The sequence below is a fragment of the Lissotriton helveticus genome, chromosome 2_1, assembly GCF_964261635.1.
Source record: "Lissotriton helveticus chromosome 2_1, aLisHel1.1, whole genome shotgun sequence".
Taxonomy (NCBI): domain Eukaryota; kingdom Metazoa; phylum Chordata; class Amphibia; order Caudata; family Salamandridae; genus Lissotriton; species Lissotriton helveticus.
In genome coordinates this window covers 1,175,323,599-1,175,467,777 of record NC_136059.1, presented here as the reverse complement: position 1 = coordinate 1,175,467,777, position 144,179 = coordinate 1,175,323,599, and positions in this window count along the sequence as shown.

Genomic DNA, 144,179 nt, shown 5'->3' with positions numbered 1-144,179 from the left:
TTCATACATATCAAAATGCATTTTACCGGTTGCAAACAGCCTGATTCTGCGAATCGGACCATTTGCAGGTGGTAAAATGCATGATACATATGGCCCTTATACTGCACCAAGTGACTTCTATCACTTCCATTTTTAAATTGCGACAGTAAAGAATTTACATTGTTTCGGGCAAGACGTTCTCTAATTTGACATTCAAAGTTTTCCGTCCTAAACAACGTTTGTTGGATACACATATTTAAATAAACTGACACCTCAAATTTTTGGTGTTTGGAAAAAATATGAAATATTTTTGTTACTGAGCTTTAATGTGTTAGGGGGCTCACCTCATGCCTCAGGCTTTTATACCTACGCAATCAAAATTGAATTTCATAGTGTGAGAAAGTTTAACCCTCACTCCCATGGAAAAACACCCAAACTCCACCTTCCAGCACAGTGACTCAATTAACAAAATCGGCAGTATAAACATTCACGTTTCTCTCATATGATTGGAAATCAAACAACACTTCCTCCGTGGTTATGATTCATGTCTTTGGGATTTGTGGTCAGAAGTTAGATTTCACATCCTCGAATGAAAGAGTATTGATTAATGTCGCACATGGCCTAACAACACATAATGAACATTTCGGTTGGTCACAAATTGCTTTGCATTCCAGTTGCCCCACAAGGAAAAGGCATTGAGCAGTGCTTCATGGTGACCTTTGGCATGTGTCGAGAACTCTAAACACAGCCCTCTTCTTCTAGGCTATGATTCCACGGGTGCCGGAGTCAGGTTAGGCAGTGTTTACAGCGATCGGTAATTTAATGGGGGTGATCGAGCCTGCACCCCCGCACTTTTCCCACATACCTATATAGACAGGTCAAAAATGCAAAGAAAAAAATCTTTTTGATGATGTAGTCATGAAAATATTAATATTGCACACTATTTTGAAGGGCTTAGCTTATGTAACTATCTAACTCTCAGGCACTGTATTTTATTAGGTGTAGTAAATATTGCACCCTAAGCAGGGCATTGGTAATCAGGACCATAGTGTCCAGATTCTGATCCACTGCTTGCTCGGGAGTAGAAAAATATTATAGACTCTTGTCTGGGGAATTTACTGTCACTCCTCAGCCATAAGCAAAATGCCTCCTTACAAGATTCTCCTTGAAGGTTTGACTTGTAGTCTTCTCAGCTCCAATGATTACAAACTGCCCCACTGAAGAGCAGCAATTAACAAAGCAAACAATGAATATGCAAATGATCAAATAGGTACTGTTAACAACTGACTATATTTAATGCTTGAAGGGTAAAGGCGGTGTTGGGACAAGAATATCCCCAGCATAGTTTTAGAGATGTGCACTCCCCTGACTAACTCAACTGAAGTTTTCAGTGGTATCTGATTTTGTTGTGCCTCATACACACATCTTGGATGTGTGAAAGGTTCTGAAACCCTGAGCGTGGCTGTGAGGTCTAGATGGTGGACACTCTGGTTAATGTCTGTTGCATGTTGTGTCTGACATCCCTGAGTGAGTGTTGTGCTCATGATGAGTATATATGATCTCGTGTAGTGCAACAGCAAGATGAAAGCGAGTGTGTGACCGTGAGCCCAGTGGAATCCATTCACCCTTGGTAAAGCATGACCCAAGATGACGGGAGCAGGACACCCTCCCAAGACTGGCAAAGTGTATTGCTGGTGTTCTTTGGCTTTGAATCAGCTGGCAAGGTGTGGTTAGATGGAGAGAGGGCTGCTTTCATTATACAGCAGTGACCTTGAAGGCCAGCTGAATATATCTCCCAGGGTCCACAATTTGGCTTGTTGGAGAGTGTGGGCAGGTGGATACAGCCATCTTGTCTAGCAGATGAAAACATCCAGACAGGGCCTGCCCCTTTGAGCTTCCCAGAGGTGCTAATCCCCCAGGCTGAAGGATGACAGGTATAAGGTATTTAGTGATCATTTTGTAAAAGAATAAGTGCCAAAACCCAAAGTTTTGTTCAGAATTTGATGGCTGATACTGTTGAAAGTTGGGTGTTGAATAACAAGGCTGCACAGTCTTGATTCCACCTCCTGCTTCCACTAGACACTCCCTGCCCCTTTAGCTCATTCAGGCAGGCCATGTTTCATCCCTGCTTTCTCCATTTGTCACTGCTTTCTCCCTTTCTCTCCTTTCTTCTCCTTTGTGTGTTTGTCTCCTTCTTGCTCAAGATGAAAGTATTTTGTAGAAAAATAAATGTTGGTCATGAGTGAGAGTGGACCTCGCCCACATCCTTAGACTCAAATTAAGTACTGAACGAATTCAAGCATAATTATGTTCATGTCTTGAGTGTTCAAGTTTGCAAAACACTTCTTCACTTTCTTCTGAAGAAAGTTCTAGATTTCTCAACGACCAAAATGGTGCTACTCAAAAGAGTACCAGAGGAAAACCTGAGATCCCGGGACAGTGTCGCTGACAGCCAGTCTACTTGAGGAGAGAGGACACCCCTTGAAAAGCCTCCAAGGAGCTGTTGAAGAACCTGTCTAGCTGCCTTAGCTTTGCAGCCTATCTGGATTGTAAGAGAAAGGAGCAAAAGATACCCATTCAGTAGGAGACTGCCCAGAGAAGTCCAGCCACTGACCCAAAAGTATGGGACAGGCCAGAAGTGTGAACTAGTGTAGGAGCAATGCAGACGCCACTTGAGTGATGGAGTGGATCTTCCTTCTGCCAGATCGTTGCTTAAAACACAGCCACCCCCCTGACCAACCAAGGAGGATTTTGCACCACTTGGATCGAACATGGAGAGTCCGCCCAGTTAGTCCTCTCATGAGGGCGCATTCCCTGGAAATATTGTTACATTGCTCGGGAATTGCTGCCTTGACTCATGTCTGTTGTGCCCCAGCCACTCACGAATGAGCCAAATATTGCAGATTTGTTAAAATGGACAGAAAACATATATTGAAATGGCTAAGAGGGATTTATGATGTATGCAAAGCCATTCTTAAACATCATCAAAAAAGTCCTTCTAGAATGTTCCAGAACCTTTATTAACCTTCCAGAAAGTTCTGGAAATTTACTTTAGTTTCCAGTCCAAGAAGGAGTAATTTTCCTTTTGACAACTTCCTGTTGCTGAATATGAAAGCTTCAGAACTGGTCCTTGTGTCACAATGCAGCCAAAGTGCTGTACTCACCAGTTTCCTCGCCACATTCCTATGTTCTGCTGGGAATCGTGCTCACCAGTTTCCTGTTTTCTTAGGTCCATCCTGCACTACCGCCCTTTCTACCACCAGCAGGGACAGAATTCCTTTTATCTAAACTCCAGCTGCCTACTTAAGTGTTTTATTTGCTCTGTGTTTTTTTCTCCCTTTTGGGAGTCCTTCTCACGGAGACTGTGCTCCTCAACCTTCCATATTGTGCAGAGCAAAAGTGGCTGCAAAAGGGCATTGCCCATACCTTAGACAGACCAATCTATGTTGAAGGTTGAAGAACACTCCACAGTGCCCATCCCTTGACAGAGAAGGAGAGAGCATGGCTGTGTCTGTGACCTCAAACGACTACGCCAGAAACCCAATGCCCTGCGCATACTGTCAACATTCAATAAAACCCAGGGGAAGGGTGGCTTTGGCTTTGGGCCTATCCTGATGGAACTTGCCGGCCAGTCAATGTCTACCCCAAGATCCTAAACAAAATCTATCGGAGGGGATGGGGTCAGCCCTGCACTGCACCTCACTGCTGTTATGCTCCGATAACTCCTGCACCTTTGAACTTGTGTTCTCGAGACACTGGGAATGTCCTGGATCTAGGAAAACCTCTGGTGGGGGTTGTCAGTGACTGGGGCAGGACTGGCTAATGAAAAGGAAGACTGATTTTACTATTCCCAGGGAGCTTGCATCTGTGAGATTATTCTAAACCTGACACCGTTTTGTTTATTTCCTGTCATGCCTGTTGTAGATCCCTGTGCCCACGGGAATATCCCTTTGTATGGTATTTCATTTTGGTATGTTAAATCACTCCTGCTTTGTGTAAGATATGTACTTGACTGGACAATCCTTACTACTTGTTGTTCGATGACTGCTGAGTTCTGGGTTTTTACCCTCCCTCCCTCCACCCCCGCCCACAAACACTACTTCTCTGAGAAGCCTTGGAGTGCTTACACCTATAACCTCAGGGTACAAGCGCTGAAAGGGTATATTTGGTGCTCATGTTGCAGTGCTACAGTAGATCAGGCCCTGGAGAACTGTGGTGAAAGAGTTCAACCAACCAGGCTGTGGCCCAGTAACCCATGCTTTCCAGCATCCCCCAAATGGGTTCTGACAGGAGACAATGCACTGGAGAAGTATGTACCACTAGCAGGGGTTGCATCTTTCAATAGTGCAAGAGGTGCAAGTGACACTGGGACTAAGGGGGGAGAGAGGCCCTCTGAACCCTATTTGCAGCTATATTTGTCTATTGAACTGTGGCAAGGGCAGCATTTTCCTTGCCTGCAAGATGGTCCCTGTGACCCTTGCCCACCACTGAATATCAAACCACTGTAAAATCTCAGAGAGATGTTTTTAATCAAAGTCACAACATGAGTCTGTGTGTTATCTTCCTCTCTATGGTTACTTATTATTCTTTCCTCTTTGTTCTCCTTTCTATGGTTCTTCTACATCATATCTTAGAATGTATGTATGTCATAGGGTAAGGTATAAGAGCTGTGGTTAGCGGCAGTTGTACTAGGAACCTGGCTGGATGAGATCTTCTATTATGAATAAAGTTCAATTTAAATATACATCTGCCTCTTGCCTGCTGCTTCAAAATGTCACACTTGCGTAGTCGGCAGCGCTCTTTGCTTCAAGAACATCTCAACAACAAAGGATTTATTTAAATCTGCGGTGAGACTTTTCCGATTATATTCTTAATTATTGATACTTAGGAACTTGCCATTAAGCATGGGCATAAAATCCGTTCCGCTCGCGGATTTTGCGGATTTTCGGTAAATTCGCAATCCGCAAACTCTCGCGAACTTGCCGAAAATTCGTAAAATCCGTGCGAAGCGGATTTTTTGCTTGGTCGCACTTGCCAACTAGAATACTATACAATTTCGCGGGAGTAAACACTTGCGAACACGTAGATGCGGCGGGCAGAGACAATCTCGCATTTGCGAGATTGCAAAATTTGCAATTTCGTACAAGAAATCCACCAGCAGGCAGCATAAACCTTGAAAATTATGATTTTTATCAGAATAACTCCTCAGGTTGACATTTGCCTGCACTTTTTCTTTGCAAGGAGTCCATTTTGGGGGGGTGGGGGTGGGAGGAAGGAAGTGCCCCACAGTCTCAAACTTCCTTTTCCTGTCCACCAGGCTCCCCCCAGTGCTTTCTTCATGTGCTGGTCACTTTGATTTGGATCTTGACCTGGAAGGATTACTTTTTGTAGATGCTGCTGGATATTTGGATTTTTGCAGAACTGAAAGCACTCAGCAGGTGCAAAAGTTCAATCTTATCATTAGTAACCATTCCCTGTAGTGCTTCCTGAGGGGCCTCTTCAGAGTTCATTTGCCTACTTGTAACTATTCTATGACCCTGCTCTGACCCTCACAGCAGGCTCAGAGAATAGCTACAAGTATACAACAAAGGTCCTGTTAAAAAAATTACACTGCAACAGAAAGCAATTACAGACAAAACTGAAAGCACTCAGCAGGTGCAAAAGTTCAATCTTATCATTAGTAACCATTCCCTGTAGTGCTTCCTGAGGGGCCCCTTCAGAGTTCAGTTGCCTACTTGCAACTATAGGCCACAAAGGTTCTGTGAAAAAAAATTGCACTGCAACAGAAAGCAAATTACAGATAAGGAAGCAGGTGCCGGCCAGACTGGAAGTTTAAATTCAGTGACACATTAATCAACCCCAAATTAATTCATGTCAGTTGAAGCAGGGCAGGTGTGCTTGCTTTTTTTCACCCCCATAATCTACAGTGATAAACCAACCAGAGGGTGGCAGTGATGTACCAGAGGGTGGCATGGGTGTACCACAGGGTGGCAGTGGTGAAACAGAGGGTGCTGTGAACCTGTGATGATGAACCAGATGTAGAAACAACATAGTCGCGGCCGTTGCGAGCCGACAAGTAAGTTCGCAATTGCGAACTGGTACAGAACCCTCGCGAACTGGCAAAAATCCTTGCGAACACAAAAAAAAAAAATCCGCAAATTCGCAAGAGTTCGCGGATTTTGCGGATTGCGAATCCGTAAATACGCAAGTTCGCGGATTTCCAATTCGCAAAATCCGCCCATGCTTACTTGCCATTCCTTTAAACTTTTGGCTACAATTTGCTTATTGGGAGGAACCTAAGTGTTGATTATCTTTTTACCTATCTGACTTAACCAGTAAGGCACGGAGCATTTCGACATAGTCTCGCTTTTGATTTAAAGGATTTGAAATTTGGGAGGCAATCTATGTGGCTCGCTCTCATTTTAAGGTTAAAGGAGTAATGGTGAAATTTTACTGGTGAAATTTTACTTCAAACTTAAAGTTGATTTAATTGAGTAAGCGTATTATGATCTGCGCCAGCTAATTTTAAACCAAAACATGTCTGAATTCCAAAGAAGTTTGGCTTACTGCATATTGACGTCTTGGGATTCTGAGTTCCAAATCTTCTTTGCATGCGTCACCTGTGCGTGTCATAACGCACATCACGCTTGATGTCAGCACCCTGAAACGTTCCGATCTTCGTGTTGTTTCCAAGCAACCTTGAGCTTTGGTCTATCACTAAGTAACGTCATCACGCTTTGTTGAAGAGACGTGGAAGCCATTTTGCATATTCGAAGTCTCCTAGCAACCTTTCATGCTTCCTAGCAACTGCAGCGATACACACGCTTATACTTTGATACTTGTGCGTTTCGTTATATAAATTTAAAAGTCATCTGCAGCGATACGCACGCTATTGTTAACCACAGCTATACGCATGCTTATATTGTTTTAATTTTCGGCAATAGTGGGTTTCACACCTTTAATGTTCTTCAACAGCGATACGCACGCTATTGATACATGCATGCGTTTCACAGATTTAAAGTTCATCAACAGCGATACGCACGCTATTGTTACATACAATCTTTTACTACTGGTGCATCTCGTTTCAGAAAGTTAATATTCATCTGCAACAACACGCACGCTATGATTACAGGCACTCTTTTGTTTTAAAAGAATAAATAAGTGTGTGTCCCACTAATCTAGTATTCATCAGCAGCGATACGCACGCTATTGTTACATGCATTGTGTTTCACTGTAAAGCTGTGAATTTGATATTTGTGCTTTGTTTCAGATTTCTATTAATTCACCTGCAATAATGCACATGCAATTGTTATATTGAGCGTGGCACATTTTCTTTCATTTCTGTATTATTCATCTACAGAGTTACATAGATTTGAAAATTCATTAACACACACTGTTAGTACTTTTGTAAACTGCATACATCCTTCTGCGGTTTATATGTTTGGATAACTGGGGTTGTGAATTTTTCTTTCAGTAATTCTCATCTTTACCACTTTATAATTTTGAAATTCTGTTATAATCAAAACCTCTTCTTACACAGTCATTCTTTGTAAATTTTGATATACTTGACTGGATTTTTCTGTACATGTTTGGTGCCATGCAGAATGTTACAGCTGCTCCATTTTTTCTTGCTTCTCCTGGCGAACTACCGATCAAGTGGAAAAAATGGAAAAAAGTTTTTAAGAGGTATGCGAGAGTTTGAGGTGCTTCATTAAGTGCTGAAAGAAAGACTTCTCTGTTGCTCCACTGTTTAGGCTCTGAAGGACAAGGTGTTTTCGAACATTTACCCGAACTAACTACTTCAGAAGCAGACGGTCTTAACGATTATGAGATATGTTTCAGTAAATTAGATAAACATTATCTTCCTAAAATAAGCACCATTTTAGAAAGATTCCATTTGGTAAAAGGATGCAAAGAGAGGAGGAAACGGTAGAGGGTTACTTGACTGATTTGAGGAAACTCGCTTCTTCGTGTAAGTTTGAGGGTTTAACTGATGAGCATATCCGTGATCAGTTCATGTTAGGTTGTAATATGGACAAAGTAAGAGAAGAACTGTGGCTAAGAGATGAACCCACACCTGATGAGGTTATAGCTGCAGCAAAAAGAATGGAACATTCGCTAAAGTGTGTGGTCATCATATAAAGAGATAACTCAAAAGATGTTAAAGTGCAGAGTGTTAATGAGAAAAACTCTGACACTAAAGTAAAGGTAAAAGAAAAATATGTACCAAACAAAGGTAAATCCAGCAGCATTCCGGTGACACTGAGGTGTTATAGGTGTAATAAGATTGGACATCTAGCAAATGATAAAATATGTCCTGCTCTAGGCCATACTTGTAATAAATGCAAAAAAAGGGACACTTTCTGTCCGTATGTAAGAATAAACTAGTCCCTAGAGTTAAAATGATTGAAATTTATGAAGATGAAGGGGTTAATACAAGTTCTGATGATTTTGAATGTGGTCAGATTGTATCGGAGTTTGCATGTGGAACTTCTAAGAAGTCCTGTCCATTTGATGAAATTTTGGTTGATGGGGCATGTACCCTGGTATTATTTGATTCTGGTGCCAAAATCACCATTGTTTCGAATGATTTCTATGTTAGCAAGCTAAAGCACAACATTAATTTGTTTAAAACTGATATAGTTCCCTTGGCCTATGGTGGTAAACCAATTAAATTACATGGTTACTTAATGGGCTTAATTGAATATAAAGGTAGAATGATTTCGGGAAAAATGTATGTCTCAAAAAAGGTGATAGCATTATTAGTTGGATACACCAGGGTGAGCTAGGTGTATATTTAGATCCTAATTCTAATCCCCAGATTTTATTGAAAGATATTGTGTGCACTATAAGGAAGTCTGATGATTGTGAGTTTACACATACGTTAAAAAAATAATTTCGTAAGGTCTTTAGAGAAAGTCTTGGGTGCTTAAAGGGCTATTAACATAAGATAAAACTAAAAAACAATTCAGTTCCAATGACGTGCAAGGTTAGGAGTGTACCACTATCTGTGAAGGAGGATATGGAAAAAGAAATCAACAAACTTCAGGAAAATGGCATTATAGAGGAGGTTGAAGGAACAGAATGGCTTGCTCTGGTGGTTGCTGCCCGCAAACCTAATGGCAATTTGCGTCTCTGCATAGACTTGTGCCAATTGAACAAAAATGTACTGGTAGACAAATATCGCCTTCCAAATATTAATGAATTACTAGCTTTGTTGGGAGGAGCGAACGTTTTCAGTACTATTGATTTAACATCCGCGTACCATCAGATTGAATTTGAGCAATCTAGCAGGGATCTTACTGCGTTTATCACACCAATTGGTACTTTCCGTTTTATTAGAATACCTTTTGGGTAGGTTTCTGCCTCTTCCGTTTTTCAATGTGTTATGGAGAGTGTTCTTAAGGATCTTGGTGGAGTCTGTATTTATCAAGATGACATACTTGTTTATTGAGACAATGTGGAGCAACATGATATTCGCCTCCGGTCTGTTCTTGCGAGATTAAGTGAAGGTGACTTGAAAATTAAAATGGAAAAATGCAAGTTTAGAACAGACTCTTTAAATTATTTGGGTCATAATATTACTGGGAATGGGGTTAGATCGAAAGGAGATTTAGTAAACACTATACGCAATTTGTCTTCCCCATCAACTATAGAAGAACGTATGAGTTTTCTGGGTATGATTGAGTATTCCGTAAGTATGGGCGAATTTTGCAAATTCGCTGTGCGCGAATTCGAGCGAAAGTATACTCGCGGTCCGCAAAATACGCAAACTTTCGTGAGATTGCGGATTTTTTTATTTTTGCAAGTTCGCAGGATTTTTTTTCACCGCGGACCGCGAAGTTACCCATGCGGTCGTATATGGGTGCGGCCATCTTGTTTTCACTGTTCGCGTTACGTATTTCTGTGTCCGGTAGCTAGTTGCATGCTCGCGTTGTGCATTACCTGTTCCGGGTCGCAATTGCGCGTTCGCGTCCGTTTTTGAGTGCTCGCGAGGAAAATATTGCGCAAACTTACCCACGTGGTTGCACTGGGCGCGGCCATCTTGTTTTTCATTCTTTGCTATGGTTCTGGGAATGCCTTTTCTATCCTGCTTCAATCTTTGTAATCGTTTGTTTGTTTGAACTTTTTTTTAATCTTGTTTACTCATTATTTATCTCTCTATTTTTGTACATCTATATTTTGTGTTTTTTTCTACTTTTTGATACTTTAATAACGACATTTTTTTTTAGCTTTCTCTTTTCTTTTCTTTACTTTTTCCCCCTATTCTTTTCTATTTTTCCTTTCTTTAACCCATGTCAAAGGGAGCCTGCAAGTCCAAGGAGCAGAGTCCCACACCCACAGCCGGCTCCCTTGCGGGTGTTTAAGGGGGGCGTCTGTAAGTCCCAGGGAGATCTTCAGCGCGGTGGAGGTGGCTGCACTGGTCTTCTTTGTGCAGCGTCACCTCCCCAAGACCATCGCAGCAGGTGGCAGGCCCGGTACCGGGTACGGCCTTCGGGAGCATCGCCAGCTATGGGGTACGGTGTGCCAGGCCATGTATCGGGAGTCAGGGGTCCGGCGCACCTACAACCAGGTGACACGCCGGTGGTCCGACATACTGGACCGGGAACAAGACCTGCTCGACCTGCTTGGCGTCGAGCTCCCTGGGCTTGGTGAGTACTAGTAGCTATTTAATAACTACTTTGTTTTCTTCAGCTCTGTGTTATATTGCAAATATATGTTTTTTCCGAAGAGCAAGAATGCTGCCGATTACATTGCAGGTAAATCAAAAGCTTCTGTGATTGCAGGTGCTCGCCTGCTCAGTGGCGGTGCTACTATGCTTACTTGTTTTCAATTTTGTGCTCATTTGGCCTGAGTGATTATGTATGAGTGTACTTTACAGAACTGCGTAATGCTAGAGAGACTAGAGACTCAAGTCCAGTCCTTCCTTTGTACTCCTGCCACTAAGAAGAGATAGTGCTGGTGGATTGATAGGTTGAGTATATTATGACTTGTTATTTAGTAGGACATTTTTTAGTGGTCTGCAATCATGACGGACTGTGTCGGTCACTTCGCGTGCTTCTTAGTGCTGCCAGTTTTTAGGTCTCGACTATTCTATCCCACAGGGATAAATAGACGAGAGTATAGTGGTTGAAACAAACTCTTTGACCAAGCGGATTCCAAGTGGATTCCTCCCAATGCATGTGATCTATTGAAGCGTGATGCTTCGCCAGCGAGCGCTTGCCCTCACTAACACCCCATATGCTGGTTCCCTCCCGCTCGCTCGCTCCCCTGCTCCCCCGCCCCCCCACCCCATCTGCCTCGCACACCAGCAGAGCTCTTTCCCTCCCACTCGATTGCTCCTCCGCACCCCCGCCTCCCACACCCCCAGTCTGTGCCTCGCATATTGTACTTTCACTTTAACTAAGAGTTGCAGTCCCTGCTCCCCTGCCCCCCCACCCCATCCGCCCTGCACACCACCATGCTCCTTCCAAGCCTTGTGAAATCTGCAGATGTTTGGGGAATGGGAACTCGGCCGATGAATGCAGACCTTTCTTACTTTTCTAACGCCCGCTAGTTCGTGTGCTCCATTAGTCCATTGCAAGCCCCATAAAACGCTAGCTGTTCACAGCAGGTATCACGCGACGCAGTGCTTGGAAAATGGAGGATTGTTTATGAATCTGCGACCCGGATGTTAGGCACGTGAAATGGGCCTTTACTGTGAATTAGACACACAGGAGCGGCATAGGATATGAAACACTCAGCAAAACCACATCATCACTCGGGGCCAAGAATGCATCACTCAGCACCACCACAGGATAACTCAGCACTACCACAGGATCACTCGGCACCACCACAGCATCACTCAGCACCACCACAGCATCACTCAGCACCAGCACAGCATCACTCACCACCACCACAGCATCACTCTTCACCACCACAGCATCACCCTGCACCACCACAGCATCACTCTGCACCACCACGCACTCACTCAGCAACACCACAGCATCACTCAGCACCACCACAGCATCACTACCACCACAGCATCCCTCAGGGCTAAGAATGCATCACTCACCACCACCACAGGATAACAGCAGCACCACAGGATCACTCAGCACCACCACAGGATCACTCAGCACCACCACAGCATCGCTCAGCACCACCACAGCACCGCCAAAGCATCACTCAGTACCACCACAGCACCACCACAGCATCACTCAGCACCACCACAGCATCACTCAGCACCACCAGAGCATCACTCAGCACCACCACAGTATCACTTAGCACCACCACAGCATCACTCAGCACACAACAATATCGCTCAGGGCCACCACAGCATCACTCAGGGCCACCACAGCATCACTCAGGGCCAACACAGCATCAATGAGCGCCACCACAGCAACACTCAGCACCACCACAGCATCACTCAGCACCACCACAATATCACTCAGCACAACCACAGCATCACTCAGCACCACCACAGCACCACCACAGATTCACTCAGCACCACCACAGCATCCCTCAGCGCCACCACAGCATCACTCAGGGCCAACACAGCATCAATGAGCGCCACCACAGCAACACTCATCACCACCACAGCATCACTCAGCACCCCCACAGCATCACTCAGCACCACCACAGCATCACTCAGTGCCCCCACAGTATCACTCAGTGCTACCACAGCATCACTCAGGGCTAAGAATGCATCACTCAACACCACCACAGGATAACTCAGTACCACCACAGGATCACTCAGCATCACCACAGGATCACTCAGCACCACCACAGCATCACTCAGCACCACCACAGCACCACCACATCATCACTCAGCGCCCCCACAGCATCACTCAGCGCCACCATAGAATCGCTCACCGCTACCACAGCATCACTCAGTGCCACAACAGCATCACTCAGCACCACCAAAGCATCACTCAGCACCACCACAGCATCACTCAGTGCCACCATAGAATCGCTCACCGCTACCACAGCATCGCTCAGGGCCACCACAGCATCACTCAGGGCCAACACAGCATCAATGAGCACCACCACAGCAACACTCAGCACCACCAAAGCATCACTCAGCACAACCATAGCATCACTCAGCACCACCACAGCACCACAACAGCATCACTCAGCACCACCACAGCATCACTCAGCGCCACCACAGCATGACTCAGCGCCACCACAGCATAGCTCAGCGCCCCCACAGCATCACTCAGGGCCAACACAGCATCAATGAGCGCCACCACAGCAACACTCAGCGCCCCCACAGCATCACTCAGTGACACCACAGCATCACTCAGCACCACCACAGCATCACTCAGCATCACCACAGCATCACTCAGCACCACCACAGCATCACTCAGCACCACCACAGCATCACTCAGCACACAACAATATCGCTCAGAGCCACCACAGCATCACTCAGGGCCACCACAGCATCACTTAAGGTCACCACAGCATCAATCAGCACCACCACAGCATCACTCAGCACCACCACAGCATCACTCAGCACCACCACAGCATCACTCAGCGCCACCACAGCATCACTCAGCACAACCTTAGCATCATTCAGCACCACCACCGTATCACTCAGCACACAACAATATCGCTCAGAGCCACCACAGCATCACTCAGGGCCACCACAGCATCACTTAAGGTCACCACAGCATCAATCAGCACCACCACAGCATCACTCAGCACCACTACAGCATCACTCAGCACCACCACAGCATCACTCAGCACCACCACAGCATCACTCAGCACACAACAATATCAATCAGGGCCACCACAGCATCACTCAGGGCCACTACAGCATCACTCAGGGCCACCACAGCATCAGTCAGCACCACCACAGCATCAGTCAGCACCACTACAGCATCACTCAACACCACCACAGCATCACTCAGCACTACCACAGCATCACTCAGCAAAACCACAGTATCACTTAGCACCATCACAGTATCACTCAGCACCACCACAGTATCACTCAGCAACACCACATCATCACTAAGGGCCAAGAATACATCACTCAGCAGCACCACAGCATCACTCAGCACCACCACAGCATCACTCAGCAGCACCACTCAGCAGCACCACAGCATCACTCAGCAGCACCACAGCATCACTCAGCACCACCACAGCATCACTCAGTAACACCACATCATCACGCAGGGCCAAGAATGCATCCCTCAGCACCACCACAGCATCACTCAGCACCACCACTGCATCACCCAGCGCAACCACAGGATCACTCTGCGCAACCACAGCATCACTCAGCGAAACCACAGCATCACTCGACAGAACCACAGCATCACTCAGCGCAACAACAGCATCACTCAGCACCACCACAGCATCACTGATACAAATATGTTCTCTCAATGTTTCAAGATTTATTACAAATGTCACAAAAATATGTTAATATTTCACTTCTGTTCTTGTATTTTTGTCACAATAAAATACACTGAACATAATCTTCACAAAAGTTATTTACAAAAGTTTAAGCTATTGCCATTATAAATTACAATAACTTTTATTTAAGTATTAATTATTTAAAAAAAATAAAAGCCATTGTTATTTGTAATAGCAAGACATGTAAGTCATGTAAATACAACATGTATTGTATTACAAATTCTATAGGTGTCACATTTGCGAAAGTTATAACTATTGGCATTGTAAATGACAAAGCTATTAATTTAGCTATTTTCAAAACCAACACATAAATAAAAAAATTCTCATTTACAATACCAATAGCTCAAACTATCCTAATGCGAGACCTATTGCGTTGCAAATGCTTGTTGTAGTTGGTTTAGTGAGTTACATATCTTTCCAAGTAGACGGTTCGTGAATCCAGCAATACTAATATCCTAGTAGACCACATCAGATAGGTCAATAAAATTTAGTGCAATTGTTGTTTATTTCCCCGAAATAATTTGTTATTGTTTTTTTGAAATGTTTGATTTCGTTGAGAATAATCATCCATGTTTGTGTCTTTCTTTCATGTACATCAGCACCTCCCAGGGGCAAGAGGACAGAGATGGCGGCGCCGGCGGAGCAGGAAGGCCAGGATCGGTCCGCCGAGGGCTCTTCTGCTGGCCCCAGTAAGCTTTCCTGTTAATATTAATAATCATACTTCCCTAACTTTTACAGCACCTATTTATTCCAAACGTTCATCATAATTCTATTTTTTCCTAAATCGTCTTTGATCTTCTTGTAGACTGTTTCTAAATTCTTATCCGGCCTCTACTATGACTCTCTGTGCTACTACTATTTATTATTATTAGTCTGTCTGTGTAGCTAGCTAAGCTTGCACAATTGGCAAAAGCTGTTAAACAAAACTCCTATTCAGTATTGGCTCTAGGCACTGAGTGCAGTCCTCTGGGTTGTCCATAATGTCTATTGAAGTCTTCTTAATGTTTATGCTTTGACAATTCCCAACAATAAAATATCAATGGCCACCAAGAAAAAGATACTAGTTTACTTTTTGATCGGATAGGAGGACATACTACTACTGTTGCAGGGACTATTCTGCACCTACAGAACTATGGACAAGAAATAGGGCATTGGTGATAATAGGCGCAGTTAGACTTTCCACATACCTCAGTCATAACAGAAGTTGAACACCCAATCTCCTTACTGACTAGCTAGTGTGTCAGAGTCATTATTTAGCTCCCGAATGCAGCGATGATCCCCAATGATTATACAACCCAGAACATAAGACTATGGAGTCAGAGTCCCGACCTCTCAGAGTCACGGAATCATGCTTGCAAATTGCAAACCCTTTCGCTCATTCACTGATGACCAAAAACCACAGTGTCTATGTAAGTTTTAAAGCTTTATTAAAAGTAAAACAACTAGATCTGTGTGTACTCTGTATATTAATTTTCAATTGTGCATTATATAAAAACATTTACTAAAATCAACTTCATAGAAGAGAAACGTGAACTCATGAAAACTGAACAGTGGCTGATTTTACACATTAATTGTGGGAGACCCCTCACCTGGTTGGAACTTAAAGTACTGGTGGTGATGATGATGAGTAACATATTGCTCTTGTTCGTAGAAGGGAAGCTTCTTTCTGTTATGAGAAAAATGGTGCGTGTTTAAAAGCAAGCATTCATCAGTTGTGCCAAAAAGTGTAGCATGTTATGGCTAAGCATAAATAAAAACACCCTCCCGTTCCGAAAGGGGAATTTTTAGTTTAGACTAGAGAGTCACAAATAAATAAGTTTGTTTACGTAGTAAACAATTTTCTCATTCCTAGATAAAATAGGGAGTGGTGTATATGGCATCTAAAAATATGAAATGTATTTTCTAGGCGGAACACCATCGGCAAAGGCCACCGCCAGTGCCGGGGCCAGCGCAGAGGTGGTCACTCCAGTGCGGATGTGGTGCCACCAGTGCCAGCAGGAACTGCTGTGGGGGATGCCTCGGTAGTGGCGGGCAGTGGTAAGCTATTATATTCCTTACTTCTTGAGATTGCAGAGTAGGCTCGCTGCAGGGGTGTATATGTTGTACAGTACAAGTACACTTTACTGTTAAGAAGACTTACAAATTTAGAACTAAGTTTTTGTCAACCAGGTAGAACACAGTCACCCTTGGCTTTGCATTAGCAATAGCATTAGCGGTGGGAGTTGACGAGTAATCAATGGCCTCCTCTAAATTTGACTTCAACTCAGCTGGGAAAGTTTTATCCAGAATCCAAGTCAGATCAGAGTTGAACTTGATGGATTGGATGAACGAAAAGGGAAAGAAGGGTGTAAGGAAGGACGAGCGAGTTCAATTAATGACTGGCAAAGAATGATACGTGTTTTTTAATGCAGGCAGAGATGGCTGGTAGGAATCTGATGCATGGTCGGTTGAAGCAAGGACGGGTGGAAGGAGAAAGAAAAGATTACTGCCTGTTTGGGTGAAACAGAAACCGTATGTGTGCGCAATATATCCTTTGGTTCAGATTCAAATGCAAGTCAAGCACGGATGCATGGGTGGCGGTTTACAAAATAAAATAAAAAGGGTGTTTTTCGGTGAGAAAAAGTAATGTTTGTCCAGTTGAGACATTAAGAAGAATGAGTGACATCTACTTTGAACGGATGGATGCCTGGATGGTATCTTCCTCATAGATAGCATAGGTGTATGTAGAGTAGACCGAGTAGACGGTCACTGGATGATGAGTGTTAGTTTGAAGAGCATGTAACACCGCACGTCCGTGCCAGAGTAGCAAAGCAGAGGAAAGTAGAATTTGCAATTTTTTAAAATACTCCCTTGACTAACAGTAGTTTGCAAGCACAGCATATATTGTGTTTCTATATTGTATAGTTCACATTATCAAGTCAAGTCACAAGTGCCTTCCTCCGGCGATTACGGGGACCACTCACTACCTATGTTAATATTTTTTTTTTCAACTCTGTCATTCATGTGTGGCCTATCTGTGTTCAATAAAAACAGAGCACCTAAAGTCATCCCTTATATAAGCAAATATCTTGTAGTAGTCAGGGGCAGGGCTAGGTGAAAGTTAAATTAATTGAGCAGTAGCTCTTGTAACAGAGTATGGCCAGTGCCACCCATAATAGAAAAGTAAGAGCTTCCCCACCTGCATGTACGGGTAACAGTAACGCGAGTCTGCGTCATCATGGCTTGCGTCTGTTTTTCTTGGGTGCAAGCTGACTGCGCTGGCATTATGCCGGCTTCCACACATTTACATACTAATTTCGCTAAGCAAGAGAGAAGAAGAAGACTGGTGTACTGTCTGAGTCTAATGTAGTGAGTCCATAATGCTAGTAGAATTCCTGAAACTCCAACTAATGTTAGAGCAGAGGCCGACGAAGTGGGAGGTTAGATAGATACATGCCACAAATGTTATGTACTGTGCTTGCAAGTTGCAAGTGCTACTGTGGACACAACTTTCTGTTGAATTATTTTGTGTTAATCTTAAAGAGTATTGGTTACAGTATTTTTTTCTTTCTTCATATAGATACTCCTTCTAAACTATCCTGGAAGGAGTTGGCTATCCGGGCCAGGCGACGGAAGCTGGAGGCAATTGTCGCCGAATATCGGCGGCTGGTGGCTCAGGAGGAGGAGGATGACTCTCAGTCAACAGCAGCAGCTGCATCCTACTCCACTGCCCCTGGATCATACAGCCAGCGCAATCCTCCAGCGGTAGGCGCTGTGGTCCGGCAGCCACCCGCCGCCGCCGAGCAGCAAAACCAACAGCTGCCCCCCACAGTACCTGCAAGGCGCATGTGCACCGCCTAACCCTGCGAGTGGCCTAACTTGAGCAGGAGGTGGAGAGGCTGAAAGTCCTGCTCAAGGCTCTCCGGAGAGAGCTGCGTGACCACCTGGCCACAGGACACCGCCGGCCAAAGTAGAGACTGTCCATTGCCCCTTTTGTAAAGACTTTTGGAGGGGGGGAATTGGGCGATGGGGTTTTTGAACTTTTGGGGACATTTCATGGACATTGGTTGGGGTTATGGAGGGGTTGGGTCTGGTCTTGTGGGATAGTTTATTTTTGTTAGGGTCGAAATATTTATTTATTTTCCACTTAAACATAGCATACGCGTTTTTACTGTTTTCTGGGGTAGGTGGGTGGGTTAAATGTACGTTTGTTTTCCTGAAACTTAACTGGCTGGTTGATTCAAATGGTCTAAGTAATCGCCCACATTTGTACAAAAGTACCACTGACAGAGTTAGTGAATTCAATTGTCCTACTACTTTACTAGTACTACCGTCAGTCTCTCCTTTCCTCCTACTCCATTATTCTTCCTCCCCCAAAATGCTTATCTTACCTGTGATTCGTGTTTGAGAATAGGGCTAGGCACCGGGCTCGCTGCATGGCAAATGGCGATTAAGGTTGGCTATGGAATCCTGGACGGATGAAATGGCATAGTTGTGGTGGTATTAGTAGTATGGATAATGGAGTAATACACATGGGTGTGTGTCAAGCAGAATAAGAATATATCCTCGGATTCCTTGACCTGCCTTGAAATTGATTTTCTGTTGCTTTTGACCTTATCCTCCCCAGCAAGTGTGTGGAATTATTGGTGTCATTTAGTCATACCTCAATGAAAATCACACAGCCCTGGGGGAAGAGGGTTAGGGTTTAAAAAATGGATGGGAATGGGGGTTTTTGGGAAAGTTTTTTGGAGAGAGAAAAAAAACCACAGCATGGACAAACAACAAATGAAGAAAAACAAATCTTTGGATTCGAAGATATCCATAAATCTTTTAAGGGACATAAAGGAAGTGCATGCATGAAGTTGTTTGCTAAATGGATGGTTAGGTTACTGAAAAGTAGTACTTACTACAACTTACTAACTAGTACTAAACAATTAGACAGTACAGAGCTGCAGTAATTACGCAATTTCACTTGCCTATCTGCCATCAGAGAGAATAAACACTTAGTAGTACATTACATTAGTTTTAAAAATAGCAAAGAAACTTATCAAATAGCTGTAGGGATGAATTTGAAGCAGAGAGCAAACGCACAGAGTCACACTCATAGAAGTTCACAACAATAACATTATTAAAAAAGATAAGGACAAGTGAAGTGGATACTGTAACTGTATGTTCTATTTGTCCTGGTCAAATTGGGAAGTTGCATGCATCCAGCCATTCCTCTTATTCGCGGTACTCCGCCATTCCATCGGACGCTCCGTCGATCAATCTTGGTGACCTCACTGTCCACTGCCTGCCTGGCAGATGCGGAATTGCGGATTGCTATGGTAAGCCTGAGTTAATGTTTTTCCCATCGCACAGGGTAAGTGGCGGCCTGTAATTGTCGATGGAAAAACAGCAAGGGATATTAAAACACCCCGGAGGAAAAATTTAAGGTACGGTGTGTAGTGCAAAAATAACACTTTCACTTTCAGAGGCGACAGTATTACTTACATGCATCATTTCTAAAGTGCCTAGTCTGAGTCTCTGTTTCCAGCATAATAATTAGCACACAGCAGGCCAGGGCCATGCAGACGGTCAAGGCAGGCACCACTGAGTGAACCAACCTCCATGTAGCATACCTCTTTGACACAGACAGACAAAGCAGATCTAATTTTATACAGCAAGCCACATAGCCGCAATTTTACATGAACCGCTGTCTGGACTCTGGCATAACAAAACACTGGCTCGACCACTCCATACCATGACTAGACAGACATGTAGTTCTGCCGTGGTTGTTGTTTATTTGTTTACCTGTTTGCCACTCACGAAATGGCCATAGTTCTTCTGCAAATTGACGATGATGATCCATCCATCCCAGTTAGTGACTGTAAAGATATTATGTAACTTTGGTCATCATGACTCATCATCATCATGGTGTTGGCAAACTCAATGTTGTTCATGCAGACAGTCTACACACAGGCAGTCCAAGGACATTTTCCATATTAAAAAATGCAACGTAGTGGCCCCTGCAGTAGAAGTACAATTTGCATTAAACAAGGTAAACAGAGTAGACTTGAGTTACATTTAGTGTGTGAAAGATTACATAATAACAGAACACATATGATTCATTTCATGTACAACAAACAAACAGCAATTGCTTTCATCAGAGCCAGACAGCCAGTCCACTGCATGCCATCTCATCATTCATTACCTGTTCAACTTTTTGTCAGCATCTTATTCTTAAGTGAAGGGCCACAGGGCAGCCTCTCGTGTCAATTTCAGAAGTAACAGTCAGCATAGTCAGCCATTCCAGTCCCACTTCTTTTGAGGGGACTCGTCTACGAAGCGACAGTTTCTTGATTCTGCGTAATCCGGCCATCTGCCTTGAGGGAAATGGATAGGGGGCGTCTGGTGGAGGAGGATAGAGGAGCATGACTGAGTTGTGAACTTGTGAACTTCAGGAATGCAGACAGCGGCACCTTCAATATGGAAATAAGACGAAGACAGTGCTGCTGATGGATTTGTTGTGATTAGAGTTTTGTTGTGCTAAAATTTGCAAAACAAAGAAAGACACACAGAAATAAAAGTGAGTATTTCAAGCCTAGGTGTCAGGGAAGTAGAGCTCGTCCTCAAACTCTGTGAATTGAAACAGGAGTAGGTCAGCTCACAGAGAAGAACTTCCGTCACCTAAGTCAGTGTCCTCTTCTTCCTGTGTGGATTCACATATTTGTTAATCTGGTGGTATGAAGTGCTGATTCATCTTGATCATTGTTAACCTCTCCACATTTTTGAGCAAGAGACAGGTCCTTTTTGAAGTTACAATGGCACCAGCAGCACTGAAAACACGTTCAGAAGACACACTTGCGAGTGGGCAAGCCAAATAATTTATAGCCAGCTTGGTGATCAGTGGCCATTGTGGCCTTTTCCCATACCACAACACCAATGGGTTCTGATCAAAGAAGGCCTCTGTTGGGTCATCCAGATAGGCCTGCACCATCCATTCAAGGTCCTCCAGGGGTGCTCCACTTTGCGTACCATCTGTTGCCTTTGCATCAAAACTGGAACGAGCAAACCCTTGATGAGTTATCCAATCTGCTTCCGACAATATTATGGCTCGGCCTGGTGCAGGTGATGATGATACGGTTGCTGGTGTCGGTAATGGCTCTGAGGGAAAGGACTGCCTTCGGCCACAGAAGTGGACCTTGACGCCGGATGGCCTGCTGCTTCAGTAGTACTTGTGGTGGTTCCTTCAATTTCCTGCCGCTCTTTTTCTAACCGAGTGGCTGACAGAGCTAGCCAATGTTTATACTTGGAAACATCTGCTTCAGAAAAAGGAATGAATGTATTGCTGGCCAGTGCCTTTTTGTACCGTGGATCCAGAATAGTGGCACAAATGTAATGTTGTTTTGAATGTTTTGCTTTAAGCCTTGCATTGTCAACTAGGTGGCTTAATAAGCTCTCCACCAACTGATATGCATCTTGTTTTTCAGCATCAACTCGGAACGTTGAAGACACCGCCTTTAGTTTGTGCTCTAGCATGCGCAACAATGGGATAGCTTTGCCCAAAGTACAGTCCTCCCTGCTGACTTCATGTGTGAACACCTCATAAGGACGAAGCATGTCTGTCAGGCATTTAACTTGGTCCCATTCCTCCACCTCTAGCCTCATGTCTTTCATAGAAGCACCCCGTGTGTGAAATACAAACTCATTGATTACCAAGTACTGCTCAAACAGACGCTCAAGCATGTAGAAGGTTGAGTTCTAACGTGTTGCCACCTCCTAGATGAGTCCTCTGACTGGCACTCTAGGGTCATATTGAATGATCCTCAGCTGCTTCCGGGCCTTAAAAGAATGGCTGAATTGTTTGCTGATTCTTCGGCAGGTGGTCAGTAACTTGATGACTGTGTTTTCTTTTTTCAAGAAATCTTGAACAATAATGTTAATGCTGTGCGCCAAACACGGCACTCTGAAATAGCCACCATCAGCCATGGCCTTAACAATATTACTGCCATTATCCGTGGAAACATAACCAATCATGCGCTTTCTTGGCTGCAGCCATTGAAAGACCTTACTGTTAAACTCCTCCAAAATGTTTACTGCATTATGAGATTTCTCCATGGCAAACATGGCTACTGTTGCATGTTTCTGAGTAGCTTGAAAAATTGTGACACTGTCAACACCTGCAGCTATCTTCTCTCTAACCCCCACAAAAGAGACCCAGTGTGCAGTGATGCACATGTAATCAACGGCTTGGCAACTGGTCCATATATCTGTTGTCAGGTGGATAGTGTGAACAACACTCTTCTGCAAAGCTGCCCCAATCACGTCCAGCACATCTTGATGTAGTGCTTGAACCGCAACTCTGGCAAAATAGGACCGGCTAGGAACCTTCCATTGAGGGCAGACTGTTGCCACAAATTCTAGAAAATCCACCCCTTCCACGAAAGAAAAAGGGAGAAGGTCCAGCGCTAACATTTTAGCCAGCATTGCATTATACAGACATGCCGTTGTGTGGTTGCGTTCCAATGGCGCCTCCGACCAAAACATGCTTTTAATGGTGGTCTGGACGTTTTCATATGTGATGATGATCCAGACTTCTTCAACCCAGTTAGGCTCATTGATGTACTTTTTTGCATTGGTGTCTCTACCAGACTCTTACTGTGCCACCTAGATGTTGCTGGGGTAGAGGGTGTGGGCGCTACCACTGCAGTGCTGCTGCCAGGGGTACTGTGTGTACCAGAAAAAATGTCTCTCGCTTCTTCACCTCCCCCTGCACGATCAGCTCCTCGTCATCAGATATAATATCGATGGCTACATTTGGATTTCTACTTTTGGCTTTCCGGATGTTACTTAGGTGCGCCTCCCACTGGATGCTGTGGTATTTTTGGAGATTACCTCTCTGGCCTCCTGTACCATAGTTGGTACCAAGCTTACCCCGACTAACTACTTGTTTACAAATCGAACAAATAACTTGGTTTTCCGCCTTTTTGCTAATACTAAATAAGTCCCAAACTGGGGAGTTGATATTTCTTGTGGTGGTGGTGGAGGTGCCACTTTCAATGCCAGATGAAGTGGAGGATGGGCGTGGCGGAATTTGACTCCGTTGTGCACTTACAGCACCACTACTTGAGGTAATGGAGGTCGAGCTGGATGGAGGTCCCTGCTGGCTCTTCTGAAGAGAAAATATGGAAGCTGTAGGTCGTGTTGGTGTAGTAGTTACCTATGTTGGTGGTGGTACCAGTGCCACGCTGCCCACATCCTTCGCAGCATTTCGGGATAGGGTAAAAGTGTCTGTCTGCTGCATGCCCGCTAGGGCTGGAGTGACGACTATGATGACTGGGTCGTCATCGTCAGACTCTTCATCAGCAGCAGCATACACCACTTCAACTTCTTCTTCGTCATCACCCATAACTGAAAGCCTTGTGGGAAACTTCCTTTTACCTAGCTTTGTCGGGTCATGGCGTGCCTCCCTCTCAGACTGAATTGGTGGGTGCCAATCAAGATCTAGATCATCAGAAGGAAGGGGTCTTGAAGAAGAAGTTGTACGAGCCCTCCTTGACCTTTCCTTTGCTGGGGATCTGGAAGACAATGGATCATCAGGAGCGGCTTGCTCGGCTGATACCTCTGCATGAATCTCGATTTCCTGATGTGCCATTACTTCTGGAGGAACAAGTATTGTGGGCAGTTGTTCCTCTCCTTGTGCCTCTCCTTGTGCCTCTCCTTGCACCTCTCCTTGCGCCTCTCCTTGCACCTCTACTTGCGCCTCTACTTGCGCCTCTCCTTGCGCCTCTCCTTGCGCCTCTCCTTGCGCCTCTACTTGCGCCTCTCCTTGCGTCTCTCCTTGCGCCTCTCCTTGCGCCTCTCCTTGTTGCACCTGTGGTTGTCGTTGAGGCTGTGGTTGAACACTCATCAGATGAGTTACACCCTGCGTTGATTGGATGCTACTTTGCGATGAGCCAATGCCAACATCACTGGTCGATGGTGAAAGAGCATTTAAAATGGTTGCCTCTGCGGCACTCATGGGCTTGGGCCTAACTTGGCGTGGTGGCACTGAGACCAATGAAGCGGAGGTGCTGCTCCCAGCTTGGTCCCCGGCGGACATCGCTGCTGCAGGCATAGTTTTTTTCTCCAAAAAAAGTGTCGGTCGGCACACCAGTCTCCTTGGTAAGTGGCGCCACTTACTTCTTCTGCTCCTTCTTACTGGCAGTGGCACTGGCAACTTTCTTGGTAGAGGAGCTACGGCCACCGTTCTTTGGGCCCATCTTCTTCAGATGTCAGAACAGCAGGATGCAGTTGCACGAGTTGCAGAGTTGTCTGTGGCCACACGTGACGTTGTGTGCACACATCGCAGCAGGACTTCTTCCTGGCACTACAACAAGTGAATATGATGAGGATGATTCCTGGTTCTCAGTCTTTGTGCACCTAAAAGCAAAGAAGCCAGAGGAACATCAGTTAAATAAAAGTTGCATATGTCGTGCTTCAATTAATACTATTGCAACCAGGCATTTATTATTATTAACAAAACACACCCAAAAACGGAAAGACCCAAAATAAAAATTGCAATTCTAATCAAAAATGGATGTTTAAATTAATAGAAGAGAGACCACACAGAGAGAGTTGTTTCATGCACCCATTCATAACCCTAGGCCTACTTGGTCCGCAAGCTTGCCGGCCTGTGGCAAAAACTGCCTAGCCTCAATATGCCCCCCCCCCACCCACATGGCCAGGCCCTGGACCAGGCCCCAACAACACCCCAAAAATCAAAATACACACAAAAACAACCTCAATACAATGCCATCCATGCCCTAAATGATGTTTAAATTCAAGAGACGCCACAGAAAGACTTGGTCCATGCACCACTGAGTACCCCTGAGCATAATGGATTAAAGCAAGGCAGACTGGGTGCAGGCCTATGGCACAAAGCACACTGCCTGGCTTCAAAATGGCCCCTAGACCCCCACCCACATGGCCAGGCCCTGGACCAGGCATCAAAATGGCCCCCACCCACATGGCCAGGCCCTGGACCAGGCCCCAACAACACCCAAAAAATCAAAATACACACACAAATCACCACAATCCAATGCCATCCATGCCCTAAATGATGTTTAAATTCAAGAGACGCCACAGAAAGACTTGGTCCATGCACCACTGAGTACCCCTGTGCATAATGGATGAAAGCAAGGCAGACTGGGTGCAGGCCTATGGCACAAAGCACACTGCCTGGCTTCAAAATGGCCCCTAGACCCCCACCCACATGGCCAGGCCCTGGACCAGGCCTCAAAATGCCTCCAGCCCACATGGCCAGGTCCTGGACCAGGCGCCAAAAACACCCAAAAAACTCAAAATACACACACAAATCACCACAATCCAATGCCATCCATGCCCTAAATGATGTTCAAATTCAAGAGACCCCACAGAAAGACTTGGTCCATGCACCACTGACTACCTCTGGGCATAATGGATGAAAGCAAGGCAGACTGGGTGCAGGCCTATGGCACAAAGCACACTGCCTGGCTTCAAAATGGCCCCTAGACCCCACCCACATTGCCAGGCCCTGGACCAGGCCTCAAAATGGCCCCCACCCACATGGCCAGGCCCTGGACCAGGCCCCAACAACACCCAATAAAATCTAAATACACACAAATATCACCTCAATCCAATGCCATCCATACCCTAAATGATGTTTACATTCAAGAGACCCCACAGAAAGACTTGGCCCATGCACCACTGACTACCCCTGGACCTACTGGCTAGTGTGGCTTTAACACGCACCCCAAAATGTAAAAAAACTTCCACCTATAACAGTGAGCTATTCAATTCCATGCCATCCATGCCGTAAATGATATTTAAGTTCAACAAAACTCACAGAAACAGTTGTATCATGCACCCATGACTAACCCTGGGCCTACTGGACACTGTGGCTACCCACAATATATGTTTTTTAAAGTTGTCAAAAAGTTTATCAATTGTAGTTGCAGCAACTGCAATGCCCCAAACAAACAACACCAACTTACTTGTAAAATCTCAAATCCAAAAGTGATCCAAACAAAAAGTCCTCAAATACAAATATCCAGCAGCAGCCACAAAGAGTAATCCTTCCAGCTCCAGGTCCAAATGAAAAGTGACCAGGACATGGACAAAGCACTGGGAGGAGCCTGCTGGACAGGAACAGGAAGTTGGAGACTCTGGGGCACTTCCTTCCTCCAATCCCCCCCAAAAATGGACTCCTTGCACAAAAAAGTGCAGCCAAATGTCAATCTGAGGAGTTATTCTGATCCAAATCATCATTTCCAGAAGGTTTATGCTGCCAACGATAGATTTCTTGTGCAGAATTGCAATTTTTGCGACTTCGGGAAAGCGAGCTGTTCAAATCTCCCGCCGGATGTCAGCTGCGCGTCGCATCTACGTATTCGCTATTGTTTACTCTCGCGATGCGTGATCGCGGGCTCTTATGACGTATTCGCGATCTCAAAGTCTCGCAGTGCAAGATGGCTGGACACCATGATGTACTCGCGGTCGAAAAGTCTCGCGCGATCACACACCCAGATCCAAAATGGCGCAGCGCACTCAAACCGGGAGGAAAACAACTCGGAGAACTCAGAATCACGGTAAGTCAACGCCGCGCGCGCGAGATTGTATTTTTGAAGCACGACCAAGCAAAAAAAATTCACCAACTCCCGAATTGCGAATTGTTTGGCAATTTCGCGCGATTCGCGGATTACGAAATTGCCAAAATTTCGCAAATTCCGCGAGCTGAACAAATTTTCAGCCCATGCTTAGTATTACGCCAAATTCATTAAGGGTTTTGCAGATTTGACCTCTAACATGAGATCTCTTTTAAAAAAAGGTGTTAGTTTTGTTTGGTCTAATGAATGCCAAGAAGAATTTTCTAATATAAAGGAAAGTTTGTGTAATGCTTCATTCTTACAGAGTTTTGACACTAAACTTAAATCAATTTTGACTACGGATGCAAGTGAGAAATGTTTGGGTGCGGTATTGCAACAGGTTGATCCACATGGCATGAAGACCATTATGTTTCTCTCACGGAGTTTGAGGGATTCTGAAATAAGATATTCATTAGTTGAGCGGGAGTCACTTTCTATTTTCTGGGCAGTGAGAAAACGTAAAAGATTTTTGTGGGATGTTAATTTCGAAATTAGAACCGAACAACAAACCTTTCGTGGAAATTTCTGAAAAGAAAGGTTTGGATTTGATCTCAAGTCGCATAACTAAATGGATTATAGCTCTACACGAGCATTCTTTTTCTCTCTGGTACATTCCAGGTGTTGAAAATAATATTGCAGATATTCTTTCACGTTTAGTCTCAAGTGAACGATGTGAAAATGATGAATTTGATGCAAGTAGTGATTGGGTGTGTGCACTAGAGTTCAGTCACATATCAGAAGAAAAATGGTCCAAGGAGGTTGAGCATGATATGACTCTCAAAGAAGTCATGTCTTTAATTCAAGGTAAATGGTTAAATGTTAAAATTGGATCGGATTTTACCAAACCTTTTTGGTGTGTGAGAAATGAATTGTTGGTTGATAGAAACATTTTGCTTCGTGGTGCAAGACTAGTTCCTCCTGCAAGTCTCAGGAAGGAGTTAAAAAAATTACCACATGTTAGTCATCCTGGGATCACCAAGACTAAAGAAAGGTTACGTTTAACTTACTGGTGGCCTGGGATGGACAAACTCATTGAGAGAGAGATTCGAGATTTTGTTCCCTGTAGTATAAGTGACAAATCTAAATCACCTAGGTTGCAACCTGTGATCTTGAGAAATCATCCCAAACATCCTTGGGATGACATTGCTTTGGACATTTTAGGACCTATTAACAGCAATGGTTCTCAAGTATATCTATTAGTTGTAATTGATATGTACTCTAGGTGGCCTGAAGTGTTTTTTCTGTCCAATGTTGATTCTGCATGCATTATCAAATGTTTGAAAAAATTACTGTCCAGGGAAGGGATACCCACGTCTGTGTTATCAGACAATGGTGTTCAGTTAATATCGAAAGAAATGAAAGAGTTTTTGTCATCATGTGGTATTATTCAAGAGCCCAGGCAGGCAATAGACACTTTGGTGAAGATATCAATGATATCCCCCTATCAATTGCATTTCCTATAAGCAATAGATTTAGTGCTCTGGATCAGGTAGATTGACAGCTTAGGAGTAGTCACCATCCAGACCCTCTTGACAAAAAGCCGGAACTGCTAGAAACTGGTGAGGGAATTGTGGCCCATGATCAGATATTGCCCCCAAATAGTGCCCAGGAGTATGAGAAATCCTCGAAGGGAGCTATTGATGATTGCAGGGAGGCTACGGGGGGTAGCGGGGACGACGGTGTGCCGTCTGGTACTCTACCATTGATAACACAGGATGGTGTAGCCATAGTCGTACCACCGCTAGCAGTTAGGGGGGCACTGGTATAGAATTGGCGGTGGCAGAGCACACTCAGGCCGGATTGTATCCTGATGGCCTACCAGCCAAGGATGATAGATGTACTGAGGTACACCAGAATACTCGATTGCTGGAGGCTAATGCTAATATTAGAATTTTGTCCTGGAATTTGGCTGGGATTAAGAATAAACTATCTTGTCCAGACTGGGGTTCCTTTGTAGACAATTGTGATGTTTGCCTGTTTGAGGAGACGTGGGCCCAGGAGGAATACCAGAGAATAGGCTTTGCTCCTTTCAATATACTGGCCACCATGAAGGGTAGGGGGAGACCCTCTGGTGGCCTAAGTATTTGGGTGGGCACCCACCTTGGTGTTAAAGCCGAGCAGATTTCAGCCAAATCTGATGATGTACAATGTGTTCTCTTAACACTGCCCTTAAAAATACAAATAGCCCTACTTAATGTTTACTCAAGACCTGTACAAAATGGACATGAATACGGAGCCATTGAAGATCTGAGACAGTTTATACCAACTCTTGACCCAGCAGTTGTCCTGGTAGTAGGGGGCGATTTTAATTGCCAGTTTGAGCCCCTAAACACTCCATTCCTAGTTGGCCCTGCTTATGAGGACGAGTACTGGCATATACCTGATCCGCAGATTCCACCTGTTAAAGCTTGGACGCCGTTGGTCTTACAACTAAATTCCCTTACCCTGGCATCATCACCGAGGGCATGTAATGGGAGGACTAAATCTGATAGACCAGGGCAGCCCACTTTTAATAGACAAGGGCAGAATTCATTGCTGGATTACATTTTGGTTGAAACCAGAGCCTGGGACAGGGTTCTTGACTTTCAAATCCACCAGAGACAAGACAGTGACCATAATGCCCTAGTAATGACCCTCAAACCAGGGAGTTTGGGTCTGTCTAACCCACTCCCAGCACCTAATCCAGCACAAAATGTATTGTCTCTAGCGAATAACAGGCGGAGAGTGAGGTGGTGCCATATCCAGAAATCGCCAAATAAACTGGCCAATATATACCAACAGGTCCTACCATATTTAATAGAAATGGGTGAGGTAGGTGGAATGGATATACAAATAGGGATTGAGGACAGGCCACTAAAAATCCACAAACAGTTGACATCAAAATGTCTTGATGTGTTCTATCCAGTAGGAAAGCAAAGGGCAAGAATGTATTCTGCCCACCCTTGGTATAATGTTAATTGTCGTGAGGCTAAACTAGAACTGCTAACTGCAGTGAAGGCAAAGGATAGGCCAGTAATTAAGCAGTGTAGGACTAGGTGTAAGCAGATTATTAATCTAGAAAAGAAAAACTGGGAAGCCGAGAAGTGGGAAGATCTTAGGAATGCTCTGCATGAAAAAGACCTGAAAACATTCTGGGAAATAGTCAGCTTTGGGGGCAGGGGGGGCGACTCGCCCTAGAACCCAACATAGCCCCAGCAGTTTGGGAAGTACACTTTGGGGCAATGTATGCTGATCAGGGCAAAGAGGGTACCGTCTCTCCTCCTCCGTACCCCTTCCATGAGTATCGATTGGAAGGGGTTTGGGAGATCACCTTACGCGAAGTAGAATCCGCCATTGACAAATTACAAACGAATAAAGCGCCAGGTTTAGATAAGCTACCCGGGGATCTTTTCCGGATGGAACCGAAAATCTGGGTCGGATCTGTGTGCCCTGTTTAATGCTATGCTAAAGGGTATGGATCCGCCGGATATTTGGCGTGGGGCCGAGATAGTGCCCATACACAAAAAAGGTTACCCTCTCTTACCGTTCAATTATAGGCCTATTAGCCTAATAGATACCACTCAAAAACTTATGGGATGGGTCATTTTAGACAGAATTCAGGGCTGGATAGAGGAGATGGAGATCCTGAGTCCCTTTCAAGCAGGCTTCAGGTCGAGTATATCAACTATCGATCAGATATTTAGACTTCAGGTCTTATACTGGAAGACGATGAATGTAGAGGGTGGCAGCCTCTACCTCATCTTCGTCAACCTGAAATCTGCCTTCGACCTAGTTCCTAGAGATAAACTGTGGAAAGTACTGTGTGACCTTGGGATCCCACCATACCTTTTGGATGTGTTAGTGAGGTTGCACAGGGAGACTTACGCCCAAGTTAGGCGCGGGAAACATGGAGAACTGTCAGCACGTTTTCCGGTGAAGCAGGGGGTTCGCCAGGGGTGTGTCCTGCCCCCACTCTATTCTGCCTTTACATCAATGGGCTTATTGATCATCTACTTGGTGTTAAAGACAGTGATGCTCCAAGGTTAGTCTCGGGGAGGGTGCCTGCATTGATGTTCGTGGACGACACCCTGTTGTTGTCCAAAACATCAACGGGCATTCAACGCATTCTGGAAGGCTTCGCCGACTTTTGTATCTTGAGAGGCTTGGAGATCAACCTATCTAAAACCAAATTTATAATCTTCAATCCCCCAGGACCACTCGTCCGAACCCATCATTAGACAGCACTCCTCTGGAGAGAGTGAAGCCTTTCGAGTATTTGGGTATTCATTTATCGGAAAAGCTGGAGTGGGATACCCAATTGGCCAGGGCAAGCCTAAAGTTAACCCAAACAGCGAGGGGGATAATGAAAATGTACAGACTGGCCACGTTTAAGCCAGCTGCCCCTATCATTGAAATCTATAAAGTACAGGCTAGGGGGGCCACCCTCTATGGGGCTGAATTGTGGGGTTATTGTAGGCCCTCCAACCTTATGAAGGTATAGCATTCTTTCATGAGGAATTTGGTGGGACTTCCGCCTAGCACACCTTTAGTTCCACTCCGCATGGATTTAGGGCTATTAGCCATTGATGAAGAGACTGCTCTAAGGCCCCTCATGTATTGGCGAAGGCTATGGGTAACACCAGAGCTGTCTCCCTATAGAGACAAATTCAGGGAGGTTTTTCCAATCCTGATTAGTAAGAAAATCCCTTGGCTTAGCCATATAAGGTCTCTTAGTACCAGAATAGGAAGGCAGGATCTATGGGAAGCACTGGATATAGCGTGCTCATTAACAACCAGGGTAGATCTGGCGCGACACGATAGGTACCATAACTTGTCAATCCTCCAAGTAAGTACCACTGCTGGTCGATTGACAACAGAGTTTCTACAAGTGAAAGCGGAATATAAAAAAGAAGAGTTTTTAGGTTTGATTTATCCTCCCCTGGCCAGGAAATTATACATGCAAGTTAGTTTGGGGACTCTCCCTTTTATGTCGTTCACCAGTAAATGGGACAATGAAAAGAATCCTGAATGCCCGACGTGCAAACATAAGATAGAGTCTAAAATTCATGTGTTTTTCCTTTGCCCTGCTTATCATGTATCCCGCAAACGATGGGTAATCCCAATTTATAGAAACCTAGGATTAAGACACTGTTTTCAAGCTTTTAGGATTTTAAAGTACGATACCCATCCCCCTATTGTTTTTGCTCTCTCACGCATTTTGAACAGGATGTGGCACAAGCGTAGGAGTTTTAAAAAATAATTATCTGTGGAGCTGTATGTTCGCCTGTCTCTTAGAAGAAATTCATGAAGGCATTTATAATGTGGTTATTTGAATCATTTTTTAACTCAGTTTTTAATATCGATAACTCGCAAGGAATTTTGAAGCTGTTTTTATCTAGGGATGGTTGAATCGCATTTTTAAATTGGAAAAAATGTAGAATATATGATTGTACTGTACTATTTTATGCTATTTATTAACTTGTCTGTTGTTTGTATGAATGTATTAATGTACTTTTATGGCCCGAGGTGGCCGAAATAAAGTTATCGAATGGGAATGGGTATTATTCATAAGAAATGTTCTCTCTATCATCCCGAGGCTAGTGGGATGGTGGAGAGGTTTAACAGAGTCCTAAAAGAGATTGGAGAAGTGAAGTTTTTAATAAGATTGAGGAATACAGATTAACGCCTCATTCCACCACAGGGAAAACTCAATTTTTACTTTTCCACGGTAGAACACCCAACACGCATCTGGAACCTTTTTAGGTCAACAATTATTGTTCTTCACTGGGTAAAGAATGTGTGTGTAATAGTGCAGATGTTCTAGTGAAAGAAGATCAAAAGGCTTTGCAAACGAAATGTTATTTTGATAAAAGAAAATCTGTCAAATCAATAAAGTTAATGTTGGTGATTTAGTTGCAATTAAGCATCCTGGATTGCTAGGGACCTCAAGTTCAAAATATTTTGAACCTATGGTAATCATCAAAGTTTTCAGGAATGCTGTAAAAATACAAGACCATCGTGTTTGGAATCATAGCAGAGTTGTTGTTTTGAAAAATAAACATGAGTTTTTGGACAATAATAATCGCGAACATCGTTCTGGAGTAATTAAGGATTCCAGCAGGGAGAACTCGGTTTCTTCAGAAGAGTTGAGTCCTCGGCGGTCATCGAGGTCAACTAAAGGTCCTGGTTATCTAAAGGAATATGTTTCAAACCTTGTTTGAGATACTTACGTTGTGATTCCAACATCTGTCACATTTTTATCTTGTTTTGCTCTATATTGTTAGATTTTATTTTCTGAAGAAGGGAGATGTGTGATATCTTCCTCTCTGTGGTTACTTATTATTCTTTCCTCTTTGTTCTCCTTTCTATGGTTTTTCTGCATCATAGCTTAGAATGTATGTATATCATAGGGTAGGGTACTAGAGCTGTGGTTAGTGGCAATTGTACTAGGAACCTGGCTGGATAAGATCTTCTATTATGAATAAAGTGCAATTTAAATCTACATCTGCCTGGAGCCTGCTGCTTCAAAATTTCACAGTCTGGGAAATGCTAATTTAAATCTGGGTCTGTTTATGAAGGCGCCCTTATCAATACAGACAATAAATAAATGATTGGCAATCGCAATGCTAGACGATTTTTCTGCTCAAAACCATAATGAAAGCATCTCCGGTATCACTGAGAGATCTCTGTCTCAGCTTTCTCTATCTCATCCTTTTCTTCCTCACCACACTCTCAATATACCTCACTCATCTTCATCTCTTCCTACCTCTCTCTCGTGTTCCCGTCTCGGTCACTCTGGGCCTGCATCTATATTTATCTCCCTCTCTCTTTCTCTCTCTTTCTCTTTCTGTTTCTCTAAAAAGCACATGTCTTTCTCAGGACTGCCTGCATTTCAGTTCACCCCCTCCTCAACTATCCCTATCAACCTCCTCCTTTATTGATCTCTCCATATCACCATCTCTTCCCCTTTTTCCATCTCACAACTCTCTACCACTGCATATATCTCACCTCTCTTTCTCTAGTTCACTATGCCTTTCAGCTTCTCCTTTTCGTTGTACACCACATTTGTCTTTCTACACTTTATCCCTCTCTCTGTCTTTCTCTCTTCGGCACTACTCTCTTTACCTGGTCCGTTTTTCTATACCTCTTCTCATTTTACTCTCTCTCTATCTTGCATCTTTATGTTTTACCTCAGGTCTCCATGTCTATGTATACCACTTACTGCCTTCATCTCTCTCTCTACTCCATTTTTTTCTACATTACCTTTGTCTCTACCTCACTGTTAGAAATGCGATCTCTGGTTGGCTAAGGCTTGCGTCAAAGCCAGACAGAGACCACCACTCTAGTCAGGGCATGGGAGTTACACGCCAAAGATAACCCCTGCTCACCCCCTTGGTAGCTTGGCACGAGCAGTCAGGCTTATCCTGGTAGCGATGTTTAAAGCATTGAGCAGCACACACAGCCACAACATCCTAGGCACACCACAAAAGGAACTCCACACAAGGTTATATCAAAAATAGCCTTTGTATTATCATAAAACACATTAGATGGTAATCACACAGTATACACTGTGCCAACAGGCACTGGGCAATATTTACAGGGGATTATATACACATGACAGGGTCACATGGACCACTGTCAGAATCATCACTTGGTAAAAATAGTAAAAGAAAGACATATAATGAACTTAGAACACAACCAGTAATTACTGGCACACTGTACTCAGCATCATCCTGCAACATAAATCATATCATGTACAGTATCATCTCAGGTGAGAAATACATTCTGCACCAACCTCATAAGCCTAAACATAGTAGACCATTACCTCCTAAACATAACTCGCATTAGGAAATAAACTTACTAACATAAACTGCAGTAGGGAATAACTCAAACATGAACACAGTATGCAACACCTCATAATCATAAAAACACATTTAGAGGCATAACTCAGGGTGCGTAAATCATACTACATGAATTACATTTCCTAGCAACAAAATCCCTTTAGCACATAATTCACATTAGGGCCTGCCGCCCTATTAACCTCATAGTCTCCCTGGCCAACTAGCCAAATCAAAGGGGGCACAGACGCCCTGTGTCCAGAATGTCAGGGCTGCTGCCTAGCAGATGAATCCAATTGCGCAAACCTAAACGGTGCAGCTGGCACTAAGTACTGCGCAGCTGTGAAAGTATGGGGCAAAGGGGTGCATCTCACTCCTAACTCAAAAGGTATGTCCCCAAATACAGAATAACCTAAATGGTGCAGCTGCCCTTACATGCTGGGAAGCTGTGAACAACAATTAAAGGCTGGGCACTCACTGTGCCCACTAATTTCATGTGCCAATGTTGCAGCTGCCTGTACTGGTGCGGTGCAGCAGAGGATCACCAAAATGCTGGCACGGGCGCCACTAGCCCTCGGGAACTCCTCTGGGGCATTTAAGCAAAATATGGCCCACGTTGGAGTGTACGGGCTCTAAACCAAATATGCCCAACGTTGGAGCCACACGGGGCTCTAAAATAGTCATGCCCATGGTGGAGCCACACAGGGCTCTAAAATAATTATGACCCTGTTGGAGCGCAAGGACGCTTAAAGAAAATCATGCCCCCGTTGGAGCACACTGGTGCTCTAAGCAAACTGGGCACAACACGGAGAAAGAACAAATATCCCCCATCGTTGGAGCGACCCCCTATCAGGTGGGCCTGCTCAGGAAATGATGTGGCCATTTCAACCACCCAGCCCTCACTCACCGGGCTCCTGCGCAGGGGGACTTCTCTTCTGTCGGCTCAGGTCTCTGCTTCCCGCTGTGGAGACTTCAAATGGGGAGCCCTCGAGACTCCGGTCAGGCCTCCTCTTCACCCGGGCCCCTTCCTGGGACCCGGGACTCCTCGGTACTTTGGCTGCCACCGCGGGGCTCTCCCTCAAGCCTGGGAGCCCTGCGTCATCACATAGCGCCGGCCTCTTCCGACTCGGCGGCAAGCACCGCCCACGTCCCAGGCAGGCATGCCTGCTTCCGGGACGGCTGTGGCCCGGGCCGCTGCAGTGATTATCTATTCTGGCGGCAATGTGGGCTGGGCACCCGCTTACTTAAAGATCAATAGGCGGGGTGGGCTCCCTCCAGTCTTTCTGTGGGGTCTCTTTAATGTAAACATCATTGAGGGCATGGATGGCATTGGATTGTGGTGATTTTTATGTGCTTTTCGATTTTTGGGCTGTTGTTGGGGCCTTTTGCCCAGGGGTACTTAGTGGTGCATGGGTCTAGTCTTTCTGTGGGGTGTCTTGAATGTAAACATCATGGAGGGCATGGATGGCATTGGATTGTGGAGATTTTTGTGTGTTTTTCGATTTTTTGGGGTGTTGATGGGGCATGGCCATGTGGGTGGGGGCCATTTTGAGGACTGGTACAGGCAGGGGTCAAGGGACCATTTTGAATCCAGGCAGTGTGCTTTGTGCCATAGGCCTGCATCCAATGTGCCTTGCTTTCATCCATTATGCCCAGGGGTACTCAGTGGTGCATGGGCCTAGTCTTTCTGGGGGGTCTCTTTAATGTAAACATCATTGAGGGCATGGATGGCATTGGATTGTGGTGATTTTTATGTGTTTTTCGATTTTTGGGCTGTTGTTGGGGCCTTTTGCCCAGGGGGACTCAGTGGTGCATGGGCCTAGTCTTTCTGTGGGGTGTCTTGAATGTATACATCATTGAGGGCATCGATGGCATTGGATTGTGGTGATTTTTATGTGTTTTTCGATTTTTTGGCTGTTGTTGGGGCCTTTTGCCCAGGGGTACTCCTCAGTGGTGCATGGGCCTAGTCTTTCTGTGGGGTGTCTTGAATGTATACATCATTGAGGGCATGGATGGCATTGGATTGTGGTGATTTGTATGTGTTTTTCGATTTTTGGGCTGTTGGGGCCTTTTGCCCAGGGGTACTTAGTGGTGCATGGGCCTAGTCTTTCTGTGGGGTGTCTTGAATGTATACATCATTGAGGGCATGGATGGCATTGGATTGTGGTGATTTGTATGTGTTTTTCAATTTTTTGGCTGTTGTTGGGGCCTTTTGCCCAGGGGTACTCAGTGGTGCATGGGCCTAGTATTTCTGTGGGGTGTCTTGAATGTATACATCATTGAGGGCATGGATGGCATTGGATTGTGGTGATTTTTATGTGTTTTTCAATTTTTTGGCTGTTGTTGGGGCCTTTTGCCCAGGGGTACTCCTCAGTGGTGCATGGGCCTATTCTTTCTGTGGGGTGTCTTGAATGTAAAGATAATTGAGGGCATGGATGGCATTGGATTGTGGTGATTTTTGTGTGTTTTTCGATTTTTTGGGGTGTTGATGGGGCATGGCCATGTGGGTGGGGGCCATTTTGAGGACTGGTACAGGCAGGGGTAAAGGGGCCATTTTGAATCCAGGCAGTGTGCTTTGTGCCATAGGCCTGCATCCAATGTGCCTTGCTTTCATCCATTATGCCCAGGGGTACTCAGTGGTGCATGGGCCTAGTCTTTCTGTGGGGTCTCTTTAATGTAAACATCATTGAGGGCATGGATGGCATTGGATTGTGGTGATTTTTAGGTGTTTTTCGATTTTTGGGCTCTTGTTGGGGCCTTTTGCCCAGGGGTACTTAGTGGTGCATGGGCCTAGTCTTTCTGTGGGGTGTCTTGAATGTACACATCATGGAGGGCATGGATGGCATTGGATTGCGGTGATTTTTGTGTGTTTTTCGATTTTTTGGGGTGTTGATGGGGCATGACCATGTGGGTGGGGGCCATTTTGAGGACTGGTACAGGCAGGGGTCAAGGGGCCATTTTGAATCCATGCAGTGTGCTTTGTGCCATAGGCCTGCATCCAATGTGCCTTGCTTTCATCCATTATGCCCAGGGGTACTCAGTGGTGCATGGGCCTAGTCTTTCTGTGGGGTGTCTTTAATATATACATCATTGAGGGCATGGATGTCATTGGATTGTGGTGATTTTTATGTGTTTTTCCGATTTTTTGCTGTTGTTGGGGCCTTTTGCCCAGGGGTACTCCTCAGTGGTGCATGGGCCTAGTCTTTCTGTGGGGTGTCTTGAATGTAAACATCATTGAGGGCATAGATGGCATTGGATTGTGGTGATTTTTTTGTGGTTTTCGATTTTTTGGGGTGTTGATGGGGCATGGCCATATGGGTGGGGGCCATTTGGAGGCCTGGGCCAGGCAGGGCCTGGCCATGTGGGTGGGGGTCTAGTGGCCATTTTGAAGCCAGGCAGTGTGCTTTGTTGTGTCATAGGCTTGCACCCAGTCTGCCATGCTTTCATCCATTATGCCCAGGGGTACTCAGTGTCAGTGGTGCATTTTATTGGTCTTTCCATTTTGGGGGGTGGGTATAATAAAAATGCTTACTTGCAAACTATTAATTGAAGCGCTACATATGCAACATTTATTTAACTGATGTTCCTCTGGCTTCGTTTGCTTTTAGGTGCAGAAAGACGAATCATCAGCCTCATCGTTCCTCATCAGTACCAGGAAGAAGTCCTGCTGCAGTGTGTGCAGCACAATGTCACGTGTGGCCACAGACAACTCTGCGACTTGTGCAACTGCGGCCTGCTGTTCTGACATCTGAAGAAGATGGCCCCAAAAAAAGTTGCCCGTAGCTCCTCTAGCAAGAAAGTTGCCAGTAAGGAGCAGAAGAAGCAAGTGGTGCCACTTACCAAGGAGACTGGTGTGACGACCGCCACATTTTTTGGGAAAAAAAAGTATGCCTGCAGCAGCAGCGGGGTCTGCTGGGAACCAAGCTGGGAGCAGCGCCTCCGCTCCATTGGGCTCAGTGCCACCACCACCACGCCAACTTAGGTCCAAGCCCTTGAGTGCTGCAGAGGCAGCCAGTATAGTTGTTCAATCACCATCGACCAGTGATGTTGGCTCATCGCAAGAAAGTAGCAGCATCCCTCAATCAACACAAGTTGTTGTAACTCATCTGACGAGTATTCAACAACCATAGCCGCAACAACAACCACATGTGCAAGTACAAGCCCAAGTACATGTGGAAGGAGAGGCGGCGCAAGGAGAGGCGCAAGCAGAGGTGCATGGAGCGGCACAAGTGGCCACAATAGTTGTTCCTCCTGAAGTAGGGGCACATCAGGAAATCGACATTCAAGCCGAGGTATCGTATGAGGAAGCCACTCCTCCTGATGATTCATTGTCTTCCAGATCCCTAGCAAGGAAAAGATCAAGGATGGTGTCTACATCTTCTTCAAGCCCCCCTTCTGATAATATGGATGAAAATTGGGAACCAACAGGCCTGTCTGAGAGTGAGGCACACCATGATCTGACAAAGGTAGCTAAGCATAAAAGGAAGGTCCCCGAAAGTCTCATAGTTATGGAGTGTGAAGATGACGCTGAACAAGACGTGGCGTATACTCCTGCTGATGAAGACTCTCACGACGACGACGCAGTCATCATAGACGTCACTCCAGCCTCAGCGGGCATTTAGCAAACAGACATTTTTACCCTATCCCGAAATGCTGCTGAGCGTGATGTTGGCGACGTGTCAATGGGACCATCACCAATGCAGTTAACTAGTACACCACCACCTACAGCTTCCATATTTTCTCGCCAGAAGGGACCTCCATCCACCTCGACCTCCATTTCCTCAATTAGTGGTGCTGTAAGTGCACAACGTACTAAATTTCGGCAACACACATCCTCCACTTCATCTGGCATTAGCAGCATTCCCAGTATCGCCTCCTCCGCCCCCACAGACATTTGAAGTCCGCAGTTAGGGACTTCTTCAGTGTTAGCCCAACAAGGGAAAACATGGCCATTTTTACCATTTGTAAGGTTTGAGTTAGTCGTGGTAAGCTTGGTACCAACTATGGTACCGGAGGCCAGAGAGGTTATCTTGAAAGATAGCACACTGTCAAATGGCATGCGCACCTAAGGGAGATCAAGGCAGCCCGAATTGCAAGTCAACAAATTGTATCCGTTGATGTTTCATGTGATGATGACGAGGAGGAAGAAGCGTCAAACATTTCTTCAGTTACACCCAGTACCCCTGTCAGCAGCACACCCCCTGCAAGATATATGAGCCACACTAAGAGTGTGGGAGAGAGTGAGACACCAATGCGAAAAAGTTCATCATCATCACTGAGCGTAACTGGGTCGAAAAAGTCATCATCATCCTGTAAAATGGTCCAGCCCACCATTAGAAGCATGTTGTTTTCAGATGCGCCATTTGAACGCAACCACCCAACGGCGCGTCTGTATAACACTAAGCTGGCTAAAATGATAGCGCTGGACCTTCTCCCTTCTACTTTTGTGGAAGGGGTGGGTTTTCTTGAAATGGTGGCAACGCTCTGCCCTAAATGGAAGGTTCCTAGCCGATTCTATTTTGCCAGAGTTGCGGTTTCAGCACTACATGAAGATGTGCTGTAGGTGATTGGGGCAGCTTTGCAGAAGAGTGCTGTTCACACTATACATCTGACAACAGACATGTGGACCAGTTGCGCAGCCACTGATTACATGTGCATCACTGCACACTGGGTCTCTTTTTCAGGGGTTAAAGCAAAGCTAAGCGCAGGTGTTGACACGGACAAAGTTTATAAAGCTGCTCGGAAACATGCAACAGTAGCCATGTTTGCCATTGAGAAAACTCATACAGGAGAAAACATTTTGCAAGAGTTTAACAGAAAGGTCTTTCAATGGCTGTCCCCAAGAAAACGCATGATTGGTTATGTTTCCACGGATAATGGCGCCAATGTAGTTAAGGCCATGGATATGGGTAACTATTTCAGAGTGCCGTGTTTGGCGCACTGTATAAACCTGGTTGTTAAAAAATTCTTGCATGAAGAAAGTACAGTCTACGAGTTACTGACCACCTGCCGAAGAATGTGCACACATTTCAACCATTCTTTTAAGGCTCGGAAGCAGCTGAGGTGCCTGCAACATGAACGTAAAGTGCCAGTGAAAGCACTCATCCAGGAGGTGGTAACACGTTGGAACTCAACCTTCTACACGCTTGAGCGTCTGTATGAGCAGTATGCGGTAGTCGATCAGTATTTCTTTAAACTGGGTACACCTATGATAGACCTGAGGATACAGGTGGAGCAATGGGAGCTAGTTAAAAGCCTGACAGACATGCTTCGTCCTTTTGAGGTCTTCACGCGTGCAGTCAGCAGGGAGGACTGTAATTTGGGAAAAGCTATCCCATTGTTGCGCATTCAAGAGGACAAACTGAAGGCGGTGTCTTCTACGTTTGAAAAAGATGGAAAGCAAGAAGCATTTGAGTTGGCGGAGAAGTTATTACAGCGCCTAGTTCGCGATGAACGTCTTCAAAAGATCCACACAGAACAGCATTACATTTCTGCTACTATTCTGGATCCACGGTACAAAAAGGCAGTGGCAGGCAGAGTATTCTTTCCTTTTGATGACGCAGATGTTACAAAGTACAAACATTGTCTAGCTGTGTCAGCCACTCGGTTTGAAAGAGAACGGCAGGAAATTGAAGGAAAATGCAGTATATCAGCATCAGCAGGCCATCCGGAGTCAAAAAAATCCACTTCTGCATCTGTGGCTGTGGCAGAAGTGAGTGATTTTCCCTCTCAGCCGTTAACGACACCAGCAACCGTATCATCTGCATCAGACACAACAGTAATATTGTGTGAAGAAGAGGATTGGCTAACTCAGCTTGGGTTTGCTTCTCAAAAGGTCCCAGAAAAAAGTAAGCAAAGTGGAGGAACCCTGGAGAACCTTGAGTCGATGGTGCAGGCCTATCTGAATGACTCAACAGAGGTCTATGTTCATCATGATCCATTGGCGTATTGGCATGGGAAAAGAAATGTGTGTCCAGAGATCACCAACCTGGCTATAAATTACTTGTCTTGCCCACTCGCAAGCGTGTCTTCTGAACGTGTTTTCAGTGCTGCTGGTGGCATTGTAACTTCCAAAAGGACCCGCCTCTCGGCCAAAAATGTGGAGAGGCTAACAATGATCAAGATGAATCAGCACTTCATACCACCAGATTACAAAATACGAGAATGCACGCGGGAAGAAGACGAGGAGCACACCAACTTAGATGAGGGAAGTTCTTCTCTGTTAACTGACCTACTCCCGTCTGAATGCTCAGAGTTTGAGGACGAGCTCTTCTTCCCTGACACCGAGCCCTGAAAATGAGTCAATGAATTACAAAAAAATGTTTCCGTCCTTATTCACTTTTATTCCTGTGTGTCTGTCTTTCTTTGTTTTGCAAAATCTATATAAAAAAACTTTAATCACCTAATCACAAAAACAAGCCCATCAGCAGAACTGTCTTCACTTATTTGCTTATTGATTTGAAGGTGCCGCAGTCTGCATTCCTCAGGTTCACAAGTTCACAAGAACATGCTCCTCTATCCTCCTCCTCCAGACTCCTATTTCCCTAAATCAGATGGCTGGATTACGCCCAATGAAGAAAGACTCTGCACTTGTGTGGGTGTTCTACTTGTTTGCGGGTGAGTTGACGGGTCTGGGGCATTGCTGTGAAGGTCTAATACCGGATAAAAGTGGTTTGGAGAAAATCGGAGGTGAAAAAGTATATTGCGTTTTTGCTCACTTGCCTTTCTTTGGGGTGCTGTTTGGGGGGCTTCCAGGTTTTTGGGGTGGGGTTTGGGGTCTGGGAGCACTGCTGCCACAGTCTAATGTTGATTGCATTTGTTTTTCAGAAAATCCGTGGTGGAAAAGGGGAGTTAGGACCTAGCTGCAGAGCTCATTTGGACTGCATTCCAGGTAGGCCCAAAGTTTTCTAAGTGTGGCTTTTCCCGGTTTTGCTTTTCGGCTTTTTGGGGGGGTGAAACTTGTTTTTGCCCGGGTTCACGGGTCTGGAGGCCTTGCTTGGAAGGTGTAATACCGGCTAAAAGTGCTTTGGAGAAAATCAGAGCAGAAAAAGTTTTTGCGCTTTTGATCACTTGCCTGTCTTTGGGGTGCTGTTTGGGGGGCTTTTAGGTTGTTGGGGGTGGGTTTTTTGGGTCTGTGAGCACTGCTGGCACATTCTAATGTTGATTGCATTTGTTTTACAGGAAATCCATGGTGGAAAAGGGGAGTTGGGGCCTAGCTGCAGAGCGCATTTGGACTGCATTCCAGGTAGGCCCAAAGTTTCCAAGTGTGCCTTTTCCCGGTTTTGCTTTTCAGCCTTTGGGGGGGGGGGGGGGGGGGGGTGAAACTTGTTTTTGCCCGGGTTCACGGGTCTGGGGGCCTTGCTTGGAAGGGGTAATACCGGCTAAAAGTGGTTTGGAGAAAATCGGAGCATAATAAGTTTTTGCGCTTTTTATCACTTGCCTGTCTTTGCGGTGCTGTTTGGGGGGCTTTTAGGTTGTTGGGGGTGGGTTTTGGGGTCTGTGACCACTGCTGGCACATTCTAATGTTGATTGCATTTGTTTTACAGGAAATCCATGGTGGAAAAGGGGAGTTGGGGCCTAGTTGCAGAGCACATTTGGACTGCATTCCAGGTAGGCCCAAAGTTTCCTAAGTGTGCCTTTTCCCGGTTTTGCTTTTCAGCCTTTTGGGGGGGGGTGAAACTTGTTTTTGCCTGGGTTAACGGGTCTGGGGGCCTTGCTTGGAAGGGGTAATACCGGCTAAAAGTGGTTTGGAGAAAATCGGAGCAGAAAAAGTTTTTGCGCTTTTGATCACTTGCTTGTCTTTGGGGTGCTGTTTGGGGGGCTTTTAGGTTGTTGGGGTGGGTTTTGGGGTCTGTGAGCACTGCTGGCACATTCTAATGTTGATTGCATTTGTTTTACAGGAAATCCATGGTGGAAAAGGGGTGTTGGGGCCTAGCTGCAGAGCGCATTTGGACTGAATTCCAGGTAGGCCCAAAGTTTCCTAAGTGTGCCTTTTCCCGGGTTTTGCCTTTTGGCTTGTTGGGGGTGTTAAACTTGTTTTCGCCCGGGTTGACAGTTCTGGGGCCATTGCAGGGAAGGTCTAATACCCGAAAGAACGTGTTTTGGAGACAATCCCTGGGAAAAAAGTTTTTGCATTTTCTGAGATTTCGCTCACTCTACCGTTTTCGGGGGGCTGTTTGTGGGGGTTCCTGGTGTTTGTGGGGGGGGGTTGCGAGTCTTGGAGCAATGCTGGGTATGGATACTTTTGCTTGCAAGTGGTTTGAATACAATCCATGGTGGGTAAGGGGGGATTTGGGCCTACTTTACTTTCAAAGTACGTTTTGTCACCATTTTCTACTAGGCCTCTGACAGGTAGCAGTATCGCACGTTTTTTGAGATCTGATTGGGGGTCTTCTACATTTTTGCGAGTTGGTTTAGTAAGGGTCTGGGAGCACTGCTGGGAAGGTCTAATTTTGTTCTAAAACACAGTTAACAGTACACCTAGCTTGAGGGGAAAAATACGCTAAATTAATTTGCCCATACTTATTTATCCTTCAAAAGGAGACTCAGACAGAGTACGCACTTTCAAAAATATTGTACTGTCTTTTAGGAAACTCAAAGTGTGACTTTTTGCACTACACAGCGTACATACCTTATATTTATTTGTCAGTGGTGTTCTAATATCACTTCCTGTTTTTCCATCAATAATTGCAGGCCGGGTTTCAGCCTGTGCAATGGGAAAAAAAGGATGAAGTCAGGCTTCACATTAGCGAGCCGCAATTCAGCATCCGCCAGGCAGGCAGTGGACAGGGTGTCTTCTGGTCATCAACATTGATGGACGGAGCGTCAGATGGAATGGAGGAGTCCCGCTAATAAGAGGAATGGTTGGATGCATGCAACTTCCAAAATTCAACAGGACATCTACAACAACATACAGATACAGTGTCCGTTCTTTTCTAATTATCTTTTAAGAAATGTTATTGCTGTGAACTTCTATGAGTGTGACTCTGGATTTCTTTGATCTCTGCTTCTAAATTCATCCCTACAGCCATTGTATAGGTTTTACTTCTGCTATTTTTCAAACCTAATTTAATGTACGAAGTGTTTCTCTGAGTGCAGAGATAGGCAAGTGAAAACGCATAATTACTGCAGCCCTGTACTGTCGCATTCTTTCATTCACGGTTGTCTAAAGTACTACTTACTTTTCAGTAACCATGCATGCAGTAGTGCATGCACCTCCTTTATGTCACTTAAAAGATTTATGGATAGCTTTGTACACAAAGATTTGTTTATCTTCAGTTATTGTTTGTCCATGCTGTGCTTTTTTTTCTTCTCTCAACAAAACTTTCCCAAAAACCCCCATTCCCATCCATTTTCCAAACCCTAACCCTCTTCCCCCGGGCTGTGTGGTTTTGATTGATGTGTGACTAAATGACAGCAATAATTCCACACACTTGCTGGGGAGGATAAGGTCATAGCAACAGGCTGGTGAAGGAATCCGAGGATATATTCCTACTCAGCTTGACACAGACCCATGACTAATGGCAAATGAAAGCAGATTTTCATGTGCGCCATCAACTTGATTGCTCATCAAAAACATCCTCCTCCTAGGCGTGGCAAATGATTACGCTGCTGTGTCCTTCACCTTCAGTACTATTTCTTGTAGTAGTAGCCAATGTCAAAGAAATTCAACGCAAGTAGTAGTTATACTCTCAATACTTTACCATTTGTTAGGCTACATTGTGGCACTGTTCTAGTGTACTGTCACCTGCTATATTCTCTATCGTACTGTTCTAATGCTACGACAAACAAGGTTTCATTTTCTTTTTTTTCAGATGCTGCAACTGCCACTGTGTAACACCACTAGTACCACCGCAATGATGACATTTCATCCGCCCAGGATTGCCAACCTTAATCGCCATTTTCCATGCAGCCAGCCCTGTGCCTAGCCCTATTTCAAAACACAAATTACAGGTAAGATAAGCGTTTGGGGGGAGGTAGTTTAATGGAGTATTAGGAGAGACGAGAGACTGACGGTCCTAGGACTATTGAACTCACTTACTCTGTGAGAGGCACTTAGTTTTGAAAACATTTGGGCAATTACTTACACAACTTGAATCAAGATGCCACTTAAGTTTCAGGAAAACAAACTTACTGTTAAACCCCCACCACCAGCCTCAAAAGCAGTAAAAAACACGTATGCTAAGATAAAGTTTAAAGTATATTTATATCCCTAACATAAATAATCTCCCGCAAGACCCAACCCACCCCCCCCGAACCCCAATGAATGTCCGTGAAAACTAAGTCCAAAAAAGTAGAAAACCCAACTCCCAATTCCCACCCCTCAGAAGTCTTTAAAAAAGGGGCAAAGGACAGTCTCCTCCTACTGCTGGCTGCTGTTGACTTTTCGGGCCAGGTCGGCATGCTCCTTGCGGAGGGTCTCGAGCAGGGTTTTGGTGTTGAGCAGCTCCTGCTCGAGGTAGGACACCCTGAGTGAAAGGCGGTGCAACCTTTTTTTGGTACTGCTGTAGGGGGCAGCTGATTTTTTTGCTGCTCAGCGGTGGTGGGTGGCTGCGGTACCCCAGCTCCGTACCGGTGGAGACCTGCTGCGCTGACTGGCTGACCCAGGGAGCGCGGAGGAGGATGCAGCTGTACCGGTCAATGTTGTGGTCGACTGCGTGTCCCCCTCCTCCTGGGCCACCAGCCGCCGATATTCTGCGACAGTCGCCTCCAGCCTCCGTTGCCGGGCCCTTTTAGCAAGCTCCTTCCGTGTTGGTTTGGAAGGAGCATCTATATGAAGAAAGAAAGACATAGTCTGTAACCAATGCTCTTTAAGATTAACACAAAATGATTCCGCAGAAAGTTGTGTCACAGTAGAACTAGCAACTTGCAAGCGCAGTACATAACTATTGTGGCCAGTATCTATCTAACCTCCCACTTCTTCATCCTTGCTCTAACATTAGTGGGAGTTTAAGGAATCAATTCTACGAGCACTATGGACTCACTCCATTAGAGTCGACTATGACAGTACACCAGTCTTATTCTTCTTCTTCTCTCTTGTTTAGCAAAATTGGTACGTTAACTTCTGCAAGCCGGCATAATGCAAGCGCAGTCAACTTGCACCCGAGAAAAACAGACGCCCGCCATGATGAGTGAGACAGACTTGCGTTACTGTACCGGTCCAGTACATGCAGGTGGTGATGCTCTTACTTTTCTATTACGGGTGGCACTGAGAATACTCTGTTAAAAGGGCTACTGCTTAATTAATTTAACTTTCACCCTACAGTGCCAATGAACACTAGAAAAGGAAAATGAGGAAGATAAATAATATGATTATCTATCACTGCACATGGTATGTATTTGCTTACATATGGGAGGACTTTAAGTGCTTTGCTTTTTATTGAGTGAACAGTGATACATCCACACATGAATGACCGCGTTCTACTAAACTTATTAACAGAGGTAGTGAGTGGTCATCGTAATAGCCGGATAGATGCTGTGCTTGCAATACAAACTACTGCTACTATTCATGGTAGTATTCGCACAAAATTAAAACTTCTTTTCCTTGCCTTTCCTACACTGGAACAGACTTGCGGGTGCGGTGTTACATGCTCTTCAAAGTAACACTTAGTTCATCCAGTGACCGTCTATTCTCTCTAGATACACATATGCTATCTAAGAGTCAGATAGTACCATGATCCAGGCATCGATCCATTCAAACTATATGTCAATCATTCTTCTTCATGTCTCTCATCTGGACAAACCTTACGTTTTCTCACGGGAAAACAATCTTTTTCATTTTATTTGGGAAATCGCAAGCCATACATTCGTTCTTGACTTGCATTTGAATTTCAACCAAAGGATATATTGTGCACACATACAGTTTCTGTTTCACCCACCAAGGCTGTTCTCCTTCCACCCATCCTTGCTTCATCCTTCACCCAGCCATGCATCATATTCCTTCCCAGCCACCTCGGGCACCAATCAAACACGTATCATTCTTCTTTGTCAGTCATCATTACTATTAACTTGCTGTCCTTCCACACTTACTTACACCCTTCTTTCGCTTTTCGCTCATCCCATCCATCAAGTTCATCTCAGATCTGATTTGGATTCTCAAAAAAATAATTCACCGCTGAGTTCAAGTACATTTAGAGGAGGCTACTACCTGGTTGATAAAAACTTTGTTTTAAATTTGAAAGTCTTCTTAACAGTATAGTAACTTAACTGTACAACATATATACTACACCCGTGCAGAGAGCACACTCTGCAGTCTGCAATCTCAATAAGTAAGGAATATAAGAGCTTACTACTGCCCGCCACTACCGTGGCAACCCTCACAGCAGTTTCCTCCGGCACTTGCACCGCCTCCTCCCCAGAAGTGTCCTCCTCCACCTCCGTGCTGGCCCCGGCATCAGATGTTCCACCTACAAAGTACATTTAAGAATGTTAGATGTCATAGACATACACCACTCACTAGTATTTTGTCTAGGAATGAAGAAATGTGAATACAGAAACCAATCTAATAATTTGTGACTGTCTACTCTAAAGTAAAAATGTCCCTTTTTCCAGGGACGGGTGTTGTCTTGCTGCACTTTTTGGCACAACTGATGAATGCTTGCTTTTTACCATGCACCATTTTTCTCATAACAGACAGAAGCTTCACTTCTAAGAACAAGAGCAAGATCAGATCATCATCACTAGGACGGAGTGACCAATGATTCAGCACCAAAAAGAAAAATTAAAGTTCAAACCAGGTGAGGGCTCGGCTCGCCCACAATAAATGTGTGAAATAAATCACTAAGCACTTTTCCATTTTTAATCAACCGTTTATGTTTTATGACAAACTTGATTTTTAATAAATGTTTTTACTTTTAATAAAGCTTTAAAACTTAAATAGACTCTGTGGTTTTTGGTCAAGAGTGATTGAGCAAAAGGTTTTGCAATTTGCACGCATGAGTCCGTGCCTCTGACACTTCTGGACTCTGACTACGTACTCTTGTCCTGCGTTGGATAATCATCATTGGGGATCAATCATCAATGAATTCGGGAGCTAAATGACTCTGCCACACTATCTAGTCAGTAAGGAGATTGGGGGTTCTTCAAAGTCTGTTATCACTGAGGTATGTGGAAAGTCTACCTGCGCCTATTATAATTGATAAACAATGGACTATTTAGTGTCCATAGTTCTGTTTGTGCAGATTTGTCCCTGCAACAGTAGTAGTATGGATTGTCCTCCTATCCAAACCAAAAGTAAAGTAGTATCTTATTCTTTCTTGGTGGTCATTCGCATTTTATTGTTGGGAATTGTCAAAGCATAAACATTTTGAAGACTTGAAAAGACATTATGGACAATCCCAGAGGACTGCACTCAGGTTCATAGAGCAATTGATGACTAGAATGGGAGTTTCGTTTGACACCTTTTGCCAACTGTGCAATCTTAGTTAGCTACACAGACAGACTAATAAGAATAATCTAGTAATACCACAGGGAGTCATAGTAGAGGCAGGATAAGAATTTAGATACAGTCTACAAGAAGATCAAAGACGATTTAGAAAAAATCGAATGAGAAACGCTAGGAAAAAATAGGTACTCTATATTAAAATGAAAACTTACCGGGGCCTGCAAAGGAGCCCTCGCCTGACCAATCCTGGCTTTCTACAGCAGCAGCAGCCGATACCACCTCCTCCTCTGTCCTCTTGTCCCTGGGGGGAGCTGATGTACAACATGAAAGAAAGAAAGACCCGAAAACATGGATGATTGTTGTCAACCAAATCAAACATTTCAAAAGAACAATAACAAAATATTTTGGCAAAATGGCAAATAGACAACAATTCCACGGGATATATTGACTTATCTCATGTGATCTACTACGATATTAGTATTGCTTGATTTGCGGACTGTCGACTTGGAAAGTTATGTACTCACTAAACAAAGTACTAAAAAGGTTCGCCTAGGACTGGCAGGCAGCAGTCCGCAGCACGCTAAGTGACAGACAAACGCCATCGTGATTGCAGATCAGTGACAACACTAAAAAGTTTCCTACTACATTAACCAGTCATTAAAATACTCAAACTATCAATCCACCACCACTATTTCTTCTTATTGCCAGGTGTACAAAGGAAGGATTAGACTTGAGTCTGTAGGGGCAGATTTACAAGCCCCTTGCGGCTCTTTTGCTCCGTTGTTGCGTGACTTTTGTGACGCAGTGGCAGAACAAAAGAGGCGCCATGGTGCGGCATATATTAACAACGTGACGCATGTGGGAGATGCATCACGTTGTAAAGCCCTACGCCATCAGGGGGCGTTCCGGCGCAAGGGAAGGCGTTCCTGCGCAGGAACGCATCCTAAAAGTGGCTGAGGGAAATCTACAAGATTTCAATCAGTCACTTTTAGGACAATGATGCGTCACTCAAACCCTGCGCCTGCTTGAAGCAGACGTACGGCTTGACGCAGCATTGGGGAGATAGGGCACCCCAGAGCATTGCTGGAGCTGCGCCATCGTTGCGACGCAACTCCAGCAATGCTCCGCCTTTACGGCACAGATGCGTAACGCTTCGGTGACGTTTTGGGCCCATGGTGCGCCGCATTGTAAATACGGCGCACCATGGGTGGTGGTGGCGTGGCGCACAATTACTGGCGCATCCCTGCTACTTTGCAGGGATGCGCCGGTAATTGCAAATCTGCCCCTTAGTGTCTAGCATTACGCAGTTCTGTAAACTACACTCATACATAATTTCTCAGGTCAATGAAATGAACACAAAATCGAAAACAAATAAGCATGTTAGCAACGCTACTGAGAAGGAGAGCAGTGCACCTGAAATGCACAGAAGATTTTGAAATATAATTAACCTACAATGTAATCAGCAGCATTATTGCTCTTGGTAAAAATCAAAAATTTGCAATATAATAACACACAGAGCAGGAGAAAACAGAGTAGTGATGAAATAGCTACTACTACTCACCAAGCCCGGGGATCTCGACGCCGGTCGAGCAAGTCGCGTTCCCGGTCCAGGAGATCCGTCCAATGGTGGGTGGCCTGGTTGTAGGTGCGCCAGACCCGAGAGTGTTCAAACATGGCCCGGCACACCTTCTCCCACCGCTTCCGGCGCTCCCAGAGCCCGTAGCCGCCTGCGATCTTGCCGCGATGGTCCTGGGGAGGCGGCGCTGTACAAAGAACACTAGTGCGGCCACCTCCTCCGCGCTAAAGATCTCCCGTGGCATCACTCGCTCCCCCCTCTAACGCCTGCACGGGAGCTGGGCACGGGGTGCGGGACCCTTCCCCTTCTCGGGCTGCTTCCCAGCTCCCTTTACCATGGTCTGGGCAGAAAGGAAGGTAAATAATAAAGAAGAAATAGAATAGGGAAGAAGAAAAGAAAAGAGTTTAGAAAAGTAGTTTAAAATTAACCAAAAGTAGCAGAAAACACAAAACATATAGAGCTAGAAAAATAGAGGGATAAATAATAAGTAAAATAGATCAAAAAAACTTCAAACAAGCAAAGGATGGCAGAGATTGATAGAGGATACAGAAAGGATGCCCAGAACCATAGCAATGAATGAAAAACAAGATGGCCGTGCCCATTCACGACCGCGTGGGTAAGTTCGCGTGAGATTTCCCCCGCGATCATATGCGAACTTGTACTAGCGAGCCGCACACTTTGCGAGATTACACATAGCGCCCGGAAACGGAAATACGTCACGCAAACAAGATGGCCGCGCCCATGTACGACCGCTAGGGTAACTTCGCAACGTTGCGCTACAAGCGGCTTGCGAAAACGCAAAAAATCACGCGAACTAACACACCGCAAAAAAACAAATCGTATATTCGCACGAATTTGCGGCTTCCGAATTCAATCTTGTGCGAATTCGCGCCCCGCGAATCGCGCGAAATTGCAGAAAAACGATTTTTGCAAAACTGAAAGCACTCAGCAGGTGCAAAAGTTCAAGCTCATCATTAGTAACCATTCCCTGCAGTGCTTCCTGAGGGGCCCCTCCAGAGTTCAGTTGCTTACTTGCAACTATTCTATGACCCTGCGCTGACCCTCACAGCAGGCTCAGAGAATAGCTACAAGTATGCCACAAAGGTCCTGTTAAAAAAAATTACACTGCAACAGAAAGCAATTACAGATAAGGAATCAGGTGCCAGACTGGAAGTTCAAATTCAGTGACACATTAATCAGCCCCTAATTCATTCATCTCAGTTGAGGCAGGGCAGGTGTGCTAACGAATTTTGCAAAACTGAAAGCACTTAGCAGGTTCAAAAGTTCAAGCTCATCATTAATCAGGAAGCACTTACAGCTAAGGAAGCAGGTGCCAGCTCAAATTCAGTGACACAATAATCAGCCCCAAATTAATTCATGTCAGTTGAGGCAGGGCAGGTGTGCTTTTCCCCCCATAATCTACAGTAATGAACCAGAGGATGGCAGTGATGAACCAGAGGTGGCATGGGTGAACCAGAGGGTGGCAGTGGTGAAACAGAGGGTGCTGTGATGAACCAGACGTAGAAACAACATGGTTGCGACCGTTGCAACCCGACAAGTAAGTTCGGGTTTGCGAACTGGTAAAAAACCGTCGCGAACTGGCAGAAACCCTTGCGAACACAAAAAAATAAAATCCGCAAATTCGCGAGAGTTTGCATATTTTGCGGATTGCGAATCCGTAAATACGCAATTTCACGAATTGCGAATTCACAAAATTCGCCCATACTTAATTAATTGTCCTTATTATGAAAGCCTGACACTTTTTGTCTTGTTTTTGTTATACAATTGAATTAGATTGTGTTGTTGCAAACTGAACTAATCAGTTGATGGTTAATCGCTCCCTCCCGAGGAGGTTGGAGTTACCCTTTCCAGAGTTTTGGCTTGTCCCTTCTTCTTTTTTTTTTTTTTTTAATATTTTTATTATAATTTTTTCCTTACCATTTTAACCCCCCAAATTATTACAGTCAAGCTTTCAGCACAAAGTAATACAATTACATAGTCCAATGCAGTACTAAACATATACAAATACATTCTTGCAACAGAACGCTTTAGAGAAAAAAAAACGGAAAAACTTTAGATAAGAAGAAAAAAAAGAAGGAAAAGAGAAGAAAAAGAAAAGGAGAAGAGCAAAAAGAAAGAATGGTACTACAAATCAATCCCTACAACATTCTACTGTTTATCCAACACCCTCCCTTATTTGCCCAACTTTCCAACGCGTGATCGGTTGCCACATCTCCCGACCCAAACTTTTCGCCCTTCTTCCCCTCCTCTCATAAATCGCTTTCTCCAGATTATATGAGGCTAGTAACCTTGCTATCCAAGTTTGAAATGTTGGTGGTATCTTATCTAGCCATGCACGTGCAATGCTAATTCGAAATACCGCTGTCACCAAAAACAAAAACTCTGTTGGGTCATCTTCACCATCAGTCTTAACCCCCAACAGTATCAATTCATCACTTAGTTTGGTCTTGATGCCCAATGAGCTCTCTAAAAAGTCTTCAATGGCCTTTTTCAAGGTGTACAGTTGTGGACATTGTGCAAACATATGTACTATGTCAGCTTCAGTTGTGTTACATCTAGGGCAAGTTATGCCTTCCACCCCGCCCCACTGCGCTATTCTTGCCGGCGTATGGTAGAGGCAGAATAGCGTTTTATAATGCTGTGACTGTAACATCGCTGAACACAGCACTGATCATCCTAAGTCTAAAGACTTCTGAAATCCCTCCGGGGTGGTCCCCACTTTTTCCTCCCACTTCTTTGAGAATTTTTCTCTATCATCCTTTTTAAAGGCATACAATTCTGCGTATATCTGTCTAATCGTACAATATTTACTTTGTTCTACATAATCCAATAACCTGCAATGTTTAAATCCTAGCGGGCCTCCCTTTCTGTCCCTCAGGTAACTCCTCACCTGTAAATACTTAAAGAACGTGTTAGTGGGTATTTCAAATCTCCTTTGTAATTCCTCGAATTGTATTATCCCCCTTCTGTATCCAGGAGGTCTCCTATTTTCCTAATGCCCTTGGCGTTCCATATCCTCATGGTTCCATCCCTAAAGATATCCCCCGGCAGTGTTTCATTAGATATTAATCTGGTATATCTGCTAAACCTACCAACTCCCAGTTTTTTCCCTACCCCCTTCCAAATCCTATATACTGCTTTTAGGATTTTAAACCTAGTATGTTTAAAGAGATTATGGTCTATTGTATTCAAAAGCCCATCAACCGCGGCCTCCCCCAGAACCGTTCTATACACATTTATAAAACCAGTCCCACCCCCTATTAGTCCCTGAAAATATTGCAGAGCTGCAGCCCAGTAATAAAATTTAAAATCCGGTGCACCCCAACCCCCTTTTTCTCGTGTAAGTGTCATATGCCTGTAAGCCCTCCTAGTTTTCCCTTGTGACCACACCAATCTGTTAAGAGTTGCTTCTAGCTTAGTGAACCAAAATTGTTCAAAGAAAAGAGGGATGGCCCTAAACAGATAAAGAATTTTCGGGAGTGTAACCATTTTAATTACGTTTATGCGCCCCATTAGCGTCAAATGTAGATTGTGGATTCTTTCTGTATTTTTTTTTACCTTAACTAATAGTGGTTCCATGTTTATCTTCACTAATTCCTCCAAGTCCGCAGTCACCCTTACCCCCAGATACACTGCCTCCTTCACCACTCTAGGATCTGAATGAGTTATATATTTATTCAGAATAATCTGGGTTTTCCCCTTATTTATCGAGTATCCTGACAGACTCCCAAAATCTGCTGCCTCCTGTTCTATTTCTCTTATAGCCCTCCCTGATTCCGTAGTTATCAATGCCACGTCGTCTGCATAGGCAAATACTTTGTATTCTGTATCTTGTAACGTGACCGGTAAAATATTATCATTACCATTTAACCTCCTGAGTAGTGGATCTAAATATAAGGCAAAGAGTAGTGGTGATGCCGGGCATCCCTGCCTAGTTCCACGTCTTATCCGCACCGGTTTAGTGAAGGTCTTATTTATTTTCACTCTAGCCGTCGGCTGCTCATATAATACCTGTATGGCACTAATATATCCTTTGCCTATGCCAAACCACTCCATAACCTTCCACAGGAAGTCCCAGGAGACCCTGTCGAATGCCTTCTCAGCATCGAGGAATATGGCCGCGACAGGGTCTCCTGCTACCTCCGCAGCATCCATTATAGTAATGAGCTGTCTAGTATGCTGGGTAGTCCCTTTCCCAGGGATAAAGCCATGTTGTGTATTACTAACTATCCCCTCTATAACTCTACTCAGTCTTTGTGCTAATGCTTTAAAAGAGTAATAGAACTATATGATCCTGGATCTAATGGGGGTTTGTCTTTTTTCAATATCACAACAATATTTGCTCCATCCCAAGACTGCGGTGCTAATCTATGTAACTGGGCCTGTCTGAAGGTCTCCAGCATATCCTTCCCAAGCCTATCCCAAAACGTTTTATAGAACTCAGCTGGAATTTGGTCTGGCCCTGTGGCCTTCCCCCCTGGTAATTTGGTCACTGCCATTTTTACCTCCTGCAGTGATAACGGTAGATCTAGTTTGTCTCTTCCTGTGTTGTCTAATTTCTCATGTGGTATCCCTTCCAAGTAATCCCTACTATCTGCTCCTATATCGTCCGCATTATGTTCATACAGATTTTCATAGAACTCCCTGAATACCTCCTGAACCTCTTCTATTTTATTAACGATTTCCCCTGCACTATTTCTGATTTCCTTAATGTCGCCTGATGCCAGATTTTGTCTAATTTTTTTTTTTTGGGAAATCTTTATTGATATAAAGGCAGCTTAAGCATTTATTGTGTTACAATTCAACATATTTTTCCTTTTGAGAAGTTGACTGCCTTGCAAATAAGTGTCCTACCCTCTCGCTATACTCATAGCACTTTTCCTTTTTAGCAAGGTAATTCCCTGCTGCCTTCTCCACCAAAGCTTCCCCTGCCTCTGCTTTCTTAACTTCAATCTCTACTAATAGCCCCTCTATGTCTATTGCATTTTGATTCTCCACTTCCATATTCAGTTGCTCTTCTAATTTGTTCATTTCTTTTATCCAATTGTTTAGCTTAATTCTCTCCCTCTTGCTTCTCTTTAAAGTATAGCTCAGGGTTTCCCCCCTTATCCCAGCCTTAAATGTGTCCCAGACCATATTAGCTGAAGCTGAGCCTCTATTAATTCCCCAGAATTGTACAATCCATTCATTCATCCTGGTAATATACCCCTCTTCTTTCAGCAGCCTTCTCTCAAATGACCAAATATAGGGATTGGGCCTCTCTCTCTTCACCCATGGCAGGGTCAGTACCAGTATATTATGATCTGAAATCAGTCTAGGCAACCGTTCAATCTGAGTTCCGGTTAGTTTTTCGTTAGACACTAGTATATAATCTAGCCTAGCAACCGTTCTGTGAGGTGCTGAGTAAAAAGCACTCCCTGACCCAAATGGATTATATTTAGTCCATACATCTGACAGAGCATTATTCTGCATCAAATTATTTACTGCATTACATATTTTCCTTTTCCGCCCCGCATATCTCCCCCCTCCTATTTTCCCCAGCCCGTATAGTCCATTAATATTAAAATCGCCGCAGAAAATTATCGGATCTATCCAGAGTGCAAGTTCCTGATTTGTCCCTTGTTCTTTTATATACACCCACAAAAAGTACAACAACTTACATCAGCAAGGCTCAGAAAATGGGGGTTCCCGAAGCAGAAACAAGGAGATTTATGAAAAAACGCAAAGCCTCACCGTGAAAAGGACATGAAACCAATGTACAAACAATATTCATAAATTACAAGGGTGAAGGCGGAACATAGGATGTAACAATTGTCTGTCATGGTCTCAGTTGCTTGAAGAAAGGCAACAAACGGTAGTGTGGTTACACAAAGAAGTGGGGTTCTTCTGACCCCATACCCAGTGTCATTGCCATTGATTTCTATACCAACACTCTCTCCTATTGGACCAGGCTAGTTAATCTCTTCCTCAGTCAAGAATCCCTCCCAGTTGTCCTCAAAACAGGACAGGTTACCCCCTTCTAAAAAAACCCTCAGCAGCTGCGAACGACCACAAAAACTTCCGCCCCATCACCAAGCTCCCTTTTCTTTCAAAGATCAAAGAAAAATGCATTGCAAAACAACTTTCCCAACACATTATGGACAATAATCTCCTTGACATGTTCCAGTCTGGCTTTATTAAAAATTGCGGTACAAAAGGGGGTGGTGATGGACGGAGCATCTGAATCAATCAAACACTCACACCCAGTCAAAAGATCTGGGTTTAATCCATCACCGTTCTTTAGCCCACTCTGCCACCCCAGTTCAGACATGGCTATATGCAAATCAGTCTGACCCTGTGCCTCATGGGAACAGTCCAGCCCGAACTGCCAAGCCCTGTCTTCCCTGGACCGGAAACAAGCTTCCGAGGACCGGTTTCTGGCATTTCAGCCGTCTTCAGCCCGGCTTGCTTGAATCCAGTGGCAAACTGGACAAGGGACTCACGTCTGAGCATACCCTGCCACACTTATGGCGGCCAAAAGCGGTTCAAAAGGGGGTGGTGATGGACGGAGCATCTGAATCAATCAAACACTCACACCCAGGCAAAAGATCTGGGTTTAATCCATCACATTTCTTTAGCCCACTCTGCCACCCCAGTTCAGACATGGCTATATGCAAATCAGTCTGACCCTGTGCCTCATGGGAACAGTCCAGCCAGAACTGCCAAACCATGTCTTCCCTGGACCGGAAACAAGCTTCCGAGGACCGGTTTCTGGCATTCCAGCCATCTTCAGCCCGGCTTGCTTGAATCCAGTGGCAAAGTGAGCAAGGGACTCACGTCTGAGCATACCCTGCCACACTTATGGCGGCCAAAAGCGGTACAAAAGGGGGTGGTGATGGACGGAGCATCTGAATCAATAAACACTCACACCCAGTCAAAAGATCTGGGATTAATCCATCACCGTTCTTTAGCCCACTCTGCCACCCCAGTTCAGACATGGCTATATGCAAATAAGTCTGACCCTGTGCCTCATGGGAACAGTCCAGCCCGAACTGCCGAGCCATGTCTTCCCTGGACCGGAAACAAGCTTCCGAGGACCGGTTTCTGGCATTCCAGCCGTCTTCAGCACGGCTTGCTTGAATCCAGTGGCAAAGTGAGCAAGGGACTCACGTCTGAGCATACCCTGCCACACTTATGGCGGCCAAAAGCGGTACAAAAGGGGGTGGTGATGGACGGAGCATCTGAATCAATCAAACACTCACACCCAGTCAAAAGATCTGGGTTTAATCCATCACCGTTCTTTAGCCCACTCTGCCACCCCAGTTCAGACATGGCTATATGCAAATCAGTCTGACCCTGTGCCTCATGGGAACAGTCCAGCCCGAACTGCCAAGCCATGTCTTCCTTGGACCGGAAACAAGCTTCCGAGGACCGGTTTCTGGCATTCCAGCCGTCTTCAGCCCGGCTTGCTTGAATCCAGTGGCAAAGTGAGCAAGGGACTCACGTCTGAGCATACCCTGCCACACTTATGGTGGCCAAAAGCGGTACAAAAGGGGGTGGTGATGGACAGAGCATCTGAATCAATCAAACACTCACACCCAGTCAAAAGATCTGCGTTTAATCCATCACCATTCTTTAGCCCAGTCTGCCACCCCAGTTCAGACATGGCTATATGCAAATCAGTCTGACCCTGTGCCTCAGGGGAACAGTCCAGCCCGAACTGCCAAGCCATGTCTTCCCTGGACCGGAAACAAGCTTCCGAGGTCCGGTTTCTGGCATTCCAGCCGTCTTCAGCCCGGCTTGCTTGAATCCAGTGGCAAAGTGAGCAAGGTTCTCACGTCTGAGCATACCCTGCCACACTTATGGCGGCCAAAAGCGATACAAAAGGGGGTGGTGATGGACGGATTATCTGAATCAATCAAACATTCACACCCAGTCAAAAGATCTGGGTTTAATCCATCACTGTTCTTTAGCCCACTCTGCCACCCCAGTTCAGACATGGCTATATGCAAATCAGTCTGATCCTGTGCCTCATGGGAACAGTCCAGCCCGAACTGCCAAGCCATGTCTTCCCTGGACCGGAAACAAGCTTCCGAGGACCGGTTTCTGGCATTCCAGCCGTCTTCAGCCCGGCTTGCTTGAATCCAGTGGCAAAGTGAGCAAGGGACTCACGTCTGAGCATACCCTGCCACACTTATGGCGGCCAAAAGCGGTACAAAAGGGGGTGGTGATGGACAGAGCATCTGAATCAATCAAACACTCACACCCAGTCAAAAGATCTGCGTTTAATCCATCACCATTCTTTAGCCCACTCTGCCACCCCAGTTCAGACATGGCTATATGCAAATCAGTCTGACCCTGTGCCTCATGGGAACAGTCCAGCCCGAACTGCCAAGCCATGTTTTCTCTGGACCGGAAACAAGCTTCCGAGGACCCGTTTCTGGCATTCCAGCCGTCTTCAGCCCGGCTTGCTTGAATCCAGGGGCAAAGTGAGCAAGGGACTCACGTCTGAGCATACCCTGCCACACTTATGGTGGGCAAAAGCGGTACAAAAGGGGGTGGTGATGGACGGAGCATCTGAATCAATCAAACACTCACCCCCAGTCAAAAGATCTGGGTTTAATCCATCACCATTCTTTAGCCCACTCTGCCACCCAAGTTCAGACATGGCTATATGCAAATCAGTCTGACCCTGTGCCTCATGGGAACAGTCCAGCCCGAACTGCCAAGCCATGTCTTCCCTGGACCGGAAACAAGCTTCCGAGGACCGGTTTCTGGCATTCCAGCCGTCTTCAGCCCGGCTTGCTTGAATCCAGTGGCAAAGTGAGCAAGGGACTCACGTCTGAGCATACCCTGCCACACTTATGGCGGCCAAAAGCGGTACAAAAGGGGGTGGTGAGGGACGGAGCATCTGAATCAATCAAACACTCACACCCAGTCAAAAGATCTGGGTTTAATCCATCACCATTCTTTAGCCCACTCTGCCACCCCAGTTCAGACATGGCTATATGCAAATCAGTCTGACCCTGTGCCTCATGGGAACAGTCCAGCCCGAACTGCCAAGCCATGTCTTCCCTGGACCGGAAACAAGCTTCCGAGGACCGGTTTCTGGCATTCCAGCCGTCTTCAGCCCGGCTTGCTTGAATCCAGTGGCAAAGTGAGCAAGGGACTCACGTCTGAGCATACCCTGCCACACTTATGGCGGGCAAAAGCGGTACAAAAGGGGGTGGTGATGGACGGAGCATCTGAATCAATCAAACACTCACACCCAGTCAAAAGATCTGGGTTTAATCCATCACCATTCTTTAGCCCACTCTGCCACCCCAGTTCAGACATGGCTATATGCAAATCAGTCTGACCCTGTGCCTCATGGGAACAGTCCAGCCCGAACTGCCAAGCCATGTCTTCCCTGGACCGGAAACAAGCTTCCGAGGACCGGTTTCTGGCATTCCAGCCGTCTTCAGCCCGGCTTGCTTGAATCCAGTGGCAAAGTGAGCAAGGGACTCACGTCTGAGCATACCCTGCCACACTTATGGCGACCAAAAGCGGTACAAAAGGGGGTGGTGAGGGACGGAGCATCTGAATCAATCAAACACTCACACCCAGTCAAAAGATCTGGGTTTAATCCATCACCATTCTTTAGCCCACTCTGCCACCCCAGTTCAGACATGGCTATATGCAAATCAGTCTGACCCTGTGCCTCATGGGAACAGTCCAGCCCGAACTGCCAAGCCATGTCTTCCCTGGACCGGAAACAAGCTTCCGAGGACCGGTTTCTGGCATTCCAGCCGTCTTCAGCCCGGCTTGCTTGAATCCAGTGGCAAAGTGAGCAAGGGACTCACGTCTGAGCATACCCTGCCACACTTATGGCGGCCAAAAGCGGTACAAAAGGGGGTGGTGATGGACGGAGCATCTGAATCAATCAAACACTCACACCCAGTCAAAAGATCTGGGTTTAATCCATCACCGTCTCTTGCTGGAGGCTCAAGACCTTCTCGAAATGCGGAAAAGTTCCTGCTTGAGCCCCCCTCCATCAAAAGGGAAAAATTGATGGCTCAATCGTTCTCAGGTAATGCGGTGAGAATCTGGAACTCGCTTCCTTCTTTGCTCCGTGCCATCACCTCCATCCAGATCTTCAAAGCGGACCTCAAATCTCTTCTATTCCAAAGACACTTTCAGAACTAATTCCTTCCTTCTCAGACCCCGCCAGGAAGTTCTTTAGTCATTGTAAATTTGTCATATATATTTATATGTTTGTTTGTACATTCTGTGCTTGCTGTGTTTAAAATTGTGTTCCTTTTGCCTGCGTTGTTTTGATTCTGTGGACTGCTATTTTTGTTTGTTTCCATTTTTGTAACTTTTCTCTCATATAACGTAACTGGTTGTATTGTACAGTGCTCGGACACCTTCTGGTAAAGTCCGTGCTTTATAAAAATGCATTAAATAAATAAAAAAATGCATCTGAGAGCAAACCTAGCCCTCTAGTTATGAAAATCTTATGGGCACAGGCCCCTGCAATAAAGCTAGGCGTCAGCTTACAGAGCTTTAGTAGGCTGTGGCATTGACAGTGGTGTTGTTCTTCAGGACACAGAACTCATACAGCTCAAGCATTTAAGAGTAAAGCCGGCTGTCAGGTTACACTCATTTTACAAGCTCAGGTTGATAATGACAGAGCAATTTGTAAAGAGATTATGCATCGTACGTGTTCAGGCAGCTATCAGCAAAGCTATTTGTAGGGTATAAAAGTTTTCCAGGGACATTGTCTGAACATGTATGCTAAATTCCGATGGGTGGCTGTGACAATGATAAAAAAATGCTGCACAGTACTCAACTAGTCGGGCTAGAAAGTCTTCAGAAGAAACACTTGCTCAAAGACTGGTGCTATCACGGAATACGCCCCTGCTACCTGTAAGGGCAATGGTGTGATGGTATGATGGTCTTACTCCAAAGAATAACAAACCACTAAATCTCAAAACAATATACTGGAGCACTCCACCAATTTGTACAAATAATACTGTTTGAGGAAAAATAACCAGAAAAGTTAGTCCCCAAGTCCAATGACGTGATATATTTGCATCATCTTTATTGTTACAACGACTTGCGTTGGAGGGCGCAGATTGAGGATAATTATAATTTTCTATTCCAACTCCGGCCCACATAACAGTAGGGAAGGTGTTGGAATAGAAAATCACAATATTCCTTAACTAACAGCGCCATCCAGCGCAAGTCGTAGTAATGACTTGCGTTGTAATGGCAGCGTGGTAAAGGTCGTGCGGTGTAAACACTGTGTTGTAAACGACGTTTACCCCCACACACATGTACTTTCAGGGATGCATCAGGGTGTCCTTTTGGCACCCTTGCACCCTTAAAATTGCATGCACGATTTATGAGTACCTATTTGGTACTTGCAAATTGCGCATTCAATTTCCATTGATTCCTATGGGTTTCTAGGCCCATAGGAATGAATGGGAAGCCATTTTTTATTTGCAATTAGCAATTTGCAAACGCATATAAGGAATGTGTAGAAATCGCAAAGATTCTTACATGCTTAAGGAATTGTGATTCCTAAATTGTGATATCTTAAAAATCACAATTTAGGAATCGCAATTCCTAAGTTTGATGCATGTGGCCCTTAGATTCTTAGACCAGGGCCTTTAGTGGTAAATTTTATCTCCTGCATTACAAACCTCTAACAGGCTCAGGAATATGAAAACAAGCCATGATTCAGGGTACTAACTTTTAAAACTACGGAACTCACTATGAAAGAATGTTTTTACTTTGCCAAATAAACAAAACAGTCTCTCAGAACTGGCAAAGGTGCGCATTAACTGCTTAACCCCATCGCAACTGTGAGCAGTTAATGTCTTGGAGCCCAGTTTTCATTTTGAATTTTTATTAATCAGTGCTCAAAAACAGCAAAATAATTGAGGTAGTTTAGCACTGTATACAGTAGTTGATCAAAATTAAAAGTGCACAGTGAGCTAGCTGCTGACGAACGAGATAGCAAACTAATAAATGCACACCCTCGCCTATTTGAAGAGTGCAAGGCAACAAAAATGTGTCACAGTGCTAGTGATCTGGTATAACTGCCTTAGAAAGGACTATTCATGGAATGCTTATCGCCACATAACACCTTTTATAAAGGGTACATTTGTCTGGCATAATAACGTCCGTCTGCAGTGCTGTGTTAAATTTGTCATTTTCTAACGGAGGCGCACTAAGTAAACCACAAGTTGCATAAAGGGTTGGGTTTCAACAGTGTACATTTCACTTAGAGAGAAAATGCAGCGAACAGGGAGCATATGGCAAAGCTTATTTCACTTTCCAGACATTCATACTGACGACTGCAGCAGAAGTCTGGACAAGGTTTATTACAAAGTTACCACTCATAGGTAGGTGTCCTGGGCCAAAGCTCAGGGCCAGACAGGCCTTTTATGTCACTGGGCATTCCCCAGGTGGGCTGGAGCCCATAGATGCAGGATGTGAGTGTTCAGGGCTGTTCCTGGTGTCTCTTACACTTTACCCAGCTCTCCCAGGTTAATTGTAGCAGGCACAGGAATTGGCTTCTGGAGTCAGAGAAGAGACGGAGGGAAATGGAAGGGATTTATTTATGCATTTTTATATAACGCGTTTATTACCCAAATGTGTTTTTACAATAGAACCACTTACGTTACATAGGGACTTCGGAGTACATGAATTACATATCAGATACAAAACATACATGCGTCTGAAAACAAAAAGAAAACGCTACAAGGTGTGTACAAGAAACCGATCATAGGAGAGAGAGAGAGAGGAGATAAGAACAGAGAGTGGATGGATGGTTGGAAAGAGAGAGGTTGTGTGAGGAGATAAAGGGTGAGGGGCTGGTTTGAGTATTTTTGACACAGCTATTTTTGGTTTCTCAGTCTGGCCCTGCCACAGCCCAGTTTTCCACTGTATAAAAATGTTCTTGCTCACAGCAAGTTGGGCACCATCTCTCGTAACATTCTGCCAATTAAACTATCTTCTCTTAATATTGCGACAAAAGCATGACTATTAGTGGGCAACGTATTGATGCTGTTGGTTTTCTCCATCACCTTTAATTTCCTCTCTCATTGAAAATATATTTGATTCTCGTAAAGTTTAAAATGTTGTTCACAAAAGGAGATGCTTCTGTTTGAGGTGTTTACATAGAGAATCATGCACCAGGAGACCCTTACGGGTGATTAGTCGTGCTCTACAAGAACCCTGATTGATTGATTGATTGATCAATAAGCCGCTATAGGCATCCGGGTGCAGGAGAATGCCATGGAGGAACAGGGCCATACGCTCATGATGGAGCAGGGTTTTCGCTAAATAATACCTGCTTGGATTGAACTCCTCATTGTGTAGATTATTAACAAAATGGTGTGAAAATTAACAGTGCAACACTTAAAAGGGTAAAGATGAAAACTGCGCAAGCGCATGTTGGGGAAATTTAGTATAGGCCGCAAATGCACACGAATAATGCAGAAAATAACAGCCAAAAGCCTAAAGTTTCTTGTTCATTAACTGTTTGAAAATAAAGTACATAATGCAAAGAAAATGCAAGCAAATCCTTTATAGAGCATTTATAGTGGAGTTTTATAAAAAACTAACGCTAATCACACTTGCATTTGTTTTTCCTAGAGTGCATATTTTTTACTGCTCTGCAGAGAAGGCCTCAAAAGTCTTTTTAGGTTTAGTTTGCTTATTAGAATGATGTAGAAAGGAGGAATATATAATATGTCCTTTGTGAGTTCCTGATGTTGGCCATGGTTGAGTGGATGAAACAATGAACATTATAAATGGAACTGTCTGGACAGTGGCGGCAGAGCGGCTCTGATTTTATTGGACCTCTCTGCCGCATTCGACACTGTCCCGCACTCACTCCTCCTGACTCGTTTGGCTGAGATTGTTGTGTTGGGTTCTGCACTAGAATGGGTGAAGTCTTTTCTATCGGATAGGTCTCAGCAGGTCTGGATCCCACCTTTTTCATCCTCGACTAGGCCCCTTACTACTGGGGTTCCTCAGGGATCTACATTAAGCCCCCTGCTTTTTAATGTTTACCTTACCCCCCTTATTGTGTTGGCCGAACAAATGGGAGCTAAAATTATAGCGTATGCAGATGACACGCAACTTTTATTTACATGGCCTGATGCAGTAACTAACACAGAGGTTATCTGTTCGTGCCTTTCTGCTGTGTTCAACTGGCTAGCAGTGGCACAGCTGAAATGCAAACAAGACAAGACTGAAATTTTGTTGTATGGCCAATTTCCGCCTAACTTTAGAGAACTCTTGCGGCCGTCTGATTTTCCCCAACCAGGTTCAGTTACTATCCCTGCAAAGAACTTGGGAGTTTGGTTTGGGGAGGATCTGAGATTTGAGGCACACATAAAAAAACTTACAGGGGTGTGCTTCGGATCTCTTAAAGCCATGAGAAAGTTCTTTCCTTATTTGCCATCTTCAGCAAGAGAGTCTGTTGCGAGGGCTTTAATTTTATCTCGGCTCGACTATGCCAACTCTCTTTTTAGCGGAACTCCTGCCTTCCTAGTCGCGAGACTGCAGATCATCCAAAATGCGACCGCACGACTGCTGTGCAACGTACCTAGTAGAGAAAGTGTGCGTACACATATGAAGGAACTACATTGGTTGCCGGTTGCTCAAAGGATTACTTTTAAAATCCTAACATTAGCATTTAAAGCAGTCAATGAACTTGGGCCTTCCTACCTGAGGAAAAGATTTAGCCGTTATACCCCCACTCGGTCTCTACGCTCAGCTGACTGCAATTTCTTGAGAGTGCCCCGCTTCCAGCGAGTGCGTCTGGGAGGCCAGTCACTTGCTGTTCTCACAGCACGGACCTGGAACACTCTGCCTCTACCCTTGAGATCAATTGAAAATGTTGGTCCTTTTAAGAAGGCACTTAAAACGTATCTTTTCAGAATTGCTTACTAGTTTTTTATACCTCTTTTCTGCTGGCCACTTGCTTGTCTTTCTTTTTGCGCCAGGATACTTTGGTAGTAATAGAGCGCGCTATAAAACAGCTAAAAAAAACAACAAAAAAAAAACTTCCTTGTGAGCGGAGTATGTGGACATTTGCATAATAATATGGATATATTTGCGAGATGGAGAAATGTACAAGCCACAGAAGAGCGGTATCTGAATTTCCTCTGCTGAAGGTTGATGACGTGAGCTGTCACAGACAAAGGAACTGTTGAAAAGTTAGGCACATCGAGAGTGGAGTGATTAGACATCCCTTGTTTTGAACCAATGAGATTCATGAATTCTTTCATGTGAATGATACATGAGGAGTTGGACGATTAGTGAATTTAGAATAACTATTAGTAGTAAGAGGGTAGGGACTAGGCGCGTGCATTCTTTCATTTTGCATGAGGAGAGAGCCGTGTTGCTGTTTCCTAAACTTTATTTTGGCTGGCTGTTGTTCTGCTGATCCTGACTCTGTGATTTTTCTCCTCAATTCATCTTGGGGATAGCCAGCTTACTCTCGTGGCCAGAGGGTAAGTTTCCAGATTTCTAGTATTTTGCGTGATCGGTTAGTATGATATTCTTATAAATCTTAGTTGCAGATGACTTTATCCATTTTGTCGCTACGCCTATCCACTCTCTCATTGTGTTGATATTTGAGATGTATAGTCACAATTTGTTTACTATTCACTTGTCTGAAGATCTATGATTCGAGCTGTATTGTACTTGATGAGCAAACACATTAATTTAGATAAAGTCTATTGATTCATAAACAGAGTTTGTCTTTATTGATGTTATTTAGTTATATTGAATGATTATTCTTTATGTAGATTCTTATTTTAGAATTCTGTCATCCATTTGCCGATCCCTGACCACTAAAAAAGATTCATCGTAGTAGAAGTGGATAAAATAGATGATTCCATAAATTGGTAAAATTTGTTTAAACTCCTGCACCGTGCAAGAACTGTTAGGTATTAAATTGCGTCTAGATTATAGAAATTGTCAGTTGCCAAATGCTGGATCACTACTCACTCAAAGTAATCACCTGGCCCAGCTGTCAAGCAGAAGTTTAACTCAAATAGGGGTCCCCATTTAACTACACATGCAATCAGTCCTGTGAATGGTCTCATGTATACAGAAGAAGGTGAGACGGAAACATCAAAGGAGATTCCACTACTATTCTTGAAATTTACAATGCAGGAACAAATTCAGCATCTCAGTGGTATACTATGTGAACTGTTCCCTGATCTGATAAGAGTGGATTGATCAAACATTTGTCAGTTCTAAAAAAGTACTCTGTACTACATTAGCACTGGATAGATAGGTGTCTTTTGATTGTTTTGTATCCCTTGTCAATGATTCAACCATCCTATGTTGTTATACAATGCACACATTGAATGGAATGTCATCACACCTGTAAGGCTGTCTCTTTTTGTGTTTTGTTCTGTCTTTAAGGTATTGTATTTTATTGCAATTGTATTTATATATTGCTTACTTCCACTGATGAGGCGTCAATGCACTTTTCGGCGTAACATGTTTCTCCAGAACCCAAAAAGGATCAATGGTGAATTAGTATAGGGAAATTTGAATTAATTTGTTGGGTGAACATGTGAGTATGTTAGATGGATTGAAAAGTATAACAGAGGGATAGACGAGGGAAGTGTCAAGAAAGTGTTTATTGGGAGTTCATAGTGGCAGGAGGAGGTTTGGGATGCGTAAAGGAGAGATGGGGGAGGAAAGAGTCTCTAGAAATGGATTAGGGAGTCCTATAGTGAAATGAAGTCTCAGATGAGTCTAAGGAGGGAAATATGAGGGAAATATTTAGAAAGGATTGTTTGGTAGATCTAGTACTAAATGAGGTTTGGGGGATGGAAGGAGGTAATATGAGGGAAATATTTAGAAAGGATTGTTTGGTAGATCTAGTACTAAATGAGGTTGAGGGATGGAAGGAGGGATAGAGGAAGGAAAGTCTGGAAAGGGTTACTTTGGAGATCATAGTAGTAGAATGAGGGTTAGAATGAGTCAAAGAGTGAAGGTACAGGATTTGATGAGAGAGGTATAGGGTAAAACATAGGGTAGTGCATTGGAGAGACGCAAATGTGTGTGTGAGTTTTTTAACACTAGTAGTAGAGTGATGACTATATAGATGCATTTGTACATGGAAGGTATGCATGTATAAGAAGGTAATGTATCAAGATTGTAATTGTATGTAATAAACTCAGACTTTCATGTGTTGCTGTACTTTAGGTTAATGTATGCATGTTTGTTTTCAATAACTCAATAGTGAAGCAATTGTAGATAGATAGGAATGACAGAATTTACATATTGAGATAGACAGATAAACTGAGAACCATAAGTATCTAATCAAATAACTTATATGAAAACTATGCAGTGACTTACACACATGTTAAGCACAGAATAATATAACCATAAGTAATATGTACAGTTGTTAAGCAGATCTAAAGAATATCTATATATGTATAAACATAATTATTATACATATTTATACAAAGAAAAACACATATCTAGATACACATATATAACCAAATGAAATGCTTATATACACAGGGATATGCTGTACATTTGTGTTTGAATATGTTAGTTATGTTGGGAGGAGCCAACTCTTGAGTAGTTCTTTGAAGATAAGATAGTTATCCATGGATCTTATGTTTGGGGATAATGAAGTCCATAGTTTGGCTGCTTGAACAGAGAAGGATGTACTACCTATATTTTGTTTTCTTGTATAGTGGGATTTTGAGGCGAGGTGCCTTCTGAAGAGAATGTTACTTTGTTCAGTGTATTTGGTGATTTTATTCCTGATGGAAGAGCAGTCCTGTTCCATGTATTGCTTTGTAGGTGATACAAAGCAGCTTGATGGTGGGTTTTCTGGCTACCGGTAACCAATCTAGGGTTCTCAAGGCGGGAGAGATGTGTGCTCGTGGCTTTACGTGTAGGCGTAGCCAGGCAGCAGAGTTCGGAATCCGTTGTAGTCTTTTCATAGTTGATAAACATGATCCTTGGTAGAGGACATTGGCATAATCAAGTTTAAACAGTACAAGAAAAGTTAGAAGCCTGGGTCTTGTGTGGAAATCCGAGATGGGGGAAGATGCGTAGCAGAGGTTTCATTGTAATGAAGCTTGATCTTGCTAATTTGTCCACTTGGGCATTCATTGATAGCGTGGAGTCCATGGTAATTCCAAGGTTTCTTACTTCTTTAGATACTTTTGGAGATGGTTGCAGATCCTTTGGCCAGACGGCAAGTGGGTCATAATTTTCCCAATTGCCGCATGTGAGTATTTCCATTTTGGAAGCATTCAATTTGAGTTGGCATCATGTCACCCACTGATCAACGGCTCTCAAGCAACTGAAAATTTGTGAGCTTCCAATGTCTTTGGGGCTTTCCAGTTTAAGGAGTATTTGTGTGTCATCTGCATAGTTATAGCATGTAGGTGAAATTCATTGATCATTGCAGGTAATGACGTCATGTAGATTTTGAAAAGCATGGGTGAGATGATAGAGCTTTGAGGATCCACTGCTTTTGCGAAGTATTGCTTGGATACAAAAGGAGGAGAATGGATGACATTTGTTCTGTTTTGAAAGTAGGACATGATCCATTCAAGAGTAGTCTCCTCTATGCCGGCTTCGTAGAGTCTTTATATGAGAGTGTCATGGCCAACTGTGTCAAAGGCAGGTGAGCGGTACAAGAGAAGTATATACTCATTGGTTTGATTGTTCCATTCGATTGATTAAAATTAACATCTTGAGTATACCTTTATCTATTATAAATAACTGTAAACATACACTGTAATGATCCCCTTGTTGGCCTTTTACTACAGTATATACTAATACCACAGCCCACAAGGGGGTATTGGGTTGCCCTTCTGTCTTTCTAATGAGCTTAATTCAAGCATTCAACTCATACCTTTTTGTGAGAAGCCCCATATGTGATGGGTTTGCCCACAGGTGGATTCCATATGTAATTCTGCCAGGGGATGCTAGTTCCACCTTCCTCCTGATTGAAAGGGGAGGCTGTGCAGCTGCTGTGGCCTGAAAGTATCACATTTAATGAAAATCAACATTGATACAGACCTGCGTGGCCCATGTTTTGGGGCATCTAGAGGATTAATCTGAGTGTTCAAGTTCTTAAGGCTAAGAACAAGCGTGAAGCACATCTAAACCTCTTGTAGCCAAGCCTAGATGCCTACATCTCTACATGAAGCCCCCAGCCATCCCAAGAAATCCAGAAACACAGCACCTAGAAAAAACTCTGTCCATCCACCTTATCAGACAACAGGACAAAAGTCTATGGATGCTAGGGGACATCAGCACCAAGAACAAACATCTACTGATGCGCGTGAGTTGAGTGATGACTCTTCCTGGTGACCGCATTTCCTCCCAACCACCAAATATTAATGTTTTTGTACCCCATTCGATTACCCTCTTGTACAGAGGTACACCAGCCTCATGGCCTGCATGATGCCTAGATCAAGAGGCACAAACAAGGACATGGGTGGCCGCAGTATGTCCACATTTAAGGGACCAACACACACTTACTCTAAACTGGTGGTAAGCAGGTCTTTCCTGCACCCTGATTTCGACCACTGTTGAAATTCTGAGAAACTTAATTGTGGTTGGGGTTGGATTACTTTATTCGATATATTACATATCATAAAAGTACATACATTCTAAACATAAAAACACGCATAAAATAGTATGTCCAATTCACAAATAGAGGAACAATAAAAGACGTTAAAAAAATCTATATACAATTATTATTTTTTTTAAACCTGATAACAGGAAGTAAAGTGCAAGATAATGATGTACAAATGGACTTTCTATACAGGCAAATTCACAGCTTTGTTTGAGTTTATCGACCTAGTACGTATCAGCCAAGCACTTGATAAGTATTTTGCAACCCCACATACAATAAGCAGAGATGTTGTGTCTGAAGAGAGGATGCGTAGGGCGACCCTATAGTCACCAACTCCCAACTCCCTGCATACTGGTTTTAAACATCGCGATCTAGCTCTTTGATATGCTTTGCAAGCAAACAGGAAGTGGGGTAAGGATTCAGACACACATGGACAGTTTGGGCAGGTAGAATGTAGGGCTTGCGTTCCTTTCCAGCCCTCCATGAACTTATTAAGAGGAAGTGTCCCATACCTCATTTTCAAAAAAAGAGAACTATCTTTTGGAACTTGAATAAAGTCCAGGAATGGTTCCAGCTTCCTCATGGACTTGCGTTCCAGAAATTTGGTAGTTAGGCTCCCCACTTTAGACTCTTCAGTTCCTCAGCATGAACCCACTCCCAGTAGATTTTCTTAACAGCCCCCTTGGGGGGCGGAGACTGCGAGATCCAAAATTCAGCCAACCCCAAATTCATAACCAGCTGCCTCAATTTATTAAGCCACTGTATCTTGTTAGCACTATTCAGGGAGATCAGTTCGTCCAACACCAGGGCATATTTTGCCAGTTCTGGTGTCCTTCTCAGGCGCACCCAGAACAGCAAAGGGCGGAGGCGGACTATATCCGAGACCGAGCGTTTGCCCATATCAAGGAAGAGGGGCTTCAATGGAGTCGAGGTAGGGAGGGAAACTAAGTCCCTCAAAAACTTGTTCTCGGCTCTAACCAAATCAGCTATATTCTCATTGCCCCATAGTTCAAAGCCGTAAACTGCAGAGGCCAGTGCCTTTCCTTCGTAAACAGCTAGTGCCCGGGCTATGGGCCTACTGACAGACAATCGCTGGTTCCTCAGAATTACTCCAGATACTCTTTTGAGGTTTAGGAGCATTTTGGCGACATGGGAGTCCCATTTCATTTTTCTGTTGATCCTGACTCCCAGGTAGTCAAATTCCTCCACCACCTCTAGCGGCGACCCATTAAGAGTGATGTAAATTCTCTTTGCTTTTTTAGATGGGGGCATTACCATCAACTTTGTTTTAGTGGTATTGATTGTCAGTCCACGTTCGTCGCAAAACAGAGTAAATCTGTCTAACAATTTCTGGAGACCAGACGGTGTTTTGGACATCAGGAGGGTGTCATCTGCGAAGAGGAGGGTGGGTGTTTTTTCCCCCGCCAGGACCGGGGCATCGGCAGTGTCCACCCTCAAATGGTCTACCCCCCATTAATAAAGAGGGAGAACAATGTCGGGGCCATCATGCAGCCCTGGCGCACCCCCCTGTTCACAGGCACCCTCTCTGTTAGTTGTCCCTGGCTCCCCCATCTAATTCTGGCATAATTGTCCTGATGGAGTTTAACAATAAACTCCAGGAGATACTGCGGGAACCCCATGTCCAACAGCACCCTCCACAGCTTATCACGGGGAACCAGATCGAAAGCGCTCTTCAGGTCTATGAAGGCCAGATATAAGGTTCCCTTCATGATGGTCACAGATTTCCAATATATAGCACAAAACCTGAAGACCTGGTCCATCGTTCCCACATTTTGTCGGAAGCCCGCATGAAAGTGAGTCAGTATATTCCCTTCCTCAAGCCAAGTTCCTATTCTATTGACAATGACCCTGCCAACTACTTTCTTAACAGCATCGATTAAACTAATCAGCCTGTAGTTGGCAGGGTCCTCCCTATTGCCTTTCTTGTAGATGGTAACTACTTCAGCGCCATTCCAAGAATCTGGGACAGGATGTCCACAAAGAATTAAATTCATTAGTAGGGCGATGAAGTCAGTCCATAGCTTGGGATCATGTAAAAATAAATCACCCGGTAACCCATCCGGGCCCGCTGCTTTAGAAGGGACTATACTTATAATGGCATCATGAACTTCACAAGTTGTGAAGGGTTCTACAGAAACATGCCCATCTATAGTTAAATCATTTGATGGCCACAAAGTTTGCCCTGTCTCGTCCTCATCACAATATAGTTTAGAGAAATGGGAGTACCATTGCTTCTCGGTTATGTGGTTAGGGAGGGGCTCTACTCCTCTTCTATCAAGTTTGTTAATCAGATCCCAAAACAGGGTGGAGTCCTTCGAGCAGGCAGCAATCTTAAGTTGTTGCCAATGCTCTTCCTCCCAATCCTTCTTTGCCCTTCTGATACAGTTGTTATATTCCTTTCTTGCTACCCTAGCTGCTGGCGCGTCCTTACTTCTAATGCAATTTGATATTGCCTTTCTCTTTTTTCTGCATTCTGCCGTATACCAAGGTGACCCCGTTTTAGTATTAATATTCTTCCTAGGCCCTTTGGTATCCACAATGGTAAAGAATAAGCCAATTTTCTCTATTAGGCTCTTGTAGGAGTCTGTAAATTTAGAACTTTGTTCAGTGCACTGGGCAGAGTTAAAAGATGAAAGTTCTCTAGTCTCTGCTTCAACTAGCTCTTTAATACTAGTTAGTTTATCTTCTTGGCACTTCACCCTGTTCCATTTTAGTTTGCGATTACAGTTAGATGGAACTACCTCCTTTGCAGACAATAAGGGACCATTAGGTGCATCCCTTCCGCTTCCCCATCTTATTTCCATACTGAGCGGATTGTGGTCACTGTCCTGCGACTGTCTGATTTCCATATCCACTAATCTGCCCCAAGATTGGGTATCAAGTAAAATATAATCAATACGGGATGGGCAACTAAGTCTATTATAAGTCATCGCACCATTTGGGTCTGAAATGGTCCCGCCATTCAGGGCGCGTAAATTATGTTCTAATGTTAACGCGTTTAATTGGATCGCTCTAGGTGTCCATTTCCTGATTGGCGCCAGAGTCAGGGACGGTATAGAAAGTCTTGAATCCTCTTCGCTATATCCCAATTGATCATCTTCACTTAGGGGTTCATAGGTACAATTAAAAAATCTCCCCCCACAATAACAATAGACGAGGGAGTGAGTCCCGCTAATGCTACCTCAAGTAATGATATAGTGGGTGACGTTTGGCCTCCCGGGGTTCCTCTGGCATACACATTAAACAGCTCCATCGAGCTTCCATTCTTGCTGTCCTTAATGGAGATATGCAAAATGTCACCAGTAGGTAAATCATGCACAGTGAGTGCCCAATTCAGGGCCACACTAATCCATACATGTAGTCCCCCTGATGGGCGGCCTCTCCCTGCACTAGTTTCCGGAATAAAATGGGTAGAATACCCACTTTTGTACAGGGGGGTCAAACTCCAGGTTTCCTGGAACATACAGATCTCAAACGTATGAATGAGATTGTTCCAATCTGGGTTTTCCATATTTTTTTGGAGACCCGCAATGTTCCATGAAAGCAGCTTGATCATATTGGTATTTGTGGCCAACCGTCTAGTGGACACTCCCGGAGCCATTATCTCTACTACTGACCTTAGTGGAGGTTGAACTTTACTTAAATCATTATTACTTTTTCCCCAGTCAGGGGCCACCTCAGCGTTGAGCACCATCGTCTCCCCATCTATCTGCTTCAAAGTGAGATTAGACTGGTACTCGGGTATACGCATATTGTTCATTTGCGCTACACTATTCAAAAGGATATCCTTTAGTGGTCAATCAATTTTATTGAGCTCCGAGTCATCCCTGAGACTAGTTCTGGACCATAACGGAGCATATCTAATTTGTATGTTAGAGTCCCTAGGGGGGCATGTTCTATACTCTAGGGCCAATAAATTCTCCGCAATAGCTGCATTGTCAACCTGTATTTCAATGCAATCTGTTAGTGAGCTGTATCAGGGACAACCTTTTTACATTAATCATATCCTCCCTAATAACCGATCTGCACCCTCTCACGTGGCGCAGCCAGTGAATGGTTTCATTGCGGATTGATTCGCTGCTCTCATAGGCATTAGCAGCACCAAGCTTAGTGACCCCGGTCATGTAAACAGTATCGTTTGGGGGACTAGGTGATTTATTAGTCAATTTCTTACTCCAGGTTTCCCCAGCACTTGCCTCTCAAATAGCCTCTACTGAGTCACTAAATGTTTTTTTGCCCCCATGTGGATCCTTGGGCTTTGGTGGTTGTCCCCGTGGTTTTGCTACCTCAGCGTAGGAACTAGTCATATTCTGCCCTCTTGGCACACTAGCCAACGAGGTTTGGGCTGGAATCTTAGGTAATGGCCCTCCTACTATTTTGGGAGCGTTCAATGATACTGCTCTTGCATTTTGGGCTTTTGCCAATTTGGACAATATCAATGCCTGAGGGCTATTTTCCACATTTAATTCTCCCTGCTTTACTGATGCAATCAGTAGATTTTTAATAGAAGCTATGTCCCCTTTCAGACTTTCTTTTTTCATCATGATTGTCCTATTAAAATTCAGACATCTGGGACATTCGACTGTAGCATTCATGCCCTCCACAACCCCCCCAGATCCTTTTGATAATACCTCGCTTAACACCCTAGATTCCCCTTCCAACACAGAAAATCGATTAGAGCAAGTAATACCCAATTCACATGATCTCGCCTGCACAGAACCATCTACATTTTCTGTTGAATTGACCCCAAGATCAACCTTACTACTAGAGGTGCCTCCCCTTGTGATCTCGATAACATTAGCCTCAATGGGATTAACAAGGACAGAATGTAAATCATCAGCTGGGAATATATTCTTTGGTTTTTTGGTAAAAATTGCAGGGATCACTTTGTTCCTTTTCCGTGACAGGCCGTATACAAGGGGATCCTGAATTCCCGTCTCTTCAATAGACGGGGCCCCCAATAAAATATCTTCACAATCCTCAACAATAGATTCAATGCTAGTTAAAACACAATTAGTTGCAGCATGTTGGGATTGTTTTGCCTTTTTCCCTTTTTTTGTAATTACTGAGGCTCCTCCCCCCTCCATTACCTTTCTCTTGTCCATTGTATTCCACGGACCCTCCTGACTCACTATGAGTAGTGTCCCTATGGACAGTTTCACAATGCACTTGCCCCAGCCAAAATTGCACAGTACCTTTAGATGTACAGATAGTCCTGTGTTTCACTCGTTAGAGGGGTGGCCCTGTCCTGCCTTGTCCTGCCCAGGACGGCCGCAGACGGCCCGCCCTTTGCCCGGGCTTAGCCCGGCGCAGTCCAGCGCGCAGTCCCGCGACGCGGGGGCTGTGGTGCTTCTTATGCGCCTCCTGGCGCGAGAGGTGCCGGTGTCAGCGGGTTCCGCTTCCGGTGCGGGGAAGTCTGGGGATTGTGGTGCAGGAGTCTCCCTCCGCTCTGCGGCTGCTCAAGGGTGTTGGCTGCGGCGGCGGGCGGGAGACAAACAGGCAGCAACTGTCCAGGTAAGCAGGTAAGCCCCCAAAACAACAAGGTCGCAAGGTAATGGTGCTTGTGTTAACTTACTGTTACATTGCTCCACAGGTCCAGAGTATTCCTTTTGTTTATTTAACTGCTTTCTGGTGTACACAGTCAGTAGAATAGCATTCATTAAAGGTTTTTAGAACATAGTTACAAAGTATCTATATTTTAGCAAGACTATTGTGATCTTCACTTTTACCACACAATGTCAGCGATCAGTTAGTGTCTGTGGAAAAAATAGATTTTCAAACATCATATATCATGTTTAATTATCTACTTGTTCTGAAATGCGAACTGCATAGTGATGCAGTTATCTCTATAACAAAACATTTGGAATTTACAATCGTTTAGTAATTACAAGCAGTATCTTGTGTATGCTGTTCAGATGCCTTGTTTTGCTACTACACTTACATGTTATCATTTTCTTGTGTAATTTGATTGTGTGCTTTTTACAGTTTTGTTATGTTTTAATGTATAAGTATTATACATTTTATGTGCACTTCTAAACGTGCTCTATGTTAACAAAAATTCAGAGCTCTACTTGGATATTAACATCATTATTGCAGCTGTACTGTACCCGAGCAAAGTCTCACACCACCTCTAATGAGCTAGGCGTCTGCTCCTAGTCACATTTTTATCACAGAACAAATATGTTGCGGCTTAGTTAGTAGACTTGAAATTACAGTTTACCAGCATAATTGGTGTAATTTGGGGATTTTCACATTACTTTTGTTATGCAAAAGTCTCATTAGTGTGCCATTACACAACTTTGCATAATTGTGCCACACTTCATGGTAGCTGGCCTGGTCCCCAGTAACAAAAGCAGCAGTGTTTCACCCTTGGGCACCCCCCCCCCCCAACACCACCGGAGCTGGTCCAAGAAAATTGCCAGGGCTGCTTTGATTTCCCAGTCCGGCCCTGAACAGCACTTCAGCAAGAGGCATACACGAAATTCTGCAACAACTTATCACGAACAAACATGTTCCCCAGGGTTCTCTTCATGCACTGCCAAGAGCCACTCTCCGTTACTATTCTCATAGGTGGCCTCTGCCTGTTAATCTGAGAAATTCGAGAAGAAAACTCTGATTTGCAACATATGTATATGAAACATTCGAAGAGATATCATCTGGATTGCGGTGCATGGATATTGTGAAACGACCTGTGACCTCAGTGCTCCTGTCCAAGAATATTTCAACATTCCGGCAACAGCAAGCGATGCCATCTCCTCCCTTACACCTCATTCATGCAGTCCTGAGGTTTTAGTCAGTTCTTCACGTGTCCCGCAGCCTTTCTCACACTCACTCTTGCAGTGAAATTCTAACGTGTCTATGTAAAAACAATGTGGTCATTTGTGGTGGGAATCCGAATGCAGGGCTGCAGAGATTTTCGAGATTGTGAAATATGAAATGAGGCAAACGAAAGAATGAATGCAATTACTAATCCATCCGCCCGAGGACGTCATACAATTTATATATTCATACTCTGGTCACTGGTTAATGAAAGCCTCTAAAAAGGTTAATCATTGGTCACAAAATAGGAGTTTCGAATTTAATAGCGTTTGCTTGAGTTGATACAAGTGGGCCTTGGTTCGAGGTCTGCCTGCAGAACCGTTGCATCATGGGAAAGAGGCTGGGTCTCTCATGGTGTTATGGTGACATGGTCCTGTAACACATTTGCAGGCCCACATCAGAGTAGGTGGATCTGAGGCGGCAAGTGATGGAGGTGACAGTGTTCACCTAGAGACCGGCACCCTTTTTGTGTCCCTGGTATCAAGATACCAAAATCCACGTGAACTGTGTGTCGTTGCACTGTTTGATAAAAAAAGTACAGAAAAATAAATACAGTTCCAATCAGGCCCCAATATGGAAACTGGTACCTTTATAATACTTTATGACAGTAACAGCATTTTGAGTAATGATGATTTATACTCTTAGGACAGGCATGGGGTGAAGTATGAGGATTTGGAATGGTTTAACTCTTTACTGGGTGACAGTTTTTGACAATGGAATTGTTACTAAATTTATATGGTGGCACTTACAGTTTTGAACACATCATCATTAGCCAATATGCAGATAACTCATAACAATTTTTTCCCCCTGTAACTTTTAGAGCCATATCAGACCCGCTTCGCATGTGGCATATACATTACTGTAGCGTACAGAGGAGATTATACAATTAGTTTTACATCACAGCATCCTTGGACACAAAAAGAAAGCCATGCATAAGTGATAAACTGGATTGTAGAAGAGAATAGATTTCTGTGCAATGCTTTGTGTCCAGGTTATAGTGGTCGCTTTTTGAAAAGCATTTTTAGGCTTCTGCCACTGGGATCTGCTCTGGGTAGTGTGCAATACGTAATACAAATGATACTGATGCTTGACGTAGTCCTTCTAGAGTAGTAATGGTGAAATAGACATTTCTGTCATTATACCAGAGAAGTACTATTCTATTGCCATGCCTGCACAAACACGGTTAGATAGAATCTAAAGGTCAAGTGTTCAACGCATTGTTATGGCCTCAAACACTCCAATTCAGAGATTAAAATAAACCACAAAAATCCTTTTTCTAGTGTACGAATCCCATTATAGGAGTCATCAAATGTTTACTGACTCCTAAAATTGGATTTTTAACCCCATTATTTTTTGGTGTTTGGAAGGAGTGTGTTGTAGGTCATAACCTTGTAAAAAATATTGAAACGTTACTGGCTCCTGAGTTGAAGTGGTAACCCATTCATAAAAAAGAAACTACTACCAACTCTCAAACAAACTTTTTTTTAAAAAGTAAAAGTTTTTTTAAATACAACCCTGTTTCCTTTAAGGATACTGGTCTGCCTTTAAAAACATGGGGGCATATTACCAACGATTAGCGATATTTATCGCTAACGAGGCTTAGCAACAAATTTTTTAACACTAAGCATCGCCGGAAATTATCGCAGAGATAACTTGCTATTAGCAAGGTTTATCTCGGAAGTGATAAAAATCCTTGCGCTAACTGCCAAATGAGAGATTATCGCTGGAAAACCAACGATAATCTCTCGAAGTTTGGCGCTAGCTTGATGATAGGGGCTCACAAACTTAGCCATGATATCCATCTTCCATAGGATATCATGGCTAAGTCAGGAAAATATCAGGTGTAAAAAAAGCAGCGCTAACCGCGGTTAGCGCTGTTTTTTTTATCACTAACAGGGTTAGCGAAATCCTTGATAATAGGAGAAATGTCGCTTAACAACATTTCTTCTATTATTTTTCTCTGGAACGCCCCCTTTGCATCTCATTAGAGATGCAAGGGGAAGCGTAGAGAAAAAAGGGTGCTAACATGCAAATTTGCGTGTTAGCACCCTGTTGCTGATAGGGAGGTAATTTTATCTCCGCTTTCTTGGCTTTTAAAGCCAAAAAAGCGGCGATAAATCCCTTGATAATATGCCCCATGATCCCTGACATGGTGGCCTGCGCATGATGGCAGGCCACCATCCCTGTGATACCCACCAATCAGAGTGAGTTGAAATGTGTTAGCTATCTCATGAGTATTATTTAGATTGCATTGTGACTTACTGTGATTCCTTACTTTGGAACCGGACCTATGCGTACATAAGTAGGTTCACAAAAAAATGTAGTGGTCGCAAAAGTCAGCAAGCAAATTGCAACCACGTTTTCCAACCACATGTTTACTATAGCTCGCTGTAAATTTTTATAACCTAACTAGTCCTCCATGGCTTTTTCTATGTTTTTTTTCTGGCTTAAGCAAGTTCTCTCGCAGAAGCTACTTTTGTCCTATCCACTTTGGCCATTTCTTTCCTTGGGTCTTTTGCCTTCTTTGTACTTGGATTGTTCTTGCTGCTCTGGCAACCATGGGCCATATCATCAAGAAAGGGCGATACATTATCGCCCCTTTTATCGGCAGGAAACTGCTGCTAAAGCTGCGATAATGGGCTTGATAATATGTCCTTGTGAATTCCCATAGAAGCCCAGGTTAACACCAGAACCTGGGCTTCTATGGGAATTCACAAGGGCATATTATCAAGCCCCTTATCGCCGCTTTAGTGGCAATTTCCTGCGGATAAAAGCGGCGATAATGTATCGCCCTTTCTTGATAATATGGCCCCAGGTTTTATTGTTATCTGTAAAGTGCATTGGCCCTCTTGCAGTATCAGGAACATTATACAAGTTTTAAAAATAAACAAATAAAGCGAACATGTGCAGATTACTTTTTTGCAAACTGGTGAAAGAGAGCACAGTCACTACTTTTCCTTGATCATCTACTTTTCTCAGAGCTCCAGACATAACATTAACTTGTGGAAACAAGTATACATCTGTAGAATGAAGCACATTTAGAAAACTGGTGCTAATAAAATGATACACCAAAGGCTAATGGGGATATTAAAATATGAAGACTGCATCAATGACCTCAGCTACATACGACTGTCTGTTGGCAAAACATTTTGGGCCTGATTCACAAAGGTAAACTTAGATGTTTGGTCTAAACTTAGGCCAAAATAAGTTTTCGACTTTGGGAATTCAAAAAGGCACTTATGAGTACTATCTTTATGTCTGCACTCGGACCTGACCTCCACCCCGAGCTCGGACATAAAGATACTATTCGTAAATGCCCTTTGTGAATTCCCAAAGTCATAAACGTAAACGTTTGGTCTAAGTTTACACCAAACGTCTAAGTTTACCTTTGTGAATCGGGCCCTTTGTTTCCAATATATGATATATACATAGAGTAGGCTTTGGGGAGCGAGCCCCTTACTTATGGTTGGATGACTTTGTAGTGTGTATCAATTTCCAGCTACATATTCAGGTGGCTTTTCTCTCCATTCTTGTTTTCGTCCTGCCCAGGGGCATTTTGGTTTCACAGCACTTCGACTGGATGAGGTATCCTTCCATTCCGACCTTGCTTTGCAGTGCCTGGGCTGTAATGGATTAATATTTTTCTCTCTCTCCCTGCTCCCCAGCCCACTCTCTTCCTGGTTCCCAGCCCCTCTTTTCCCTACTTCTCCACCCCCCTCCCTCTTTTCCACTTGCACCCATTTGGTTTTAATGCATTTTGTTTTTCACTTTTACGCACCTGCAACGCCATCAGTGGTTGCCCTTCTTAAAAAAAACTCTTGACCATTTCAAGGTGGCCGGCCACAAATGGGCATGAACACACACACGTGTGGCAGGCACCTTTGAATAGTTTTATTTTAACAAATACCATTCAAAGAAGGACGAAGCAGAAGTATGTGCCTCCACATTAGACATCGTTGAATGGGATTTACAAAAATGCACCAACAGGCATTCTGGGCCACTGTAGATGCACATACATCCACAGCGGACCTCTTTGAATGGCACGTGTTAATACATAATAAAAGCATTCAAAGAAGGCTGCCTTGGATGGGTTCGCATCTGCAGTTTAATGCATTTTGCAATGTTGGTGATGGATGTACATTCATAGCAGTTGCCTAAGTAAAAAAGTATTGGCAAACCCAGTAGGTTTCACAACTGAGACCTATCGGCTCTTCCAATACTTGTTCTTTTAAGCCATTGGATTTAGCCTTCTCAATTCCTTTAACCACATGTTGCAGTTGCAACCATGCTGAATAGCATAATTTGGCAAAGGAATAAATCACATTTTTTTGAGAAAGAGCAAACTCTCTCAGAAATATGGGGTAAAGGATCCTACCCATTATCTAATGGTATTTGTTGCCAGCCGCAATTTACCAATTCTGCTCTGAATGTAAAATGCTTTCAAAAGGAAAGTCGTAAATGTACACTCAAAAGCCTACAAATAGGATTCGTGGATATTTTCCAACAGTGTTGGAATTCTTGAAGAATTCCATGAGTGGTTTTAGGTAGATGAGACTATTTCAGCAACAAATGCCAATTCACATACAAAACAATCAACATGTGTCATGAATAGAAATACACTTATGCATGTTTCCGTTTCCAGAATAGTAAAGTATTACAGCATTTGCGCTTTAAAACATTTTTGTTTTTATTCCCTTAGGAAGTGGTCTTCAAACTTTATATAACGTCGAGACCCCTAAGCAAAATGTTTTTCCATAGAGCCCCTTTCAAGCTGTCATGCATGGGGAGATTCAAATATTAGGAGCACAGAAGGAGTAGAAATAGGGGGTGGGGGGAGGGGGGGCTTATTGAACTACATTGCCAAGTGGGGATTGTACTGGGGCATGAGGGGTAAAAGAGTGGGTCTTTCCTCTTTCCACCTCACTCAAGCTTCCTGCATCCCTTTCTCACTGATGAATCTTCCATTGCTTCTGCCAGGCATGCACAATATCCTGCTTCCCCTCCCCTCTACTAACTCTTGCAGCTTTCCCTCCCTTCCTATTACCATTGTCCTAACACTCCCGAATCCTGTAGCACATCGTACCCTTCAACTCACCCTGCACCTCGAGATTCCCGAGGGTTTATTTACACCCTCTCTCATTAACCTGAATGGGATCACCCACCCTGAAAACCTTCCCCAACTGAAAATAAAATGTTTTATCACCATTGATCTCAATGGGATCACCCTTCAAAGCCTCTCCATCTCACCAGACTTGAAGACTCAAAAGGTTGAGAGGCATGCCCAGGAACCTGCAGCACTTACTCTCTCCTGCATCATTTCTTCCACACGCTTCTCCAGTGCTCCTTCAGTCCATGTTCCTGCACAACTCCCTTCCACCAAGGTTTTAGAATTCTCCCTCGCTCCCGACCGATGCACTTCTCAAACCCCCATGCACTGCACCCCTAAAATGTACTTTCACCCCATCCCCTGCGGCTCCTGCAGAGCCCTCACACCTTCAGTCTTCTGCAATTCACTAGGTCTTAAGGCTCATGCATTTCTACCTTCCTGCCCTGTCTGCTTCCTCTAGGTTTCATTCCTCTCCTTCTATGTTGGTTGGGTTGCCACTTGGCCGCTTTTCTACCTGCATCACCAGTATTTTAATGTTCTGACTTGTGCCAAACTTTAATAAAATAATCTAAAGCTGGTATTTTTTCCAATTATCAATACACACTTGTAACAGCAAATAAAAGAAAAAAGCATGTTAAAATGTGTTCTAGAGCTGTCTTAATGATCCCTGACTGATTATAAAAGTAAACAAAAACATAAACACTTTTCTCAAAATGAAAAAAAGTGATTTTATATCAAATTCTATTTATGTGTCAAGCCCAAGCCTTTGAAGAATCTTAAAAAGTGAACAAACCCATAGTATTTTGTCCATGGGAAGGGTGGCGACTCTACCTGAGGACCTCCACAGTGCTCCTTTGCACCAGGACAGTGCTCATCCCTTGACATAGATGTTTTTCCCACTAAAACTACAACTGCCTATCAAAAGAAGTGCAAAACAACTCTAACCTATGCAATTGCGTTTATAAACTTATCACCATTACAGTGTCGGTTAAGCATGTTTTGATCTTTTTTTCCATAGGCAGTTATGCTTGATTTTTAAGCCCACACTCGTTTTGTTATAAAAGGAGTCATTATCCAATTTCTTTGATGTGGAAGCGTGCCCGGCTTCAGGTAAGGCAATTCCTTTCAGAGGAGCACACCTAATAGTTTGAAGAGCTTTTGCTCTAGGGGAAATATATCTTTCCTACAGACAAATTTCCTCAGAAACACACTTGTCAATTCTTGGGACACATTCATGCCATACATGCCAAAAGACCTGATTCAGAAGGGAGACTCCCTGCTTTTAAACCTTCATTTGGCTTTATTTTAGCTGTCTTCCACCTAAAATTGTCTCTGTTTTCAAAGTTAGGTAAGAGGGAAAATAAATTCCCAAAATTTGTTTTAACTATCTCCCTCTTTCCTGTTTTCAAATGTTGACATTTATGTTGTACCTTACTCCTGCCCTTTTCGGGATTTAATCTCTGATTGTATCCATGGAGGGAATACACTTGCCAAAGGTTTGTGAGTACCCAGAAATTCGCAAGTGTCAGAGATGGCCATTCAGCTAGCTGACAGGTAACTGTCCCAGGACTACCCACAATCTGCCACTGTGAGCAGATATTGCCACACCCACTCTATAGCCATAAAGGGGGAATTCCAAATATATTCAAATACATTTACAAGTTCATAATTTAATTTTGTGAATCTCTTGTGTAAATACTCAATCATCACATTGGTACGCAAAAACTTTGCGAATCGTTCCCTGTGTGTTCTTATTGATCACAAAGCTGAACCTCATTTACCTTGAACTACAGTACTTTTTGTAACATAAGTCACATCCTGGAATTCACAGAGCCACACTCTTTAAAAAAAGAAATAAGCCTGAAGACCCCAGTCTTTTACGATAAAATGTGAAGGAAAGTTTTACTTGTCTGCAAGTTCATAAACTGAGCATAAGATTACACATGCGGAGGGCGTGGCCAGCAGCATGGCAGACTAGACGTGTCCGACCAGAGCTCCGTGGGCCAACAAAGAGATCCTGAAATTACGTGCATTCACATCTGCGATCTGAGTGGCAAAACCTACAGGCGAGGTATCGGAATGCATGACCGGTGGGACGGCGAGGCCGTACCTTTGGAAATCTCTCAGAGGAGACGTGGGCCTCGACCTGCAGGGGAGCTTGGGCAGCGGATAGAATGGCGGCGGTCCGATTGGAATTGTGAAGACGGCGGATGCCGCGGGAGATAGCCTGACTGATGGTACAAGGCTGTACCACGACGGCAGGCAAGCAGGAGAGCAGGCAGCTAAGGAGTGCGGCGGGGGTCCCAGTCATTCTTCCTGCATCTCCCAGACCTCTCTGGAGGTCCCCCCCCGTCTGCTGGGTGCGCAGTGCAGCGGATCGAAGTCGTGCGGTGGAGGGCCGGCACAGACGCAGCTTCGCACTGAGGAGATCAAAGACGGACCCACGAATAGAAGGCTGACTCCGTTGGCATTAACACTCGGGGTGCATCGGCAAAGGTGTCTGCGGAGGACTCGCAGACACCTTTGGAATGGCGGCTGCCCTGAGGACGAGTCATTTTGGCAGAGGGAGGGTGCTGCAGCGCTGGAGATAGCAGTGGAGAGCTGGTGGGAGGTGCTGACACCCACCAAGGATTCAAACACAATAGAGCGGTAGCCACGGAGGAGAGAGCCCCCCCTCCCAGATTGAAATAATTGGTGACACAGTGGAGGGGGTGCAAAGCGGCGAGAGCACTGATTGAGGTAAAGGACTTGGTGACTGGTTGAGGGAGGCGGAAGTGTGGCAGTAAGTCTTTCTCAATAGGGCACCACTGGCGTTTGTATGTAGCGGGCGGGAGCACCATATTGCGGGGACAGATTCCTTTCCAATCCCCCATTGGAGGGGCACCAGATAGACACAGAGGACGCTGATGTGCAGCAAGGTAGTCGCAGGGGCCTATACTTTCCCAGTGACCCTATCAGGACCTGAGGTTTTGTGCACGGAGATAACGCAACTGAGAGGCGAGTGACACTGGACGAAGGGGGAATAAGTACAAGAGGTGCCGTTGCAGTCCCAGGTCCAGCGGTGAGGCGGTTGGGCACCGGGAAAGACAGATGTGAGTGGACAACCTTCACCCTCCTTTTCGCCCCCCTGCCCCCAGAGTGACAGGAGGTGGGAACCATGCCCGCAATCAGAGGTTAGCACCCAGTGAGGGAAACAGTTGTCAACTAGCCAAAGTGCAGTGAAATCAGCGGACAGTGTCTAGAAAAGGGGTGCCTTTTGACTTGAACAGACCGTGATCGTTCCGCCCACAAGGGTGGCGGCTCTAGATGGCACGGGATAAAGATTCCAAAACATAGAAACAGGGGAAGATGGGCAAGTTCACCAAACCACTGTAACGTGGGACCCCCTTCCCGCCGAATTGGTGGGCCCACTGGATAACAATGTCCTCCTCCAAGCGATACAATCCTCCAGGGAGGCTCTGGAGGGCAAGATTGACGAGATCAAAATTGATGTTAACTTGCTTCGCCAAGACCTGTGTAAAGTGTCAGAGACAGTGTTGCAGGCGGAACATCGTATATCAGAGGTTGAAGACACTACCACTGTCCTCAGAAACGAGGTCACAGCCCTGTCAGCAGCCATGAAAGACGTGCTCTGGAGGGTTGATGACACAGAAAATAGGGCACGCAGGAATCATCTCAATTTTCTTGGATTTCCAGAAGCCATTGAAGGGATAGATGCCGGGGCTTACCTGTGGAGGTGGTTGATTGACACTTTCCCTGATGCCCGCTTCTCGCCATGCTTCGTGATTGAAAGAGCGCATAAAATACCCAGAGCACGACCGCCTCCGGGAGCCTCCCCACGACCACTGATTGCGAAGTTTCTAAACTACCAGGATAGGGACCTCATTCTCAAGTAGTTCAGGCAAAAAGGAGACATTCGTTTGGATAACACAAAGATCATGGTGTTTCCGGACTACTCCCGCAAGGTACAGAAAGAACGCAAAAACGATTCAGTAAAAGACAAGCTACGTCAAATGTGAATCACATTATGCTTTTGTTCCCCGCCAAACTTAAAGTGATTTACCAAGATAGGACACTGTAATTCAATAATCTTGAGGAGGCATGGCACTGGTTGGCGGAGCACCCTATGCCGATAACATCAGGAGGCGCAGTAACAATCTCGGGGACGATCCCTTCAAGGGACAGTAATAAGCTCAAAACGTGGCGACTCAAAGGGAGGAATATGGAGATTGCACAGAGAGGAACATAGAGAGGAACGCCATATCGTAGCAGGAGAATTACAGGATCAGCACCCCGGGCCTCCTCCTATGAGAGTTTACATCATACGGAAAACCCAGGGGACAACCACGGACCGAGGACATGATACGACAGGGTTCAGGGGATTGCACTGATCAAGATATCACAACAGACTCGGAGGGTGAGCATCCGTTGTTGCAGAACATCAACCTCCTGGAGAATCAGACAGAGACATATACCGCGACCGAGATAACTAATCAGACGCAACAATCAGACGCAGAAGAATGATGTGCAGAAATTGACCCGGAGAATCGTAAGGACAGTCTAAAGACAGTGGACCTTGCACGCCACCCCACGTGTGCTGTATATCATTTTCCAAATTTGTTTTTCTCCTTTCCCTGGTTTTTGTTGTTTTCATTTGGTGTGCTAGGATTGGTTATTTTGTGCAGGGAAAGTGATGCGAGATATCCCTGCCCGAAGGATAATAAGAACCGCGAGCAGGCTCTAACATCAGATAGCCGACTGGTGGTGGGCTGACCTGGGTAAATAGAGCCCGGAAGGGCAGGGATCAATTTGAAAGGGTGAATTCGGGGGTTGGCAACAGATCTCTCTAATCCACACACGACAAAGTTGGTCCTGTTGACTCAAGGTATAGTCCGTTGGATGATGGGGGTGTATGGGGGGTGGAGATGGGGGCAGGAGGGACGGGGATTTCACATCGTTAAATGGCATAGTGAGCAGGCAGATATCAAAGGAACACAGACACAGCTAGAGTGGGGCGGTGGAGACGGCCGAAGCAGCAGGACAGACACATTATACTGACGGGATGGCCACACCTAACTAGATAAGCATTTTTAAGATACTGGCACTAGGATCGGCTCTGGGTAGTGTGCAATATGTACAAATGATAATGATGCTTGACGTAGTTCTTCCTAGAGTCATAATGGTGAAACTGAAATTTCTGTCACTATACCAGAGACGTACTATTGTATTGCCATGCCTGCACAAACACGGTTAGATAGAATCTAACGCTCAGGTGTAAAAAGCATTGATATGGCCTCAAACACTCCAGTCCAGAGATTAAAACAAACCACAGAAATCTTTTTTCTAATGTACAAAACCCACATTAGGAGTCATCAAATGTTTACAGACTCCTAAAATTGGATTTTTACCCATTATTTTTGGGTGTTTGGAAGGAGTGTGTTGTAGGTCATAAACTTGTAAAACAAACATTGAAACCTTACTGGCTCTTGAGTTGCAGTGGTAACCCATTCATAAAAAGAAATCACTACCACCTCTCAAACAAACTTTAAAAAAAGTAAACTTTTTTTAAATACAGCTTTGTTTCATTTAAGGATACTGGTCTGCCTTTAAAAACATGATCCCTGACAGGGTGGCCTGCTCATCACAGGAGGCCACCATCCCTGTGATACCCCCCAATCAGAGTGAGTTGAAATTTGCAACCTATCTCATGAGTATTATTTAGATTGCATTGTGACTTACTGTGATCCCTTACTATATAACCGGATTTATGCGTGCATAAGTAGGTTCACAAAATAATGTAGTGGTCGCAAAAGTCAGCAAGCAAATTTCAACCACGTTTTCCAGCCATATTTTTTACTACATCTTGATCTAAATTTCTATAACCCCAACTAGTCCTCCATCGCTTTTTCTACGTTTTTCTTCTGGCTTAAGCAAGTTCTCTTGCAGAAGCTACTTTTGTCTCATCCACTTTGCTCATCTATTTCCTTGGACCTTTCGCCTTCTTTGTACTTTGGTTGTACTTGCTGCTCTGGCAACCAGGTTTTACTGTTTTCTGTAAAGCGCATTGGCCCTCTTGCAGTATCAGGAGCATTATACAAGTAAAATAACATGAGCAGATGATCATTTTGCAAACTGGTGAAAGTTGTCACAGTTACTACTTTTCCTTGATCACCTACTTTTCTCAGAGCTCCTGACATAACATTAACTCATATAAACAAGTATTAATCTGTAGAATGAAGCACATTTAAAAAACTTGTGCTAATAAATGATACATCTGAGGCTAATGGTGTTATAAAAATATGAAGACTTGATCAATGATCTCATTGTAAAATTGTACTCTAAAATGTAATCAGCCATGTAAAAATTAGAAAGCGACCTTTAACTATGTTTTACAGAATTGGTCTTTTTATGTCTTTTAGTTATCAGCTACCTCAGGCTGTCTGTTGGCAAAACATTGTGGGCCCGATTCATCAAGGTATACTTAGACGTTTGGTCTAAACTTAGACCAAAAGTCTAAGTTTACGACATTGGGAATTCAAAAAGGCATTTATGAGTACTATCTTTATGTCCGCACTCGGACCTGATCTCCACCCCGAGATCGGACATAAAGATGCTATTCGTAAATGCCCTTTGTGAATTCCCAAAGTCATAAACGTAGACGTTTGGTCTAAGTTTACACCAAACGTCTAAGTTTACCTTTGTGAATCGGGCCCTTTGTTTCCAATATCTGATATATGCATAGAGTAGGCTTTGTGGAGCCCTTGCTCATGGTTGGATAACTTTGTAGTCTTTATCATTTTCCTGCTACAGATTCAGTTGGCTTTTCTCTCCATTATTGTATTTGTCCTGCCGAGGAGCATTTTGGTTTCACAGCACTTCGACTGGATGAGGTATCCTTCCATTCCGACCTTGCTGTGCAGTGCCTGGGCTGTAATGGATTAATATTTTTCTCTCTCTCCCTGCTCCCCAGCCCACTCTCTTCCTGGTTCCCAGCCCCTCTTTTCCCTACTTCTCCACCCCCCCCTCTTTTCCACTTGCACCCACTTTTTCAATGCATTTTGTTTTTCACTTTTTCGCACCTGCAACGCCATCAGTGGTTGCCCTTCTTAAAAAAAACTCTTGACCATTTCAAGGTGGCCGGCCACAAATGGGCATGAACACACACACGTGTGGCAGGCACCTTTGAATAGTTTTATTTTAACAAATACCATTCAAAGAAGGACGAAGCAGAAGTATGTGCCTCCACATTAGACATCGTTGAATGGGATTTACAAAAATGCACCAACAGGCATTCTGGGCCACTGTAGATGCACATACATCCACAGCGGACCTCTTTGAATGGCACATGTTAATACATAATAAAAGCATTCAAAGAAGGCTGCCTTGGATGGGTTCGCATCTGCAGTTTAATGCATTTTGCAATGTTGGTGATGGATGTACATTCATAGCAGCTACCTAAGTCAAAAATTATTGGGAAACCCAACAGGTTCCACCACTGAGACCTATTGGCTTTTCCAATACTTGTTCTTTTAAGCCATTGGATTTAGCCTTCTCAATTCCTTAAAGCACATGTTGCAGTTGCAACCATGCTGAATAGCATAATTTGGAAGAGGAACAAATCACAATTGTTTTTAGCAAGAGCAAACTCTCTCAGAAGTATGGGGTAAGGGATCCTACCCAATACCTAATTGTATTTGTTGCCAGCCGCAATTTACCAATTCTGCTCTGAATTTGAAATGTTTTCAAAAGGAAAGTCGTAAATGTACACTCAAAAGCTTACAAATAGGATTTCTGAATATTTTCCAACTTTGTTGGCATTCTTGAAAAATTCCATGAGTGGTTTTTGGTAGATGAGACTATTTCAGCTTCCCATGCCAATTCACATACAAAACAATCAACATTTGTCATAAATAGAAATACACTTATGCATGTTTCCTTTTCCAGAATAGTAAAGTATTAAAGCATTTGCGCTTTAAAACATTTTTGTTTTCATTCCCTAAGGAAGTGGTCTTCAAACTTTATATAACGTCGAGACCCCTAAACAAAATGTTTTTCCATAGAGCCCTTTTCAAGCTGTCATGCATGGGGAGATTCAAATTTTAGTAGCACAGAAGGAGTAGAAATAGGAGGGGGGGCTTATTGAACTACATTGCCAAGTGGGGATTGTACTGGGGCATGAGGGGTAAAAGAGTGGGTCTTTCCTCTTTCCGCCTCACTCAAGCTTCCTGCATCCCTTTCTCACTGATGAATCTTGCATTGCTTCTACCAGGCATACACAATATCCTGCTTCCCCTCCCCTCTACTAACTCTTGCAGCTTTCCCTGCCTTCCTATTACCATTGTCCTAACACTCCCGAATCCTGTAGCACATCGTACCCTTCAACTCACCCTGCACCTCGAGATTCCCGAGGGTTTATTTACACCCTCTCTCATTATCTGAATGGGATCACCCACCCGGAAAACCTTCCCCAACTGAAAATAAAATATTTTATCACCATTGATCTCAGTGGGATCACCCTTCAAAGCCTCTCCATCTCACCAGACTTGAAGACTCAAAAGGTTGAGAGGCATGCCCAGGAACCTGCAGCACTTACTCTCTCCTGCATCATTTCTTCCACACGCTTCTCCAGTGCTCCTTCAGTCCATGTTCCTGCACAACTCCCTTCCACCAAGGTTTTGGAATTCTCCCTCTCTCCTGACTGACGCACTTCTCAAACCCCCATGCACTGCACCGCTAGATTTTACTTTCACCCCATCCCCTGCGGCTCCGGCAGAGCCCTCATCCCTTCAGTCTTCTGCAATTCACTAGGTCCTAAGGGTCCTGCATTTCTACCTTCCTGCCCTGTCTGCTTCCTCTAGGTTTCATTCCTCTCTTTCTATGTTGGTTGGGTTGCCACTTGGCCGATTTTCTACCTGCATCACCAGTATTTTAATGTTCTGACTTGTGCCAAACTTTAATAAAATAATCTAAAGCTGGTATTTTTTCCCCTTATCAATATACACTTGTAACAGCAAATAAAAGAAAAAAGCACGCTCAAATGTGTTCTAGAGCTGTCTTAATGATCCCTGACTGATTATAAAAGTAAACAAAAACAGAAACACTTTTCTCAAAATGAAAAAAAGTGATTTTATATAAAATTCTATTTATGTGTCAAGCCCAAGCATTTGAAGAATCTTAAAAAGTGAACAAACCCATAGTATTTTGTCCGTGGGAAATTGGCAACTCTACCTAAGGACCTCCACAGTGCTCCTTTACCCCAGGACAGTGCTCATCCCTTGACATAGATGTTTTCCCAACTAAAACTACAACTGCCTATCACAAGAAGTGCAAAACAACTCTAACCTATGCAATTGTGTTTATAAACTTATCACCATTACAGTGTGGGTTAAGCATCTTTTGATCTTTTTTTCCATAGGCAGTTATGCTTGATTTCAAGCCCACACTCGTTTTGTTATAACAAGAGTCATTATCCAATTTCTTTGATGTGGAAGCGTGCCCGGCTTCAGGTAAGGAAATTCCTCTCAGAGGAGCGCACCCAATAGTTTGAAGAGCTTTTGCCCTAGGGAAAAGATATCTTTCCTACAGACAAATTTCTCCAGAAACACACTTGTCAATTCTTGGCATACATGCCAAAAGACCTGATTCAGAAGGGAGACTCCCTGCTTTTAAAGCTAAATTTGGCTTTATTTTACCTGTCTTCCACCTAAAATTGTCTCTGTTTTCAAAGTTAGGTAAGAGGGAAAATAAATTCCCAAAATTTGTTTTCACTATCTCCCTCTTTCCTGTTTTCAAATGTTGACACTTATGTTGTACCTTACTCCTGCCCTTATCGGGATTTAATCTCTGATTGTATCCATGGAGGGAATACACTTGCCAAAGGTTTGTGAGTACCCAGAAATTCGCAAGTGTCAGTGATGACCATTCAGCTGGCTGACAGGTAACTTTCCCAGGGCCAGGACTACCCACAATCTGCCTCTGTGAGCAGATATTGACACACCCACTCTATAGCCATAAAGGGGGAATTCCAAATACATTTAAATACATTTACAAGTTCATAATTTAATTTTGTGAATCTCTTGTGTAAATGCATAGGGGCAGATTTATGTTGGGAATGCGCCACGTTTGCGTCACGCAACTGCGGCGTAAACGTGGCGCATCCCTACGACCCATTTACAACGTGACGCATCTAGGCAGATGCGTCACGTTGTAAAGCCCTGCGCCACTTGTGGGCGTTCTGGCGCAGGGTGGGCGTTCCGGGGCAGGTGCGCCTCGCAAAAGTGGCTGAGTGAAATCTATAAGATTTCACTCAGTCACTTTCAGGCCAATGCTGCGTCAAAACCCTGCGCCTGCTTGAAGCAGGCGTAGGTCTTGACGCAGCATTGTAAAGATGGGGCACCCCCGAGCCTTGCTGGAGCTGCGTCGCGCTTGCGACGCAACTCCAGCAATGCGCCACCTTTACGGCACAGATGCGTCACGCATCTGTGCCGTTTTTGCCCCATGGTGCGCCGCATTGTAAATGCGGCGCTCCATGGGTGGCGGAGCAACGGCGCAAAATAACTGGCGCATCCCTGGGGATGCGCCAGTCATCATAAATCTGCCCCTCAATCATTACGTTGGTACACAAAAACTTTGTGAATTGTTCCCTGTGTGTTCTTATTGATCACAAAGCTGAACCTCATTTACCTTGAACTACAGTACTTTTTATAACATAAGTCACATCCTTGAATTCATAGAGCCACAATATTTTAAAAAAGAAATAAGCCTGAAGACCCCAGTCTTTTACGACAAAATGTGAAGGGAAGTTTTACTTGTCTGCAAGTTCCTAAGCTGAGCATAAGATTACACATGGCCGGGGGGCGCGGCCAGCAGCATGGCAGACTAGATGTGTTCGACCGGAGCTCCGTGGGCCAACAAAGAGATCCTGAAATTACATGCATGCACATCTACGATCTGAGTGGCAAAACCTACAGGCGAGGTGTCGGAATGTTTGGCCTGTGGGACGGCGAGGTCGTACCTTTGGAAATCCCTCGGAGGAAGTCACTCGACTCTGCAGCGGGGCTTGGGCCGCGGATAAAATGGTGGCGGTCCGATTGGAATTTTGAAGACGGCGGATGCGGCGGGAAATAGCCTGACTGAAGGTACAAGGCTGAACCACGACGGCAGGCAAGCAGGAGAGTGGGCAGCTAAGGAGTGCAGCAAGGGTCCAAGTAATTCTTCCCGCATCTCCCAGACCTCTCTGTAGCCCCCCCCGTCCGCTGGGTGTGCAGTGCAGCAGATCAAAGTCGTGCAGCGGAGGGTGGACACAGGAGGCAGCTTCGCACCAAGGAGATCAAAGACGGACCCACGAATAGAAGGCTGACTCTGCCGGCATTAACACTCGGGCGCATCGGCGGAGGTGGAGGACTTGCAGACACCATTGGAGCGGTGGCTGCAGTGCTTAATTTGAGCAGGTGCTTTCAGGTGCTCAGCACCAGCACTTCTTTCACAGGGCCGGGGCTACAATTTATGACCCTGCAGGTGGTGGTCTCAATATTAATTGTTCAAATTCAAAATAAAAAGAATAACATACATTGCATGGTGACTGGCTGTTAAATGTTCATAAACAGGCCATCATAGGCCTGTCCAGGCAGGCATGATTGTGTATCACAACGTTAGTGATGATGTCATCATGCCGATCACAAATCCAAGAAGTCATCAACAAACTATGTCTTGCATTCTATTCCCTGAGTCTGCTGCACCCTGCCACTGCCTGAGCCTAAGCCTCCCATTGGAAAATTGTAGCTGGGAGCTGGCTCATGACAGAGTTGAGGCAAGAAAGCTGCAAGAGTGCTTTTGGAACTTGGGAGTGAGGGCTCTTGAGGAAGAATACATGAAAGTAAGTGTGGACTTTCCACTTGCTGTGTAGCCAGAGTAGCATATCCTGCAGCCCTGCATTGCTGCTATCCTCAATGTGCTCAATGCGGCTGTGGCCCAACACAACTTTTGTGCACCATGGCGTCACCTATAGAATCTGTGCACTGCACCCCAGCATGGTAATTACTGAGCGTGCGTGGGTTTAGTAGGCACCACAGCCATACTTACTGGCATTGGCAGCATTACGGCTGGGGACAATGCCTGTGCTATAGCAAGCAGGGTCACAGCAAGCTGAGCAGTGGATGCCAATGCCGTCTCCATCCCTGGACCTACTAATTACAAGCAGCACTAGCAGTGACATCACTTGCTGTGCTCGAGCCGCTACCTGTTCTGCAAATAACCCAGTTATACTGCACTGATTAATATATGCAAAAAAAAGCATTTTCATTTGGTGTACATTTTGTTTTTGCACTCGGTGTAGGTAAACAAGTAAAACACATGTCATCCTCTTTTTTAGGAAAGACAACAGGAAAACACAGAGTTAAAAATAGCAGGGACATTTACAGGATGATGACAGGGGTCACAGGCAGCAGCAGTGTTATAGATGAGAGAGAGAGCAGGAGTAAAGAGAAGAAAGAAACAGGAGAGGAAAGAGATAAGACGGAGCTAAGTAGAAGAAAAGGAGAGCAAATCAGATACAAAGAGAAAGCAGCCATGATCTGAAGAAGAGAGCATAAAAAAGAGAGAAGATAGAACGAAAGGATGTAGAGGACAGGACAGAGGAAAAAAAGCAGACAAATGATAAAACGGAGACACAGCTAATCACTGCTAGAAGAGTGATAGTAAAGAGCCAAGATCGAGGAGAGAGAGAGCAGAGCATGGATAAAAGTGAAGAGGAAAAAGGGCAGGGCTAGAATGAATAGAGGGCAAATCAGAAATACAGGGAATGAAGGTAACACACCAGGTGTGACAAAGATGATAGAAAATAATTAAAGAGGTGAGAGGATAGACTCTTACAGCAAAGACTTAGGGGACAGACAACAGATCAAGGTTAGAAGATAGAGACCGAGGCAGTGAGAGTGTTGATAGTGGGGCTCACCGGAGGAAGAAGTGAGCTGTGGCCTCCTTGGCAAAATTTTCAGCACCTGCACCTCTTTTTTTACAAATTAAGCACTGGGTGGCTGCCCTGAAGATGAGTCGTTTTGGACAGAGGGAGGGCGTTGCAGCGCTGGAGATAGCAGTGGAGAGCCGGCGGACCCTGAGATGGTGGGAGGTGTGGACACCCACCAAGGATTCAAACACAATAGAGCGGTAGCCATGGAGGAGAGAGCCCCCCCAGATTGAAATAATTGGTGACACAGTGGAGGGTGTGCAAAGCGGGGAGAGCGCTGATTGAGGTAAAGGACTTGGTGAATGGTTGAGGGAAGCGGAAGTGGGGCAGTAAGTCTTTCTCAATAGTGCACCCCTGGCGTTTGTATGTAGCGGGCGGGAGCACCATATTGTGGGGACAGATTCCTTTCCAATCCCCCATTGGAGGGGCACCAGATAGAGAAGGAGGATGCTGATGTGCGGCAGGGTAGTCTCAGGGGCCTATACTCTCCCAGTGACCCTATCAGGACCTGAGGTTTTGCGCACGGATATAACGCAACTGAGAGGCGAGTGACACTGAATGAAGGGGGCATAAGTACAAGAGGTGCCGTTGCGATCCCAGGGTCAATGGTGATTTGGTTGGGCACCGGTGAAAGACAGTTGTGAGTGGACAACCTTGACTCTCCCTTTCGCCCCCCAGAGTGACAGGAGGTGGGAACCATGACTGCAATCAGAGGTGAGTACCCAGTGAGGGAAACAGTCGTCAACTTGCCATAGTGCAGTGAAATCAGTGGACAGTGTCTAGAAAAGAGGCGCCTTGTGACTTGAACAGACCGTGATCTTTCGGCCCACAAGGGTGGCGGCTCTAGATGGCAAGGGATAAAGATTCCAAAACACAGAAACAGGGGAAGAGGGACAAGTTCACCAAACCTCTGCAGACGGGGGACCCCTTCCCGCCGGATCGGTGGGCCCACCGGATAACAATGTTCTCCTCCAAGCGATACAATCCTCCAGGGAGGCTCTGGAGGGCAAGATTGACAAGATCAAAATTGATGTTAACTTGCTTTGCCAAGACCTGCGTAAAGTGTCAGAGACGGTGACGCAGGCGGGACATCGTATATTAGGGGTTGAAGACTCTACCACTGTCCTCAGAAACGAGGTCACAGCCCTGTCAGCGGCCATGAAAGATTGATGACGCAGAAAATAGGGCACGCAGGAATAATCTCAATTTTTTTGGGTTTCGAGAGGCCATTGAAGGGACAGATGCCGGGTCTTACCTGTGGAGGTGGTTGATGGACACTTTCCCTGATGCCCGCTTCGCGCCATGCTTTGTGATTAAAAGAGCGCACAGAATACCCGGAGCACGACTGCCGCCGGGATCTCCCCACGACCACTGATCGCGAAGTTTCTGAACTACCAGGATAGGGACCTCATTCTCAAGAGTTCAGGCAAAAAGGAGACATTCGTTTGGATAACACAAAGATCATGGTGTTTCCGGACTACTCCAGCGAGGTACAGAAAGAACGCAAAAACGATTAGGTAAAAGACAAGCTACGTCAAATGCGAATCACATATATGCTTTTGTTCCCCGCCAAACTTAAAGTGATCTACCAAGATAGGACACTGTTCGTCAATACTCCAAAGGAAGCATGGCACTGGTTGGAGGAGGGCCCCATGCCGAGAACATCAGGAGGCGCAGTGACAATCTCGGGGAGGATCCCTTCAAGGGGCAGTAATAAGCCCAAAACACGGCGGCTCAAAGGGAGGACTATGGAGATTGCACACAGCGGAAAACAGAGAGCAACGCCATATTGTAGCAGGAGAATAACAGGATCAGCACCCAGGGCCTCCGACTCAGACAGTTTACATCATATGGGAAACCCAGGGGACCACCACTGACCGAGGACATGGTACGACAGCGTTCAGTGGATTTCACAGATCAAGATATCACCGTAGACTCGGAGGGTGAGCCACCGTTGTTGCAGAACATCAACCTCCTTGAGAATCAGACAGAGACATATACCGCGACCGAGATAACTAATCAGACGCAACAAACGGCGCGGAAGAATGATGTGCAGAACTTGGCCCGGAGAACCGTAAGGACAGTGGACCTTGCACGCCACCCCACGTGTGCTGTATATCCTTTCCAAATTTGATTTTCTCCTTTCCCTGGTTTTTGTTGTTTTCTTTCGGTGTGCTAGGATTGTTTATTTTGTGCGGGGAAAGTGATGCGGGATATCCCTGCCTGAAGGATAATAAGAACCGCGAGCAGGCTCTAACATCAGATAGCCGACTGGTGGTGGGCAGAACTGGGTAAATAGAGCCCAGAAGGGCAGGGACCAGTTTGAGAGGGTGAGTTCGGGGGGTGGGCGACAGACCTCTCTAATCCATACACGACAAAGTTGGTCCTGTTGACCCAAGGGATAGTGGGTTGGATGATGGGGGAGTATGGGGGTGGAGATGGGGGTAGGGGGTACGGGGTTTTCACATCGTTAACTGGGTATCATAGTGAGCAGGCAGATATCAAAGGAACACACACAGCTGAGTGGGTCGGTGGAGACGGCCGAAGCAGCAGGACAGACACAATATACCGACGGGATGGCCACACCTAACACGGGGATATATTCGTCCTCTCCTGGAACGTGAACGGGATGGGCAATAAAATTAAAACGGGATTTGTGGTAACATATTTCAAATTACTGAAATCGGATGTCATCTTCTTGCAGGAGGCACACCTAAAGGGGACTCTCTGTGGGTTTATAGGCCACAGGGCATTCAAGACATGGCACACACTGGGTTCTCTACGGGGGTAAGAGGAGTGGCAATACTGTTTAGGAAAACCCCACCTTTTAGAATTGAGCGTACATGGACAGACCCAGGTGGTACATACGTTGCGGTGAAGGGGATGTGGGACAGGAGAAACATTACTCTTATTAGCGCGTATATGCACCCCCCAGGCTACAGAAACAAACATTAGAAAAATTAACGACAGTCCTGCTAGAAGCTGGATCAGATTCACACATCATTAGGGGGGATTTTGATGATGTGATGGATACCACAATGGATCGTACGACGACCCCCACAGGAGGTCCTAGGGAGACGCCACTCAAAAGGTTCACAGACACACTGGCGCTCACAGATATATGGCATAGGCAACGCCTCCAGACCAGAGCGTATTCCTTTTATTCAGGGGCGCACAGCGCCTTCTCACGTCTGGACTATATACTGACTCCTTTCGGAGAATTGGTAGACGTACACAAGGTGAAATATCTGGCGAGAGGCCTTTCAGATCACTCGCCACTGTGGCTTACAGTAAGCATTCGGCCACAACGCCCAGCAGGGGATGGAATCTTAGCCCATGGGAACTCAGAGACCCACAGGTTGCCAAAGAAATTAGGGTAGACTCTGAACTTTATTTCAGTGAGAATGTGAGGTCAGTAGACTCAGCCATTACACTATGGGAGGTCTACAAACCGGTATTGAGAGATAGAGCCCAGAACATCATAGCCTACAAGAAAGGAAATGAGGGAGAACAGATTGCAGGGCTGGAATGTCACCTACTGCAAATGCAAACACAGGCCAGCATCAGCAGCAACGCCTCACTGCAGCATAGAATGCAAGTTCTCCGAAGGGAATATTTTGCACGGGCTAAGAAGGATGCACAACATGCGCTACAAGCCATGCACCGACGGTTATTTGATGCGGGGGACAAACAGGCCGGATGCTTGCATGGCTCAGTAGGAAGGAATTAGAAAGCAAGTGGGTGGCACAGATACAGACTGACACCAGCCAGACACACAATACCCCTTTAGCAATAGCCAACGCATTTGCAGTCTATTATGAACACTTGTATACCTAACGTGACCTGGAAGGACTCTAACAGATACAGTCCATATTACATGGGACAATCACCAAGGAGGAAATTGTAGCAGCCATTGGCCAGCTGAAGACTGGCAAGATCTCGGTCCCCAACGGGCTCCCTCCGGAGTTTTTAAGCACACTCTTTTGCTCACATCTCCTTCAAATGTACCTGGAGGCATATGAGATAGGTGGTCTTCCTAGAGACTTGAGGACTGCCACAATCGTGGTGATCCCCAAAGAGGGCAGACCACCGCAGAAGTGTAGTTCATATAGACCGATTTCCCTCATCAATATGGAAACTAAAATACTGGCTAGGATATTAGCCACCAGACTCACTGGGGTAATATCAGGACTCTTACATCTCGACCGATCAGGCTTGATGCCTAAGCGGTCGACAAGACACAACCTCCGGAGATTACATAACTGGTTAGAGGTGGGAACTACTAAAGAACACCCACATTTCGTCCTGTCCCTGGATGCCGAAAAGGCTTTTGACACTGTCCACTGGCCAATTCTTATGTTAGTACTGGAAGAGTTCGGGTTTGGCCTGGTATTGAGACGATGGATCACAGTTCTCTATGAAAAACCACTGGCCAGAACTAGAGTCAATGGGGTAGTGTCCTAGGAGTTCCCGATCGGCTGGGATACACGACAGGGATGCCCCCTGTCTCCCCTGCTTTTTGCACTGGTTCTGGAACCTCTTGCATGTATTATCAGGGCGCACCCAGATATAACGGGATTTCGAGGTCTAGGAGATGAGGGATCGGATGAAGGCATCTCATTATATGCAGACGACATCCTGATGTATGTCACAAAACTGGAGACATCCATCCCTAAAATAATGAATAGTTGTGAAACATACGGAGCCCTTGCGGGGTACCCAATTAATTGGGAGAAATCATTTCTTTACCAGGTGGGAGGTGGTAGTGGGTGTCAGGTGTGTCAGAGGCAACTCTAATTGGCCCAGAATGTATTAAATATCTGGGTATATATGTTACGACGAACACAGCGACAGCACTGAAACAAAACCTTTACAGAATACATAGAGAATTCCGGAGGGATGTTGACAGGTGGCAGACTGTGCCGCTTACCCTGTTGGGCCGGGCTGCACTTTAGAAAATGATAGTGCTCCCAAAGTTCCTATATGTCTTGCAAAACACGTATCAATAGATCCCGGACGAGGTGTTCACCAGAATTGAGGGCACACTGAGTACGTTCCTCTGGGATGGGAAACTACAGAGGATAGCGCTGGAGACACTACAAAACAACCAATACAACAGTGGAATTTCCATGCTTGACCTACGGGCCTGTTATTGGGCAAATCACCTAATAGTGGTGAATGACTGGGAACATATAGATTGCAACCACCCCACATACACGCTTGAACACACACAATTCACTGAGCATCCATACGCACATTACATCTATGGGTGAAAGGGCTCCACACGTCGCCTAACAGCCACACAGATAATGATAGCAATCTGGAAAAAGGCGGAACGACAGATGAAATGGGCATGTCGAGTGACAACGGAAACCCCACTGTGGGTGGGCAACAGACTTAAAGAAATCGCAAAATTGAAAGGTTTCCGGAAATGGGACCTACGGCGCATCTCACAGCTGAAAGATGTAATGCATCGAGGGAAACTGGTAACTTTCTCGTACCTCCAGACAGAATATGCTATGGCCAAATCCCAACATTATAAATATTTACAACTGGTACACGCGTGGCTGGCACAACATATTGACACAACAGAAATTCCGGAGTACGCACCACTAGAGGGTCGCCTCCTGATGGGAGAGATAGGAGACAAGGCTGTCTCCTGGACATATGGGACCATCATCAATAACAAACCAGACTCCCTAAAGAAGTTGACGGCCAAGTGGAAACTAGATGTGGGGGAAATAGAGGATCTGGACCGGGAAATGGCGCTGATGCATCCTCGCGAGGTGGCCATTAAATCGCAACTACGATTGATCCAACTCAAGTATTTAGACATCACATACTATGAAAGGGCACGTCTACATCGAATAGGCAGAGCGGAGGAGAACCAATTGCCTGTGCTGCCGAGCACCTGAGGGTACCTTCTTCCACACGGTTTGGGAATGCTCCCAGATTCAGAGCTACCGGGTGAATCTGTTAGAAGAACTAGGGCCATTCTGGAGGGGACGATCCCCTTGAACTCACAGTTAGTTCTGCTGGGAATTCACACAGAGGTTGATATTCCTAGGACAAAAGTATTGCTACTCCAGCTGTGACTGGTGGTGGCAAAGCGTGACCTGGCCAGGGCATGGGGGCCGGTGCTATGCCCATCACTGACTGAATGAAAGCGATGCATGGACATGTATTTTCTGGGGGAGAAAACGACTTACCAGGCATGGGGCTGTCCCAAAAGGTTCTGGAGGATATGAAAGCCGTGGCTTAAACACTATGGACTTACGCTTACTGAATTTCAGTGAGGTCTTGAGACAAGTTGGGCAGAGGGTTGGGAGGGGCGGATCAGAGGGGGACCAACGGGACATGCCACTGTCGTCTTACTGTTTACCACTGTATAAAAAACTAGATGCTGAGGTATTGATGTTGAAACGTCTACGCATTCTTGCTGAGAACTGTTACTGTAATGCAACTATGAAAAATGCCAATAAATATATAAAAAAAAAAAAAAGATTACACATGCCTTTAAGGGAGTTCAGCAAGTCCACTTGATATAGGTAAGAACCACACATACATATAATGAATACCACTGCTTGATTCAGTGTCAAAATATTACAATAGATGATCTTGCTATAACTGCAAAACCCTTGACTTTCCTACATTTTCTTAATTCCCTCCCCCTGATGCTACGCCTGCCCACCCATGTCACACACGCACAAAGAACCATGAGGGGAGGAAGCAAGGACAGATTGGTGCTTCCCAGGGTTTCGGCCCTTGGTTCACGGTCTTTGGTGGGCCTTTAATGCCCTTAACATCACTGGCACCGGTAGTGTTGAAGTGTGTGCCACTCCGTCACTGTACCCGGTCAGCTCGCGGAGCCGGACGGATTTAAGTGTATGGCAGGGCGGCCAGGCAGCATGTGCTGAGCCACATTTGGTTACGAAGGGGCGGCAACCTTGGCCAGCTGGAGTGATCCTTCTGCGGGGAAAGGTCTTGCAGTTCTAAATGGGCTTTGGCTGCCTATAATTCGATTCTGCAGCTTTGTGTCCATATAACTGGTAAACCAGTAACCAGCAAACTGACAACCAAACTGTCATCAAGTGTCTGTCTTGGACAGCAACAACTTGTTTAGCATTGAGGTTACATACTTCTACAGTTCCAGCTACTGACTGCCTGTTCTCTTGCGATCATTGTCATTGTTTGTGTGGGTGAAGGCAGTGGTACCAGCAAGACAGGGGGAGGAGGTAAGAGGACATCTGCTGTACTGTGCAGTGCTGCGCTGTGTTGTGCTGCAGACTCTGTTGGGAATGCTGTGATCTGCCACATAGTCATATAATTGCATCTCCTGAGTGTTTCTGAGTGTTTGTTTGACTTCTTTACCACGTTACTACGGCTCTTTGACTTCAGTATCGCAATCTTGCCTTATTCTGCCCTAACTCCGACCTACATCCTGTTTTCTCTTGCCTTGCAGACACTTACTTTAGAGTCATGGTAAAACACAAGCTAATGTAGTGAAGGAGATGGGTTCAGTTACCCCCAGTTCCGGTACCCACTCTGGTACTACCTTGGATGCCTTTCTGATCCAGGCTCTCAGCGTGGTTTCAAAAGAGATAGAGCTGGCAGACAGGCGGTTGTCCTTGGACTTGGGGGAATTGCGGAGTTTTATCACCTCGCAACTAGATTCTATACAACATGACATGTTAACTTTCCCCCTCAATTTATCCACGGCTACAATCCCCCAGGAGGCTAACCCCCTGTTCTAGGAGCAGATGAAAGGGAGTCTGGCCCATGACCAGTAGTGGCAGCTGACCTCTCTAAAAGCACCATCCTGTGAGAGCCTGCAGCTAAAATGAAAAAGAAGGGGGAGAACAGGTCCTGCCCTAGCTACTTAAAAAAAAGCAGGGCCCTAATCTTAATCGAAAAATGCCTGATTATAGCAACCAGCTGCCTGGAGCTCATGCATCTTCTGAGCTCACTCTCAGGGATCTAAATTGTGCATTGGGGGGGGGTTATGGCTCAATTCAAAGATGTACTTACCACTGTTATCGCACCCATTTTGGACAGACTAACGTCTCTTGAGAGATTGATGAAGGACACAGCATCTGTGCTAAAACCTCCCATTGCAGCTTCACTACCTTCATCCTCTTCCGATTCAATATCAAATCCTATTGGCCAGAGCAACACTAATTCCGCTAGAACACTAACCCATAGTACTAATATGGCCAGTGATGCTTCTTCCTCAGAAAAGATAACTGACAAACCAGTTGGAAACCTGAAAACTCGTCCCACCCCCAAACAAATACCAGGAAGCGACTCCTCTCAGTGCTAAAAGTCCATCGGGCTCTGAGGTCATTACCAAATCTGCCTCCCGTCCTTAGCCATCACAATCACAAGAATCCTTATCTCTCCTGCCGGCTTGCTGCCCATATGTTGCGGTACTAGTAGGAGTGCCTCCAGCCTCCAGACAATAGGGAGGAGAACTTTCTGGACCTAAAAAACAAAGCATGCCATTGGCTTTCTAGAAATACTGCCTTTTCTATTGAAGAATATGAAGACATGCTCATGGTGAGGAGAGTGGGATGGGCAAGCCCCTGTTGCAAATTAAAAGAAGGGGACTGTATAGTATTGAACTGTACACCCCGAGTTGGCACGTCGCCTGATCAATTCAGACAGTAGGACAGGCCCACAAGGCTTCCTACCCCCCCTATCCATCATTCCATTAGGCTATTTTTACCATCCCGATAGAAGGCTTGTTTCTACTTTCCTCGCACGGGTTACAGGAAGGGGAGTCTGCACAATTTCAACATTTGATAGATTCCACCCACGTACTAGCAAGGTCGTATACCATTCTGATTGATCCATTGGCAACCCTTGTCAAACAAATTTTAACATTCCAACAAGCAACTTATTGAACCTCTATCATCCTTGGCTATGCAAGATTGACTGTGGCATCACACGCCACCCACTGGAGCTGGACCGCTTATGGAAATGAGGGCCAAAGGAGATGTACCAGACACGCACTCTCCAATGGTCATAATTTGTAATTAAACAAAGAAGGGGGGTGTAATCTTCAGTTTGTTGGTCACTCCCCTGGAAAATCTAGGGATTGGTGTATTTGGGCAATCCCTGAGGCCTGGTGACCAAAAAGGGGCTTTGAACCTTCCTGCAATGACTTCCTGGCCTTTCGTGGATTTGCTAATGGACTCTCCCCGTACTGGCCCAACTAACACTCTTACATTGTAGGTATCAAATTCAACCTTTTAGCACCAGATTGGATGGAATATATAGAGGGTTTTGATATTTGCATGTCCCGAGAAATGTGGACAACAAAACCCTTCCATAAACTGGGTTACACCACATATTATATCAATGTCTTACCCTCTGCTCATGGAAGGGCTTCTGGGGGTCTTTTGATTTGGATATAAATACACTTAAACGTATGTATTGTGACTCTAAATATTGCCCCGCCACATGTTTTGAGTTGAAAATATTGTTTTCCCAAGGGAGTTGCATGTTTTTGTACAATGTGTAATGCAGGCCTAGAAGCAGGAGTACAGAATCACCAACCATAGCCATCTTGCAACAGTCTGTTCGCTTAACAGATCTTAATGATCAAATTGTTATAGGGCGAGATCTTAACATAAATGTTCAACCCATCTACGGCTACGACATGTTCCTAGAACAGGAAGTTGAGAATCAGGGCATACCATCCCTTTATATATCATAATTAATGCCTCCGTGTGGAGTATGCTGGAAGAATTTTATACAGAACTTAGGGGCCAGATGTAGGTAGGCTTTTACCGGTCGGCAACGGCCAAAATCAGCCGTTACCGACCGGTAAAAGCCTTTTCCTATGTAGGAGGCTATTTTACCGATTCGGTAAAAAATGAATCATCATTTACCGATTCGATATTTACCGAATCGGTAAATGAGATGTAGGAAGCACTGTAAACAGTGCTTCTGAGCTTTAAGAATTCGTTATTTACCACCAACTATTAGATCATTGTTGTTATTATTACCAAGCTTATTGTTATGCTTTAAGCCTACTAAACTCCATGTGTGCTCGTATTTGCAGTGTTTGTTTCCTAGTGATAAGTGTGGCTCAAATCCACCCGAGTGACTTACCGCACTCACCTATAATTACCAACTAATAAGTCAGCCGGACAGTGGAGAAGAATAAACAAGATATTTTATTAGGCCACAAACTCCCTTATGAGAGGGCCCCGTCCGACCTCACCCCTAAGAGTGCGCCGAGAGGACTGCCTCATCTCATCACAGCAATACATTATAGATACATTAGGATAAAACACGCCCAGTCTGGAAAAGTACTGGACCCCTGAAAGAGCGAACAATGGCCTCACACAAGAGGCATCTGCACCTGTGGTGGCAACATTTCTTATCTCGGCCCAAGGCCGCGGAGCCAGGCCTCAGCGTCTCCAACACATGAGAACATCACTGATTAGAAGTTTGCTATAGTTTTGATCACAGTTAGCCAAGAAACGAAAACTGCTGCGTTCAGGGTTTTCTCTATTCCTACGGGAGGGGTGAGCGAATGCGACTCGCACGCAGAGAGAAGCACTCCAAAATGGTGGCACACAAGCTAAGCTAAGAAAACCGAATAATGTCACACGCATAAATGAGTAATGAAATGGAGAATATAAACGTAAATGCATAAATGAATATATCATTGGTTAGACACATTATGCTAACTCATAAGCGTAAGTGTAAGTGGGCGGGGCATCGGAAAATGAAACCTATCAGACCCTCCTTTTAGCATACTGTGGCTAACATGAGTGCAGCCTTTATTAGCCAAAAGAAGGGCCTTTACACAAAATGCTAGGGGCGGGGCGACATATCAATCGAAAATATCATCATCAATAAGCATTAACCAATGGATATCATGAAGCTCTACATCATCTGAAACAGGATATTGGCGTGTTGGTCTCCGAGGAACTCGTAAATTGCTGGCACACATGGAGCAACAAGGGGGAAGGCAATAAACACATAAACAACAGGTCAGCAAGATACCCACAACTCCCACAACACCCATCAAAATCTTCCAGCCCCAGGAGGAGAAAACACTCCACAACTATGTCTTTAATGACCAAGTACCCGTATCCTGATGGAGTTCAGCTGCCAACCTATGGAGTTTCTGTACGGCTAGGTTAACAGTCGGGGCCGAGTCAGGAATATATACACAACAAGACGTCCCGATGACGCGGCAGGCTCCACCCCTGTCTGCGAGGATGACGTCAAGCACCATCCTATTCTGGATCGTAAATTATCTCATAGCCTGCATCTCAATGGACCACAATATCTGCCTCCGTATTCACTACCTTTTCCATCACCCTCGACAGTCTCCGAATAGCCCTACTGTTAAAGATAGGACCCCAAAACTGCAATAAACCCTTAGAGAAATCCGTCCATTGTTGCAAAGAAGTGTCAGTCTGATCTACATCCTCAACTTGGAGTGCCCTCCTTTTACGCTGTCCAGGCATTATAGCAAACCGCCGATGGGTCTTATGATAATCTGAGGGTGCTACATAAACAGGGGGAAGTAAATAGGCCAGATAGCAGACCCCACCCCAACCCTCAGGCAACCACAAGTAACCATTGCCCCCACATACAAAGTAAATATTCGGGGGAGTTATTAAAGAAGGACTAAGGGGCAGACAAATCGAAGCAGTCACATTGCAGGAGCTGTCCCCTACCTTAATGGGACCCCTCCCTAGGATACAGAAAAAGGGTGATGGCCCAACAACTGCCAGGGGTACCAAAGAATGACCACTACTATTTGTCGAAAGGAGGATGTCTATAGGCTAGGGAAGAGTTCAACTGTAGAAAACTCTCCCTCATTTTGTCAGTGTCGTTGGGTGTCACAAATCGTTCTACCTTCCTCGAGCATGTTTCCAAAAATGTCTGATCAAAACGTCCGTCGGTAAACAACCGTCCAAGGGAAGAGGTGGGCATTGGGCGTACTCGCATTGTCAACGTCGATCCTGTACCTGGTAACCAGGGGTCCAAAAAATCAGGCTGCTGAAAGAATTTTACCATGCCAATTAGAGTGTACCAACCCACACAACTATTCACAGGTGTTAAAGGAAGTGCCAGCAATCTATCCTTTTTATATGCAGCAGAGGGGAGCAACCCACAGACCCAACAATCAGTCACATTATACACGGCATGAGCATGATGTAGAGTCTTAATAAAAACATTATCTCTATAGCCCTTCCGCATGCATTGTTCACCATAATCAACAGTAACCATATTATGTTCGGGCAAGGCGGAAGGGGTAGGAACGAACTTATGGACAGGGTAAGCTTCATCGAGAAAAAACAGTATTCCAAGCATTATCAGAAATACGATGATCAATATCACTATGACCACCACTTTGCCTTTTCGTGATAGGGCAAGCCATGGAGAATCTAGTTCTGGTCTACGAGGAGCTGCAAAGGGCTGCTCCTCCTCAGGGATGGGCGACCAAAGGGATACATATTTCCCTAACTAAGAGTCCAAAACTAAACTAAAAAATTCTCAAATAGTCCCAGTCAATCTGAACCCGGCCAGAGGGGTTCTTCACCCTCAAAAGGGATCTTCTCCCTGTGTCCATTAAAGCCTCACAGGCAGACTTCTATTGTTCGTTCCCTAATCCCACGACGGAGTCGCACAGTCTTGAAACTCAGGAGCACTGAATCTGGGCCCAGGCGCAATCCTAATGTCCCATTCAACAGTGTCTCGATAGTGCACCAGGGCTCTTACCAGCAGTCCATCCCTATCACTTAACTATCCTGCAACACAGTCCTCATCTAATCCCTATCTCAGCCCTTCTTCCAGTGCTCAGTACTTTTTCTTCTCCTTTCTGGGCCGCAAATTATAATGAGTGCTCCCTCGCACCTCTGGATCTGTGAACAGAATGGGGGGCTCAATGGCAGAAGACGTATCCTCTGCTGTTTGCTCGCTGTGATCGGAAGAAGCCTCGCCACTAGGAATCAGAACTGGCCTCTTTGCTCTTTTATCCGGCTCCTCACCCCTCAATGAAGCCTCCGAGAAGGGGATGTACCGAGGAACCGTCTCACACTCTTGATCAGCAACGCCGTCTCTCACCCATTCATCATATGGCAACGGCAATGGTACGCGTTTTACATGTGAAGCGTGCGTCCATGCCTTTCGACCCTGGACCCGAAGTGCGGTGCGGGTGGTCAGAAGCACCTGCCTTGGCTCTGACCACCTGGGTTCCAAACAGGACTTCCTCTGGTACTTCTTCACGACAACCCAGTCCCCGGGTTGTATGGCATGGCCTGGCCCCTCCGGCAGCGGCTTCAGGGTGTCTGCTACCTGCTGATAAATAGAACGGAGATCTTTAGTCAAAGCATACAGGTAATCTATCAACAAAGGATATTCAATTTCGGAGAAACATTTTGGTCTAGGGACGCCCCACACGTTGGCGGGGCGGCCAAAAATAACCTCGTGGGTTGAGACACCTGTCTTAGAGTTGACTGTCACTCTAGTGGAAAGTAATGCTAGGGGAAGTGCATCTGGCCAACGCAACCCTGTACTCTCTTGTATCTTGGCCATCTTCAATTTGAGGGTCCCATTGAACCTCTCTACCAAACCCGCAGCCTGAGGGTGCTGTGCTGCATGGAGAACTTCTGGGAGATCTGTAGCCCCTTACATATCTGTTTCATCAATTCAGCGTTAAAAGATGTGCCATTGTCACTCCAGATCACCCGGGGCAAGCCATACCTGGAGAAATACTCCTTGGTCAACATCTTAGCTGTTGAGATAGCCGTACAATCCTTAGTTGGGAAAGCCTCCACCCACCTACTAAAGGAGCATACCACCACTAGGACGTACTTGAGGTTCCTGACCCTCTCCATTTCAATATAATCCATCTGAATCACTTCAAAAGGGAAAGAAGGAGGGGCAAAGTTACCAACTGGGACAGGTGTTCCCTTTCCCGGATTATGCCATAAGCAAACCATGCACTGTCGCACCAAATGGGTTGCTACCTTGGAAATGTTCTTATTGCTCCACACTGGGTCTAACAATTTAGATATTCCCCTTGCACTAATATGTGCTGGACCATGAGCCATTGTCACCACTGGAAGGACATACGCGTCCAGCAGTAACCATCGTCTTTTGTCTGTCACATCCGTCCAACACTCATCCGAGTCCAACCGCCCCCCACCATTCTTCCATGTCCTCAACTCGTCGTCAGTAGCTTTTTCCTGTATGTTCCGCACACTTTGTACAGTATTCGCAAACATATTAACATCCGGTACCCATCTAGCTGGTCCTGCCACAAACATTTGTGGGAGTTTCATACTAGCCGTCTCTTTAGCTGTCTGATCTGCAAATGCATTTCCCCGTCCTACATCATCCACCACCACTTTGTGTGCACTACATTTAATCGCTGCCAGTCGTCTGGGGAGTGTCAATGCCGTCAATAGTCGTAATATCAATGGACCATTCTGAATCCTTTGTCCGTGTCATGTCAAAAATCCCCTCTCCGCCCACAGTCGCCCGTAACTATGAGCCACGCCGAAGGCGTACTGGCTGTCAGTGTAAATATTCACGTCCAGTCCTTCACTCAATTCACATGCACGCATCAATGCTATTATTTCTGCAGCCTGGGCCAAGTGGTACGGGATCCTAGAAGTCTCCACCACTGTTTTCAATGTCGTGACTGCATATGCTGCAGTTGAGGTACCATCCGCAAGTTTAAAACAGGAACCATCAACATACAGCTCCCCATCGGGATCATCTAGGGGGATGTCTGTCAAGTCTATCCTTCCCTTTGTCTCCTTCTCTGTCCGAAACAAACAATCATGGACTTCATCGTCCTTTTCATCTGGAGGGATAGGTATCAACGTGGCTGGGTTCAGAGTGGCACATCTTTTAATTGTAACATGGGGTGCAAATAACGTCATCTCATAACCAGCAAGACGAGCACTAGTTAAATGCTGCGTCTGCGTTCTGTTCAGTAAGATATCCACACCATGCGGTACCATCACTGTGAGTTCTGAACCCAACACGAGCCCTGCCGATTGTCTTATTGAGACCACAGCAGCCGCTGTGGCCCTTAGACAGCTCGGCAACGCTCTCGCCACATTGTTAAGCATAGCAGAGAAGTAAGCACACGGTCTTTGTTTCCCTCCGAAACATAGAGTTAGGACAGACACCGCGCAACCTTCCGCCTCATGTACATAAAGCACAAAAGGCTTCTGGTAATCAGGAGTTCCCAAAACAGGCGCAGAACACAAAGCAGTTTTTAGTAACTCAAACGCTTCTTGACATGCTGGAATCCAGGGTAGGGGTTCGCTCACTTCTTTAGTAGTCAAATACAGGAGAGGTTTGGTTAGTAAGGCATAATTAGGTATCCACTGGCGACATTACGATGTTATACCCAGAAATGCGCGCACCTCTCGCTGCGTGTTAGGTACAGCCATGTTAGTTATCGCTTTGATGCGTTCCGGTGTCAACCTCCTCCCCTCCTTCGATAGGAGATGACCTAAGTAGGTAACCTCCTGTCAACAGTATTGGAATTTTGGAAGGGACACCTTATGTCCCTTGCGAGCCAAATGATGCAGCAATTTAACCGTGGCTTCTCGACACCCTTCCACGGTGTCAGATGCGATAAGAAGATCATCTACATATTGCAAAAGAACATTGCCCTTGGGAAGCTCTAAGTCGTCCAATTGAGCCTTCAAAGCCTGGCTATAAATGCTGGGACTCTCGGTATAACCTTAGGGAATTCTACAAAATCTGAAGCTTCGGCCAGCCAATGAGAATCCGAAAAGAAAACGGCTATCAGGGTGCACAGGAATGCTAAAGAAAGCGTTTTTCAAGTCCAAAACAGAGAAATATTTGGCCTTGGGGGGTATCATTGTCAAAATCGTGGTAATGTCAGAGACCACTGGATAATGAGGCTCAACCACCTTATTAATGTGACGCAAATCAATCACAAATCGATAGACATCAGGTGTACCCTCGCCAGCATCGGCGGAGTGTCTTTAAAGAATCGGGAGAATAGGACTATTACAACTGTTAGAGTCTGTCTCCTCCACTACAACTGATCGTATCAAATCCTGTATTATCTGTAACAAAGCCTTTTCTCCATCCCTTGATATCTTGTACTGGGGTATCCGTGGCAGCCGAGCTCCCACCTTAACCTTGTTGGACACAGGAGCTATATCCATTTTTCCCACATCAGTATCACTACTGGCCCATAGAGTCTCTGGGACTCCCACAAACTCAGACGGGAGAGGCTCGTCTTTCGAAAAGCACTGCTGCGCATGCGCGACAGTAGGACCCAACGTGAGATACACACCGTCTGGAGAACAGTAAATAGTAGCATTCAATCTCTTCAATAAATCCAACACATTTTCACTACAATTTGAAGTCAGAAGGAAGGGAGAGTCACAAGTAAAGGGACCAATCGTAAGGGCAAGAGGCTTAGAAATGGGGCTAATCACCGGAGTACCTGAGAACCCTACGGAGATATTATTCTTGCCAGACAGAGCCGCCCCTGGGACCTGAGAACGTGCCACAGAGCTCTTTATAGCACCCATGTCCACCAAAAAGTTCTGAGAAGACCCCAACAAATCCGCAGTCACATAGGGTCCTTGTTGATCAACATCCACAGAAACCGGTCCCATGCTCTGTCCTACGCTGTCCTAGTTATGAGAGAACCCAGTCAAGTCGTCCATCGCATATGCATCATTGTAGTATTGTCTGTCTCTACCGTCGTCACCCTCCGCTTGAAAGTGTTGTCGATCTCTCTCTCCGTCAAAATAATTTCTTCCTGGTCTCCTGCCTTCATCAAACTGTCTGTCATCCCGACGAAATTCACCCCGACCTCTTCCTCTACCTGACCCACCGTTTGACCGGAGTTCCGGACAATCTCTCCTCCAATGCCCCTCCTTTTTGCAGTTCACACACTGATTCTGCCCTAAACGCTCTCTCTTCTCTCCCCTTCCGTAACTACTTCCCCCTCGACCCGCTACCATGGGTGGGGCGCCACGTCCCCGACCCTTCGACACCTGCTGCAGCAACACCCTCGTTTTCAAGTCTTTAGCTTTCTTTTCCTGTCTGTCTTTGGTCTCGTTCTCTCTATGCTCATAGTACTGAGCCATACTCAGAATACCAGAGGGGGTGGATGTCGTCCACGTACTCTCCGACGCCTGCAATCTAGCCGATTTTTCCGGTAACAAATTTGTTACGAATCTATTAACGAAAAGTCGCAAGCCTCCGTCCTGAGATAGATCCTGACCGCTAAAATCCAGGAAAGCCTCCTCGAAACGAGTGAAAAAATCTGACACTGCTTCATCCTTCTTCTGCCTACATGCAGTCAGCTTATCCCAATCCACTTTCTTTGGAGGAATAAGGTAGTGCATATACTTTATTATTCGTCCCGGTAATGCTAAAATCTCAGCCTTCGGCTTCTCCCCTGGCTTCCGCTCTTTGTCCCAATCCTTAATTTCCTCCCAAGTACCACCCATTTCCTCCGCATGATCCATCCCCTTTACCTGTCTCCACACATCCACCGGAACCAGTAGCCCAAAAAACAATTCTACGTCAGCTAAAGTCATAACCGTTGAGGAAGCTGCTTCCGTCAGCTCTTTGTAGTAAGCAGTCGGATTTTTCCTTGAATCAGGCAACTGAGCTTTCAATGCCAAAACCTCGCTCCGTTTCCAAGGTGTGTATACCCACTGTTCTTGGAAATGAGCATCTACCCGAGCCCTAGTAACAGTCTGAGTTACTGGGTCTACCACTTCAGGCACTTCAGGGTAGAAGATAGGGTGTACCTCACGCATTGGGTGCACCCCAGGAAAATGGGGCTCTCCTGACGTCGGCAACTCATTTCTGTATTCTAACAAGGACCGCAAACTCTGCAACACATCCTTTATTCCAGTATTAGCCCTATAGGCTCTGTTCTTAATGTCATAAAGAACCACAGGTGCCGTTCCACCATAGCCCTGTTCCCACAACGCTATTAGTGTCGTTGACATATGCCATAAAGCATGCTGCTGCATCAGGGGTTCATAATCTTTCATCGTGGACCAAATGTCTTCAAGTGAATAAATATTATTCCTATCCCACTGACAAGCCTGATTAGCCACTACCGTTTTCTCATCCAACCCAACAGCGGAACGCGTAAGCAACTTTCGTACCTGAGTAAGTAGCCCACTTCCCGCACCTCGAGCCGGCGTCAACAACCCACCTTGAGGGGTAGCGCTGGCAGAAACAGTAGGGGGTGCAGGAGAGGCCACCAAGGGGGCAGGTGTGCTCGCCGCCAAGAGAGAGACCAAGGGCGCGGTCAATGAAGAAGTGACAAAAGACAAGGCTTGTTCAACATCTCTCAACAAAGTAGGGGCTGAAACGGAGGAGGAAGTGGGGGTGCCAGGCAAGGGAGGGGCACCCGTTTGCGGAACTGAAACCACTGCAGAGGAAGCAGAACCCGTCAACACGGGGTACAACGGTTGCGGGGCATACGGGAGAGGGGGGGCGAGCGTTCAAAATGTCCTCCATCTCATCTTGTTCCTCCTCTCTTACTACATAACTTTTATTGTCTTGCAACCTATAAAGTCTGTCTGCGCGCTCAATCCGCGGCTCATTCTCTTTCTTAGTATGTTCTCTCGCACCATCGTCTGCGCCGCTCTCTTCTGAGCTACCTTCTCCTACTCTGGCGACTGCGCCTAGCGAATAATCAGTCTTGTAAATAGTCTAGTTTTGTCACATCGAAAGAACCAGTCAAAGGCCACTGCAAATCCACGTTTCCTTTCGATCCCTTCCACCTTTCTCTTCCTTTATCAGCGGCAACAAGGGTCGAGTCCTTTACGTCAAGCTCCCCGCCGGGACTCGAACGGCCAGCGAGGAAGCCAGCAACACCGGTCCCACTAAGCGGAGCGCAATATAAACAACCAGATTAGTTGGTCTCCTACTGAGTCCTGGCGGGGAGCTTGACGTAAAGGACTTGACCCTTTTTGCCGCTGATAAAGGAAGAGAAAGGTGGAAGGGATCGGTGTGGCCAAAACAGACGAAGCAGCCTGGCTGCAGCGCGATAGTGGAAGACCCTTAAGGACGAAAAGCCAAGCAGAAACAGAAAATACTTCCTCTCCTCCGGCAGCGCCAGCCCGCGCAGACGGAGACACTCCCCTAGAGTTGAAGATAGGAGTGCAGGAATCAACAGCAGTCAACAGCGGTTACCCTCAGAACAATACAGATAACTAACAGAGCCCTGATGAGGGTTTGGGGACTTTTGACCCGAACCTGAAACGCGTCATATCTACCAAGAGCCAAGCATGGCATTCTATGCCCTTTATGATTGAATGAAATGGACATTGTAGCTCTTGTTATGAAATTGTTTTCTGTTTAGGAATTGGAATCAAATAATTGATTTATTGAACTGCATGAATTCAAAAATGACGAATTGTTGTTTAGTTGGATGTCTTTGAGTTTTTTGAGTTGTTTGTAAATATATGTTTTGTATATGGTAATGTCAAATTTATATGTATTGTGTTAATTGAATATGAATGTAAATAATTCCTGATATGTGTATTTTTCTCTATCAACCAAAATTTTCTTCTAAAAAAACAAAATGAGTAGGGGGTATAAATAAACATACCAGAACGGATTTAATGAATGTGTGTATTCGGTCGCTGAATAAGTAATATTGTAAGTAGTGTGAGAAGGGGGCATCCTTTAGTATGTACATTGTATAACGGTCCAGCCCTCCCTCAGCCCCACTAAGGACCTAACTCCTCTTTTGGGCTTTAACCATTGAGCCACACTAAATGGTTCTGGGCTTTTGTCACAGCACATTCTTTCGTATGCTCCCAAGAAACAAGAAACCTTTTGCCAAGGCGAAGAACCAATGAAGCTGCAGGATTTTTACTGCCCCTCTGCCAGTGTGCTGTTTGTTGGGTTGGCCTGCAGTGGTTGCTTCATTGCCAAGGAAAGGAGAAGGAACTTTTTAAGGACTTTCATCATCTTCAGAATATTCTCCAAGGGCTTGAACTGTGCTTGCCTCCTGCTGAAGTCTCAGGGTCAAAAGACTTAGGCCTAGATGTAGGTAAATGTGAATTACCGATTCATAAATACCGAATTTTACCTTTTCGGTATTCATGAATCGGTAATTCAAATGTAGGTAGAAATTCGGTAACAAATACCGAATCGGTATGATTCGGTATTTACCGATTCTGTAATTACAGAATCGGTATCTGCCATTGATTCCTATGGGCCTTGAAGCCCATAGGATTCAATGGCAGATACCGATTCGGTAATTACTGAATCGGTAAAAATACCGAATTTACAAGGGGGACAGGGTGTCACTTTGACACCCTGTTGCACCCCTGTTACTGGCTTGTGTGCCATGTGACACACAGACATGCCCTTAGGGCATGTCTGTGTGCCACATGGCACAGGTGGTAATTGCAAACACAACAGTGATGGACAGAATGTGGATCAATGTCACACATTCACCCCAGTCCAAAGATCTGGGCCCAAATCCATCGTTTTTCCACTCCACACCACCCTGGGTTAGACAATGGCGATATGCAAATCAGCGCTGACCCTGTGCTCCATGGGAACAGTCCAGTCCGAACTACAAAAGCCATGTCCTTCCCAGAACGGAATCAAGCATCCGAGGACCGGCCCGGTTTCGAGGTAACACCTCTCATCAGCCCGGCTAGCTTGACTCCAGTGGTGTGGAGTGCCTGGGACTCACGTCTGAGCATACCCAGTACACTTAGAGCGGTAATTGCAAACACAACAGTGATGGACAGAATGTGGATCAATGTCACACATTCACCCCAGTCCAAAGATCTGGGCCCAAATCCATCGTTTTTCCACTCCACACCACCCTGGGTTAGACAATGGCGATATGCAAATCAGCGCTGACCCCGTGCCCCATGGGAACAGTCCAGTCCGAACTACAAAAGCCATGTCCTTCCCAGAACGGAATCAAGCATCCGAGGACCGGCCCGGTTTCGAGGTAACACCTCTCATCAGCCCGGCTAGCTTGACTCCAGTGGTGTGGAGTGCCTGGGACTCACGTCTGAGCATACCCAGTACACTTAGAGCGGTAATTGCAAACACAACAGTGATGGACAGAATGTGGATCAATGTCACACATTCACCCCAGTCCAAAGATCTGGGCCCAAATCCATCGTTTTTCCACTCCACACCACCCTGGGTTAGACAATGGCGATATGCAAATCAGCGCTGACCCTGTGCCCCATGGGAACAGTCCAGTCCGAACTACAAAAGCCATGTCCTTCCCAGAACGGAATCAAGCATCCGAGGACCGGCCCGGTTTCGAGGTAACACCTCTCATCAGCCCGGCTAGCTTGACTCCAGTGGTGTGGAGTGCCTGGGACTCACGTCTGAGCATACCCAGTACACTTAGAGCGGTAATTGCAAACACAACAGTGATGGACAGAATGTGGATCAATGTCACACATTCACCCCAGTCCAAAGATCTGGGCCCAAATCCATCGTTTTTCCACTCCACACCACCCTGGGTTAGACAATGGCGATATGCAAATCAGCGCTGACCCTGTGCCCCATGGGAACAGTCCAGTCCGAACTACAAAAGCCATGTCCTTCCCAGAACGGAATCAAGCATCCGAGAACCGGCCCGGTTTCGAGGTAACACCTCTCATCAGCCCGGCTACCTTGACTCCAGTGGTGTGGAGTGCCTGGGACTCACGTCTGAGCATACCCAGTACACTTAGAGCGGTAATTGCAAACACAACAGTGATGGACAGAATGTGGATCAATGTCACACATTCACCCCAGTCCAAAGATCTGGGCCCAAATCCATCGTTTTTCCACTCCACACCACCCTGGGTTAGACAATGGCGATATGCAAATCAGCGCTGACCCTGTGCCCCATGGGAACAGTCCAGTCCGAACTACAAAAGCCATGTCCTTCCCAGAACGGAATCAAGCATCCGAGGACCGGCCCGGTTTCGAGGTAACACCTCTCATCAGCCCGGCTAGCTTGACTCCAGTGGTGTGGAGTGCCTGGGACTCACGTCTGAGCATACCCAGTACACTTAGAGCGGTAATTGCAAACACAACAGTGATGGACAGAATGTGGATCAATGTCACACATTCACCCCAGTCCAAAGATCTGGGCCCAAATCCATCGTTTTTCCACTCCACACCACCCTGGGTTAGACAATGGCGATATGCAAATCAGCGCTGACCCTGTGCCCCATGGGAACAGTCCAGTCCGAACTACAAAAGCCATGTCCTTCCCAGAACGGAATCAAGCATCCGAGGAGCGGCCCGGTTTCGAGGTAACACCTCTCATCAGCCCGGCTAGCTTGACTCCAGTGGTGTGGAGTGCCTGGGACTCACGTCTGAGCATACAGGTGTACATGCACAGATGTGCATGTACACAGGAATTCGTTATTTACCATGGAATAGTATTCCATGGTAAATAACAATTCGGTAAGGGCCTGTGGCACTGATTACAGTGCCACCTACATATTGATTTACACAATCGGTAAATTTACCGATTCGGTATTTTACCGACTCTCTATATTTACCGAATCGGTAAAATTACCGATTCTGTAAATCAATGGCCCCCTACATTACAAATCCCAAATACCGGTCGGTAACGGCCGAAATCGGCCATTACCGACCGGTAATAGGCCACCTACATCTGGGCCTTACTCTCCAGCTCCCCTCTGAATTTCCTTGCTGGGAATTCTTAACTCCAGACATTTGCGTGTCACTGGGAGCTGGAAGCGCGAAGCATCGAGAGGAAGCGTGTCGCCGCCGCAGCTGAAATCGTCGCATCGCCGGAGAAGCGAGCCTTCGCCACATCTCCCTGGAAGCGTGTGTTCATCGAAGCTGCCTGCTGTCGCATCACCGGAGAAGCGTGACGCCATCGACAGAGTTGCCATCGCATCACCGGAGAAGCGTGTCGCAGGGCCTGTCACGGCTCCAAAGTACAGAGTCGTCGCAAGGCTGCCAGGGCGTCTACGCATCGTCATCGCATTCCCGCATCAAGAGCGCCATCTTCTCGCATCGCCACATCAAGGGCACCATCTTCTCGCATCGCAGCTGGATCATCGCATCGCATCACGGCGCCATCCTGCGCACCGCAACGGGCCCGCAGGCCGAGAATCTACACATCACCTCTGCACCGGTACGGAGAAGTGTGGCTCAATGGTTAGAGCGGCAGACCCTGATGCAGAGGTCTGGCCCGGGACCAGGGTTCAATTCCCGCCTCAGCGGGTTTTGGGCTCAATTTCCTCGAACCTGATAATTCTCGCCCCGGTGCCTATTCTAATCATGGGTCCCACTCTGCAACTCTGGGCAATAGCTTGCTTAATCTCCACAATGTCCCCAACAGCGCTGGGATGCATGGCTTCACCATGGGGGTATTCAGGAGTGGACATTTCACAGGGAAAAGGCAGGAAGGGTTCCACAGTGGTATGCATACACCGCCAGGACACCCCAGTTGGGGTATAAGTGCGCTTTACAAGTACAAATTTCATTTAATTTCATTTTCATTACGACACATCCCCTACTCTGTGCAAACATTGAGGTACGACGCATCATCTCCCCCGGATCACGGAACCGACACATCTCCCCTTTTGCAAGCCTTTTGTTTACTTTGCGTTATGCATCCAGGTACTTTGTTGAGAACTTTATTGCATTCATCATCACCTTGAACTAAGTAACTTTGATCATATTTAAAGCAATTGTAGTATTGTGGATTTTTGTCATTTGTGGTCTTGTGTTTAAGTCTATACAAAGAATACTTATTTCTACAAAACCTGCGTTGTGTCCATCTGTAGTGTTTTTACTGTATTACTGTGTATATTCACAAATGCTTAACACACTGCCTCTGAGATGGGCCTGTCTGCTTGTGCCAAGCTACCAAGGGGGTGAGCAGGGGTTATTAAGGTCTGTAATTCCCTTATCCTGACTTAGAAGTAAGGGTCCCTATTTGGACAAAGGTGAATACTATTGCCAACTAGAAACCCCCAGATCTAACACCCGGAATGTCTTTGAAGACGTCTGGAAGGCAAAAAAGGGAGGATGCCTCCCGTGTCTGGCTGCTCTAAGCATCAAGGTCACAGAACAGGAACTGAACAACACGGCTTATGTTGAAAAATACAACCTGGGGCGAAATGGAAAGTTTTAGATGACATAGTGTAGGCGAAAGTTGTCTTGATGTATGATGTGCAGGGACAGAAAATTAGACTTCTACATTTTCGGAGGAGAAGGAGCATCTTAAGAGCGAGCTCCATAGCCTTAAGCTATCTGACCCATTTGGCGTGAGTACTTCTTAGGAAGTCTACACGTGCTGACACCTCTGGGAAATGATATAGAGGAAATAGGCAGGATGCTCAAAGAGAGTAGTGTAGGGAAAGATAACTTATGCTTTCCTTCCTAATGAAAAAGGATTTGGACTCAGCCTCAATTCTGTGTTGCATTTTGATTTTGAAGTTCATTACATTATGTATTTTATGCTGAATTAATTATATTTGTAGTTTCGGCTCTATATTAAATTTTATGTACCTATATTCGTGTGATTCTTAGATGTGTTTATATTAAATTATTTTTGGCCTTATAATAAAATACATAAACTGGAATTCGGAGTCTGTGGTCTTTTAAACATGACTAAATTGTAAGTATAATTTTGAAGTGTTTACTCCCCTCAACCACTTTCAGCAGGCAAATAAAAGACCATCTGTGCTAAATTTGAAAGGGAAGGCAAGTACTAAATTTAGCGTAATCAAATGGTAGCAGAGGATGGTTTGCCTCTAAAGAGAGGGGAGAGTGAGGGATTTAGAGTAAAAGCGGAGGAAAATTGGGCTCTGGACTTGGAGTAGATGACGATGAAAAGCGAAGATTGATGGAAGTCGGCGGATGCTGATGGTGCGGCAGAAACAGTGGTAGCGTGAGTATGAAACTATGTGGTGTGCTACATTGCGGTGATGGCTTAATTGTGTGATGTCTTGCAAAGTGGGAATGAAATTCAAGTGATTGTGGTTTAATCGGTTTACTGGTCCGGACACGTTTGGATCAGGAAGTTTGGTGAGCGGACTCAAGAGAAGTCCAAGATCCCGGGATAGTCTTGTAAACGTGATTGTCCGATCAACAGTTGTGGGTGTCGTGAAGCGCTATCGGTGATCCACTTGTAATAGGCAACTTTGTGTGAATGTAGGATAAACATCGTGGTGGAAAGCCTCAGTACAGGGGTAGACTACAGCGATTGGGTGGCCAACACAGGTCGGAGGCCACAGTGGATGTTCTTGTGAGAGTGTTCTATTGATCTTTTAGCTAACGGACAATTACTTGCTTATGTAACTTTAAGTTATTGTGGCTGTGTTAGGAAGCAGTTACTTGGTTAATAACTTTTGGGTATACAGTTACCTGTAGTACGAGTGAGTGAGTGTTTGAAGTGAAATTGTAAAGGAGGGTGAGCCGCTGCAAGGAGGGAGTTGTGACATCAGTGCGACCACGCTGGGATTGGTCGGTTGGTGTAACGCCGCGCTGGGATTGGTGGAAGTTCGTCCGGAGTTGAATATTGAGGACTGGATTACAATTAATTGATTTTCACAATAAGATGTTTTAAGGTGTTGCATGATTTGTGTAGAGGCGACACAGGGGTGGTAATTCGGGTGGAAGAAGAAGCTCCACCAAAGGATACCCCGGCACATTATATGGCAACCAATGTAGGACTTCATATTATAGTGTGACTGCAAAATTGGCATAAAATGACAGAGAAAGAGGGAGAATTGGCTTTCCCTCATTATGGTTCATTTCGGATGGAGGTGCTGTGTCAGCTGAGAGGAGTGATGTCTTCTCTCAAACCTCCGCCTAGACCAACAAAATTTGAGGCATTAGATGCGTGGATGAGAGCAGCAATGGCAAAGAAAAGAGAAGCTTCACAGGGAAGAATGAAAAAAGCAATGAAGGCATATCAGGATGCTAGGTGAGATGCACAATTGAAGAGGTGGAGAGTAGACACCATAGAGGGAGAGCGCTTATATCCATTCAGGCTGCTAAAAGGAGGGTCTGAAGGACAGAGTAAGACAGAGGAGGACAGTGATACAGATGATAGCTTTCTAGAGAGGCTGTTAGCAGAACATCCTTCACCTTATGATTCCAGGTCGGAGCTGGAGAAAACGCAGCAACCTGGGGAAGCTTTAGGAGTGGGTTGAACAGGTTCAGAGGAGCAGACAACAGGAGTAAGAGGCAGAATGGCACTGGGAATAAGAATTCCTGGGGGATCTGGAGGGCCAGGGTATACAGATCCTGAGCACAGTGGAAGTCCATGTGCCATGCAGTTACCAGACTCTCTTATGGTACCAGTTACAATTGGACCTGTGGTTTCGATCTACAACCCAAATAAGAGAGCAAGTGAAAGTCAACAGCAGACAAGAGAACGGGAAGAAACTATGTCTGGTGGCAGTCTTACAATGAGTGGAACAGCTATGGCTCAGATGCCGGTGGAAGCCAGTACTCCATTGACCGCCACTGCTGATCCATCAAGGATGGACAGTGGGTCAGAACGAAGACAAACAGGAACTTTGGCAAATTCTAGGTCAGACATCAGAATGCGGGTTCCACCAGTGAGGGAGTCAATGTTACCAAGAGAAGAGCAGGATATGAGACAGGAAGCCCCTAGAGTACTGTTCCAAACACAGGGTTTGTGTGAGGGTAACCATTGGAGAAGTCGAAGTTGTGAGAGAAAAAGTCGTCCAGTGTTGAGAATGGAGGAGAGTGCAGGTCCAAGGAGGGCACAAAGTTGTGGCAGGGAAGAATCAGGAAATGAGAGGGGTCAGAGAATTATACAAGTGGCAATGAAGGGACCATTGTTAGATGTGGTAAGATTGAAAGTTGAAATAGATGAAGTGATAGAAGGGAATCTGCCATTGGACAGGATTGAAACATGTGACCCAAGAGAGTTGTTGTTTGTAGCTAAGAATGTTACTAAAAAGGCAAGGCGAGCTCATGAAGCATTGGTACAGTTGGCAAGACGTTATGAGGTGGATTTGACCAAGACCAAATTGATGCAGGGAAGCTGCAGATTGAATTATACTGATCAAGATTTAGAGGAAAAGCGAACTACAGCATTAAAGGCACAAATTAGAGATTTGATCAAAGCAATGCGACCATAAAGAGAATTAGATAAATGGGAAGTAAGATGGTCTAAAAAGAAAAGTGCAAAGAAAGTGATAGGAGATACTCCGCCTCCAGGTCGAGGGATGGGAGCAGCAGGAAATTTCCCTCTGAAAGAAGTACAGAATGGGGGGTATGAACATGTGCCATGGGGCAGGGGTGATTTGGCAGTTTTCACTAATGATTTCCCTCAGCTGAGGGAGAAACCTGCCGACTGGTATACACAAACAGATCTGTTTGTTAAGATTTCCAAGGTGTTATGGATTGGTTTGAATACCTTGTCTGATATAGTGGTTCCAGGTGATCTATGGATGGCATGTAAGGTTGCAATTGATTGGCCTTCTGCAGAGCCGGCTAGAGATGTAGTAACTAATGGTCCTTCACCTGAGATAATGAAGAAATATGAACAGGTTGCAGTCTAAAGTGGCCCCGCCGACTGTCGATTGGCTTAAAATCGATCGTACTACTCAAGATCCTAAAGAATCGGTACATGACTATTATGAGAGACTTTTAGTGGCATTTAAACAACATAGTCGATTGGATACCGTTGAGCCAAAAGATATGGGACACTTTGTTTCTAAGTTTGTGTTAGGATTGAGGTCTGATATCAGTTTGATGATACAGCTCCACTTGATATGTTGGCAGAACAAATCTGTCAACGAAATTTTGCAATACGCAAAATACTGCAGTGAACAGGTAATGGCAGCACAAAGGAAAACAACTGAGAAATTAATGTTGGTACAGTTGAGGAATGCCGAAAGGCCTGATTGGGGGCAAGGGGTTGGAGGAGTGATGGGTCGAGGAAGAGGAAGTGGTAGAGGAATGAACCAACAAACAATATCACAACTAGGTCAGGGAAGAGGACGGGGTACGTATGTCAGAATGGGAAGTGAGAGGATAGCAAGTCAGAAAAAGGTCACAGCCTGCTACTATTGTCACAAAATCGGGCATTGGAAGTGTGTGTCGATTGAATCCAGCAAATCAATTGTAATATGAGGGAGAGGGACCAATTTCAGAAGGTGTGAATACCGTGACAAGATCCAGATCCATGTATGGGGTAGTTTGTGAGTCCCAAATGCAGATACCACAGCCTCCAAGAATATCCATGAGTAATCAGGCATATCGTCAGATTCCTTACTTCGAGATACAAGACAGATTAGATCACATACAAGGTCCTCATGAGTGTCAGAGGGGGGGTGCAGGGAGAATGCACTTTGGGTGCTGCCTTGGAAGAGGATAAAAGTGGACTGTTTGTAGATGAAGAGGTGAATGGACATCCTGTTACCTTTTTGTTAGACACTGGAGCTGCGCGCTCCACAGTAAGGACAGAAGTAGTCCCAAATGTATCCCTGTCAGGAAAATCGATTCAAGTGGTGGGAGTAACCAATTTGAAAATGACTAACCCATTAACAAATGAATTACCTGTGAGAATAGGACCCTTCCAGGACAAACACCAATTTGTGGTGTGTGATTCAAGCCCAGTCTGGCTGTTGGGACGAGATCTTTTGTGCAAGTTAAATTGTACCATTTCTTGCATTCCGAGGGGAGTGGAGTTGCAAACCTATGATGACGTTGCTGATTTTAAAATGGTCAATATGAGCTTGTGTGCAGAGCTGTTCGTGGTTCTCACAATAGAAGACCTATCATAGGACTTGAGAGATTCAGTTTCTCCGAAGGTGTGGGATTTCACAGGTGAGGAGATTGGATTGATCCGAGGGGTTGAACCTGTTAAGATACAGGTCAAACCAAATGCTGAATTCCCACGAACCCTGCTGTATAAATTGACCCCAGAAACTGTGGTTGGAATACGACCTGTAATTGAGTCCATGATTGCACAAGGCATTCTGAAGTAACTCACCTATAATGGGACTACAGAAGTCTAGCGGCAAGTACAGAATAGTGCAGGATTTGCGCAGGGTCACTGAAATCGTGATACCATTTTGTCCTGTGGTACCGAATCCCGCTGTTGTACTATTTTAGATACCATGTGAGGCCGAATGGTTTACAGTCATCGATTTGTGTCAGGCGTTTTTCTCCATACCATTGCATGAAAATAGCCAATATATTTTTGCTTTTAGGATGGACGAACTTTTGTTAACATGGTGGAGGAGCCCTCAAGGGCATACAGAAAGCCCCTCTATCTTTAGCCAGTGTTTGAAAAAGAATCTTGAAGGGCTGGTGATGCCCCTGAGCTAAGTCCTGATATAGTATATCGATGACCTTTTGGTTGCTGAGGATGCTTGCAGGATCGATACAGTGGCTTTACTGAATCATTTGGCAGAGAATAGACAGAAGCTTCAGTATTGTCAAACAAAAGTGCAGTAATTGAGTCACCGAATTGAAAAGGGAAAACGAAGGGTGTCACCAGATCGCATAGAGACGATTCTGCAAATGGGAACTCCGAAAACACAGAAAGAAGTCCTCATGTTTTTGGGACTGGTCGGCTATTGTCAACAGTGGATCCCAAATGTTTCCTTGCAAGCAAAGCCACTTTTGAGGTGCTCCAGCTCTGGGAAATCCAGATTACAATAAAGCGTTTTCGCTCTTCTGCTGTGAAAAAGAAGGATGTGCATTAGTGGTCCTTGTACAGACACATGGTGGTGGCAGTCGACCGGTGGCTTATTTTTCCGCTATATTAGATCCTGTAGCTTCTTCGTTGCCCGGATGTCTCAAATCCGTTGCTGCAACAGGTGTCAGCATTGAGAGATGTGAAAGCATAGTGATGGGTCATCCACTTATTGTTTATGTGCCACATTCAATAGAACTGTTAATAATAAGAACAAAGACACAACATTTAACGAATAACAGACTTACAAAGTATGAACAAGTTATATTGGCTTCTGAAAATGTTAATCTGAAACACTGTACTACCTTAAATCCTGCTACATTGTTACCTCTTTCACAAGAGGAAGAAGAAGTTTGTGAAGAGCATGACTGTGGAAGTTACTGAACTATCTACCAAACCCAGACCTGACATTGTCGATGAACCTTTGCCCGAATCTGATTTGATCCCTTTTGTTGATGGTTCATGCTTAAGAGACAATGGATGGTGTTTAAGAGCAGCTTTTGCTGTGTGATCGTGGCCTTTTCCGAACGATCTACGCTGATTGAATCAGCTCCAGGCTTTCCACCGCGGAGCCTATGAGGACTTAAGACCTCCACCGATGACTGCTACACTCAGTCAACGGAGCCCAACCGCCCACTTTGCCTAATTCGCCCAGGACGCCATCGCGCTCAGGACCCAGTCTCCACTGATGCTGATCGTCATTCCACTCCCGCCTCTGCCACGGCAACTGCCGGCGCGCGGCCGTAGGCCCCACCAGCACCGTTCTTTACCACCAACCCAGTCCTGAAGATGATCCTGAATAAAGAGGATCGAAACGCCGTCGACCGTTCAGCGCAATTGAAGGCGCATTGCACCATGTGGCTCTGTTAAATTCCTGGGATTAACGAAAAAAGACATTTCAAATTATTGTTTTGAGCCATATTGTTTATTTAAAACATTCGATACAATGTAAATACACTTTGTCACCATGCGCCGTTGTTGCTGATCACTGTTGTCACTTGCGTCGCCACTTTCTGTGTCACTTACACTTTGAGCACGAAGTGCAATTCGGGTTGTTCTACTTAGGATTCTATACAGTGCTGATACAACTGTTTACATTACCTACTTTAATTATATGATTCCTCGAGCACAATTCAAAACTTCATCTATTGAGTCTCCTTGTGTCTGCCAATGAAATGCTTGATGCATACACGTTTTAATTGTCTCTAAGAATAATACCAGTTGAGATATTGTTGTTAAGTTTCATTTACTCACCCACTCTCACCGTGGTTTAATGGTTATACTCCTGTAGTTCTCTACAAGCCTGTTTGAACAGAGCATATTCTGTTCAGGTGGCCAAAATTATTGCTCTGATACATGCCTGTACAATCGCAGATGGAGTTCGAGTGACTATCTATACCGACAGCCAATATGGGTTTGGAGTGGCTCACGATTTTGGACAATTTTTGTCTCAGAGGGGATTTTTAACGTCTAACGTCTTCAGGATCCCCTATCCGTGATGGAGAATATGTACGTCTATTAATGGAAGCTTTATAGAAACCTAAAGAAATAGCTGTAGTCAAATGTGCATCCCATGGGAAGGGCGAAGATTTTGTCACCAAGGGTAATAACAATGCTGACGAAATAGCTCGTTTTTGTGCAATACATGTCAGTGTTTTCAATGTAGAATAAGTAGGAGAAAGCACAGAAGAGACCGAGCTCAGCATGATGTTAGCTGTGGCCGATACATGGGATAAGGTGAAGTGGCTGCAGGATGAGGTCTCAGAGGAGGAAGCTGCTTCATTGGTTAGAGCAGGATGTGAAAAGAGAGAAGATGGCATTTGGGTATCGACAGATGAAAGGGCAGTGTTACCTAACTGTTTATTGAGCCCAGTGATTGCTGCTATTGACCCCTTAGGCTTGAGCCGGGAGGTTATTTTTAATTGCTCTTAAACATTGTTCTTAAAACCTTACTGTGTGCATTCCCCTTGTGTCCGCTCCCCCCCCTGCACTAGTGCTCAGATTTTAGCGTGGCGCTTGGTGCTTGGTGCTTAACTCGCCGATTTTAGGGTGAGTGAACTCAGTAAATTTCATCATCCTGACTGAGTGCACCCTGCCTGGTGTTGGCAGCTCTACCTACCTTTTCCCTGCAGTGACAGGCTGATTGAAGAGCCGTCTTCCCTCGGGGCCCGGGCTGAGTTTTCAGCGGTGGCCATTTTGGGTAGGGAACCCCTCTCCTGGCGCTCTAGTCGCCACTATAAAAATATATGGCCATGGCTCCACGCAGCGGACGCGCTCAGCGGGCGCGCCGTATTCGCGCCGGAGTCAAGCCAGAGTCCAGCCCGTCTGCGCCCGTCCGCGACCAAACGGGGCCGGGGGCTGGGTCCTTGGGTTCCTATGTACCCTCTGACACAACGGATACCTACAGGTACCTACAGGTACAGCCTACACTATACTAGACAAGATTTAGTATCTCTGTGTCCGAAACTCGCAGACAGTTGCTACCATTCTTTACAGGTTGACTCACTACCTTTCTTTTGTGAGACCTGCAACTATACTTCTTATCCTGCGAAATTGACTAAGCGGGAAAATTGTAAACTAAACATGTCATTGTTAAATTGCCGATCCATAAAAAACATAATACAGAAATATCTGATTTATTAATGAAGAGCGACCTGGATGTGTTGTTTCTTACCGAGACGTGGTTAGACGAAGCTTCGTCACCTGAAGTTCTCGAAGCCATTCCTCCTGGGTACTGTCTACTTAGATTAGACAGACAGAAACAGCGAGGAGGGGGGCTAGCTCTTATTTATAAATCTGATCTAGAATGCACTTTACTGAAAGCCATGCTGTCTAACAGTGAAAGCGGCTTTTTTACAATAAAAGCAGGACCCAATACTGTCATTAACTGGCTGCTAATATACCGCCCGCCCGGAGGGGCAGCTCAGTTTGGCGATCAGCTGCTGGAACTGATAACTCAACCGGCACTCCGATATAAGAAGTTTCTTATTCTAGGTGACCTCAACCTCCACTTCGAAGATATGAAGTGCGGGGAGGCACAGGCGGTGGTTAGAGCACTGAAATCCTTTGGGCTTAATTTGCAATCTACAGCTCCCTCGCATCAATTGGGCCATCTTTTGGACCCCATTTTTGCGAACTGGGAGGGTATTAAGGTCTCCCTTCCGATTAGAACGATTTGGTCGGATCATTTTATTATTCCATTTGAAATACAAGATGTGCGTTTAAAAACTAGATCTAGCAAACTTTTACCCCAAAAGCGCAGAGACTGGAAAAAATTTAAGCAAGACATATTTCAACTCGCACTTCAGGAAAAGTCTCCGCCCCCTAGCAACACTCTGCAGGAAGCATGGAGTGGTTATGAAAAGTGGGTGTCCAATGCGCTGGATATGGCTGCAACCTGGACACGTAAACCACCTGCAAGACAAACCAAAACCGCTCCCTGGTTTTCTGAAAAACTTAAAACAGCCAAAGCCAAATGCTAAAACTTGGAACGGAGCTGGAGAAAAAGCTTCAATCCAGAATGTAAAATACACTACAGGGCGGTATTAAAAAAGTATCAGAAATTAGTGCGAGTAGAGAAGGGTATCCATTTTAAAAGTAGAATTGAACTAGCGGACAACCCTACCAGAGAACTCTTTGCTGTCTACAAAGAGCTTACGGTCCCGTCCAGACTTGAAGCCCAAGATAGCTACTCCAATGAGCTTTGTGATTCCATGGCTGATTTCTTTATAGCTAAGGTTGATAAGATCCATGCCACCTTTACAGATGGCGCCGATCCCTTGAGTAAACAGGCTGATGCCAGGGCTAACTGCACGGGGAAATCTCATCTTACATGTTTTAAGATACCTGAGAGACAGGAATTATTAAACATAGCCAACAGCATACAGTCTGGTTCTCCAGGTGACGTGTGTCCACCTGTATGCTGTAAAGGAGTCATGAAATGTATGATTGATCAAATTAGTCATATTGTCACTCTGTCTCTCCAACACTGCCAGGTGCTAGATGTGTGGAAAACAGCCCAGGTTATCCCTCTAAAAAAAAAACTAATGTTCACAGCTCTCAATTCCAAAACCTGCGTCCCATCTCCCTTCTTCCCTTCTGTTCCAAAATCGTGGAAAAGGTGGTTAATGGGCAACTCATGAGATATTTGGAGGAGGAGTCCCTCCTCCACCCCACTCAATCGGGATTCAGAGCCGGCTACTCCACGGAGTCAGCCGTCCTCTACTCAACTGAGTGCCTTAGACAGATGGTGGATGAAGGGCAGACAGCAGCGTTGATTTTATTAGATCTGAGTGCAGCCTTTAACATCGTGCTGCACACAACGCTGCTGTCACGTCTTTCTGAGATGGGAGTGGAGGGATCGGCCTATGCCTGGTTAAAATCCTTCCTGGCCAACAGGAGTTTTCAGATGCACTGCCCCCCCTTCAAATCCTCTTTGAGGAAGTTGAGCCATGGGGTTCTGCAGGGCTCGAGTTTGAGCCCTACTTTGTTCAACCTATACATGGAACCCCTGGCCCACATAGTGGAATCATTCGGGGTGGGTATTGTCAGTTATGCTGACGACACCCAACTGATGTTCAGGCTTACGCCCGACAGCAGAGAAGACACTACCAACTTTTCCAACTGCCTGTCATCCGTGGCAACATGGATGAATAATAATTGTTTGCGCCTAAATGGCGAGAAAACAGAATTGCTGGTCATTGGGAAGTCACTGTCAGCCTGGTCGCATATGTGGTGGCTCACGGAACTGGGCAGCCCCCGCCCCCCTTCCTGCTGACTCCGTAAGAAATCTTGGAGTAGTGCTTGACTCTGATCTCTCGTATAAATCCCACGTCAGCCAAGTGACAGGCAGGTGCTTTGGCATGCTGAAAACCCTGCGAAAAGTCTTAGATCTTCTCCCCATTAGCGCTAGAAAGACCATTGTCCATGCCCTAGTCACACCCCACCTTGACTATGGTAATGCTATGCTAGTGGGTCTGAGCAAAAAACATCTTCACCAACTGCAGTGCGTTCAGAACGCAGCGGCACGCCTGGTACTCAACTTATCTCGCAGAGCATCTGGGAAGACTGCTTTAGCCAAGCTTCACTGGCTTCCAGTCAGGGAGCGAATTAAATTCAAGACTCTCTGCTTTGCGCATCGTATAGCACAAGGCAGAGGCCCGGCCTACCTGCAGAACCTCCTTACTATCCACCGCCCCACCCGGAATTTGAGATCGTCCGGAGTGATGCTGTTTAAACCCCCATGCATCACCAGAGCCAGGATGGGCGGGTGTTCGTTCAGGTATTTGGCCTCTAAACATTGGAATGATCTCCCTCTTGACCTCCGCATGGAACCCTCAGAGGCTAGATTCCGCGGAAAACTTAAAACGCTCCTCTTTCCTTCCACGTAACTCCTGTGTGTGCTCTGATCCTGGCCTTTAGCCGTATTTCTTGCCTCTTGTGATTTAGCAGCATCAAGCGCGGGGACACACTGTTTTCTGTGTAACCAGGCGCTCTAGAAATGGCTTATTATTATTATTATTAATGGCAAGACAGATTCACAGAGCAGTTCATCTTGGGAGAGATGCCATGGTGCGAGTGTTTAGGCAAACGTGGTTCAACCTGATTTCGTGTACATGCTGAAGCAGTCTGTCACAGGTATGTTACATGTCAACAAATGAATGTGGGAAAAAGAACTGTGGTTGCCATGAGCCACATTGGAAGATCAGGGGGTCCTTTCAATAGGATACAGTTTGATTTTATTGAGATACCGAGATGCAATAGGCTACGATATGTTTTGGTGGTGGTGTGTATCTTTTCACGTTGGGTTGAGGCGTATCCAACTAGACGATGTGACAGTCACACAGTGGCAAACCTGCTCCTAAGGGAATTGATACTGCGGTTTGTATTTCCAACCTCGGTGGAGTCAGATAGAGGAACACACTTCCATAATGAAATCATGAAATTATTGTGTACAGCTTTAAAGATTGATCAGAGATTGCACTGTTGCTACAGGCCTGAGGCTACTGGTCTTGTGGAACAGATACACAGCACAATCAAGACGAGGGTTTCAAAGGTGTGTTCGTCAACTTCATTGAAATGGCCAGATGAGTTGCAATGGTATTGATGAGTCTGAGTAGCACTCTTGATAGGACACAAAATATTTATGGGAAAAGCTATGCAATTGCCTATGATGCCAGCTAGAGCATTGATAAACATCACAGATGATTTGGTTATGGATTATTGTAGGGGGCACGCTGGTGTGGTTAATTCTGTGTCCCGCCAGGTCGAGGCTGCGACTGCATCCACCTCGAGAGACCTGCTGAATGATCTTAATCCTGGTGATTCGGTGCTTGTCCAAAAGCATGTGAGGAAGAGCTACCTTGATGCTTGCTGGCGAGGACCATATCAAGTGCTTTTGGTCACAAGTACAGCGGTGAAGTGTGGAGGATTGCCAAACTGGATCCACGCTTCACATACTCGCAGAGTCCCAGAACCTGTTGAGGACATGACTCCTATTGTTCCCAGAAATGCAATCGAGAGTGCAACAGAAACAGAAAGAACAGGTCAAATTGGGAGAACTCTTGATGAGGCGGAACAATCACCCGAGCATCAAAGAATAAATCAAACAGCTCCCAAAGTGAATTCAGGCTCAGAGATAGACTAAATTGTAGAGGTGAATTTTGAACCAGAGCAGAGTGAACAGCCTGGGGCAGAAGGATCAGATCAAGAGGACGAGAGGAGAGCAGATGATGCAGCAGCAAAGTGGCCAACAAGAAAGAAAGGCTGAACATAAGGCTTGCATCTGAGAAAAAGCTCGCTCCAATTCCTGAAACATGTGAATCCGATAAAAGTGAAACCAAAGAAATACCGGATGTTCTAAGACGATCCAGAAGGGAGAGAGTACCATCTCAAAAGTACGCATCTCCTGAGTGGACATATCTGGCTGCAGATGCACAGACCGGAGAAATCTGGGACGTTGGGGACCGGCACAGTGAGTCACGGAGAGAGCGCTCTGACAATTGACATTCAGTTAATAGTCCCTTGATGCCTTTGGAATTCTGACTCTAACCTTTCCAGATCCACCAAGGCTGAGTGGTTTGCGATTTTTGATCCTCAACCAGGTTGCTTTCCCTACTTTCTGTCAACAGCCAACCACACAATAAATGGGAGAGATTTGTGCTGAAATACTACAGCGTGTTCTTGCTATGCTTGGATCTAATATCATAAATGATGAAGATTGAACTATAAAAGAAAATCTTATTAGCCTTAGAAAGAAGATAACCTAGCCCCAAGAGGAAAAAGATTTTAAATTAGGGACTTTCAATAGAAGAAGAATTTAGGGTTAGGGCGGACTACACCTTTTCAATAGGTTTAGTATCAGTGAATTTAACATTGCAATATTTGAATGGAAAAATACACTGTAAATAAGCAAATTAAACAAAATAAATCAGAACAGAGACTTTGTTGAATTTATTTACGTTTCAAATCAAAACAGTGGTTCAAAATAAAGTCCGAAAAGTCAGGACGCCAGCAGAAATGCACAATTGGTACCCTTATTGTTGTGGTGCCTATTGTCATAACTGTGGTGATTGTTACATCTTTGGTTGGGTCTCACAATGCTGAAAAAACATGAGGTGACACCTACCCCATCTACCGTAGATGTAGGAGAGGGTGCATCTGCCAAAAATAGAGATATGATTAGGGAAACTAGTCGAATGCTACATGTAGATTTATCAAAAGGGGATTTTACGCTAAATGCATATGCTTGTTTATTGTATGAATATGTTGATACAATGGAAGCGAAAGATTGTTATGTGTGTATGCAATTACCAGCATCAGTAGAAGAGGGCATCTAATATCATCACTTCCCTTTGACTTATGGCTTTACATGTAGTGTGTTGCTGAGCATGTTTTCTAGTAAGGCCCATTTTGAGTACTACTTCTCAAATTATGATGTGGTACTCTCAGAAGTTCCAGTCCTTAAGTACATGAATAAGTATGATTACTATAAGGAGGTAGAGAGGATGTCTACGTATTTTGTACCTACTATTACTTTGGATACATCATATGCTCATAGACACAATTTGACTTGCATGTTGACTGACATAGAAAAGAAATTCGTAGATCAGATAGAAGAAGCATAAGTTTATTCCATGGACACAGGAAGAATTAGATCATAAGGCAAAGGGAAGTTCAATAGCTTAAGGCTTTCAGCAAAAAGGAAAATGGTGCATTAGACACCCGTTAACTTATTGTGACAAAATATTTGTGGGTGAGAGTGATTGTGAACACATTTTCTTAATTGAGGAGGCAATAAGAAAGGCGTTATGGGATAAATTAACCATAGTACAAAATGTATATTTTGTGTGTGGAAAAAGTGCTTATGTGAAATTGCCCAAGAATTGGTATGGTACATGTTATTTAGCGGTAGTATTTCACAAAATCTTCCATGTAGATGATCTATGGCCCTTGGAGGGAAAACGGGTTCACAGAGGAAAACGTGGTGCAAGTGCTGGAGAAATTGTTGGAGATGTATTTGGAGCTATGATACCGAGTGTGGGTGTGATCTTGAATGATGTGAAAATTAGAAAGCTGGCAACAATAGTGGATAAACTCTCTGTGAATACAGCCCAAATTTTGTTCTTGTTGATAAAGAGATGGTCTCGATCAGGGCTATGGTTCTTCAGAATTGTCTTGCCTTAGACGTCCTATTAGCAAAAGCCGGAAGAGTCTGTAAATTATTGAAAGTTCAACAGTGCTGCACCTATATTCCTTTGACAGACTACAGGGGCTGTCCAAAAACCCTGAACCAGGGACAATAAATAATACCACCTAACAAGCGGTTCAGGTAAATAATTCTAATTTAAACCATCAGAGTTTGGAAAGAAAAAGAATTATACAAAAAAGGGGAATGAAGGAGCCTATACAAACAATTAAACAATTTTGCAAAAACACTTATAATTTATTAAGCATATAATTATTAAAAAGGTTCAGAATAGAACCATAACGCTAAAAAAAGGGGACTGTTGGCAGAACAAAAATAAACAATTCACATGTCAAACAAGTGGCTAACAAACAAACGTTATATATACAGAAAGGAACAACCAATACAAAATGATGTGTCCTTCACAAATTATGGCCACAAAAAGCGTCAACGGCGTTTCAACCGCTAGATGAATGTGCGGTCGTCATCAGGACAGAAGTTCATTTGAGCGTTTAAATTTCTTAGAGTAAACAAGCCAGTTGTTAATAAAATGGCGAGTAGGTGAGGATTTCAACTTTAGGATACCCTCCGTGAGCATACTTCGAGACCGGGTCTGCCGATTTATTGGGCATACTGGTGGTGTGTAACCTAGAGACCACTCACCGCACCAAATTGTATTGGTGACATCGGAAGGCAGTATTCATACGCCTGAAGTAAAGCATTGGATTGCCTCCATGATTGATCACTCTAAAGTTGAAATCCTCACCTACTCGCCATTTTATTAACAACTGACTTGTTTTACTCTAAGAAATTTAAATGCTCAAATGAACTTCTGTCCTGATGATGACCGCACATTCATCTAGCGGTTGCAACGCCGTTGACGCTTTTTGTGGCCATAATTTGTGAAGGACACATCATTTTGTATTGGTTGTTCCTTACTGTATATACAACGTTTGTTTGTTAGCCACTTGTTTGGCATGTGAATTGTTTGTTTGTGTTTTGCCAACAGTCCCCTTTTTTGAGCGTTATGGTTCTTTTCTGAACCTTTTTAATAATTATATGCTTAATAAATTATAAGTGTTTTTTCAAAATTGTTTAATTGTTTGTATAGGCTCCTTCATTCCCTTTTTTTGTATAATTCTTTTTCTTTCCAAACTCTGATGGTTTAAATTAGAATTATTTACCTGAACCGCTTCTTAGGTGGTATTAGCACCTATATTCCTGACAATAGTCGGGATATACGAAAATGTATTAGTAACATCTCAGAGATACACCAAGATTTACTTGATTTGGCTGCAGATGGGATTTGGGAACAAATTGGCAAAGGATTTGGGAAGATTCGAAGCTGGTTTGGAAGCCTAGGAAAAGGGATAATGAGATACCTCTTGAAACCCATCATAATAGTTGTGATTTGTAGCATTGTGTTATTGGGAGCCACCAAAGCTTACAAATGGCAAAGGCACACCATAATGAAAACTACTTGAAGAAACGAAAGCAGCAGTTAGAACGACTGCAGGACAGTCATTATCTGCACCTGAAGGGGTTAGAAAGATTTAGACAGGGATGGCAGGCTAAGACTTTAGTTTAGGCCAATCTCTTTAGCAAGGAGAAAATGATAAAAGAATAGAATTATGGTGTTATGACACTAGTCATAAGAGGAGGGGACTGATAGAGCGCTTACAGCACTCTAAACTGTATGGGTGCATTATACTCATGGTTCACACACACTCACATGTATTTTTATCGTTTGCAGTTTATTATGTTTATCAAATGCATTTATTCAGCATCCTAAGCATTGAAATGTAATGTGGACCCTTAAGCAGGATTTACATGTATTAGAGACACTATCATTCCTGTATGCATAATGTGCAGGATGATACACATGGAGGCAGTGGTAACCCCTGGTCGCCTTCTTTTTGGCCCCCTTCTCTTGGTCCTCCTCCCATCCCCTCTCACTCAGTCAAGACCCTCGGCATTACGCTCAATCACCACCTGACACTTCACACCCATATTAGTTCTGTTATTTCTTCTTGTTTTTTTACCTTGCGTATCATTAGGAAAGTATCTCGGTTTTTCTCTCCCTCTGCACTTAAATTGATTGTAATGGCCATGGTCTTATCCAAGATCGACTACGGGAACATCATCTACAATGGTACCCCCGCCTATGCACTTCAACGCCTTCAGCTGGTGCAGAACCAGGCAGCCCGCCTGGTACATGGCCTATCTAAATATCATCACTCCTCACCCCTTCTCACGGACCTTCACTGGCTCCCAATTAAACAAAGAACCCTTTTCAAACTTGGCTGCCTCACTTTCCAAGCTCGGGCGGGCAATGCCCCCGCTTTCATTAACTCTGCCATCTCCAACTATAGCCCTTCCAGAGACCTACGCTCCTCCACTAAATCCTTATTAGTCATTCCCCGCTTTAGGAAAAAACGATCTGGCGGTCAGAAGTTTTCGGTTCTTGCGTCCACCTTCTGGAACACCCTCCCCCCCGTCAGATCCTCCCCCTCCTACACCGAGTTACGCAAAGCCCTTAAGACCTTTTTGTTCCAGCAAGCTTTCAGCCTATAGCCCCCGGTGCCCTCCCCAGTTCAGGAATCCTCAGCGCCAAGAAACTGCCTAGTGAATGTGCGCTTTACAAATTGCTAAAAATTCAGATGATATTATATTCATATAAATGTAACTGTGAGTCGTTTAAGTTGTCTGCATTTTAGGCCTAACATCGTAGGTTGTTGTTGATATTCTCCTTGGTTGCTCAAGAAATAATTAAATGAATCCTTTTTGTAGAGCAAAACAGTATGTTCTCATCCCACTGCAGGTGGAAGAATTCAACCTTGTTATTCTTAGATTTACGGAGATACCCGGAATGTCTTCGAAGACAACAGGAAGGCGAAAAAGGGAGGATGCCTCTCGTGTCTGGCTGCTCTAAGCATCAAGGTCACAGAACAGGAGCTCAGGACGTAGTGTAGGTGGAAGATTGTCTTTTGGTATGATGCGCCGGGACACAAAATCAGACTTATACATTTTTGGAGGAGAAGGAGCATCTTAAGAGCGAGCTCAATAGTCTTAAGATATCTGACCAATTTGACGTGATATCTGATCCATTTGATTTAGGAAGTCCACAAGTGCTGAAACCTTTGGGAAATGATATAGGGAAAATAGGCAGGATCCTCAATTAGAGTAGTGTAGGGAAAAATAACTTATGTTTTCCTTGCTAATGAAAAAGGATTTGGAGTTCAATACATTATGCCTTTTATGCCAAATTAATTATATTCGTAGTTTCGGCTCTATATTGATTTTTATGTACCTATATTCGCAGATTTTTAGATGTGTTTATTTTCGATTATTTTTGCCTAGGAATAAAATCCATAAACTGGAAATTGGAGTCTGTGGTCTTTTAAACATGACGAAATTGTAAGTATAATTTTGAAGAGTTTACTCCCCTCAACCACTTTCAGCAGGCAAATAAAAGACCATCTGTGCTAAATTTGGAAGGGAAGGCAAGGACTAAATTTAGCGTAATCAAGTTTTATGAAACCAATTTTCCAAAATAAACTTTTACTACCTATCTTGACTATGCATTGCCATCTTGAAACACCTGCTGCCCTAAATAGACATGACAGAAGTAGTGCAAGACAAATAAACTGTGATTTTATAGGGTGCTGAATTAAGGATCACAAATGCCTTCTTAATGGTAGATTGAGTCAATAAGAACAAATGATTTCAGGGAGATTTATGGACATTTAGGGGCCTATTGCGGTGTCGGTTGTAAGGCCTCCAACCTCAGGTAGGAGGCCTTCAAACTGACAGCTTCAGTTTCCATTCCGACTGGCTGTTCATGATGCAGGAATTGAAACCAGGAAGTCATTCTGGCTGTCGTCCGATGGGCTCCACGAGCCCATCTGCCAGTCGGAGGCACGCCTTCTGGATCATGATGCACAGTTTCCGCAGGGTTTCCATGCCGGCCTTTCTGACATGGAAACCCTGTCAGAAAGCCGGTATGGGGGCCCCTTGCAGGGTCCCCTTCTGTTTACGGCCCCCAGTTGTGGGACGAGGGAGCGCCATAGGTGTCCCCTTGTTCATCCCTGCACCTTGTGGCAGGCACCTTGAGGTGCCTGACACCGGGTGAAGGGATGACCGCAGACTCCCATTCCTCTATGGGAGCATTGGGGCCCCTCTGAATCCTTGTCTTGGTGTCACTACACCGGCGGCATTATTAATAGCTACACTCCTGATTGAGTTTTGAAAAGCAGTTTCGAATTTGAACATTGACCATAACAGCTTCAGTTAAGATAGTAAATATTAAAGATAATGAGTAAAGTCGATTTTAGGACAATGTTGATGTAAAAACAACAGCTTAGTGTTTTCAATCCAAAGATAGAGCACATAATCAGTTAACAATTTCAAACTACACATTTTGCAATAAGCATTTTTCAAATTAGAAGTTTCTAACTATGGACCTTGGTTCAATTTTAACAACAGGCTTGAATTTCGGAAGTGCCAATCATGAAATGTGTAGGTTTAAGTGGCTCAGATTTAGACAGAAGGGCAAGAATGGATGGTCGAAATAAAAATCTATTTTTTCACCCCACAAAATGAAAGGGTTGCTCGGTGAATGATGATGTCAAACAGAAACTGCAAAGGTTTTAACTTTATTGTGTAACTGAGTAACCAAATATTTTTTTAAGCAAATAAATCATTCTGGTTGAAGCAAAGAACGACTTATTTAGAAAAGAAATAGATTTTTTTTTTGCTTTTTCATGCTGAGTTTCCACTCAATCAGGCCGCAAAATAATAGACATAAAGCTCAGGCTATATTGATAACCATTATGAGGAGCGATGATGAACGAGAATGTAAACTAAATTCACCCTGCACCTGTCTGTCAAACGGCCATATCGCATCAGTCATAGGGTGGATATTTGTTTCTTGCAAGAATTGCATTTGACAAGGGCTAACTGTGCACCCCTTTGAGCGGGATTAATGAGTGAGAAATATGTTGCAAGCTACTCCAATTAAGTGAGAGGGACTGCAATTATACTCAGGAAGGGCCTACCATGGCGCACGCGCACTGCCCTATGCGAATCACATGGGAGATATGTAATATTAGCAGGTTTGCTGGGGGGACACCCAATTAGGTTGGTTTCAGTATACGGGCCCAACATGGATAACTCAGAATTCTTCGGGGAGGTGTAGCGACTGGTATTGATGCTCGGTCCGGGTGCAGTCTTATGGGGAGGGGACATTAATGTAATATTGAACCCAGACAGAGACAGATTGGGGGACTCCTGGTCCCCACCCATGTGCAGTGGCTCAGCTGCAGACTATCCTGACAGACAACGGCCTGACAGATATATGGCGCCACAGTAACATGCACAAAGAGAAAGGCACATGTGCATCTCTGGTTGGCCCTACCTGGTCCAGAATAGATTTCTGGCTGACCTCGAAGGATGCATTGACATGGGTCTCCAAGATTACCCACCTAGCACGTACCCTATCTGATCACTCTCCGGTACTGCTTTAGCTCTCTATGCCGGGCGTTACTAGTTGAGCATTTAGCTGGAGTCTCCCACCGGGGGCTCTGTGAGATCAAGTATTTCGATACACTATTTGATCAGCAATAGAAGAATATTTTGCACTGAATGCGGGCACAGTGAACACAGCCACATTGTGGGAGGCATTTAAGTCTGTGATTACAGGTGAGTGTATTTCTAATCAGGCGGGAGTACTGCGCTCACTACTAGGGAACCTTAGGCGCCTTGAGGGAGAAATACAGGAGCTTGTAAATGCATACTTCAACCAGGGACATCTTAAGGATTTGGGGGGCCCTGGGCCAAACATAGTTTGGGGGCCCCTGTTCAGAACAGCTTTGAATTTATGATCCAATTTGAGCCCCTGTTTGCCACGCCGTTTCCGCTTCCTCAGCTGCGTAAGCGATCCAGTGTGCATCATAGGCATTAGCCTCTGTATTTCTGATGAAAACGGACGCGTGCAGCTGACAGAAGTAGGATTTAGTGTTTCCTGGCTGTTACTAGGTTGTTAATACTTTTTAAATTGTACACATGTGGCTGAATTACTCTGTGCGTTTTAACAATTTCTTCTCCCTACCCACACTTGCACTTTAGTTGATTCTGCTTGCCTACACCTCCTTAGCTGCCCCGATTCCAGGGCCGGACTGGGAACCAAAACCGGCCCTGGCAAAGTGCTCAGCTGGCCCCCCTGCCCCCGGGGGGGTTGGGAGTGCGACTGCGCTCTCTGCCAGGGCCGGTTTTCGGCCGATTTTATGACAGGGCCGTTTTTTCCAGCAACGCTGCAAAAACGGCCCTGTAACAAAAACGGCCCCCAAGGGCCCAAAACCGGCCCGCACCCTTGCGGCGCACCGGGGGATTTCCCGGTGCCCGCCACGGCCAGTCCGGGCCTGCCCGATTCACATCTCGCTTTTCCTCCAGTCCTTGTCCGCTGCGGCTGATACACCTATTGTGCGGAGGGCTGGGGCTACTATCGGGCTCCTCACTTCCGCTCACGCAGTTTCTGCTTCCTCATCTGCCTTAAAGCCCATAGGAATCAATGCCTTGAAACCCATAGGAATCAATGGGAAATACCGAATCGGTATTTACCGAATCGGTAAATACCGAATCCTGGCAGGGGGAACGGGGTGTCACTTTGACACCCTGTAGCACCCCAATTGCAGGCTTGTGTGCCATGTGGCACACATACATGCCCTAAGGGCATGTCTGTGTGTCACATGGCATAGGTGTCCATGCACAGATGTGCATGTACACTGGAATTCGGTATTTTACCACCCAATAGGATTGGGTGGTAAATTAAGAATTCCTAAGGGCCTGTGGCACTGAAAACTGTGCCACCTACATATGGATTTACATAATTGGTATATTTACCGATTTGGAAAAATACCGAAGTGGTAAATTTACCGAATCGGTAAATATACCGATTCTGTAAATTTTGAGCCACCTACATGTCAAAAACCAAATACCGGTTGGTAACGGCCGAAATCGGCCGTTACCGACCGGTATTTGCCTACCTACATCTGGCCCCTAGACCCCTAAGATCCTCCAATGCCAACCTGGCCATCCTGCCTAAAATATGCCGTGGCCGCACTGGAGGCAGATCCCTCGGCTTTCTAGGCGTCAAAATTGTGGAATACACTCCGAGTCTCTGAACCTAACCACATGCCTATTCTCTTTCAGGAAGAACTTAAAAACCTGGCTTTTTAATAACTGATGGGTCTTTTACGCATGTTTTCCTCCCGCTGACACTCTAGTCTGAGTAGTTGCGCGCTTTATTAAATACACTATTTCATTTCATTAGGTCCCTGACAGTGCAAAGGAACACTCGTCCAAATTCTAATAGCCTTGTTTATGAGGCCTTGCTTCACTTTTATGCCGCCGGTGCGTCACTTTTTGTGATGCACCAGGAGTGTAAAAAATTTGCCGTGTTGCGCCCTATTTACAAAGTGATGCATCTAGGCAGATGCGTTACTTTGTAAACCCCTTCACCACATTATACCTGCACCAGGTGTAATGTATACAGGGTGGGTGTTCCCTCCCAAAAAGCCTCGTAGAAGTGGCGCATTGAAATCTATGAGAACTCAGTGCGCCACTTCTAGGATGCCATTGCGTCAATATCTTACACCTGCCACATAGCAGGCTTAAGACTTATGCAGGCCCTTTCACATTGGGCTTGCCCATGTGAAAGGACACATTGCTGGAGTCGCGTCTATTTTCAGACACACCCCAGCAATGCATCACTTTTGCACCTACTGATACTTCAGAAATACTGACGTATCTGTAACTCCTTGCGGCATGATGCATCATGTTGCAAGTAGGGCGCACTAAGAAGTGACACATCCCTGCTTTCACACAGCGATGAATGTGTTTACATCTAATATTCAGGGATTGTTATGTATGTTTTCAATATTGTTACACAGCAGCAGCTCACCAATATTACTGCAAATAATCTCTGTGACGTCTTCCCATTTCTTATTTGTTAGGCCTTGTTTTAATTTAAAAGAAACTATTGTATGTATTTTGCATGAAACAAACAACATTTCTCTGCAAAATGGCTGCACTAGACTCTCACACATCAGGTACATAAAAATAAATTAAAGGGAGACCGTATTTAAAACAATCTATTTAAGAAATATTCAAGGTCATTAGGGCAAAACTCTGGAGAATGAAACTGACTCTTGTCAGGGGGCCCCCTGAAAGGCTGGGGCCCTGGGCCAGAGCCCACTTTGCCCATGCATTAAAACGTCTCTGACTTCAACACCAATGAGACTTAGATTTTTGGGAACATCAGAGGTAAAATTGGCTAGTTTGAGGAGGCAGCCCTAAGGGAAACATTCTACCTAGGGAAAGAGACATGCACTAGATGTATGGTGAGGGAGATCGTGGTGGCAAAACACTTGCTGCTCTCCATGGGCCAATGACTACATTAGTGAGCCATGCATAACAGATAATGAGCTGGCGATCGGCCAGGAGGCCGTCAAGGCAGAAATGCTGTCCTTTTACTCCTCACTCCATGCGGCGCAGCAATCTGACATCACCCTGACCTGACTCCCTTCTTTGATTCCATCCAGCTGCTATGGCTAGAGGACGGCCACCGCAGTTATCTGGATGCGCCGTTTTCGGAGGATGAGGTGATTGGAGTGATCAGCGCCTTGCCCAGGGACAATTCCCCGGGATTGGACAGGTTGACTGCCACTTTTTACTAAGAATTTGCTCTGCTTCTGGCACAAACCTCATCATTATGCATGAGGAATCTCGGAAAGCAGGGTACGGTTCCTCCATCTCTCTGGGAAGCACTTATCGTCACCATTCTTAAACCAGAAAAGGATCCGTTGTTGTGCGATTCTTACAGACCGTTAACAATGATTGACCTGGACAATAAAATGTGTGCCAAGCTCAGGCCAAGCTGATTGTGGTGAGATTACTCCCTCTGTTACCCATTGTGCTGCGCCCCGACCAGTGCGGCTTTGCGGGAAGAGGTGTGGCGCCGCGGCCAGGGCGACTGACGCTGGAATCTGGGGACCACGGTTCGATCTCCGGCGGCAGGTTAGCCCAGCACCATGTGACTCTGGGCAATAGCTCGCTTAATCTTTCCGACGGCCCCCCAGCGCCTAGAGACCCTTACGGGTGATTGTGGCTTTACAAATGTGGACTTTACTTTTGCCCCATCAATGGTACAACTCACAACCTACGCACCGTTTTTGCGACTATGCAGCAAATAAACCCCTCCCTCCCAGTAGCTGCGATCTTTTTGGATGCCAACAACACTTTTGATACCTTGGAATGGCCATACTTTTTAGGTCTCGCCTGTCGATGCGCATGCGCATCGAGCTTGCGAGCCTATTGCGGCTTAAACAACCTTTAACTAGCAAGCAAGGAATCGTGGCAATTCCTTGCAGTGCCCGTGACTTTTAAGCTCAATGCGCATGTGCATTGAGCTTAAAAGCGCGTGCACATCAGTTCCCTCAGCCGCAATCGCCGTCTGTTCCCTCAGCCGCATTCCTCCGACACCTTTTGAAGTGAAGCTTAGCTTCACTTCAAAGGCCCCGGCTTCTTCACACCCACATGCCGCTCTCCCCGCTCCGCCCCCTCCCCTGCCCGCCGTGTGCATTTCTCCTACACCCCCTCCCCACAGCAATGCCCTCCGTCTGTTTTACAATTTGAAGAGGTAATCGGAGTGCCTCCTCACATTTCACTTCACTGCCTTCCAACCTCATGGTTGAAACTTTAGTCACCATCTCCTGTTTGTCGTACCCCAAGCAGCGGTGCCCGCACTACAAATCCTTCTGTTATGCCACATCTCTCAGCTTACAGATTCCTTCGCTCTTTCTTTTACTCTCCACGTTTCTGCCTCTTTCACTCTCTCGTCCAACTCTCTCCCCCTCTCCATTTACTTACACAAATCTCGCAGATACCCCAAGCAGCAGTGCCCGCACTACCAATCCTTCTGTTATGCCACATCTCTCAGCTTACAGATTCGCACTTTCTTTTCCTCTCAACGTTTCTGCCTCTTTCACTCTCTCTTCCAACTCTCTCCCCCCTCTCCATTTACTTACACAAATCTCGCAAATACCCCAAGCAGCAGTGCCCGCACTACCAATCCTTCTGTTATGCCACATCTCTCAGCTTACATATTCCTTCGCTCTTTCTTTTACTCTCCACGTTTCTGCCTCTTTCACTCTCTCGTCCAACTCTCTCCCCCCTCTCCATTTACTTACACAAATCTCGCAGATACCCCAAGCAGCCGTGCCCGCACTACCAATCCTTCTGTTATGCCACATCTCTCAGCTTACAGATTCGCACTTTCTTTTCCTCTCAACGTTTCTGCCTCTTTCACTCTCTCTTACAACTCTCCCCCCTCTCCATTTACTTACACAAATCTCGCAGATACCCCAAGCAGCAGTGCCCGCAATACCGCACTACCAAGCCTTCTGT